General features: G+C 54.9%; 7 protein-coding genes and 1 non-coding gene across 11 annotated transcripts; 7 read left to right on the top strand and 1 right to left on the bottom strand.

Annotated features, from left to right (window-relative positions):
- The first annotated feature begins 1,747 nt into the window (after positions 1 to 1,747).
- On the top strand, positions 1,748 to 7,044 carry LOC102447865 (acetylcholinesterase-like). Its single transcript, XM_075913984.2, has 4 exons — positions 1,748 to 1,871; positions 2,818 to 4,321; positions 5,974 to 6,140; positions 6,851 to 7,044. The coding sequence occupies exons 2-4, from the start codon at positions 2,823 to 2,825 to the stop codon at positions 6,883 to 6,885; spliced, it is 1,701 nt and encodes a 566-aa protein (XP_075770099.2). The 5' UTR covers positions 1,748 to 1,871; positions 2,818 to 2,822; the 3' UTR covers positions 6,886 to 7,044.
- Positions 7,045 to 14,822: 7,778 nt separating this feature from the next.
- Positions 14,823 to 21,666, top strand: LOC142823268 (acetylcholinesterase-like). The gene is made up of 4 exons (XM_075914138.2): positions 14,823 to 14,892; positions 17,451 to 18,954; positions 20,603 to 20,769; positions 21,479 to 21,666. The coding sequence occupies exons 2-4, from the start codon at positions 17,456 to 17,458 to the stop codon at positions 21,511 to 21,513; spliced, it is 1,701 nt and encodes a 566-aa protein (XP_075770253.2). The 5' UTR covers positions 14,823 to 14,892; positions 17,451 to 17,455; the 3' UTR covers positions 21,514 to 21,666.
- Positions 21,667 to 30,702: 9,036 nt separating this feature from the next.
- LOC142823267 (acetylcholinesterase-like) lies at positions 30,703 to 34,939 on the top strand. The gene is made up of 3 exons (XM_075914137.2): positions 30,703 to 32,227; positions 33,876 to 34,042; positions 34,752 to 34,939. The coding sequence occupies exons 1-3, from the start codon at positions 30,729 to 30,731 to the stop codon at positions 34,784 to 34,786; spliced, it is 1,701 nt and encodes a 566-aa protein (XP_075770252.2). The 5' UTR covers positions 30,703 to 30,728; the 3' UTR covers positions 34,787 to 34,939.
- Positions 34,940 to 44,854: 9,915 nt separating this feature from the next.
- Positions 44,855 to 54,527, top strand: LOC102447613 (acetylcholinesterase-like). The gene is made up of 3 exons (XM_075913989.2): positions 44,855 to 46,452; positions 49,941 to 50,113; positions 54,130 to 54,527. The coding sequence occupies exons 1-2, from the start codon at positions 44,951 to 44,953 to the stop codon at positions 50,110 to 50,112; spliced, it is 1,674 nt and encodes a 557-aa protein (XP_075770104.2). The 5' UTR covers positions 44,855 to 44,950; the 3' UTR covers position 50,113; positions 54,130 to 54,527.
- A 3,522-nt stretch (positions 54,528 to 58,049) lies between these two features.
- Positions 58,050 to 64,783, top strand: LOC102459940 (acetylcholinesterase-like). 2 transcript variants are annotated; one of them, XM_075913930.2, is made up of 4 exons: positions 58,050 to 58,208; positions 59,682 to 61,181; positions 63,370 to 63,536; positions 64,397 to 64,783. In XM_075913930.2, the coding sequence occupies exons 2-4, from the start codon at positions 59,689 to 59,691 to the stop codon at positions 64,453 to 64,455; spliced, it is 1,719 nt and encodes a 572-aa protein (XP_075770045.2). In that variant the 5' UTR covers positions 58,050 to 58,208; positions 59,682 to 59,688; the 3' UTR covers positions 64,456 to 64,783. The 2 variants fall into 2 exon arrangements, with proteins under 2 accessions (XP_075770045.2, XP_075770046.2); XM_075913931.2 differs by having other exon boundaries at positions 58,077 to 58,208; positions 59,507 to 61,181.
- Positions 64,784 to 67,927: 3,144 nt separating this feature from the next.
- On the top strand, positions 67,928 to 80,503 carry LOC149522068 (uncharacterized). Of its 3 annotated transcripts, none has more exons than XM_089770882.1 (3): positions 68,305 to 68,407; positions 76,358 to 76,480; positions 80,234 to 80,503. In XM_089770882.1, the coding sequence occupies exons 1-3, from the start codon at positions 68,395 to 68,397 to the stop codon at positions 80,368 to 80,370; spliced, it is 273 nt and encodes a 90-aa protein (XP_089627008.1). In that variant the 5' UTR covers positions 68,305 to 68,394; the 3' UTR covers positions 80,371 to 80,503. The 3 variants fall into 3 exon arrangements, 2 of the variants coding, with proteins under 2 accessions (XP_089627008.1, XP_089627007.1); XM_089770881.1 differs by lacking the exon at positions 68,305 to 68,407 and adding an exon at positions 73,270 to 74,332; XR_016347318.1 differs by lacking the exon at positions 76,358 to 76,480 and having other exon boundaries at positions 67,928 to 68,407.
- TRNAG-UCC (transfer RNA glycine (anticodon UCC)) lies at positions 70,964 to 71,035 on the bottom strand. The gene has a single exon. It is a non-coding gene; the product is annotated as a tRNA-Gly (tRNA).
- A 5,904-nt stretch (positions 80,504 to 86,407) lies between the features above and the next one.
- TRIM39 (tripartite motif containing 39) lies at positions 86,408 to 119,014 on the top strand. Its single transcript, XM_075914010.2, has 7 exons — positions 86,408 to 86,567; positions 100,663 to 101,081; positions 101,996 to 102,091; positions 103,496 to 103,726; positions 106,597 to 106,619; positions 107,271 to 107,386; positions 109,561 to 119,014. Exons 2-7 carry the CDS (start codon positions 100,668 to 100,670, stop codon positions 110,106 to 110,108), a joined length of 1,428 nt encoding a protein of 475 aa, XP_075770125.2. The 5' UTR covers positions 86,408 to 86,567; positions 100,663 to 100,667; the 3' UTR covers positions 110,109 to 119,014.
- Positions 119,015 to 120,547: the final 1,533 nt, after the last annotated feature.

Raw genomic sequence — 120,547 nt, 5'->3', positions numbered from 1 at the left:
CAGTAGAATAGAGAGGGGTTTATTGAGTTTCCAGAATACAGCACAGCCCATACGTGATGTGGCTACAGGAGCCAGAGCCAGGATGCCTCAGAGCCTAGGGCTAGGGGTCCATCACCCCCAGATCCCAGCTTAGCCTCTTCTCTCCATGCTTCCCAGACCGCAACTGCCTTCCCCCGAAACCAGACAGGTTGGGGGGTCTTTTGCCTACGTGACCGTATCCATGCTCCAGATACCCTGCAGTGTGCGCCACCCACAGCCCACGGCCCAAACATAGCAACCAGCAAGGTACTACCACCACACCACAGCCGCACACTGTTCATCCCCTCCTCTGCCCCATACCTTGCGCCTCCTAATCTGCCCCACCAACCCAGTGCTATGAGCAAGGCAGCCTCTTCTTTGCCCTATCCCCAGCTGGGGCTGGCTGCTCTCTGGTCTGGCACGGCAGCAAACCCTGGTGACCGAAAGGCTTAACTGCTGCTTAATGATTATTTTCTGAGGGATTTTTTTTTTTTTTTGAGCATGGCTGTGACGGCGCGTTGGGGTTTTCCCGTCTCCTGCATCCCCGTAGTGGCACAAACAGACTCCACCAGCCAGTAGAATAGAGGGGCTGTGTCTACACTGGCCACTTATTCCGGAAAATCAGCCGCTTTTCCGGAATAACTTGCCAGCTGTCTACACTGGCCGCTTCCTTTTCCTGAAAAGCACTGACGATCTACTCTAAAATCATCAGTGCTTTTCTGGAAAAGCTATGCTGCTCCCGTTCGGGCAAAATTCCTTTTCCGGAAAACTGTTCCGGGAAAGGGCCAGTGTAGATAGCACAGATTTCTTTTCCGCAAAAAAGCCCTGATCGCGAAAATGCGGAAAAGCACGTCTACATTGGCACAGACGCTTTTCCGGAAAAAGTGCTTTTTGAGCATTTTAAGCATTTCCGGAAAAGGGTGCCAGTGTAGACGTAGCCAGGGAGTTTATTGCTCCTCCAGGATACAGCCCAGGACAGATGTAATCTGGTTACAGGAACTGGGCTAGGATGCCTCAGCCCCCCTTGAGATGGGGGAGACTGGGCCCCTAAATTCCAGCCCCTTTCCCTAGGCTGTCTCCTCCATGATCCCAGACAGAAACTAAAGACCGTCCCTTCCAGAGCTGCCCCCCAGCCAGGGGCGGCGTTCCACCTTCCTTTGTTCCTCTCCCTGGGGGGTAACTGGTAGAACAGGTCACCTCCCTGTCCCATCAGCTACTCGGCTGGGCCGTGGTACAGGCAGCAGCCAGTGGGGCTCACCCACAGCCCAAGCCTAACAAAGTACCCACACTGCGTCACAGTGGCACATGAATTCTGCACAGTGGCACATGAATCCATTGCGGCTGAACAGAACACCCCCCTGGGGTGCTGGCTTCCAGCACGTGCTGGTTTTCACATCCGAAATCACCCAGACATGGGCTTTGCTTCTAGCACTTTCCCTCCCTGGAGAGCTATAAATCCCGGTCACGTCACTACACTCCCCCTTCCGTGACTCCAGTCGGCCTCCTCTCCTAAACACCCACTTCTCTCTACTTTATAGGTGGGATTCACCATTCACTTCCTGGTACCCAGCTGCCCTGTCCCAGAGGCCCTTCCATCTCTTAAGCTTTCCCGCTGTTTACCCAACTGAGACTCTGTTTCCACACTTCTTGGCACCAAGCCCATCCGGCCGCCGCAGATCCGCCTCCCTCGGTGTGTGCACAGTGTGATGACACCACCGATTTGAGGATAAATAAGCCGTTGGTGGCTCCTCTCAGCTGCTACTCTTCGCCGCCAAGGCCTCCCGTCTGCTGCGACGCAGCGAGAGCCACAAAGCCGCAACGCACCGAGGAGAGTCTGCGTTGCGGGCGGCAAGGTAGGGACAGAGAGGACCAGGGACGGAGCAAAGTGGAAGAACCACGGGAATTAAGATCATTCTAGAGCATGGGGTCCCAAAACTGGGGGGGCATGTCCCCTTGGGGGGATATGAACAAATTCCAGGGGGGGCGAGAGGTGACCAAGCCCCCTCCCCCCCTAAGTTTTGCTGCTATACTTGTTTTTTGGATCCGGTGAGTTTCTTTTTTTTTTGCGCAACAAGTTTTGCTGCTATTGGGGGTAGGCGGCATCATGAGGGTTTCTCAAAAATCGAAATGGGGGCGGGATGCCGAAAAGTTTGGCAACCAGTGCTCTAGAGAATTTCCCCTCTAATAGCCTGTCCACCGGCCCCTTTCTCAGAGCAGGGCCTAGAACCCTGCAAGCCTGGTGCCCAGCTCAAGGCCGGCCCGAGCCCTGTGGGCACCCTGGGCTCGGGCGCACGGAGCCACCCCCAGGTGCAGAACGCATGCGCAGGCCCGCCTGTGGGGTGCGGGCCCGCCCCCCGGGGTGCACGGTGCATGTGCGTGCTGGCCATGGCCGCTGGCGCGCAGCCCGGTGCTGTGGGAGCCGGGCGTGTGGTTCCTGACGGCAGCTGTAAGGGACACCGCGCACCCCATACAGCTGCCATCAGCCACCCCCCATCTTTTGGCGCCCTGGGCAGCTGTCCGGCTCGCCCATGCCTCTGTCCGGCCCTCGCCCAGCCTCTCCACCACTCTAGCCCTCCCCTGAGCGGGGGTCTTGGTGGAGGCCAATTCGGAAGCTCAGCAGGGAGGCAGAGCGCGAGGGGCGCAGACCGAGGGGCTGTGTTTCCGAACAAGTCTGATATAAGGAGCTCTCACCTGCAGCCTGAATTCAGGTGGCTAGATCCGGTGGGAGCCAGCGCCCCCTTAATGGGAAAGGCCCCAGATCCCATCCCCTGGAACTCACTCTGAGGTTTCCTCTTCCAGCTCCCATGATGCCGGGACTCCTCCCCGCGCTCCCCTGCCTGCTCCTTCTCTCCTTGCCGGGCCCCAGCGCCGGCTCCGAAGACGACGGCACCGTGGTGCTCACCACCAGCGGCCCCATCCGCGGCAAGCGCCTCCCGGCCGGCTCCGCCATGGTCACGGCCTTCCTGGGGGTCCCCTATGCCCAGCCCCCCATGGGGCCCTTGCGCTTCCAGAAGCCGCTTCCCCACCAGCCTTGGAGCGACGTCTTGGAGGCCACCAGCTTCGGCCACGCCTGCCCCCAGCCTCCGCTCACTGATTCTCCTCAGGCTGAGATATACACACCCAAAACGCCGCAGTCCGAGGACTGTCTCTTCCTCAACCTCTGGGTGCCCTACCCGCAGCCCAACGGGACGGCCCCCGTCTTCGTCTGGATCCACGGTGGGGGGTTCTACATGGGCGCAGCCTCCCTTGACATCTATGACGGGCGCTTCTTCGCCACCACCGAGAACGTGATTATAGTCTCCATGAACTACCGGCTGGGGGCGCTGGGCTTCCTGGCCCTGCCCCCAGCCGCCCCGGGGAACGCCGGCCTGTGGGACCAGCGCCTGGCACTGCGCTGGCTACGGGACAATGTGGCCGCCTTCGGAGGAGACCCAGAACACGTGGTGATTAATGGCCAGGACTCTGGGGCTGCATCGGTCGGTTTCCACCTCCTCTCCCCAGGGAGCCAGTCCCTCTTCGCCCGTGCCGCGCTGCTGAGCGGAGCACCAAACGCGCCAGGGACGTGGGTTTCCCTCGAGGAGTCGCAGGAGAGAGGACAGAGGCTGGCCCAGCTGATGGGCTGTTCCGCTGGGGACAGCACTGCCCTGGTGGGCTGCCTGCAGGAGAAGGATGCAGGAGAGTTCCTCAAATACCAGTTCTCCGTCTTCAGCCACAAACAGCTGCCAAAACTGCCCTTTGTGCCAACCCCGGATGGGGATTTTCTCCCTGATACACCCCCCCGGCTCCTGCGGGCCCAGCACGGCCCAGCTAAAAGTATCGCAATTGGTTTCAATGCCAACGACGGCTCCTACTCCTTATACCATATCGATCGCGCTTTCGACCCGGACGACGCCAGCTCCATCGGCTGGGACGAGCTGCTGCAGGTGGTGCGGCTGTTAGTGCCACGCGCACCTGAAGGCACCGTCCAGGCCATAGCACAGCGGTACAGCCTGGAGGGGAAACAGGAGGGCGTGGCACGGTACCGCTGGGCCATGGATCAAATTATGGGTGACTATGTCGTGGTGTGCCCGGTGCTGGAGATGGCCAGGCTGGAGGCGATGGCTGGAAATCCCGTGTTCACGTACTACTTCGCTCACCGCACCAGCGGCTTGCCCACACCTGAATGGACTGGAGTGGCACACGGCTCGGAGGTGCCCTACGTTTTTGGAACCCTGGCGTCCGTGGTAGGAGCCAACTACACAGCGGCCGAGGTGATGCTGAGCCGGCAGGCGATGCGGTACACTGTGGCGTTTGACCGGAGCGGGTAAGAGAGTCCCCCTCCAGTCTTCTCCTCCCCCTGAGCCAGACCGCGAGAGCTGCTGTAACCTTTTGGACAAGCGTCCACCAACATCCAGGAAAGCCCGGCTCCCTACCCGGTCAAAGCAGGGGCCTCTTAGAAAAGTCGTTGAGCTGTTAAATTGAAGCCCTTAGCCTAGAGCTAAACTCATGGCCACGGATTGGGATGCTCCTCCACAGACCACCGCAAGCATCTTTGCTGCAGGCAAGGTCTTTCCTAGGTGAAAGCCTTCAGGCTCAGGGCAGCCCTTGGACTCTGTCTTTAGAATCCATGGGAAATGGCAGCCATCTTCCTTGAGGGCAGGCTGTGGCTTCTGGGGAACAGTGACAGGTGGCGGCCATCTTCCTTGAGGGCAGGCTGTGGCTTCTGGGGAACAGTGACAGGTGGCGGCCATCTTCCTTGAGGGCAGGCTGTGGCTTCTGGGGAACAGTGACAGGTGGCGGCCATCTTCCTTGAGGGCAGGCTGTGGCTTCTGGGGAACAGTGACAGGTGGCGGCCATCTTCCTTGAGGGCAGGCTGTGGCTTCTGGGGAACAGTGACAGGTGGCGGCCATCTTTCCTCGGGACAGCGTGGCATAGAGGCAAACGGCAGCCGCCCCAGGGCAGCGTGTGGCTTCAGTCTCGTTGAGCACCGTGGGCGATGGTGGCCATTTTGGGTGAGGGCAGCAGCTGACCTCATCCTAGTTGAAAGGACAAGTGAGAGAGTCCATCTTAAGTGAGGGCAAAAGGTGGCTTGAGACTTGCTTCCAGTTCAGATCCTCCTGTTTGGGCTCCCAAGTTCCTTGGCATCCCCCTGTCGTTTCTTGTCCCCCACCCCACCACACGCACATATATGGTGCTGCTCCCCATGCAGCCCAGTTCCTACGTCTGTGAGCACGATGGATGACCATTTTGCCTGGGGGAAGTCTGGCTTCAGCCCCATTGGAAACAATGGAAAATAGTGGCCATCTGCAGTAAGGGAAGAGTCTCTTTCCAAAGGGCCATAGGCCAATGGCAGCCATCATAACTAAGGGCTGCCTATGGCTTCAGTCTCAGGGAGATCAGTGGAACATAAGAACATAAGAACGGCCGTACTGGGTCAGACCAAAGGTCCATCTAGACCAGTAGCCTGTCTGCCGACAGTGGCCAGCACCAAGTGCCCCGGAGGAGGTGGGCCAAAGACAAAGATCAAGCTATTGTCTCGTGCCATCCATCTCCAGCCTCTGACAAACAGAGGCCAGGGACACCATTGCTAATAGCCTTTTATGGACCTAACTTCCATGAATTAATCTAGCTTCTCTTTAAACTGTTATGGTCCTAGCCTCTACTGCCTCCTCTGGCAAGGAGTTCCACAGGTTGACTATGCGCTGTGTGAAGAAGAACTTTCGCTTATTAGTTTTAAACAATAAAGACAGTGGCCATGTTTATAAGGGGCAACCTGTAGCCTTCGGCCCATAGGAAAAGACCGGGTGGCAGCAGACATTTTAACTGAGGGCAGTCTGTGGCTTCACCCTCAATTGGAACAGCACGGGGTGGCAGCCATTTTGGAAAGGGGTCAAACTTTTCAAGCTGGCTCCCATGTTCTCGTCCCTACCAACTTTTGGTGCCAACCACAGCGGGGTGTGTTCATTTTCCGTGCAGGAAACCCATGACGGGGGAAGGCGGCACAAAGCGGTGGCCCAGCTACGACCCGACAAAGCAGAACTTTGAGCACATCGGCCTCAAGCCGCCCCTAGCTGAGACGGCGCCGCACGCCTCGCGCTGTGCGTTCTGGGCCGCGCTGCTCTCGGAGAAACCAAGCGTTGCAGGTGAGCCGTAGCGGGGTGAAAGGGCGGCAGCCCTACGGGTCCCATGTCTCTCCAACCCCTCTGAGCCAACCTATCCCCCAAGCCTGGGGCTGGATTGGAGATGGTGTCCCTCCTTCTGGCCTCCTAAACATGCCCCGTTCTCCTGCCATGGGGAGCTCCCACATCCCCTAAGAGCTCTGGAACCCGCCTGCTATGGGGCAGCCCCACGTTCCGCCCCATCTTCACTTGCTCAGCTCCTCTGAATGATCGTGGTGTTACCTCTCCAGGGTCATCCCACCTCCACCCCCCTTTCTGGGGAGGAGGCGTGAGCTCAGGGACAGGGACCCCCAGTGGGGCGCATGGGGATCAAGGGATGGTTCCAAGGCCACTGGTGGCTGAGGGGGTGGGGCTCCCCATGTCGCGGAAAATAAAGGAGGCGAGGGAGGAGTGAAATGCAGCTAGCTCTGGGGAGAGCTGCCGGGACCGAAGGAGAATCCAGTAGCTGCTGGGACGCCTGTGTGCCAGGAGGGGGGAGCACTGACTGGGGGGGGGGGGAAGAGCCCTCTTCTGAGGCCCCCTTGCTGTGCGCAGGGGTCAGTACCCCATGTGGAATCCTGAAGCCTCAGGTTTCCGCTGCAGGTCTCTCCGTCCGTCGGCAAGCAGGGCCAAACCCTGCCTAGTCTGACTTCACTCCCCACTGGCATTAACCCCACTCACTGTGTGTCCTGCAGGTGTGGGCTCCGGGGAGTTGGGAATAAAGAGCTGAGCAATCCCAGTCCCTGCAGAGAAGAGCCTCCAGTTCCTGTTAGCGCCTGCTGAATCATTAACGAAGATTCTGCTAATTAACCTGCTGGGGGTCCGTGGCCTGACCCTCCCTCTGCGATTCCTCCATCCCCGGTGCATTAAAGCGTGTTCAGTCTGGAGGCAGAGCCCTGGTTTGTGCAGTTCATTAAAGTGGCTCCTGAGCAGGGGGGACAGAGTATGTGCATGCGTGTGTGTGTATGTGAGCACACCTCTGTGCATGTGTGAGCACAACTCTGTGCATCTGTGTGTGTGAGAGAACACCTCCATGCATATGTGTGTGTGCATGTGTGAGCACACATCTGTGTGTGTGTGTACATGTGTGAGCACACCTCTGTGTGTATGTGCCTGTGTGAGCACACCTCCGTGCATGTATGTGGGTGTCTATAAAATCATGACGGGGGTGGAAAAAGTGAATCAGGAAAAGTTACTTAATTATTCCCACAATATAAGAACTAGGGGTCACCAAATAAAATGAATAGACAGCAGGTCTAAACCAAACAAAAGGAAGTTTTTCGTCACTCAGTGCACAGTCAACCTGTGGAACTCCTTGCCAGAGGATGTTGTGAAGATCAGGATTTTCACAAGGTTCAACAAAGAGCTAGATACATTCATGGAGGTTAGGTCCATCAATACTTATTATCCAGGATGGGCAGGAATGGTGCCCGGAGCCTCTGTTTGTCAGAAACTGGGAATGGGCAACAAGAGAGGGATCGCTTGATGATTCCGATTTGTCCACTCACTCTGGAGCACCTGGCACTGGCCGCTGTTGGACGCCAGGACACTGGGCTCAATCAGGGTTTCCCAGCCTGTGGGTCGAGACCCAAATATGGGTCATCATTACATTTCAAAAGGGTCACCAGGTGTCTCCCCATGTGGCCTTTACGGAGCCATTCACACATTTTTTGAATTGCCCTGGGTCAGCAAGTCTTCTTGAATTGTCAAAATAGGTCCCTGTCTGGAAAACGTTGGGAACCGCTGGGCTACATGGACCTTTGCTCTGACTTAGTCTGACCATTCTTGTGTTCTTATGTTCCAGTATCCCCGAGCATTTCTCTCATTGGGGAGGGATGAACCAGCCTGTTGGCTAAATACCCCTCTGTAAATTCCATTCCGCCTGTTCCCCAAAAATCCACTTCTGCTTTATTTGAAGCCAGTCACTTCCTGGCACCCAGCTGCTCCACCCCAGAGGTGGCTGCCTTTAGCGCTGGGCAAAGGAATTGGAACAGTCTCTTCTGCAGCTGTTGTCGATGGCCCCACCCCAGAGGTGGCTGCAATTCAGGGCCCACGGCCCTTTGGGTGAAGATTCTGGCAAGAGGATTTTTATTATTAACATTCACGGGCCGACTGTTCAGAAGCCGGAGTCCCAAGTCAGGGGACTACCAGCCGAAGTCCTGCCTGCCCTTTGGTGAAGACTAGGACTTTCACAGGGTTCAAAATAGAGCTAGGTAAGTTCAGGGAGGTTAGGCCCAGCAATGCTATTAGCAGGGCTCGCCAGCCGCGTGGAACCACACGCTGCCCGGCCTCGCCAGGCTAAAATCGACTCGCCACGGGCAAGTAGATTCCCTTAATTGTCGAGTCCTGGCTATTAGCCGGGATGGGTAGGAATGGTGTCCCTAGCCTCTGTTTCTCTGGGAATGGGTGACCGGGGAGGAGTCACGTGAGGATTCCCTGTTGTGACCGGGGTGGGTAAAAGGACCCAGGGGTTCATTCAGCCCACGGCCCCGCCGGTCCCCCACCCCCAAGCCAATTAGAGTCTGGGGGCCGGGGAGCGCACACAGCTTCCTCCCACCCTATGAGCCGCATGCAGCGCTGATTACAGAGCACTGATTGGCCTGGGGGCGGGGAAGCTGTGCAAAGTTTCCTCCCCCCCCCCCCCAAACACACACACCCTGCAAGGAGCACACAGCACATACACCCGCAGAGGGTGGGAGCAGGGCAAGGGAAACTTTGCACAGCTCCCCTGCCCCCAGGCCAGTCAGGGTTTTGGGCGGGGGGAGCACGTGCCGTCTCCCCCGCCCTGCGTGGCACTTGGAAGGGCTGCATGCTCCTCGCAGGGTGGGGTAGGGTAGACCTTGGCCACAGTGCCTCTGCCAGCTCCGAGCCTGCCAGCCCTGACCCAGTGGCCCCGAAACATGAGCCAGCAAGCCACGGGCCCCCCACCGCTCCCCAGGAGCAGTCTGCCAGCTCCCAGGAGCCTGCCAGGGGCTGGAGAAGGCAGGCGCCTTCCTGGTCCAGGGTGGAGATCATGGTTTTATTCAGGTTTGGGGGGGATGCCCCCAACATCCATGATCTCCGCACTAGATGGAGGAAGACGGCCGTCTAGGGCAGGAGAGCTGCCAGCCTGGTCATCAAAGGCCACATGCGACCCCAGGAGCAGGTTAGCATGAAAGTCAAGTTGGTCCAGCGAGACCCCTAACCCTGGGCCCTGAGCTTCCCCTCCCCCTTCTTCCCCTTGCTTCCCCCTTCCAGCTCCCTCCCCCCAGGTTTCCCCCTCCTCTCTCTCACTCTCTCTCTTCCCCTCTCCCCTCTCCTTTTCCCAGTCTCCCCAGAGGTTCACCACCACCCCCCCCCGGTTTTGTTCAATAAACCCAGTTTCTATTTTTGAACATGTGTCTTTTATTTGACATCAGGAAGGGGGGCCAGGGAGGGGTAAGTGGAAGGACGTGAGGGAGGAATGGGGTACAAGCCCCCAATGGGGAGGACTGGGGAGTCTCTGAGGGCTCCTCAGGATGGATACTCCCCAGCAGGGCCTTCTGGATCCTGACAGCCCCCCGATAAGCCCCCCCCCCCCCCCGGATGGCAGCCTTCAGCAAGTGCAGCCGGGCTGATGGCAACGACCCCACGAGACGCACCAGCGTGCCCACGGGCAGCTCTGGCTCCATGTGGCCGAGTGCTGTGGTGTTCCAAGTGTGGGCACTCAGGGCACTCCAAGCCAGGACTGCTTTGCTGTCCCTCATCGAGATAGACAAGCAAGCGGGGAACCCTGAGAACTGTCTGTCCGGGGTGGGAGTAAGGTCCCTTTAAGCATGGTGCTCAGTTAGCCTCAGGCAGCATCCCCACACACTAGGGGTATGTCTACACTACCCCCCTAGTTCGAACTAGGGGGGTAATGTATGCATACCGAACTTGCTAATGAAGCCCGGGATTTGAATTTCCCGGGCTTCATTAGCATAAAGCCGGCGCCGCCATTTTTAAAAGCCGGCTAGTGCGAACCCCGTGCCGCGCGGCTACACGCCTGTATGCCTCGTGAAACGAGGTCCTAACCTGCTGCCCTGCCGGCTGGTTCCAGCCAGCCTTAACTTCAGTTCAGGGTCCACTCACTGTGGACGTGCTATTTCCACGAAATAGCGAAAATAGTTTTTGTGTCTAGATGTGTTATTTCGAATTAGTTAATTCGAAATAGCGCTGTAGTGTAGACATACCCTAACTTACTTTGCTCTGTCTGTTTTCAATTGCAACCACATGCCAAACTAATCTGATAGCTTTCTTTGATAAGATAACGAGCCTTGTGGATAAGGGAGAAGCGGTGGATGTCATATACCTAGACTTTAGTAAGGCATTTGATACGGTTTCGCATGATATTCTTATTAATAAACTAGGCAAATATAACTTAGATAGGGCCACGATAAGGTGGGTGCATAATTGGCTGGATAACCGTAGTCAGAGAGTTGTTGTTAACGGTTCTAAATCCTGCTGGAAAGGGATAACAAGTGGAGTTCCTCAAGGGTCTGTTTTGGGACCCGTACTGTTCAATATCTTCATCAATGATGTAGATATTGGGATAGAGAGTACGCTTATTAAGTTTGCGGATGATACCAAACTGGGTGGGGTTGCGACTTCTTTGGAGGATAGGGACATAATTCAAAATGACCTTAGCAAGTTAGAGAAATGGTCAGAGGTAAACAGGATGAGGTTTAATAAAGAGAAATGCAAAGTGCTCCACTTAGGAAGGAACAATCAGTTCCATACATACAAGATGGGAAGCGACTGTCTAGGAAGGAGCATGGCAGAAAGAGATCTAGGGGTCATAGTGGACCACAAGTTGAATATGAGTCAACAGTGTGATGCTGTTGCCAAAAAAGCAAATATGATTCTAGGTTGTATCAACAGGTGTGTTGTAAGCAAAACTCGTGAAGTCATTCTGCCTCTCTACTCTGCACTAGTTAGGCCTCAGCTGGAGTACTGTGTCCAGTTCTGGGCGCCACATTTCAAGAAAGATGTGGAGAAATTGGAAAGGGTACAGAGAAGAGCGACAAGAATGATTAAAGGTCTAGAGAACATGACCTATGAAGCCAGGCTTCATGAACTGGGCTTGTTTAGTTTGGAAAAAAGAAGATTAAGGGGGGACATGATAGCGGTTTTCAAATATCTAAAAGGGTGTCACAAGGAGGAAGGAGAAAATTTGTTCCTCTTGGTTTCTGAGGACAGGACAAGGAGTAATGGGCTTAAAGTGCAGCAGGGGAGGTTTAGATTGGACATTAGGAAAAAATTCCTAACTGTCAGGGTGGTCAAATATTGGAATAAATTGCCAAGGGAGGTGGTGGAATCTCCCTCTCTGGAGATATTTAAGAACAGGTTAGATAGACATCTGTCAGGGATGGTGTAGGTGGAGCTTGGTCCTGCCTTGAGGGCGGGGGGCTGGATTCGATGACCTCTTGAGGTCCCTTCCAGTCCTATGATTCTATGATTCTATGAAATCTAACTTTTTATACTTAATAAAAACACTTTTGTTTATTGTGAAGCCCAGTGCGAATAATTGTTCTCTGGGGGAGCAACCACTGTGCATCTCTCTCTTTCACTGACAAAGAAGACGGACTTCATGAACTTTGTGCAAAACTTTTACACGGGGGGCATGTTTCTACTGCAGTTTTTCCGGAAAAACTACACTTACGTCCACACTGCAATTGTGTTCTTTTCACAGAAAGTCGAACGAACGCAGGGGTTTTTCCATCAGCGGTAAACCTCTTTCTACGAGGAAGAAGCCTTTTTCCAAAAGAGCTCTTTTGGAAAACGGCGTGTGTGGACGGGGAAGAGGGTTTGTTTTTTTTAAAGAAGAGGCCTCTAGGAAAAAGCACAGGTGCCCTACTGGCCACTCCGTCCACAGCAATCAGAACTTAAATGCCTGCAGTGTAGACATAGCGGCTGTGTCTAGACTGGCCAGTTTTTCTGGAAAATCAGCCGCTTTTCCGGAAAAACGTGCCAGCTGTCTACACTGGCTTCCTGCTGTAAGAAATCAGTGCTTTTTGCGGAAATACTATGCTGCTCCCGTTCGGGCAAAAGTCCCTTTTGCGCAAAACTTTTGCACAAAAGGGCCAGTGTAGACAGCTGAGATTTGTTTTGCGCAAAAAAGCCCCGATCGCAAAAATGGCGATCGGGGCTTTTTTGCGGAAAAGCGCGTCTAGATTGGCCATGGACACTTTTCCGCAAAAGCACTTTTGCGGAAAAGCGTCCGTGCCAATCTAGACGCTCTTTTCCGAAAATGCTTTTCACGGAAAACTTTTCCGTGAAAAGCATTTCCGGAAAATCATGCCTGTCTAGACGTAGCCAGGATAAGACCAATGTATTAGGGGTTTTGGTCCTTTTTGGGGGATGGCTTTCTGGGTACTGAGCCTTTATAGCTGGGCCCTCCCAGAGTTGGACTGGTTCGGCGTCTGTGTTGCTTTTCAGGGGGGTAGTAACCCCAACTCTCTGCCTTGGCTGGGGGGAAGACAGAGTTTCTGGTCCAATAGAACAGAGTGGTGAGTAGCCCTAGAGGAAAGGAGTCAGTGGCGTGGATGGCCCTGCAGGCGGGGGCGCCGATAGCGCGTTCTGCCTGGGGCGCCAGCTGCCGCAGCCCGCCTCAAGCCGCTCCTGCAGCACACACACAACCATGCACAGCTCTCTACTGGATGGAATGGTCGTCAAACACACACACGTTAGTCCTCGAGTAGCTGACTGCCATTGGATAACAGCCCTACTCCCGCTGCCAGCGAACAGAGCTCTCTCTTCAGTCCAAGTGACAGCGATGCTGAAGATCCTGAATTCTCCCCCTCTTGTGACCAGGGCGTGAGGGGGTTGTGTGAAAATGAAGGCGTATAAGGGTGAAAGGATGGGGGTGTCTCCGACTCGCTGGATGACCAGAAAGACGCTGGAGAACGGGCCCGGCTCGGTGGGGTGTGTGTCCCCTGGCACCAAATCAGGATGGTGAATTCCCAACATTGCCGGGTGCTAACAGACGCAGAGAGGGAATCAGAGAGTTGGACGGGGTGGGGGAAGATAGAGAGATGTGGGGAGGGAGAGAGGTGGGAGCCCAACTCTGCAGTCTTCTCCCCTGTGCCTCCTGCAGCGTTGTGGGGTACACGCTGCGGCAGAAGCCCCTCCTACCCCCAAAGCTGACCCCGAATGTCTGCAGTGCTAAGCTAGGCCAAACCTTTCCCCCAGATCAAAGCAGGGGCCACGAGGAACAGGGCCCAGGCGATGTTCGGATTCTCTGCATCACTGGCAGATGCTGGGCCAGGCAGAGCTAGCCGGTGTAAATAGCACCCGGGAGGCAGCAGATCCCAGTCCCGAGCCTTGCGATCCCCACAGGGCAGGAATTTCACCCGGGGAAAGGGCCCTGGCTTGTTTGAATCACCAGGAAAACAAACAGGATGGGGAGCGGGGGGGGGGGGGGATACATTAAATGAGGCCCAGGGAAAAAACGCACCTGACACCTCCTCACTCCTGACACACAGCCCCCGGCTATCCCCTCCCAGCCCTGCCCCCCCTCTCCCCACAGCTCTGCCAATGTCAGTCCTGACCCCTGGCTATCCCAGCTCGGTGGCGCCCTTCAATCCCAGGCTGCCCCCCGCAGCACTCCCACCCTACAGCTACCTCTCCACAGATCCCAGTCATGGGTGGCGGGTGACCCCATGGCTTGGGGAGGCAGCCCTACCCCCGCCCCTCCTGTCTGAGTCCAGGCTTCCCCTCCTGCCCCCCCCCTGCACTGGGACCTGCTTGCCCCTTCCCAACCTCCTTCCCCCCACACAATGTGGCTGCTGGCTCTTGCCCCCTCCCTGCCCCAGGGTAATGCCCCCACCTCCCCCCTGGTCCCAGAGCACCAGAGAGCCAGCCAGCAAGCCTGGCACAGGGCTGGGGCCGTGGCCCCCACAGCCCTGACCAGCAAGGCCCTCCCCACAGCCGAACCCACAGCCAGAGGGCCCAAGCGCCCGGAAGAAGGCAGTGCAGCCCACAGTGTGCCTGCCCCAGTCTCCGGGGCTCACCCAGCAGCCTGGGGAAGTGGGGCTGGGGGACTCCAGTGGCGTATAGGCGGGGCCAGGTGTGGTAGTTTGGGAAGGAAACGCCTTCCCCTGCCTAGGATACCCGCCACCAACCAAGGCCCGGGTCACATTTTTTGTCCCGCGAGGGCTGGTTCATCCCTGGGCCTCGGGGACCAGCCGGTGACCGCGGCAGGTGACTAGAAAGACGGGAACCCCTCCCTGTGAGAAGCAGCCCGGGGAACCTGGGGCAATTTCAAAGATCCAGGAGGAACAAACATTCCCCCGGCTGTCACTTCCAGAACCAGGATCTCGCCTGGAGCCGGTCTCACCGCTGCCAGAGTCCTGCTTGGCCTGACCCCCCCTGCGGCGATGGGATAGTCACGCCTGAGCCCCGTGGACCGGGGTGGGCTGGCCGTGGGACCCCCGCCCAGCTGGGGCTGAAACAGCAGCGAAAGCCACAGGGCTCTGTTCAAGGTATAGAATCCATCGTCTCGGTGGCCCCGCCCACGTGCTGTTTACAATCTCCTAGGTCTGTTTCCAAACCCCTTGGCCCCGGCCCAACGGTGCCATCCGGCTGGCCCACGTCCCCCTCCCCCTGTGTGTGCAGAGCCGGCCTGAGCATAAATACGCCCTGGGTGCCTGTTCCCAGCATCTCAGGCAACCCGCCCGCTCCAGCGCCAGCTGATCTCCCCGAAACCCTGCAAGAGCAGCGACTGCAGCCAGAGAAGCCGGTGAGTCTGCGTTGCCTGGCTCCCCCCACCCCACCACATGCCCAGCTTCAGCACGGTGGGGCAGGGGCAGAGAGCCTGAGTGGGTGTCTTATAGGGCCACAGAAACGGACTTGGGAATCTCTGGCAACTGCCCCTTCGGCAGACGCCACTCCCAGAACTGGGGACAGAACCCGGCAGTCCTTGCTGCAAGCCCTCTGTGCCCTAACCACTACGCCCCACTGCCAAGGAGAAAAACAAGGAGCTTTGGTTCCCCTCCAACACACTAGACTCCCCTCCCCTTCCTGAGTTAGAAAAGAGCCCAGGAGACCCGACTCCTAGCTCCACTGCTCAAACCCATTCGACCCCATTCTCCTCCCAGAGCCATGGACAGAACCCAGGAGTCCTGACTCCCGTCCCTCCTTGCTCTGTCCACTAGCCCTCACTGCCCTCCCCAGAGATGGGGACGGAAACCAGGACTTCTGGCTCCCAGTCCCCACTGCTCAAACCCACTAGACCCCGCTCCGCTCCCAGAGCTGGGGAGAAGGAATTCATCGCCCCCATTCCCGTGGAGTGCTTTCCCGTGGCTATGCGGTGGAATCCCGTTAAACACACCCCTGTGCCTAATTTCTGCCTCCTCCGGGCACCCAACGGTGATCCGAGCCCCGCCCGCGAGCCAGATCTCACGCCTGGAGCGACGATTTTCTCCAGGCACTTTTGAAATGGATTTCACGGCAGAGGTGCAAGGGGAATAAAAACCAAACAAAATGCCTTGAACAGACACTAACAGAGGGAGCGGTCAGGTAGACATGGGGAAGGAATGTGAGATCACCCTCCACCCTCCACCCTCCGGTCCTCCCGCTCACCCCATAGCAGCTGCTGGGCCCAGCTACCCCAGCCCCGGCGCTGCAACCTGGCAGGCGCGGCCACTGTAGATGGAGACAGAAGGGTCAGGTAGGCTGAAGCTGAGTGGCTGGGCCACAGTGCCACTTGGTTTGGGGCCTTCTGTGGACGTTCATCAAATTCATCATTTCCGTCACCTCCCTGGCACAACCGTAGACCTGAGTGACTATGTAAAGCCACAGCCCTGGTCCAGCAACTCCCACCCAGCAGTGTCTCAGCAACACAACAGCTACAGCCTGGCTCCTACCAGCCTGGGTTGTTACTTACAGGGTGACCCCAGCACACGCCCGGTCTTGGATTCTCTCCAGCCTTCTCCAACACAACATCGTGTGCCTAAAGTGTCCGTCTGCCGTGTACATTGGACAAACTTCTCAGACACTTTGCCAAAGAATCAATGCGCACAAAACAGACATCAGACTCTCACGGAGAGAAAGCTGTTGCTTGTCATTTCAGCCAGACTGACCCTCATCGAGATAGACAAGCAAGTGGGGAACCCTGAGAACTGTCTGTCCGGGGTTGGGGGTAGGGTCCCTTTAAGCACGGAGCTCAGTTAGCCTCAGGCAGCAGCCCCACACACTAAGTCATAACCTGATGCCCTGCCAGCACTGGCTCCGGCCAGCCTCAACTTCGGTTCAGGGTCCACTCAGTGTGGACGTGCTATTTCCACAAAATAGCAAAAATAGTTTTTGTGTCTAGATGTGTTATTTCAAATTAGTTAATTCGAAATAGCGCTGTAGTGTAGACATACCCTAACTTACTTTGATCTGTCTGTTTTCAATTGCAACCACTTACATCTAACTTTTTATACTTAATAAAAACACTTTTGTTTATTGTGAAGCCCAGTGCGAATAATTGTTCTCTGGGGGGAGCAACCACTGTGCATCTCTCTCTTTCACTGACAAAGAAGACGGACTTCATGAACTTTGTGCAAAACTTTTACACGAGGGGCATGTTTACACCACAGTTTTTCCGGAAAAACTACACTAACGTCCACACTGCAATTGTGTTCTTTTCACAGAAAGTCGAAAGAACGCAGGGGTTTTTCCATCAGCGGTAAACCTCTTTCTACGAGGAAAAAGCCTTTTTCCAAAAGAGCTCTTTTGGAAAACGGCGTGTGTGGACAGGGAAAAGGGTTTGTTTTTTTTAAAGAAGAGGCCCCCAGGAAAAAGCACAGGTGCCCTACTGGCCACTCCGTCCACAACAATCAGAACTTAAATGCCTGCAGTCTAGACATAGCGGCTATGTCTAGGCTGGCCAGTTTTTCTGGAAAATCAGCCTCTTTTCTGGAAAAACTTGCCAGCTGTCTACACCGGCCGCTTCAATTTCCGCAAAAGCACTGACTTCCTACTGTAAGAAATCAGTGCTTCTTGCGGAAATACTATGCTGCTCCCATTCGGGCAAAAGTCCCATGCCTCTGTCCGGCCCTCGCCCAGCCTCTCCACCACTCTAGCCCTCCCCTGAGCGTGGGTCTTGGTGGAGGCCAATTCGGAAGCTCAGCAGGGAGGCAGAGCGCGAGGGGCGCAGACCGAGGGGCTGTGTTTCCTAACAAGTCTGATATAAGGAGCTCTCACCTGCAGCCTGAATTCAGGTGGCCAGATCCGGTGGGAGCCAGCGCCCCCTTAATGGGAAAGGCCCCAGATCCCATCCCCTGGAACTCACTCTGAGGTTTTCTCTTCCAGCTCCCATGATGCCGGGACTCCTCCCCGCGCTCCCCTGCCTGCTCCTTCTCTCCTTGCCGGGCCCCAGCGCCGGCTCCGACGACGACGGCACCGTGGTGCTCACCACCAGCGGCCCCATCCGCGGCAAGCGCCTCCCGGCCGGCTCCGCCATGGTCACGGCCTTCCTGGGGGTCCCCTACGCCCAGCCCCCCGTGGGGCCCTTGCGCTTCCAGAAGCCGCTTCCCCACCAGCCTTGGAGCGACGTCTTGGAGGCCACCAGCTTCGGCCACGCCTGCCCCCAGCCTCCGCTCACTGATTCTCCTCAGGCTGAGATATACACACCCAAAACGCCGCAGTCCGAGGACTGTCTCTTCCTCAACCTCTGGGTGCCCTACCCGCAGCCCAACGGGACGGCCCCCGTCTTCGTCTGGATCCACGGTGGGGGGTTCTACATGGGCGCAGCCTCCCTTGACATCTATGACGGGCGCTTCTTCGCCACCACCGAGAACGTGATTATAGTCTCCATGAACTACCGGCTGGGGGCGCTGGGCTTCCTGGCTCTGCCCCCAGCCGCCCCGGGGAACGCCGGCCTGTGGGACCAGCGCCTGGCACTGCGCTGGCTACGGGACAATGTGGCCGCCTTCGGAGGAGACCCAGAACACGTGGTGATTGATGGCCAGGACTCTGGGGCTGCATCGGTCGGTTTCCACCTCCTCTCCCCAGGGAGCCAGTCCCTCTTCGCCCGTGCCGCGCTGCTGAGCGGAGCACCAAACGCGCCAGGGACGTGGGTTTCCCTCGAGGAGTCGCAGGAGAGAGGACAGAGGCTGGCCCAGCTGATGGGCTGTTCCGCTGGGGACAGCACTGCCCTGGTGGGCTGCCTGCAGGAGAAGGATGCAGGAGAGTTCCTCAAATACCAGTTCTCCGTCTTCAGCCACAAACAGCTGCCAAAGCTGCCCTTTGTGCCAACCCCGGATGGGGATTTCCTCTCTGATACACCCCCCCGGCTCCTGCGGGCCCAGCACGGCCCAGCTAAAAGTATCACAATTGGTTTCAATGCCAACGACGGCTCCTACTCCTTATACCATATCGATCGCGCTTTCGACCCGGACGACGCCAGCTCCATCGGCTGGGACGAGCTGCTGCAGGTGGTGCGGCTGTTAGTGCCACGCGCACCTGAAGGCACCGTCCAGGCCATAGCACAGTGGTACAGCCTGGAGGGGAAACAGGAGGGCGTGGCACGGTACCGCTGGGCCATGGATCAAATTATGGGTGACTATGTCGTGGTGTGCCCGGTGCTGGAGATGGCCAGGCTGGAGGCGATGGCTGGAAATCCCGTGTTCACGTACTACTTCGCTCACCGCACCAGCGGCTTGCCCACACCTGAATGGACTGGAGTGGCACACGGCTCGGAGGTGCCCTACGTTTTTGGAAACCTGGCGTCCATGGTAGGAGCCAACTACACAGCGGCCGAGGCGATGCTGAGCCGGCAGGTGATGCGGTACAGTGTGGTGTTTGCCCGGAGCGGGTAAGAGAGTCCCCCTCCAGTCTTCTCCCCCTGAGCCAACCGCGAGAGCTGCTGTAACCTTTTGGACAAGCGTCCACCAACATCCAGGAAAGCCCGGCTCCCTGCCCGGTCAAAGCAGGGGCCTCTTAGAAAAGTCGTTGAGCTGTTAAGTTGAAGCCCTTAGCCTAGAGCTAAACTCATGGCCACGGATTGGGATGCTCCTCCACAGACCACCGCAAGCATCTTTGCTGCAGGCAAGGTCTTTCCTAGGTGAAAGCCTTCAGGCTCAGGGCAGCCCTTGGACTCTGTCTTTAGAATCCATGGGAAATGGCAGCCATCTTCCTTGAGGGCAGGCTGTGGCTTCTGGGGAGCAGTGACAGGTGGCAGCCATCTTCCTTGAGGGCAGGCTGTGGCTTCTGGGGAGCAGTGACAGGTGGCGGCCATCTTCCTTGAGGGCAGGCTGTGGCTTCTGGGGAACAGTGACAGGTGGCGGCCATCTTCCTTGAGGGCAGGCTGTGGCTTCTGGGGAACAGTGACAGGTGGCAGCCATCTTCCTTGAGGGCAGGCTGTGGCTTCTGGGGAACAGTGACAGGTGGCGGCCATCTTTCCTCAGGACAGCGTGGCATAGAGGCAAACGGCAGCCGCCCCAGGGCAGCGTGTGGCTTCAGTCTCGTTGAGCACCGTGGGCGATGGTGGCCATTTTGGGTGAGGGCAGCAGCTGACCTCATCCTAGTTGAAAGGACAAGTGAGAGAGTCCATCTTAAGTGAGGGCAAAAGGTGGCTTGAGACTTGCTTCCAGTTCAGATCCTCCTGTTTGGGCTCCCAAGTTCCTTGGCATCCCCCTGTCGTTTCTTGTCCCCCACCCCACCACACGCACATATATGGTGCTGCTCCCCATGCAGCCCAGTTCCTACGTCTGTGAGCACGATGGATGACCATTTTGCCTGGGGGAAGTCTGGCTTCAGCCCCATTGGAAACAATGGAAAATAGCGGCCATCTGCAGTAAGGGAAGATTCTCTTTCCAAAGGGCCATAGGCCAATGGCAGCCATCATAACTAAGGGCTGCCTATGGCTTCAGTCTCAGGGAGATCAGTGGAACATAAAAGCATAAGAACGGCCATACTGGGTCAGACCAAAGGTCCATCTAGACCAGTAGCCTGTCTGCCGACAGTGGCCAGCACCAAGTGCCCCGGAGGAGGTGGGCCAAAGACAAAGATCAAGCTATTGTCTCGTGCCATCCATCTCCAGCCTCTGACAAACAGAGGCCAGGGACACCATTGCTAATAGCCTTTTATGGACCTAACTTCCATGAATTAATCTAGCTTCTCTTTAAACTGTTATGGTCCTAGCCTCTACTGCCTCCTCTGGCAAGGAGTTCCACAGGTTGACTATGCGCTGTGTGAAGAAGAACTTTCGCTTATTAGTTTTAAACAATAAAGACAGTGGCCATGTTTATAAGGGGCAACCTGTAGCCTTCGGCCCATAGGAAAAGACCGGGTGGCAGCAGACATTTTAACTGAGGGCAGTCTGTGGCTTCACCCTCAATTGGAACAGCACGGGGTGGCAGCCATTTTGGAAAGGGGTCAAACTTTTCAAGCTGGCTCCCATGTTCTCGTCCCTACCAACTTTTGGTGCCAACCACAGCGGGGTGTGTTCATTTTCCGTGCAGGAAACCCATGACGGGGGAAGGCGGCACAAAGCGGTGGCCCAGCTACGACCCGACAAAGCAGAACTTTGAGCACATCGGCCTCAAGCCGCCCCTAGCTGAGACGGCGCCGCACGCCTCGCGCTGTGCGTTCTGGGCCGCGCTGCTCTCGGAGAAACCAAGCGTTGCAGGTGAGCCGTAGCGGGGTGAAAGGGCGGCAGCCCTACGGGTCCCATGTCTCTCCAACCCCTCTGAGCCAACCTATCCCCCAAGCCTGGGGCTGGATTGGAGATGGTGTCCCTCCTTCTGGCCTCCTAAACATGCCCCGTTCTCCTGCCATGGGGAGCTCCCACATCCCCTAGGAGCTCCGGAACCCGCCTGCTGTGGGGCAGCCCCACGTTCCGCCCCATCTTCACTTGCTCAGCTCCTCTGAATGACCGTGGTGTTACCTCTCCAGGGTCGTCCCACCTCCGCCCCCCTTTCTGGGGAGGAGGCGTGAGCTCAGGGACAGGGACCCCCAGTGGGGCGCATGGGGATCGAGGGATGGATCCAAGGCCACTGGTGGCTGAGGGGGTGGGGCTCCCCATGTCGCGGAAAATAAAGGAGGCGAGGGAGGAGTGAAATGCAGCTAGCTCTGGGGAGAGCTGCCGGGACCGAAGGAGAATCCAGTAGCTGCTGGGACGCCTGTGTGCCAGGAGGGGGGAGCACTGACTGGGGGGGGGGGAAGAGCCCTCTTCTGAGGCCCCCTTGCTGTGCGCAGGGGTCAGTACCCCATGTGGAATCCTGAAGCCTCAGGTTTCCGCTGCAGGTCTCTCCGTCCGTCGGCAAGCAGGGCCAAACCCTGCCTAGTCTGACTTCACTCCCCACTGGCATTAACCCCACTCACTGTGTGTCCTGCAGGTGTGGGCTCCGGGGAGTTGGGAATAAAGAGCTGAGCAATCCCAGTCCCTGCAGAGAAGAGCCTCCAGTTCCTGTTAGCGCCTGCTGAATCATTAACGAAGATCCTGCTAATTAACCTGCTGGGGGTCCGTGGCCTGACCCTCCCTCTGCGATTCCTCCATCCCCGGTGCATTAAAGCGTGTTCAGTCTGGAGACAGAGCCCTGGTGTGTGTGGTTCATTAACGTGGCCCCTGAGCGGGGGGGACAGAGTATGTGCATGCGTGTGTGTGTATGTGAGCACACCTCTGTGCATGTGTGAGCACAACTCTGTGCATCTGTGTGCGTGAGAGAACACCTCCATGCATATGTGTGTGTGCATGTGTGAGCACACATCTGTGTGTGTGTGTACATGTGTGAGCACACATCTGTGTGTGTGTGCCTGTGCGAGAACACCTCCATGCATGTGGGTACATGTGTGAGCACACCTCCGTGCATGTATGTGGGTGTCTATAAAATCATGACAGGGGTGGAAAAAGTGAATAAGGAAAAGTTACTTAATTATTCCCACAATATAAGAACTAGGGGTCATCAAATGAAATGAATAGACAGCAGGTCTAAACCAAACAAAAGGAAGTTTTTCGTCACTCAGCGCACAGTCAACCTGTGGAACTCCTTGCCAGAGGATGTTGTGAAGATCAGGATTTTCACAAGGTTCAACAAAGAGCTAGATACATTCATGGAGGTTAGGTCCATCAATACTTATTATCCAGGATGGGCAGGAATGGTGCCCGGAGCCTCTGTTTGTCAGAAACTGGGAATGGGCAACAAGAGAGGGATCGCTTGATGATTCCGATTTGTCCACTCACTCTGGAGCACCTGGCACTGGCCGCTGTTGGACGCCAGGACACTGGGCTCAATCAGGGTTTCCCAGCCTGTGGGTCGAGACCCAAATATGGGTCATCATTACATTTCAAAAGGGTCACCAGGTGTCTCCCCATGTGGCCTTTACGGAGCCATTCACACATTTTTTGAATTGCCCTGGGTCAGCAAGTCTTCTTGAATTGTCAAAATAGGTCCCTGTCTGGAAAACGTTGGGAACCGCTGGGCTACATGGACCTTTGCTCTGACTTAGTCTGACCATTCTTGTGTTCTTATGTTCCAGTATCCCCGAGCATTTCTCTCATTGGGGAGGGATGAACCAGCCTGTTGGCTAAATACCCCTCTGTAAATTCCATTCCGCCTGTTCCCCAAAAATCCACTTCTGCTTTATTTGAAGCCAGTCACTTCCTGGCACCCAGCTGCTCCACCCCAGAGGTGGCTGCCTTTAGCGCTGGGCAAAGGAATTGGAACAGTCTCTTCTGCAGCTGTTGTCGATGGCCCCACCCCAGAGGTGGCTGCAATTCAGGGCCCACGGCCCTTTGGGTGAAGATTCTGGCAAGAGGATTTTTATTATTAACATTCACGGGCCGACTGTTCAGAAGCCGGAGTCCCAAGTCAGGGGACTACCAGCCGAAGTCCTGCCTGCCCTTTGGTGAAGACTAGGACTTTCACAGGGTTCAAAAAAGAGCTAGATAAGTTCAGGGAGGTTAGGCCCAGCAATGCTATTAGCAGGGCTCGCCAGCCGCGTGGAACCACACGCTGCCCGGCCTCGCCAGGCTAAAATCGACTCGCCACGGGCAAGTAGATTCCCTTAATTGTCGAGTCCTGGCTATTAGCCGGGATGGGTAGGAATGGTGTCCCTAGCCTCTGTTTGTCTGGGAATGGGTGACCGGGGAGGAGTCACGTGAGGATTCCCTGTTGTGACCGGGGTGGGTAAAAGGACCCAGGGGTTCATTCAGCCCACGGCCCCGCCGGTCCCCCACCCCCAAGCCAATTAGAGTCTGGGGGCCGGGGAGCGCACACAGCTTCCTCCCACCCTATGAGCCGCACGCAGCGCTGATTACAGAGCACTGATTGGCCTGGGGGCGGGGAAGCTGTGCAAAGTTTCCTCCCCCCCCCCCCCAAACACACACACCCTGCAAGGAGCACACAGCACATACACCCGCAGAGGGTGGGAGCAGGGCAAGGGAAACTTTGCACAGCTCCCCTGCCCCCAGGCCAGTCAGGGTTTTGGGCGGGGGGAGCACGTGCCGTCTCCCCCGCCCTGCGTGGCACTTGGAAGGGCTGCATGCTCCTCGCAGGGTGGGGTAGGGTAGACCTTGGCCACAGTGCCTCTGCCAGCTCCGAGCCTGCCAGCCCTGACCCAGTGGCCCCGAAACATGAGCCAGCAAGCCACGGGCCCCCCACCGCTCCCCAGGAGCAGTCTGCCAGCTCCCAGGAGCCTGCCAGGGGCTGGAGAAGGCAGGCGCCTTCCTGGTCCAGGGTGGAGATCATGGTTTTATTCAGGTTTGGGGGGGATGCCCCCAACATCCATGATCTCCGCACTAGATGGAGGAAGACGGCCGTCTAGGGCAGGAGAGCTGCCAGCCTGGTCATCAAAGGCCACATGCGACCCCAGGAGCAGGTTAGCATGAAAGTCAAGTTGGTCCAGCGAGACCCCTAACCCTGGGCCCTGAGCTTCCCCTCCCCCTTCTTCCCCTTGCTTCCCCCTTCCAGCTCCCTCCCCCCAGGTTTCCCCCTCCTCTCTCTCACTCTCTCTCTTCCCCTCTCCCCTCTCCTTTTCCCAGTCTCCCCAGAGGTTCACCCCCCCCGCTCGGTTTTGTTCAATAAACCCAGTTTCTATTTTTGAACATGTGTCTTTTATTTGACATCAGGAAGGGGGGCCAGGGAGGGGTAAGTGGAAGGACGTGAGGGAGGAATGGGGTACGAGCCCCCGATGGGGAGGACTGGGGAGTCTCTGAGGGCTCCTCAGGGTGGATACTCCCCGGCAGGGCCTCCTGGATCCTGACAGCCCCTCGATAAGCCCCCCCCCCCGGATGGCAGCCTTCAGCAAGTGCAGCCGGGCTGATGGCAATGACCCCACGAGACGCACCAGCGTGCCCATGGGCAGCTCTGACTCCATGTGGCCGAGTGCTGTGGTGTTCCAAGTGAGGGCACTCAGAGCACTCCAAGCCAGGACTGCTTTGCTGTCCCTCATCGAGATAGACAAGCAAGCGGGAAACCCTCAGAACTGTTTGTCCGGGGTGGGAGTAAGGTCCCTTTAAGCACGGAGCTCTGTTAGCCTCAGGCAGCATCCCCACACACTAAGTCCTAACCTGCTGCCCTGCCGGCTGGTTCCGGCCAGCCTTAACTTCGGTTCAGGGTCCACTCACTGTGGACGTGCTATTTCCACGAAATAGCGAAAATAGTTTTTGTGTCTAGATGTGTTATTTCAAATTAGTTAATTCGAAATAGCGCTGTAGTGTAGACATACCCTAACTTACTTTGATCTGTCTGTTTTCAATTGCAACCACTTACATCTAACTTTTTATACTTAATAAAAACACTTCTGTTTATTGTGAAGCCCAGTGTGAATAATTGTTCTCTGGGGGGAGCAACCACTGTGCATCTCTCTCTTTCACTGACAAAGAAGACGGACTTCATGAACTTTGTGCAAAACTTTTACACCAGGGGCATGTTTCTACTGCAGTTTTTCCGGAAAAACTACACTTACGTCCACACTGCAATTATGTTCTTTTCACAGAAAGTCGAAAGAACGCAGGGGTTTTTCCGACAGTGGTAAACCTCTTTCTACGAGGAAGAAGCCTTTTTCCAAAAGAGCTCTTTTGGAAAATGGCATGTGTGGACGGGGAAGAGGGTTTGTTTTTTTTAAAGAAGAGGCCTCCAGGAAAAAGCACAGGTGCCCTACTGGCCACTCCGTCCACAGCAATCAGAACTTAAATGCCTGCAGTCTAGACATAGCGGCTGTGTCTAGACTGGCCAGTATTTCTGGAAAATCAGCCTCTTTTCCGGAAAAACGTGCCAGCTGTCTACACTGGCCGCTTCAATTTCCACAAAAGCACTGACTTCCTACTGTAAGAAATCAGTGCTTTTTGCGGAAATACTATGCTGCTCCCGTTCGGGCAAAAGTCCCTTTTGTGCAAAACTTTTGCACAAAAGGGCCAGTGTAGACAGCTGAGATTTGTTTTGCGCAAAAAAGCCCCGATCGCAAAAATGGCGATCAGGGCTTTTTTGCGGAAAAGTGAGTCTAGATTGGCCATGGACGCTTTTCCGCAAAAGCACTTTTGCAGAAAAGCATCCGTGCCAATCTAGACACTCTTTTCCGAAAATGCTTTTCACGGAAAAATTTTCTGTGAAAAGCATTTCCGGAAAATCATGCCAGTGTAGACGTAGCCAGGATAAGACCAATGTATTAGGGGTTTTGGTCCTTTTTTGGGGATGGCTTTCTGGGTACTGAGCCTTTATAGCTGGGCCCTCCCAGAGTTGAACTGGTTCGGCGTCTGTGTTGCTTTTCAGGGGGGTAGTAACCCCAACTCTCTGCCTTGGCTGGGGGGAAGACAGAGTTTCTGGTCCAATAGAACAGAGTGGTGAGTAGCCCTAGAGGGCAGGAGTCAGTGGCGTGGATGGCCCTGCAGGCGGGGGTGCCGATAGCGCGTTCTGCCTGGGGCGCCAGCTGCCGCAGCCCGCCTCGGGCCGCTCCTGCAGCACACACACAACCATGCACAGCTCTCTACTGGATGGAATGGTCGTCAAACACACACACGTTAGTCCTCGAGTAGCTGACTGCCATTGGATAACAGCCCTACTCCCGCTGCCAGCGAACAGAGCTCTCTCTTCAGTCCAAGTGACAGCGATGCTGAAGATCCTGAATTCTCCCCCTCTTGTGACCAGGGCGTGAGGGGGGTTGTGTGAAAATGAAGGCGTATAAGGGTGAAAGGATGGGGGTGTCTCCGACTCGCTGGATGACCAGAAAGACGCTGGAGAACGGGCCCGGCTCGGTGGGGTGTGTGTCCCCCGGCACCAAATCGGGATGGTGAATTCCCAACACTGCCGGGTGCTAACGGACGCAGAGAGGGAATCAGAGAGTTGGACGGGGTGGGGGAAGATAGAGAGATGTGGGGAGGGAGAGAGGTGGGAGCCCAACTCTGCAGTCTTCTCCCCTGTGCCTCCTGCAGCGTTGTGGGGTACACGCTGCGGCAGAAGCCCCCCTACCCCCAAAGCTGGCCCCGAATGTCTGCAGGGCTAAGCTAGGCCAAACCTTTCCCCCAGATCAAAGCAGGGGCCGCGAGGAACAGGGCCCAGGCGATGTTCAGATTCTCTGGGCCAGATGCTGGGCCAGGCAGAGCTAGCCGGTGTAAATAGCACCCGGGAGGCAGCAGATCCCAGTCCCGAGCCTTGCGATCCCCACAGGGCAGGAATTTCACCCGGGGAAAGGGCCCTGGCTTGTTTGAATCACCAGGAAAACAAACAGGATGGGGAGGGGGGGGGGGGGGATACATTAAATGAGGCCCAGGGAAAAAATGCACCTGACACCTCCTCACTCCTGACACACAGCCCCCGGCTATCCCCTCCCAGCCCTGCCCCCCCTCTCCCCACAGCTCTGCCAATGTCAGTCCTGACCCCTCGCTATCCCAGCTCGGTGGCGCCCTTCAATCCCAGGCTGTCCCTCGCAGCAGCCCCACTTCCCCTTGCTCCCACCCTACAGCTACCTCTCCACAGATCCAAGTCATGGGTGGCGGGTGACCCCATGGCGTGGGGAGGCAGCCCTACCCCCGCCCCTCCCGTCCGAGTCCAGGCTTCCCCCCCATTCTGCCGCAGTGTGTACTGGGACCTGCTAGCCCCTTCCCAAACTCCTTCCCCCCACACAATGTGGCTGCTGGCTCTTGCCCCCTCCCTGCCCCAGGGTAATGCCCCCAACCTCCCCCCTGGCGCCAGAGCACCAGAGAGCCAGCCAGCAAGCCTGGCACAGGGCTGGGGCCGTGGCCCCCACAGCCCTGACCAGCAAGGCCCTCCCCACAGCCGAACCCACAGCCAGAGGGCCCAAGCGCCCGGAAGAAGGCAGTGCAGCCCACAGTGTGCCTGCCCCAGTCTCCGGGGCTCACCCAGCAGCCTGGGGAAGTGGGGCTGGGGGACTCCAGTGGCGTATAGGCGGGGCCAGGTGTGGTAGTTTGGGAAGGAAACGCCTTCCCCTGCCTAGGATACCCGCCACCAACCAAGGCCCGGGTCACATTTTTTGTCCCGCGAGGGCTGGTTCATCCCTGGGCCTCGGGGACCAGCCGGTGACCGCGGCAGGTGACTAGAAAGACGGGAACCCCTCCCTGTGAGAAGCAGCCCGGGGAACCTGGGGCAATTTCAAAGATCCAGGAGGAACAAACATTCCCCCGGCTGTCACTTCCAGAACCAGGATCTCGCCTGGAGCCGGTCTCACCGCTGCCAGAGTCCTGCTTGGCCTGACCCCCCTGCGGCGATGGGATAGTCACGCCTGAGCCCCGTGGACCGGGGTGGGCTGGCCGTGGGACCCCCGCCCAGCTGGGGCTGAAACAGCAGCGAAAGCCACAGGGCTCTGTTCAAGGTATAGAATCCATCGTCTCGGTGGCCCCGCCCACGTGCTGTTTACAATCTCCTAGGTCTGTTTCCAAACCCCTTGGCCCCGGCCCAACGGTGCCATCCGGCTGGCCCACGTCCCCCTCCCCCTGTGCGTGCAGAGCCGGCCTGAGCATAAATACGCCCTGGGTGCCTGTTCCCAGCATCTCAGGCAACCCGCCCGCTCCAGCGCCAGCTGATCTCCCCGAAACCCTGCAAGAGCAGCGACTGCAGCCAGAGAAGCTGGTGAGTCTGCGTTGCCTGGCTCCCCCCCCCCCACCACATGCCCAGCTTCAGCACGGTGGGGCAGGGGCAGAGAGCCTGAGTGGGTGTCTTATAGGGCCACAGAAACGGACTTGGGAATCTCTGGCAACTGCCCCTTCGGCAGACGCCACTCCCAGAACTGGGGACAGAACCCGGCAGTCCTTGCTGCAAGCCCTCTGTGCCCTAACCACTACGCCCCACTGCCAAGGAGAAAAACAAGGAGCTTTGGTTCCGCTCCAACACACTAGACTCCCCTCCCCTTCCTGAGTTAGAAAAGAGCCCAGGAGACCCGACTCCTAGCTCCACTGCTCAAACCCATTCGACCCCATTCTCCTCCCAGAGCCATGGACAGAACCCAGGAGTCCTGACTCCCGTCCCTCCTTGCTCTGTCCACTAGCCCTCACTGCCCTCCCCAGAGATGGGGACGGAAACCAGGACTTCTGGCTCCCAGTCCCCACTGCTCAAACCCACTAGACCCCGCTCCGCTCCCAGAGCTGGGGAGAAGGAATTCATCGCCCCCATTCCCGTGGAGTGCTTTCCCGTGGCTATGCGGTGGAATCCCGTTAAACACACCCCTGTGCCTAATTTCTGCCTCCTCCGGGCACCCAACGGTGATCCGAGCCCCGCCCGCGAGCCAGATCTCACGCCTGGAGTGACGATTTTCTCCAGGCACTTTTGAAATGGATTTCACGGCAGAGGTGCAGGGGGAATAAAAACCAAACAAAATGCCCTGAACAGACACTAACAGAGGGAGCGGTCAGGTAGACATGGGGAAGGAATGTGAGATCACCCTCCACCCTCCACCCTCCGGTCCTCCCGCTCACCCCATAGCAGCTGCTGGGCCCAGCTACCCCAGCCCCGGCGCTGCAACCTGGCAGGCGCGGCCACTGTAGATGGAGACAGAAGGGTCAGGTGGGCTGAAGCTGAGTGGCTGGGCCACAGTGCCACTTGGTTTGGGGCCTTCTGTGGACCTTCATCAAATTCATCATTTCCGTCACCTCCCTGGCACAACCGTAGACCTGAGTGACTATGTAAAGCCACAGCCCTGGTCCAGCAACTCCCACCCAGCAGTGTCTCAGCAACACAACAGCTACAGCCTGGCTCCTACCAGCCTGGGTTGTTACTTACAGGGTGACCCCAGCACACGCCCGGTCTTGGATTCTCTCCAGCCTTCTCCAACACAACATCGTGTGCCTAAAGTGTCCGTCTGCCGTGTACATTGGACAAACTTCTCAGACACTTTGCCAAAGAATCAATGCGCACAAAACAGACATCAGACTCTCACGGAGAGAAAGCTGTTGCTTGTCATTTCAGCCAGACTGACCCTCATCGAGATAGACAAGCAAGTGGGGAACCCTGAGAACTGTCTGTCCGGGGTTGGGGGTAGGGTCCCTTTAAGCACGGAGCTCAGTTAGCCTCAGGCAGCAGCCCCACACACTAAGTCATAACCTGATGCCCTGCCAGCACTGGCTCCGGCCAGCCTCAACTTCGGTTCAGGGTCCACTCAGTGTGGACGTGCTATTTCCACAAAATAGCAAAAATAGTTTTTGTGTCTAGATGTGTTATTTCAAATTAGTTAATTCGAAATAGCGCTGTAGTGTAGACATACCCTAACTTACTTTGATCTGTCTGTTTTCAATTGCAACCACTTACATCTAACTTTTTATACTTAATAAAAACACTTTTGTTTATTGTGAAGCCCAGTGCGAATAATTGTTCTCTGGGGGGAGCAACCACTGTGCATCTCTCTCTTTCACTGACAAAGAAGACGGACTTCATGAACTTTGTGCAAAACTTTTACACGAGGGGCATGTTTACACCACAGTTTTTCCGGAAAAACTACACTAACGTCCACACTGCAATTGTGTTCTTTTCACAGAAAGTCGAAAGAACGCAGGGGTTTTTCCATCAGCGGTAAACCTCTTTCTACGAGGAAAAAGCCTTTTTCCAAAAGAGCTCTTTTGGAAAACGGCGTGTGTGGACAGGGAAAAGGGTTTGTTTTTTTTAAAGAAGAGGCCCCCAGGAAAAAGCACAGGTGCCCTACTGGCCACTCCGTCCACAACAATCAGAACTTAAATGCCTGCAGTCTAGACATAGCGGCTATGTCTAGGCTGGCCAGTTTTTCTGGAAAATCAGCCTCTTTTCTGGAAAAACTTGCCAGCTGTCTACACCGGCCGCTTCAATTTCCGCAAAAGCACTGACTTCCTACTGTAAGAAATCAGTGCTTCTTGCGGAAATACTATGCTGCTCCCATTCGGGCAAAAGTCCCATGCCTCTGTCCGGCCCTCGCCCAGCCTCTCCACCACTCTAGCCCTCCCCTGAGCGTGGGTCTTGGTGGAGGCCAATTCGGAAGCTCAGCAGGGAGGCAGAGCGCGAGGGGCGCAGACCGAGGGGCTGTGTTTCCTAACAAGTCTGATATAAGGAGCTCTCACCTGCAGCCTGAATTCAGGTGGCCAGATCCGGTGGGAGCCAGCGCCCCCTTAATGGGAAAGGCCCCAGATCCCATCCCCTGGAACTCACTCTGAGGTTTTCTCTTCCAGCTCCCATGATGCCGGGACTCCTCCCCGCGCTCCCCTGCCTGCTCCTTCTCTCCTTGCCGGGCCCCAGCGCCGGCTCCGACGACGACGGCACCGTGGTGCTCACCACCAGCGGCCCCATCCGCGGCAAGCGCCTCCCGGCCGGCTCCGCCATGGTCACGGCCTTCCTGGGGGTCCCCTACGCCCAGCCCCCCGTGGGGCCCTTGCGCTTCCAGAAGCCGCTTCCCCACCAGCCTTGGAGCGACGTCTTGGAGGCCACCAGCTTCGGCCACGCCTGCCCCCAGCCTCCGCTCACTGATTCTCCTCAGGCTGAGATATACACACCCAAAACGCCGCAGTCCGAGGACTGTCTCTTCCTCAACCTCTGGGTGCCCTACCCGCAGCCCAACGGGACGGCCCCCGTCTTTGTCTGGATCCACGGTGGGGGGTTCTACATGGGCGCAGCCTCCCTTGACATCTATGACGGGCGCTTCTTCGCCACCACCGAGAACGTGATTATAGTCTCCATGAACTACCGGCTGGGGGCGCTGGGCTTCCTGGCTCTGCCCCCAGCCGCCCCGGGGAACGCCGGCCTGTGGGACCAGCGCCTGGCACTGCGCTGGCTACGGGACAATGTGGCCGCCTTCGGAGGAGACCCAGAACACGTGGTGATTGATGGCCAGGACTCTGGGGCTGCATCGGTCGGTTTCCACCTCCTCTCCCCAGGGAGCCAGTCCCTCTTCGCCCGTGCCGCGCTGCTGAGCGGAGCACCAAACGCGCCAGGGACGTGGGTTTCCCTCGAGGAGTCGCAGGAGAGAGGACAGAGGCTGGCCCAGCTGATGGGCTGTTCCGCTGGGGACAGCACTGCCCTGGTGGGCTGCCTGCAGGAGAAGGATGCAGGAGAGTTCCTCAAATACCAGTTCTCCGTCTTCAGCCACAAACAGCTGCCAAAGCTGCCCTTTGTGCCAACCCCGGATGGGGATTTCCTCTCTGATACACCCCCCCGGCTCCTGCGGGCCCAGCACGGCCCAGCTAAAAGTATCACAATTGGTTTCAATGCCAACGACGGCTCCTACTCCTTATACCATATCGATCGCGCTTTCGACCCGGACGACGCCAGCTCCATCGGCTGGGACGAGCTGCTGCAGGTGGTGCGGCTGTTAGTGCCACGCGCACCTGAAGGCACCGTCCAGGCCATAGCACAGTGGTACAGCCTGGAGGGGAAACAGGAGGGCGTGGCACGGTACCGCTGGGCCATGGATCAAATTATGGGTGACTATGTCGTGGTGTGCCCGGTGCTGGAGATGGCCAGGCTGGAGGCGATGGCTGGAAATCCCGTGTTCACGTACTACTTCGCTCACCGCACCAGCGGCTTGCCCACACCTGAATGGACTGGAGTGGCACACGGCTCGGAGGTGCCCTACGTTTTTGGAAACCTGGCGTCCATGGTAGGAGCCAACTACACAGCGGCCGAGGCGATGCTGAGCCGGCAGGTGATGCGGTACAGTGTGGTGTTTGCCCGGAGCGGGTAAGAGAGTCCCCCTCCAGTCTTCTCCCCCTGAGCCAACCGCGAGAGCTGCTGTAACCTTTTGGACAAGCGTCCACCAACATCCAGGAAAGCCCGGCTCCCTGCCCGGTCAAAGCAGGGGCCTCTTAGAAAAGTCGTTGAGCTGTTAAGTTGAAGCCCTTAGCCTAGAGCTAAACTCATGGCCACGGATTGGGATGCTCCTCCACAGACCACCGCAAGCATCTTTGCTGCAGGCAAGGTCTTTCCTAGGTGAAAGCCTTCAGGCTCAGGGCAGCCCTTGGACTCTGTCTTTAGAATCCATGGGAAATGGCAGCCATCTTCCTTGAGGGCAGGCTGTGGCTTCTGGGGAGCAGTGACAGGTGGCAGCCATCTTCCTTGAGGGCAGGCTGTGGCTTCTGGGGAGCAGTGACAGGTGGCGGCCATCTTCCTTGAGGGCAGGCTGTGGCTTCTGGGGAACAGTGACAGGTGGCGGCCATCTTCCTTGAGGGCAGGCTGTGGCTTCTGGGGAACAGTGACAGGTGGCAGCCATCTTCCTTGAGGGCAGGCTGTGGCTTCTGGGGAACAGTGACAGGTGGCGGCCATCTTTCCTCAGGACAGCGTGGCATAGAGGCAAACGGCAGCCGCCCCAGGGCAGCGTGTGGCTTCAGTCTCGTTGAGCACCGTGGGCGATGGTGGCCATTTTGGGTGAGGGCAGCAGCTGACCTCATCCTAGTTGAAAGGACAAGTGAGAGAGTCCATCTTAAGTGAGGGCAAAAGGTGGCTTGAGACTTGCTTCCAGTTCAGATCCTCCTGTTTGGGCTCCCAAGTTCCTTGGCATCCCCCTGTCGTTTCTTGTCCCCCACCCCACCACACGCACATATATGGTGCTGCTCCCCATGCAGCCCAGTTCCTACGTCTGTGAGCACGATGGATGACCATTTTGCCTGGGGGAAGTCTGGCTTCAGCCCCATTGGAAACAATGGAAAATAGCGGCCATCTGCAGTAAGGGAAGATTCTCTTTCCAAAGGGCCATAGGCCAATGGCAGCCATCATAACTAAGGGCTGCCTATGGCTTCAGTCTCAGGGAGATCAGTGGAACATAAAAGCATAAGAACGGCCATACTGGGTCAGACCAAAGGTCCATCTAGACCAGTAGCCTGTCTGCCGACAGTGGCCAGCACCAAGTGCCCCGGAGGAGGTGGGCCAAAGACAAAGATCAAGCTATTGTCTCGTGCCATCCATCTCCAGCCTCTGACAAACAGAGGCCAGGGACACCATTGCTAATAGCCTTTTATGGACCTAACTTCCATGAATTAATCTAGCTTCTCTTTAAACTGTTATGGTCCTAGCCTCTACTGCCTCCTCTGGCAAGGAGTTCCACAGGTTGACTATGCGCTGTGTGAAGAAGAACTTTCGCTTATTAGTTTTAAACAATAAAGACAGTGGCCATGTTTATAAGGGGCAACCTGTAGCCTTCGGCCCATAGGAAAAGACCGGGTGGCAGCAGACATTTTAACTGAGGGCAGTCTGTGGCTTCACCCTCAATTGGAACAGCACGGGGTGGCAGCCATTTTGGAAAGGGGTCAAACTTTTCAAGCTGGCTCCCATGTTCTCGTCCCTACCAACTTTTGGTGCCAACCACAGCGGGGTGTGTTCATTTTCCGTGCAGGAAACCCATGACGGGGGAAGGCGGCACAAAGCGGTGGCCCAGCTACGACCCGACAAAGCAGAACTTTGAGCACATCGGCCTCAAGCCGCCCCTAGCTGAGACGGCGCCGCACGCCTCGCGCTGTGCGTTCTGGGCCGCGCTGCTCTCGGAGAAACCAAGCGTTGCAGGTGAGCCGTAGCGGGGTGAAAGGGCGGCAGCCCTACGGGTCCCATGTCTCTCCAACCCCTCTGAGCCAACCTATCCCCCAAGCCTGGGGCTGGATTGGAGATGGTGTCCCTCCTTCTGGCCTCCTAAACATGCCCCGTTCTCCTGCCATGGGGAGCTCCCACATCCCCTAGGAGCTCCGGAACCCGCCTGCTGTGGGGCAGCCCCACGTTCCGCCCCATCTTCACTTGCTCAGCTCCTCTGAATGACCGTGGTGTTACCTCTCCAGGGTCGTCCCACCTCCGCCCCCCTTTCTGGGGAGGAGGCGTGAGCTCAGGGACAGGGACCCCCAGTGGGGCGCATGGGGATCGAGGGATGGATCCAAGGCCACTGGTGGCTGAGGGGGTGGGGCTCCCCATGTCGCGGAAAATAAAGGAGGCGAGGGAGGAGTGAAATGCAGCTAGCTCTGGGGAGAGCTGCCGGGACCGAAGGAGAATCCAGTAGCTGCTGGGACGCCTGTGTGCCAGGAGGGGGGAGCACTGACTGGGGGGGGGGGAAGAGCCCTCTTCTGAGGCCCCCTTGCTGTGCGCAGGGGTCAGTACCCCATGTGGAATCCTGAAGCCTCAGGTTTCCGCTGCAGGTCTCTCCGTCCGTCGGCAAGCAGGGCCAAACCCTGCCTAGTCTGACTTCACTCCCCACTGGCATTAACCCCACTCACTGTGTGTCCTGCAGGTGTGGGCTCCGGGGAGTTGGGAATAAAGAGCTGAGCAATCCCAGTCCCTGCAGAGAAGAGCCTCCAGTTCCTGTTAGCGCCTGCTGAATCATTAACGAAGATCCTGCTAATTAACCTGCTGGGGGTCCGTGGCCTGACCCTCCCTCTGCGATTCCTCCATCCCCGGTGCATTAAAGCGTGTTCAGTCTGGAGACAGAGCCCTGGTGTGTGTGGTTCATTAACGTGGCCCCTGAGCGGGGGGGACAGAGTATGTGCATGCGTGTGTGTGTATGTGAGCACACCTCTGTGCATGTGTGAGCACAACTCTGTGCATCTGTGTGCGTGAGAGAACACCTCCATGCATATGTGTGTGTGCATGTGTGAGCACACATCTGTGTGTGTGTGTACATGTGTGAGCACACATCTGTGTGTGTGTGCCTGTGCGAGAACACCTCCATGCATGTGGGTACATGTGTGAGCACACCTCCGTGCATGTATGTGGGTGTCTATAAAATCATGACAGGGGTGGAAAAAGTGAATCAGGAAAAGTTACTTAATTATTCCCACAATATAAGAACTAGGGGTCACCAAATGAAATGAATGGGCAGCAGGTCTAAACCAAACAAAAGGAAGTTTTTCATCACTCAGCGCACAGTCAACCTGTGGAACTCCTTGCTAGAGGATGGTGTGAAGATCAGGATTTTCACAAGGTTCAACAAAGAGCTAGATACATTCATGGAGGTTAGGTCCATCAATACTTATTATCCAGGATGGGCAGGAATGGTGCCCCGAGCCTCTGTTTGTCAGAAACTGGGAATGGGCAACAAGAGAGGGATCGCTTGATGATTCCGATTTGTCCACTCACTCTGGAGCACCTGGCACTGGCCGCTGTTGGACGCCAGGACACTGGGCTCAATCAGGGTTTCCCAGCCTGTGGGTCGAGACCCAAATATGGGTCATCATTACATTTCAAAAGGGTCACCAGGTGTCTCCCCATGTGGCCTTTACGGAGCCATTCACACATTTTTTGAATTGCCCTGGGTCAGCAAGTCTTCTTGAATTGTCAAAATAGGTCCCTGTCTGGAAAACGTTGGGAACCGCTGGGCTACATGGACCTTTGCTCTGACTTAGTCTGACCATTCTTGTGTTCTTATGTTCCAGTATCCCCGAGCATTTCTCTCATTGGGGAGGGATGAACCAGCCTGTTGGCTAAATACCCCTCTGTAAATTCCATTCCGCCTGTTCCCCAAAAATCCACTTCTGCTTTATTTGAAGCCAGTCACTTCCTGGCACCCAGCTGCCCCACCCCAGAGGTGGCTGCCTTTAGCGCTGGGCAAAGGAATTGGAACAGTCTCTTCTGCAGCTGTTGTCGATGGCCCCACCCCAGAGGTGGCTGCAATTCAGGGCCCACGGCCCTTTGGGTGAAGATTCTGGCAAGAGGATTTTTATTATTAACATTCACGGGCCGACTGTTCAGAAGCCGGAGTCCCAAGTCAGGGGACTACCAGCCGAAGTCCTGCCTGCCCTTTGGTGAAGACTAGGACTTTCACAGGGTTCAAAAAAGAGCTAGATAAGTTCAGGGAGGTTAGGCCCAGCAATGCTATTAGCAGGGCTCGCCAGCCGCGTGGAACCACACGCTGCCCGGCCTCGCCAGGCTAAAATCGACTCGCCACGGGCAAGTAGATTCCCTTAATTGTCGAGTCCTGGCTTTTAGCCGGGATGGGTAGGAATGGTGTCCCTAGCCTCTGTTTCTCTGGGAATGGGTGACCGGGGAGGAGTCATGTGAGGATTCCCTGTTGTGACCGGGGTGGGTAAAAGGACCCAGGGGTTCATTCAGCCCACGACGGCCCTGCCGGTCCCCCACCCCCAAGCCAATTAGAGTCTGGGGGCCGGGGAGCGCACACAGCTTCCTCCCACCCTATGAGCCGCACGCAGCGCTGATTACAGAGCACTGATTGGCCTGGGGGCGGGGAAGCTGTGCAAAGTTTCCTCCCCCCCCCCAAACACACACACCCTGCAAGGAGCGCACAGCACATACACCCGAAGAGGGTGGGAGCAGGGCAAGGGAAACTTTGCACAGCTCCCCTGCCCCCAGGCCAGTCAGGGTTTTGGGCGGGGGGAGCACGTGCCGTCTCCCCCGCCCTGCGTGGCACTTGGAAGGGCTGCATGCTCCTCGCAGGGTGGGGTAGGGTAGACCTTGGCCACAGTGCCTCTGCCAGCTCCAAGCCTGCCAGCCCTGACCCAGTGGCCCCGAAACATGAGCCAGCAAGCCACGGGCCCCCCACCGCTCCCCAGGAGCAGTCTGCCAGCTCCCAGGAGCCTGCCAGGGGCTGGAGAAGGCGGGTGCCTTCCTGGTCCAAGATGGAGATCATGGACCTTATTCAGGTTTGGGGGGGATGCCCCCAATATCCATGATCTCCGCACTAGATGGAGGAATGTGGCCGTCTAGGGCAGGATAGCTGCCAGCCTGGTCATCAAAGGCCACATGCGACCCCAGGAGCAGGTTAGCATGAAAGTCAAGTTGGTCCAGCGAGACCCCCAACCCTGGGCCCTGAGCTTCCCCTCCCCCTTCTTCCCCTTGCTTCCCCCTTCCAGCTCCCTCCCCCCAGGTTTCCCCCTCCTCTCTCTCACTCTCTCTCTTCCCCTCTCCCCTCTCCTTTTCCCAGTCTCCCCAGAGGTTCACCCCCCCCCCCCTCGGTTTTGTTCAATAAACCCAGTTTCTATTTTTGAACATGTGTCTTTTATTTGACATCAGGAAGGGGGGCCAGGGAGGGGTAAGGGGAAGGACGTGAGGGAGGAATGGGGTACGAGCCCCCGATGGGGAGGACTGGGGAGTCTCTGAGGGCTCCTCAGGGTGGATACTCCCCGGCAGGGCCTCCTGGATCCTGACAGCCCCTCGATAAGCCCCCTCCCCCGGATGGCAGCCTTCAGCAAGTGCAGCCGGGCTGATGGCAACGACCCCACGAGATGCACCGGCGTGCCCATGGGCAGCTCTGACTCCATGTGGCCGAGTGCTGTGGTGTTCCAAGTGTGGGCACTCAGGGCACTCCAAGCCAGGACTGCTTTGCTGTCCCTCATTGAGATAGACAAGCAAGCGGGAAACCCTCAGAACTGTTTGTCCAGGGTGGGAGTAAGGTCCCTTTAAGCACGGAGCTCTGTTAGCCTCAGGCAGCATCCCCACACACTAAGTCCTAACCTGCTGCCCTGCCGGCTGGTTCCGGCCAGCCTTAACTTCGGTTCAGGGTCCACTCACTGTGGACGTGCTATTTCCACGAAATAGCAAAAATAGTTTTTGTGTCTAGATGTGTTATTTCAAATTAGTTAATTCGAAATAGCGCTGTAGTGTAGACATACCCTAACTTACTTTGATCTGTCTGTTTTCAATTGCAACCACTTACATCTAACTTTTTATACTTAATAAAAACACTTCTGTTTATTGTGAAGCCCAGTGCGAATAATTGTTCTCTGGGGGGAGCAACCACTGTGCATCTCTCTCTTTCACTGACAAAGAAGACGGACTTCATGAACTTTGTGCAAAACTTTTACACGAGGGGCATGTTTCTACTGCAGTTTTTCCGGAAAAACTACACTTACGTCCACACTGCAATTGTGTTCTTTTCACAGAAAGTCGAACGAATGCAGGGGTTTTTCCGACAGTGGTAAACCTCTTTCTACGAGGAAGAAGCCTTTTTCCAAAAGAGCTCTTTTGGAAAACGGCGTGTGTGGACAGGGAAGAGGGTTTGTTTTTTTTAAAGAAGAGGCCTCTAGGAAAAAGCACAGGTGCCCTACTGGCCACTCCGTCCACAGCAATCAGAACTTAAATGCCTGCAGTCTAGACATACGGCTGTGTCTAGACTGGCCAGTTTTTCTCGAAAATCAGCCACTTTTCCGGAAAAACGTGCCAGCTGTCTACACTGGTCGCTTCAATTTCCGCAAAAGCACTGACTTCCTGCTGTAAGAAATCAGTGCTTTTTGCGGAAATACTATGCTGCTCCCGTTCGGGCAAAAGTCCCTTTTGCACAAAACTTTTGCACAAAAGGGCCAGTGTAGACAGCTGAGATTTGTTTTGCGCAAAAAAGCCCCGATCGCAAAAATGGCGATCGGGGCTTTTTTGCGGAAAAGCGCGTCTAGATTGGCCATGGACGCTTTTCCGCAAAAGCGCTTTTGCGGAAAAGCATCCGTGCCAATCTAGACACTCTTTTCCGAAAATGCTTTTCACGGAAAACTTTTCCGTGAAAAGCATTTCCGAAAAATCATGCCAGTGTAGACGTAGCCAGGATAAGACCAATGTATTAGGGGTTTTGGTCCTTTTTTGGGGATGGCTTTCTGGGTACTGAGCCTTTATAGCTGGGCCCTCCCAGAGTTGGACTGGTTCGGCGTCTGTGTTGCTTTTCAGGGGGGTAGTAACCCCAACTCTCTGCCTTGGCTGGGGGGAAGACAGAGTTTCTGGTCCAATAGAACAGAGTGGTGAGTAGCCCTAGAGGGCAGGAGTCAGTGGCGTGGATGGCCCTGCAGGCGGGGGCGCCGATTACGCGTTCTGCCTGGGGCGCCAGCTTCCGCAGCCCGCCTCAAGCCGCTCCTGCAGCACACACACAACCATGCACAGCTCTCTACTGGATGGAATGGTCGTCAAACACACACACGTTAGTCCTCGAGTAGCTGACTGCCATTGGATAACAGCCCTACTCCCGCTGCCAGCGAACAGAGCTCTCTCTTCAGTCCAAGTGACAGCGATGCTGAAGATCCTGAATTCTCCCCCTCTTGTGACCAGGGCGTGAGGGGGTTGTGTGAAAATGAAGGCGTATAAGGGTGAAAGGATGGGGGTGTCTCCGACTCGCTGGATGACCAGAAAGACGCTGGAGAACGGGCCCGGCTCGGTGGGGTGTGTGTCCCCCGGCACCAAATCGGGATGGTGAATTCCCAACATTGCCGGGTGCTAACGGACGCAGAGAGGGAATCAGAGAGTTGGACGGGGTGGGGGAAGATAGAGAGATGTGGGGAGGGAGAGAGGTGGGAGCCCAACTCTGCAGTCTTCTCCCCTGTGCCTCCTGCAGCGTTGTGGGGTACACACTGCAGCAGAAGCCCCCCTACCCCCAAAGCTGACCCCGAATGTCTGCAGGGCTAAGCTAGGCCAAACCTTTCCCCCAGATCAAAGCAGGGGCCGTGAGGAACAGGGCCCAGGCGATGTTCAGATTCTCTGCATCACTGGCAGATGCTGGGCCAGGCAGAGCTAGCCGGTGTAAATAGCACCCGGGAGGCAGCAGATCCCAGTCCCGAGCCTTGCGATCCCCACAGGGCAGGAATTTCACCCGGGGAAAGGGCCCTGGCTTGTTTGAATCACCAGGAAAACAAACAGGATGGGGAGCGGGGGGGGGGGGATACATTAAATGAGGCCCAGGGAAAAAATGCACCTGACACCTCCTCACTCCTGACACACAGCCCCCGGCTATCCCCTCCCAGCCCTGCCCCCCCTCTCCCCACAGCTCTGCCAATGTCAGTCCTGACCCCTCGCTATCCCAGCTCGGTGGCGCCCTTCAATCCCAGGCTGCCCCTCGCAGCAGCCCCACTTCCCCTTGCTCCCACCCTACAGCTACCTCTCCACAGATCCAAGTCATGGGTGGCGGGTGACCCCATGGCGTGGGGAGGCAGCCCTACCCCCGCCCCTCCCGTCCGAGTCCAGGCTTCCCCCCCATTCTGCCGCAGTGTGTACTGGGACCTGCTAGCCCCTTCCCAAACTCCTTCCCCCCACACAATGTGGCTGCTGGCTCTTGCCCCCTCCCTGCCCCAGGGTAATGCCCCCAACCTCCCCCCTGGCGCCAGAGCACCAGAGAGCCAGCCAGCAAGCCTGGCACAGGGCTGGGGCCGTGGCCCCCACAGCCCTGACCAGCAAGGCCCTCCCCACAGCCGAACCCACAGCCAAAGGGCCCAAGCGCCCGGAAGAAGGCAGTGCAGCCCACAGTGTGCCTGTCCCAGTCTCCGGGGCTCACCCAGCAGCCTGGGGAAGTGGGGCTGGGGGACTCCAGTGGCGTATAGGCGGGGCCAGGTGTGGTAGTTTGGGAAGGAAACGCCTTCCCCTGCCTAGGATACCCGCCACCAACCAAGGCCCGGGTCACATTTTTTGTCCCGCGAGGGCTGGTTCATCCCTGGGCCTCGGGGACTAGCCGGTGACCGCGGCAGGTGACTAGAAAGACGGGAACCCCTCCCTGTGAGAAGCAGCCCGGGGAACCTGGGGCAATTTCAAAGATCCAGGAGGAACAAACATTCCCCCGGCTGTCACTTCCAGAACCAGGATCTCGCCTGGAGCCGGTCTCACCGCTGCCAGAGTCCTGCTTGGCCTGACCCCCCTGCGGCGATGGGATAGTCACGCCTGAGCCCCGTGGACCGGGGTGGGCTGGCCGTGGGACCCCCGCCCAGCTGGGGCTGAAACAGCAGCGAAAGCCACAGGGCTCTGTTCAAGGTATAGAATCCATCGTCTCGGTGGCCCCGCCCACGTGCTGTTTACAATCTCCTAGGTCTGTTTCCAAACCCCTTGGCCCCGGCCCAACGGTGCCATCCGGCTGGCCCACGTCCCCCTCCCCCTGTGCGTGCAGAGCCGGCCTGAGCATAAATACGCCCTGGGTGCCTGTTCCCAGCATCTCAGGCAACCCGCCCGCTCCAGCGCCAGCTGATCTCCCCGAAACCCTGCAAGAGCAGCGACTGCAGCCAGAGAAGCTGGTGAGTCTGCGTTGCCTGGCTCCCCCCACCCCACCACATGCCCAGCTTCAGCACGGTGGGGCAGGGGCAGAGAGCCTGAGTGGGTGTCTTATAGGGCCACAGAAACGGACTTGGGAATCTCTGGCAACTGCCCCTTCGGCAGACGCCACTCCCAGAACTGGGGACAGAACCCGGCAGTCCTTGCTGCAAGCCCTCTGTGCCCTAACCACTACGCCCCACTGCCAAGGAGAAAAACAAGGAGCTTTGGTTCCGCTCCAACACACTAGACTCCCCTCCCCTTCCTGAGTTAGAAAAGAGCCCAGGAGACCCGACTCCTAGCTCCACTGCTCAAACCCATTCGACCCCATTCTCCTCCCAGAGCCATGGACAGAACCCAGGAGTCCTGACTCCCGTCCCTCCTTGCTCTGTCCACTAGCCCTCACTGCCCTCCCCAGAGATGGGGACGGAAACCAGGACTTCTGGCTCCCAGTCCCCACTGCTCAAACCCACTAGACCCCGCTCCGCTCCCAGAGCTGGGGAGAAGGAATTCATCGCCCCCATTCCCGTGGAGTGCTTTCCCGTGGCTATGCGGTGGAATCCCGTTAAACACACCCCTGTGCCTAATTTCTGCCTCCTCCGGGCACCCAACGGTGATCCGAGCCCCGCCCGCGAGCCAGATCTCACGCCTGGAGCGACGATTTTCTCCAGGCACTTTTGAAATGGATTTCACGGCAGAGGTGCAAGGGGAATAAAAACCAAACAAAATGCCCTGAACAGACACTAACAGAGGGAGCGGTCAGGTAGACATGGGGAAGGAATGTGAGATCACCCTCCACCCTCCACCCTCCGGTCCTCCCGCTCACCCCATAGCAGCTGCTGGGCCCAGCTACCCCAGCCCCGGCGCTGCAACCTGGCAGGCGCGGCCACTGTAGATGGAGACAGAAGGGTCAGGTGGGCTGAAGCTGAGTGGCTGGGCCACAGTGCCACTTGGTTTGGGGCCTTCTGTGGACGTTCATCAAATTCATCATTTCCGTCACCTCCCTGGCACAACCGTAGACCTGAGTGACTATGTAAAGCCACAGCCCTGGTCCAGCAACTCCCACCCAGCAGTGTCTCAGCAACACAACAGCTACAGCCTGGCTCCTACCAGCCTGGGTTGTTACTTACAGGGTGACCCCAGCACACGCCCGGTCTTGGATTCTGTCCAGCCTTCTCCAACACAACATCGTGTGCCTAAAGTGTCCGTCTGCCGTGTACATTGGACAAACTTCTCAGACACTTTGCCAAAGAATCAGTGCGCACAAAACAGACATCAGACTCTCACGGAGAGAAAGCTGTTGCTTGTCATTTCAGCCAGACTGACCATTCCCTCAATGACCTTAAAACTTGCATATTGCTTCAGAGTGATTTTAACTCCAGACCTCAATGAGAAACTTCAGCATTATCATTCATGCTTCAATTTGACACGTTCTATACAGAGGAGGTGGCATAGCTTGATGGTTTGAGCATTGGCCTACTAAACCCAGGGTTGTGAGTTCAATCCTTGTGGAGGCCATTTGGGGCAAAAACTTGTAAGGGGTGACAAGGGACTGGACTCCACTTAATGACCTTTCAAGGTCCCTTCCAGCTCTAGGAGATAGGTAGTCTCCATTAATTTATGTATAGGTCTCAACAAAGATGTTAATTATCTCACCCATTACAAAGATAGCTTCCTCACAGACACTAACCTTCCCTTTCTTACCCCTCCTCTGTTCTTAAATCTGATTTGTCATTTTTATGTGTGTTCACATTTTTTTTTATTATATATCAAAGTGATACACAGTTGTGCCAATTTTCTTCCACTATTTGATCTGAGGAAGCTGTTTTTTGAAGTATAAACAACCCTGTTTTTTGAAGTATAAAAGTGATAGAGATGTAGCTGTGTTAGTCGGGTCTAACTGAAACAAAAGGCAGGACTATGTAGCACTTTAAAGACTCACAAGATGGTTTATTAGGTGATGAGCTTTCATGGGCCAGACCCACTTCCTCAGATCAAATAGTGGAAGAAAATTGACACAACCATAGATACCAAAGGATACAATTAAAAAAAATGAACACATATGAAAAGGACAAATCAAATTTCAGAAGAGAAGGGGAATGGGGGAGGGAAGGTAAATGTCTGTGAGCTAATGATATTAGAGGTGATAATTGGGGTAGCTATCTTTGTAATGGGTATGATAATTAATGTCTTTGTTTAAACTTAGGCGTAAAGTGTCGAATTTAAGCATGAATGTCAGTTCAGAGGAGTCTCTTTCAAGTGTGGTCTTAAAAGGTCTTTGAAGCAGGATGCAGGTAATCAAGTCGTTGAGACAATGTCCTTTCTGGTTGAAATGGCAAGAAACTGTTTTTTCTTTGTGATCCTGTCTGATATCTGTTTTGTGGGCATTGATCCTTTGGTGAAGTGTCTGAGACGTTTGTCCAACTGTTTCAGCTACACCAGACTAACACGGCTACATTTCTATCACTGTTCTTTTATACTTCCGTCACCCTTTCAAATGCATTTACCTGAGCGAGACACCTAGATAAAGTTCTTTGCGACTGAGAGCTAGAAGACATGGAGCTGGGATGCAGGGGGGGGGAGGGGACACAGAGATCAAATGCAATTACTTGCTAAGATCAGTCCTGTTTGCTCCAGCCCTTCGTCCGTGCCAAAGACGGGCCAGGTGGCAGCTGATAGCCCATTGGCCTTGATGACACCTGGCTGGGGTGTCACCTTGTCCTGGGTCTGTCAGAAACAGGTTTGCCTCCTCCCCAGGCTTGTCTGGAAAGCACTGGATTTCCTCTCCCGTTCATCACGGGACACAGAACAGAGGCAGCAGCGTGGGTACCAGGCAGGAGCTGGTCCACAAGGGAAACCAATTTAAAAACCAGCTCCCCTCGTGAAGCAGCTGCCTCCCCTGTCCAGGGGAGGGGTTGAGCTTGGTGTGAGCTGGAACAGAGCCGGGCTGCCTGCCCACCTGACTCCTCACACACTTTAAATGCAGAGCCGCAGCAGGGAAAGCTGTGGACCCGTTGCAAGCCAGGACTGAGTCAGGTTGCTGGCCAGCCTGCTAAAAAATGTACCAGCGGGAGGGGCAGAATATGTGTAGTCTATAGCATTCACCAATAAGCTTTTACTTATCAGTTAATTGACTGCACTATTCCATCCCTAGGTCAGACCCAAGGTCCATCTACCCCAGGGTCCTGTCTGCCCACAGTGGCCAATGCCAGGTGCCCCAGAGGGAGGGAACAAAACAGGGAATCATCCCGCGATCCCTCCCCTGTCGCCCATTCCCAGACACACCTTCCAGACCCCATCCCTGCCCTTCCTGGCCAATAAGTGTTGATGGAGAGACCCTCCATGAGTGTATGTAGCCAGAGCAACAGCTCCCTGATGTTTTTGGATACGGCCATATTTACAACATTCATTCCTCTTGCATTAGTTAGCCTGCGTGTGACTGACGCAAATCACTACACAGTTCTGTAACGTTTCCCTTCCAGCCCCGCCATGCCGGGACTCCTCCCCGCGCTCGCCTGCCTGCTCCTCCTCTCCCTGCCGGGCCCCAGCGCCGGCTCTGATGACGACGGCACCGTGGTGCTCACCACCAGTGGCCCCATCCGGGGCAAGCGCCTCCCCGTCGGCTCCAGCTCAGTGACGGCCTTCCTGGGGGTCCCCTATGCCCAGCCCCCCCTGGGGGCCTTGCGCTTCCAGAAGCCGCTTCCCCACCCACCCTGGAGCCATGTCCTGGAGGCCACCGGCTTCGGCCACGCCTGCCCCCAGCCTCCGCTCACCGGTTACCCTGATGCCAAACTGTTCTTCGTGGAAACGCCGCAGTCCGAGGACTGTCTCTTCCTCAACGTGTGGGTGCCCCACCCCCGGCCCCCGGAGCCGGTTCCCGTCCTCGTCTGGATCCACGGCGGGGGGTTTTATATGGGTGCAACCTCTGTGGAGCTTCACAGCGGCCGCTTCCTCGCCGCCACCGAGAACGTGATCGTGGCCTCCATGAACTACCGGCTGGGGGCGCTGGGCTTCCTGTATCTGCCCCCTGCCGCCCCGGGCAACGCCGGCCTGTGGGACCAGCGCCTGGCGCTGCGCTGGCTGCGGAACAACGTGGCCGCCTTCGGGGGGGACCCGGCCCGCGTGATGCTCTTTGGCCAGAGCGCCGGGGCCGCGTCGGTCGGCCTCCACCTCCTCTCCCCAGGGAGCCGGCCCCTCTTCACCCGCGCGGCGCTGCAGAGCGGTGCCGCCACTGGCCCCTGGGCTTGGGTTTCACCCGTGAAGGCCAAGGAGCGAGGCCGGAGGCTGGCCCAGCTGCTGGGCTGCCCTGAGGGCAACGACACGGCCCTAGTGGGCTGCCTGCAGGGCCAGGAACCGGAGGCGTTCCCCAAACACGAGTTCTCTGTCTTGCAATATGGCGATCTGACAGGGATGCCCTTCGCGCCCACGCCGGATGGGGATTTCCTCCTCGACACCCCGCCCCACCTCCTGGAGGCCAGGTACCTCCGGCGTATGCCCATCCTGACCGGCGTCACCGCCAACGAAGGCTCCTACTTGCTCAGCTCCAGCCTTCCCAGCCTCCACCTGGAGAACGCCAGCACCATCGGCCCGGAGCAGTTGATGCAGGTGGCGAGGCTGGTGGTGCCAGGGGCCCCAGAAGAGGCCATCCGGGCCGTGGCGCAACAGTACAGCGAGCAGGGGGCGAATCAGGGTGAGGCCCGGTACCGATGGGCCATGGAACAAATCCTGGGCGACTACTTCATCGTGTGCCCGGTGGCCGAGGTGGCCGGGCAAGCGGCGAAGGCCGGCAGCCCCGTGTACGCCTACTACTTCACCCACCGCAGCAGCACCTTGACTTCCGCTGCCTGGACTGGGGTACCCCACAGCTCCGAGCTGCTCTTCACTCTGGGGTCCCTGGCGTCCAGGGGAGGAGCCAACCGTACGCACACGGAGGCCGAGGCGGGGCTGCGCCGCAGGGTGATGCGGTACTGGGCGACCTTCGCCAGGAGCGGGTAAGGGAATCCCCCAGCATCCTCTTGTGCCCCCGGAGCCAGACTGCAAAAGCTGCTGTCACTCTTCAGCCAGGAAACCACAAGAGCTAGGAACACCCGGTTCAAAGCTCGGGCAAGGAATTGGGTCTCTTTGAAAAGCAGATAATCTGTAAGGTTGAAGCCCCCGATTGAGAGCTAAAATTCCCTCCCCAGGCTGTTGACCCCACAAACACACCTATTCTCATTCCAGGAAAAATGGTGTTTAGTGGGTAGCCAGAGGTCTCGAAGCTTGGCCCACCCTTCCACTCACACATTCAGGGGATGTCCATGCTACAGACACTATAACACAATGCTCCCTCTAATTTTTTCCATCCTTGTGGGGAATAAATTTTGTTATGTGCACCAAGACATGTGCAGATATGCACCACCAATAGGCACACATGCTGCCAGCTGTGGGCACTGTGGGTGCTCTGCCAATCAGCTGGGGGCACCTGAATCTCCCCTCAGTGGCCTCCCAAACACCCAGCTTACAGGGAATATTGCTACGGCACCCTTACTAGACCGGGTCCACCCCATAGTACAGACGTGACCTACCTTGAGAGAAGGGGCTTTTCCATCGGTGTCGTAGGGTGGTTGGCAACCTGTGGCCAGGTCCATCGAGGTTCTATGTGTGGCCCATGAGGATAGGGGGGTCTGGGCAGGAGGAGGGGTGCAGGAGAGGGCTGGGCGTGGAGGTTCTGGCTGGGAAGTTGAGTGCAGAAGCAGGCAGGGGTGGGGGGTCTGGGCAGGAGGAGGGGTGCAGGAGAGGGCTGGGCGTGGAGGTTCTGGCTGGGAAGTTGAGTGCAGAAGCAGGCAGGGGTGGGGGGTCTGGGCAGGAGGAGGGGTGCAGGAGAGGGCTGGGCGTGGAGGTTCTGGCTGGGAAGTTGAGTGCAGAAGCAGGCAGGGGTGGGGGGTCTGGGCAGGAGGTGGGGTGCAGGAGAGGGCTGGGTGTGGAGGTTCTGGCTGGGAAGTTGAGTGCAGAAGCAGGCAGGGGTGGGGGGTCTGGGCAGGAGGAGGGGTGCAGGAGAGGGCTGGGCGTGGAGGTTCTGGCTGGGAAGTTGAGTGCAGAAGCAGGCAGGGGTGGGGGGTCTGGGCAGGAGGAGGGGTGCAGGAGAGGGCTGGGCATGGAGGTTCTGGCTGGGAAGTTGAGTGCAGAAGCAGGCAGGGGTGGGGGGCCTGGGCAGGAGGAGGGGTGCAGGAGAGGGCTGGGCGTGGAGGTTCTGGCTGGGAAGTTGAGTGCAGAAGCAGGCAGGGGTGGGGGGTCTGGGCAGGAGGAGGGGTGCAGGAGAGGGCTGGGCGTGGAGGTTCTGGCTGGGAAGTTGAGTGCAGAAGCAGGCAGGGGTGGGGGGCCTGGGCAGGAGGTGGGGTGCAGGAGAGGGCTGGGCATGGAGGTTCTGGCTGGGAAGTTGAGTGCAGAAGCAGGCAGGGGTGGGGGGCCTGGGCAGGAGGAGGGGTGCAGGAGAGGGCTGGGCGTGGAGGTTCTGGCTGGGAAGTTGAGTGCAGAAGCAGGCAGGGGTGGGGGGTCTGGGCAGGAGGTGGGGTGCAGGAGAGGGCTGGGCGTGGAGGTTCTGGCTGGGAAGTTGAGTGCAGAAGCAGGCAGGGGTGGGGGGTCTGGGCAGGAGGAGGGGTGCAGGAGAGGGCTGGGCATGGAGGTTCTGGCTGGGAAGTTGAGTGCAGAAGCAGGCAGGGGTGGGGGGCCTGGGCAGGAGGAGGGGTGCAGGAGAGGGCTGGGCGTGGAGGTTCTGGCTGGGAAGTTGAGTGCAGAAGCAGGCAGGGGTGGGGGGTCTGGGCAGGAGGAGGGGTGCAGGAGAGGGCTGGGCATGGAGGTTCTGGCTGGGAAGTTGAGTGCAGAAGCAGGCAGGGGTGGAGGGCCAGGGCAGGAGGTGGGGTGCAGGAGAGGGCTGGGCGTGGAGGTTCTGGCTGGGAAGTTGAGTGCAGAAGCAGGCAGGGGTGGGGGGCCTGGGCAGGAGGTGGGGTGCAGGAGAGGGCTGGGCGTGGAGGTTCTGGCTGGGAAGTTGAGTGCAGAAGCAGGCAGGGGTGGGGGGCCTGGGCAGGAGGTGGGGTGCAGGAGAGGGCTGGGCGTGGAGGTTCTGGCTGGGAAGTTGAGTGCAGAAGCAGGCAGGGGTGGGGGGCCTGGGCAGGAGGTGGGGTGCAGGAGAGGGCTGGGCATGGAGGTTCTGGCTGGGAAGTTGAGTGCAGAAGCAGGCAGGGGTGGGGGGCCTGGGCAGGAGGTGGGGTGCAGGAGAGGGCTGGGCATGGAGGTTCTGGCTGGGAAGTTGAGTGCAGAAGCAGGCAGGGGTGGGGGGCCTGGGCAGGAGGTGGGGTGCAGGAGTGGGCTGGGGGTCCAGGGTCTGGCTGTGATTCTGGCCAATGGGAGCAGCAGGGAAAGCCTCCAGGCAAGCAGTTTCCTGCCCTGCCATTTCTCCAGCTGGGAGGAGGGGAAGGGACAGCGTGTGGAGCTGCTTCCTCTCCCCACAAGCTAGAACTGGCCGGCCAGGCTTGGGGTTCCCCCTACAACGGGGGAGCGCCAGTATGGTCTCCTCACTGCGGGGAAGGGGTAAACCCCGTGTCCATGGGCCACTTACAAAACATCTATCAGGAATCCTGCGGCTTCAGTCTCCAGAACAACAAGAGACACCAGCCATCTTTATAAAGGGCAACCTGAGGCATCACCCCGTGTGAGACGGAGCGGCAACAGTGGCCATCTTAACTGAGGGCAGCCTGTGAGGTGAACAGGAGACAGTGGCCATCTTAACTGAGGGCAACCTGGGGCTTCAATTTCCAGGACTAACCATAGCAGCCATCTTTATAAAGGGCTACCTGAGGCATCAACCCGTGTGAGACAGAGCGGCAACGGTAGCCATCTTAACTGAGGGCAGCCTGTGAGGTGAACAGGAGGCAGTGGCCATCTTAACTGAGGGCAACCTGGGGCTTCAATTTCCAGGACTAAACATAGCAGCCATCTTTATAAAGGGCAACTTGTAGCATCACCCCTAGGGTGTGTCTAGACTACATGGCTACATCGACAGAAACGAGGCTTACAGGATCTGCCGGCAAAGGGTTCTGGGGTCGGCAGATCCCCATCTAGACTGCCACGCTGTGCTGCCAAACAGCTGATCGGCGCAACATGGCGGCCATTTTGATGTAAATGAAGCGGTGATTATTTAAATCGCCGCTTCATTTCCCTTTGCCGAGTAAACTCATCTACATGGCTCTGTCGACGGAGCCGTGTAGTCTAGACACACCCCTAGTGAACAGCCTGGGTGGCAGCAGCCATCTTAACTGAGGGCAGCCTGCAACTTCACTCTCCCTGGGACCAGCAAAGGATGGTAGTCATTTTGGAAAAGGATAAACTGTGGCCCGGCTGACCCCTGGGTCTGGGAGGTCAGACTGCAATGGCAGTACGTTCCTATCTCTGCTCAGGCATGGGATGAATCTCTGTGGGGCATGCTGAATGTCTCTCCCCCCAGGCACCCCACAGAGGCAGGGAACAGCGAGGAGCAGTGGCCCCGCTATGTCCCCAGGAAGGAGAACTTCTTCCACATCGGCATGAAGACTCCCCAGGTCGAGGTGCCATCGCCTGCCCGGCGCTGCCGTTTGTTGGCGTGGCTGCTGAAGAAATCCACAAGGGAGCATCAGTGAGGTGAGAGGAAGGCGGCTCTGGAGGGGAAAGACCCTCTGTTTTGCCCCACACCTCTGAGCCAGCCAGTGTCTGCCCCCTGCCCTCCTGGGGCTGGATTGGAGCTGGTCCCCTGTCCTCCTACCTCCTCTGAGCCAACCGGTCCCCCCTCTGGATCAGAGCCGGCACCCCCAAAAGGGGAAGGACCTCATATACGACTCCCTTCTTCCCCTGGGGACATGACATGGCACTGTAACTTTAGCGCCCGCCTGGCAAAGACGGTGTCTTCTCTGATGGCCAAGAGAAGGAGCACATGGGACTGCAGTGGGAAATGTTGGGGGCCCCGTGCACACTTGTGACACAGGCCCCCTCCCACACATATACCACGATTTGCAACCAGAGCCAGTCCCTGGTAAACTGTACCCTCCTCTCCCCATGTGGGGGCCCTGCCTTATACCCCAGGGGCACCTGTTCCAACCCCTGAATTCACACCCACCCAAAAAGCACAATGAACATAAGAGAGGGAAATATTTAGTTACGGCAGGGTGATACGAAGCTGGGAGGGGTTGCAAGTGCTCTGGAGGAGAGGGTCAGACATCAAAATGATCTGGACAAACTGGAGAAATGGACTGAGGTAAGCAGATGACATTTAATAAGGACAAATACAAAGTGCTCCACTTAGGAAGGAGCAATCCGTTATAGAATGGGAAGTGATTGTCAAGGAAGGAATCTTGCAGAAAGGGATCTCGGGGTCAGCATGGACCAGAAGCTAAATATTAGTCAACCGTGTAACACTGTTGCAAAAAAAGCAAACAGGATTCTGGGCTGCGTTATCAGGAGTGTGATGAGCAAGACACAAGAAGTCATTCTTCCGCTCTCTGTTGATTCGGTCTCATTAGGAATATTGTGTCCAGTTCTGGGTACCACGTTTCAAGAAAGATGTGGAGAAATTGGAGAAGGTCCAGAGAAGAGCAACGAAAATGATGATAGGCATAGAAAATATGAGCTATGAGGGAAGACTGAAAGAATTAGGCTTGTTTAGTTTAGAAAAGAGCAGACTGAGAGGCTACGTCTAGACTGGCATGATTTTCCGGAAATGTTTTTAACGGAAAAGTTTTTGCGTTAAAAGCATTTGCGGAAAAGAGCATCTAGATTGACAGGGACGCTTTTCCGCAAAAGCACATTTTGCGGAAAAGCGTCCGTGGCCAATCTAGACGCGCTTTTCCGCAAAAAAGCCCCGATCGCCATTTTCGCGATCGGGGCTATTTTGCGGAAAACAAATCTGAGCTGTCTACACTGGCCCTTTTGTGCAAAAGTTTTGCGCAAAAGGACTTTTGCCTGAACGGGAGCAGCATAGTATTTCCGCAAGAAGCACTGATTTCTTACAGTAGATTGTCAGTGCTTTTGCGGAAATTCAAGCGGCCAGTGTAGACAGCTGGCAAGTTTTTCCGGAAAAGTGGCTGATTTTCCGGAAAAACTGGCCAGTCTAGACACAGCCAGAGACTACAGGAGAGCAGTTTTCTAGTGTCTAAAATGGTTTATCATGAAGGAGGGAGAAAAATTGTTCTCTCTGGCCTCTGAGGATAGGACAAGAAGCAAGGGGCTTAAACTGCAGCAAGGGAAGTTTAGGTTGGACATTAGGAAAATCTTCCTGTCAGGATGGTGAAACATTGGAATAAGTTGCCTAGGGAGGTTGTGGAATCTCCATCTCTGGAGATATTTAAGAACAAGCTAGATAGACATCTGTCAGGGATGGTTGACTCTAGATAGTGCTTGGTCCTGCCATGAGGGCAGGGGACTGGACTCGAGGTCCCTTCCAGTTCTAGTGTTCTGTGATGCTATGAGAGGAAAAAAACAATAGCGGGGAGGAGAACATAAGAAGAGCGGTAACACAGGGTTGCCTTCAAAACAAGGCCCAGGGTAGCGCAGTCTGAAAGGGCTGACACACAGTGACGCATCTCCAGGGCAAAGTTCCGTGTCAGTGGTGAATTTTGGGTGCTCCCAGTCAGTGGCGGATATAGGGCAGAGCGAGCGGGGCAGCCGCCCCAGGTCCCGCGCTTCAAGAAGCCCCGCACATGTGCTGTGGTGCCACAGCGCATGCGCCGTGTCAAAAGGGGGGGCCCCGCAAAATTATGCTGCCTCGGGCCCCGCAAAATCCTCATCCGCCCCTGCTCCGAGTCATCCTCTTCGATGCCAGTGAATTTTCCCCCAGCAAAGTCCTCCAGCGCCCTCTTCTGCCACTCCGCAAAGTCACAGAAAACAATAACCTCCCGATAATAACAGCCTCATTCCACATTCCCAGGGTATGTCTACCCTCCAGAGCTTTTCCACAAAAACAGCCGTTTTACTGGAAAAACAATACTGACATCCACACTGGGATTGCGTTCTTTCGACAGAAAGTCGCAAGAACGGAGGGCTTTTCCGATGGCAGTAAACCTCATTCTGAGGAAGAAGCCTTTCCCCGAAAAAGCTTTTTCGGAAAAAGGTGTGTGTGGATGCGGAAGAGAGTGGTTTTTCGAAAGATGAGGCCTCCAGGAAAAAGCACAGGTGCCCTGGTGGCCACTCCGCCCACAGTAATCACAGCTGAACTGCAAGAGAGCGTCTTTCGACTGGGTGCTGTCTTTCGAAAAAGCAGATCGCTTTTTCCTTGCACTTTTCCTGTGTAGATGCCCTCTTTCGAAAGAAGTTTTTCCATAAAATCTCATCCGGAAAAAGCTTCTTCCGAAAGAAGCATGCAGTCTAGATGTAGTCCCAGGAAGCACTGCTCGGGATAGCTGGGATACATGGACCAGCCCTGGTTTGTCCTTTCTCGGATGATTCCTTCCTGGCACCATGCTCCGCCTCCTCCTGGCTCCTATCCCAGGACTTCCCCGGTCAGCCGCTTGGTCCCTACCAGGATCCAGTCGGGGTCCCTCTCCCTGGAGTTCCAGACACACCCACCCTGTCGTTCTCCCGTCTCTGCTCCTCTACAACCACCAATAGCACTTCAAACAGCCCTTTCCCCTCACCGGAAAATGATTTTCTCAACACCCTGCATTTGGAACTGCTAGTGAGGGGCCAACCCACCTAATAGACCTCCTGCGCTGCTCCCTGCCCCACAGCACCCCCTAGTGCCTCACCTGGGTCAGCACTGCCTAGAAAGAGACAGCGCCCCCTACTGAAACATCAGTCTACTCCCCTGCCCCACAGCACCCCTAGTGCCTCACCTGGGTCAGCACTGCCTAGAAAGAGACAGCGCCCCCTACTGAAACATCAGTCTACTCCCCTGCCCCACAGCACCCCTAGTGCCTCACCTGGGTCAGCACTGCCTAGAAAGAGACAGCGCCCCCTTCTGAAACATCAGTCTACTCCTCTGCCCCACAGCACCCCCTAGTGCCTCACCTGGGTCAGCACTGCCTAGAAAGAGACAGCACCCCCTACTGAAACATCAGTCTACTCCCCTGCCCCACAGCACCCCTAGTGCCTCACCTGGGTCAGCACTGCCTAGAAAGAGACAGCGCCCCCTACTGAAACATCAGTCTACTCCCCTGCCCCACAGCACCCCTAGTGCCTCACCTGGGTCAGCACTGCCTAGAAAGAGACAGCGCCCCCTACTGAAACATCAGTCTACTCCCCTGCCCCACAGCACCCCCTACTGCCTCACCTGGGTCAGCACTGCCTAGAAAGAGACAGCGCCCCCTACTGAAACATCAGTCTACTCCCCTGCCCCACAGCACCCCCTACTGCCTCACCTGTGTCAGCACTGCCTAGAAAGAGACAGCGCCCCCTACTGAAACATCAGTTTATTCCCTACCCCACAGCACCCTCTAGTGGCTCACCCGGGTCAGCATTTCCTAGAAAGAGACAGCGCCCCCTGTTGAACCCTCACCTTGCTCCCTGCCGCACAGCGCCTGGTGCCTCACTGGGTTGAGCGCTGACTGCCAAGGGAAAGCGCCCCCTGCTGAACCCCCATTGCCCAGCACCTAGGTTTTGGCTGCAGATTGAACCAGATCACACCCTGCTTGGGCTCAGCTCCCCACCACTCGCTGTGTGTCTCGCAGGTGCGTGCCCAGGTCACGTGAGGCCCAGGAGACGACGTCCGAAGAGCTGAGCCATTCCAGCAGCCCGCTCGAGGGGGTGTCCCCTGCAGACAAGAGCTTCCAGGCCTTGGGAGTTCCAGCCGCAGCTGCTGATGTGTTCGTCCTGCCCCTAAACCCCGGGGGGAATCCTGGAACTAAACGGCCTCTCCACAGCCTCTCGGCTCATTAAAGCACATTTGGTCTGCAGACACGACCTGCGTGCGGTTGGTGCATTTACTGCTCCTGAACAACGGGGCTTGAGCGCGAACATGTGTGTGCGCTGGGGGCTGGGCGGTTGGTGTTGGGATCACAGGACACAGAGGGAGGCGAGTGGTGCTCTGGGGTTTCAGCAGACATTGGACAAAGTCCAGAGAACACATTCCCTCTCCTCCACCTCCCCGCCCCCGAGTCGGAAATCGAACCCAGAAGTCCTGATTCCCAGCTTGCTCTGCTCCAACCCTTTAACCCCACTCCCCTCCCCAAACTGGGGACAGAACCCCAGAGTCCTGAGTCCCTCCCCCCTCCCCCACTCTAACCCCTGGACCTCACTCCCCATCTTTGTTGGTGCTCAGTGGCCAGTGAGCAGAGCCGTGCACACTCAGGGAGTCCAGAAAACTGGTTTGTTGATGAAGCTTGCAGGCTGTTATATGACACAAGCCGCAGGGACAGGTTTCTGCCCAGCCAGCTGTCCCCCCACACACTGGGGCCGGATAGCATGGCCAGAGGTCCTGGTTTTACAGGGACAGCTCCAATGTTCCCCCTAATCATTTTCAACCTTGTGTGGATTTTTTTTCTCCATCCATGTGCAGAATAAAATTGTCCTGTGCACTGAGGCACATGTGAATGTGCACCACCGATAGAAAAGCAAAACCTAGCTGTGGGCATGTGGCTAATCAGCTGGGCAGCATGTGGCCGCACAAACACCCAGCTTACAGGGAACACTGGAAAGTCCCAATAATTGGGACTTTGTCTTACAGAGGCACTTAGTACCCCCTTTACTCCCCTGTTCTGATGTTTCACATTTGCTGTCTGGTCACCCAAAGGCTGAGGTAGAGTGTGACAGACCAGCCAGGTCTGGGCACCACTGAGGGTATCCGTTCAGGGTGAATTGCTCAAAACAAGGGCTCTTTACAGCCCCAGACTGGAGACCTTCCCAAACAGGTCACAACCCAGTCACACCGAGCAAAACCCCTCAGACACACTAGCTCTCTCTGGCTGTGTCTAAACTACATGGCTCCATCGATGGAGCCATGCAGATTAGGCTGATCGGCAAAGGGAAATGAAGCCGCGATTTAAATAATCGTGGCTTCATTTAAATTTACATGGCTGCCACGCTGAGCCGACAAACAGCTGATCAGCTGTTTGTCCGCTCAGCGCGCTAGTCTGGACGCTCCGTGCCGACCTGAAAGCCTTTTATCGACATCCCTGTTATGCCTCGTAGGATGAGGTTTACCGGGGATGTCGATAAAAGGCTTTCATTTCAACAGGGGAGCGTCCAGACTAGCACACTGAGCCGACAAACAGCTGATCAGCTGTTTGTCGGCTCAGCGGGGCAGCCATGTAAATTTAAATGAAGCCGCGATTATTTAAATCGCGGCTTCATTTCCCTTTGCCAAACAAACAAATCTACATGGCTCCGTCGACGGAGCCATGTCGTCTAGACGTACCCTCTGTGCCGCAGTCAGCTTTGGGCCTAACACACAGGTGAGGGGTTACAGAACCCAATCTCACCTACTCCAAACGGATCTTTCCAGTTCCAAAGAACCAGCCACAAATCAGTTTACACTTTGGATCTTACCCACAGGATCACACTGGGCCAATCCTTTAGAATCTAAAATCTAAGGCTGCATCTAGACTGGCAAGTTTTTCCGCAAAAGCAGAAAAACTTGCCAGCTGTCTGCACTGGCCGCTTGAATTTCCACAAGAACACTGACGATCTCATGTAAGATTGTCAGCGTTCTTGTGGAAATGCTATGCTGCTCCCATTCGGGCAAAAGCCCTCTGGCGCAAATGCTTTTGTGCAAGAGGGCCAGTGTAGACAACGCGTTATTGTTTTGCGCAAAAAAGCCCCGATGGCGAAAATGGCGATCAGGGCTTTCTTGTGCAAAACCACGTCTAGACTGGCACGGACGCTTTTCCGCAAAAAGTGCTTTTGCGGAAAAGCGTCTGTGCCAATCTAGACGCTCTTTTCCGCAAATGCTTTTAACGGAAAAACTTTTCCGTTAAAAGCATTTGCGGAAAATCATGCCAGTCTAGACGTAGCCTAAAGGTTAATTAATAAAAGAAAGAAAAGCATGAGAGTAAAGTTGTTAAGGAGAATACATTACATGCGTCGAATCTCCCAGCTTTCGATGCAGGCTCTTAGCAGAGATGTTAGAAACTGCAACCTTAAAAGTCCTGGGTGTACATCCTATGTCAGGACGGGCCCACGATTCTTCCCGGCTCTCTGTTCCCCGCAGGGCTGCATCTGGAATCAGTAGTAGAATTGAAGGCAAGATCAAATCCGCCTCATGACATTTTATATTCACCCCTGGTATCTTCCAAGTTGGAGCAGGTCACATGGTCCAGTGACCTATCCTTGTGTCCCAACTCAGCAATCACGATACTGGCTGGTTTGCAGGTCTCAGACACAATCCTCAGGTGTGTATTGGCCTCTCTGAGAGCCTTGTTCCTGGAGCCTTGCTAATTAGATAGTCACTGATTGGACATTCCTGACCCATCGCTCTGTCTCAGGCAGAGAATTTTCCAGCATCACCACAGAGTACATATTTATTACTCCACGTACAGATATCACACAAGCACATGAATGACATACATAACATCAGTAGAACACACGCTTTCATTGGACACCTCACATGGCCCCCTTTGTACAGACTTTGGGGCACCCCCTCGCCCCTTGTGTGCAGCAGTGATCTGTCTGATCCCCTTACAATCCAGTAACGTGACAGAGGCATGTAAATTAGCCTACCCGACATAGTCAAAGAAGCCGGGATTTAAATATCCGCCGCCTCATTAAAATAAAAATGGCCGCCGTGCTGTGCCGGCTCAGCTGATTGTCGGCACAACGCGGCAGTTAAGGCATGGATCGGTCGACAGGGAAAGCCGCTGTCGACCGATCCCTTATACCTCGTGACTTTCTCTATCGACCGATCCACGCCTTGACTGCCGCGTTGTACCGACAATCAGCTGAGCCAGCACAGTGCGGCGGTCATTTTTATTTTAATGAAGCGGGGGATATTTAAATCCCAGCTTCTCTGATTATGTCGGGTTGTCTAATTTTCACGCCTCTGTCGGCAGAGGCATGTAGTCTAGACATACCCCCAAGGGCCTGGATTCTGTATTTGTCATTGCTCCCATGAGGGGCATTTCCAAGTACGGTTCGATGGCCCAACAGATCACACATGTGCTAGTGACACAGACTTTGGCTGCAGCCTTTCAAGCACGCTCTGTCCCATCCTCCCCTGTCCCCCAGGTTTGGGCGCAGGGAGTTGATCCTTCACCCCAGCTGCCGGTGGGGCAGCCACTCTGCCAAACTTTTAACCCAAGATCTTTCCAATGAAGCCTGCCACCCGTCCCTCCTGCCCACCCCCAGTGAGGCATGGGAGGTGAACACAGCTGTCGCCGCTCGCCGCTCCCGGGCACTCCCCTGACTCAGAAGCCAAGACGGGGCCATTCTCCATGCTCAGCAGCTGTGGGGCCCCACCCCAGAGTCAGCTGCATCTCGGCACGCAGGGAGCAATGGGCAATGCGGCCCTGCTGGGTGGATGCTGTCTGCTGCCTCACCCCAGAAGTGGCTGCATTTCAGCCAGCGGAGCTTCTCCACAGCATCAGGAAGCCTTTGGCCCCGGCCCTGGATTCCCTCCAGCCCTGCCCCCACGTGTCCAGCTCTCAGCAAGGTCACTGCTCAAAGGATCAATACCCCGGGGGTTGTTCGTCTCTGCATCGGAGCCATTAGTTGGCTCCGGCGTCCTCTGCGTGCTGAACCACAAAAGCTGCAGAGCTGCAACAGGACTGGGGACAGGGGACTTGGTGCTGCCAAGGGGTCTCCCTGCTGTGAAACGGTGAGAGAGGGAACGACGCAGCATGGAGGGCTGGAAGTGGGGTCTCCCTGGGGAATCACCCATCTACTAGAGCATTTCTCAGATCCCACATCAAGGACCCCTTTTCCTTATTCACTGAGGCTGGAACCCAGGTGCCTAGCCCCCTGCCCTAACCACTAGACCCCACTCAGCTCCCCGAGCTGGGGTTTGAACCCAGAAGTCTTGGATCCCCACCTGCCCTCGGCTCCCTGCACATGACCATCCCCCCACACATTCTGGAAAGGAGGCACCTTTGCACCCCACTCTACAGCAATTGGGGCTGAATCAGAGCCCGTGCGCCCCGGAAGGGAAAGACCCCATGTGCCAATTCCTGCCCCACCCCATTGACCCACCCAGCCCTCCACCTTGAGCCTGGATTCTGCATTTGCGGCTGCTCTCGGGAGAGGCTTTTCCAAGAAGGGTTTGATGCTCTGAACCTGCCTCTCTAATTCTGACTCCCAGCCCCTCCACCCTGCTATAGGGCCATATCCCAGGAGACCTGGCTCCTAACCCCTTCCGCCTCCCCTCCCCCCCCCCACACACACACTCAAAACCAATAGATCCCATTCCCTTCCAGGGCTAAGGGGAGATCCCAGGTCCCCCTCCCTCCTTGACTGCTCTAGATCCCCTGCCCATCATCACAGACCCTATAGCTTCCTCCTCAGGTCTGGACCAGCTGTTTGGTACTTCCCTCCCCTCCCCCGCCCCCAATCCCATTCCTGCTTTGCCTGCCGCCTCTGGGCTCTGCTGGGTTCCGGTTTGTATAGCCACAGTCTGAGGTGAGCAATCAGCCAGACTGCAAGCCTCTACCCCCAACTCCAGGAGGGGAGTGGGGTCTAGTGGTTAGAGGGGGGGGGCGAGCTAGGAGCCAGAACTCCTAGTTTTAATCCCTAGCTCGGGGAAGGGAGGGGAGTCTAGTGGTTAGAGCGGGGGGGGAGCTAGGAGTCAGAACTCCCAGTTTTAATCCCTAGCTCGGGGAAGGGAGGGGAGTCTAGTGGTTAGAGCGGGGGGGGGGGAGCTAGGAGCCAGAACTCCTAGGTTTAATCCCTAGCTCGGGGAAGGGAGGGGAGTCTAGTGGTTAGAGCGGGGGGGGGGGGAGCTAGGAGCCAGAACTCCCAGTTTTAATCCCTAGCTCGGGGAAGGGAGGGGAGTCTAGTGGTCAGCGCAGGGTGGGGGGAGCAGGGTCCTAGAGCGGGGAGCTGTAGCCGGAAACGTGCTCTCACCCACAGAGGGGTGAAGGACGTTCCCTGCTGAGCTCAGCAAATGACTCCTCTCCCCAGGGTAACTGACCTGCGGGCTGTATTTGATCAAGGGGAGCAAGGACAGCACAAGAAACTACCTGCCCCCATCTCTCGGTGGAGGGCTTGGATCAGAGCGGGTCTGGGAAAAGCTACAGAAGACAGGCCCCATATAACGCTCCGTGTAACCCCCTTCGGGGGGGGATTTCCCTTCCAGCCCCGCCATGCCAGGACTCCTCCCCACGCTCCCCTGCCTGCTCCTCCTCTCCCTGCCGGGCCCCAGCGCCGGCTCCGACGACGACGGCACCGTGGTGCTCACCACCAGCGGCCCCATCCGGGGCACGCGCCTCCCGGCCGGCTCCGACACGGTCACGGCCTTCCTGGGGGTGCCCTACGCCCAGCCCCCCGTGGGGCCCTTGCGCTTCCAGAAGCCGCTTCCCCACCTGCCATGGAGCGACGTCTTGGAGGCCACCGACTTCGGCCACGCCTGCATCCAGATTTCATTCTCTGGTAGCCCGGAAGCTTCTATCTGGATGCCCAAAACGCCGCAGTCCGAGGACTGTCTCTTCCTCAACGTGTGGGTGCCCCACCCCCGGCCCCCGGAGCCGGTCCCCGTCCTCGTCTGGATCCACGGCGGGGGGTTCATAACGGGCGCTGCCTGCCTCAACATCTATAACGGCCGCTTCCTCGCTGCCACTGAGAAAGTGATCGTGGCCTCCATGAATTACCGGCTGGGGGCGCTGGGCTTCCTGGCTCTGCCCCCCGCCGCCCCGGGCAACGTCGGCCTGTGGGACCAGCGCCTGGCGCTGCGCTGGCTGCGGGACAACGCGGCCGCCTTTGGCGGGGACCCGGCCCGCGTGACGCTTTTCGGCCACAGCGCCGGGGCCTCCTCCGTCGGCTTCCACCTCCTCTCCCCGGGGAGCCGGCCCCTGTTCACGCACGCTGCACTTCAGAGTGGCGCCGCGACCGCCCCCTGGGCTTGGATCTCTTTCCAAAAGGCCCAGGAGAAAGGCCGGAGGCTGGGCCAGCTGCTGGGCTGCCCCGAAAGCGACCACACCGCCCTGGTGAGCTGCCTGCAGGGGAAGGAACCCGGGGAGTTCCTCCAACACGACCCCTTGGCCATGCGCAAGGAACTGTTCTCGAAGGCCTTTGTGCCGACACCAGACGGGGATTTTCTCCCTGACGTACCTGCCAGGCTGCTGAGGGCTGACCACGGCCAGCCTCTGCCCATCCTGACCGGCGTCACTGCCAACGAAGGCACCTTCCTATTAAAATTCAGCCCTCTTAACTTCAGCCTGGCGAACACCAGCGCCATCGGCTGGGAACACCTGCTGCAGATGGTGAGGCTGTTGGCACCAGGGGCCCCGGAAGAGGCCATCCAGGCTGTGGCACAGCGGTACAGTCAGGAGCGGCAGGATGACGCCCGGTACTTATGGGCCATGGGTCACACCACCGGGGACCACGGCTTTGTGTGCCCGGCAGCCGAGGTGGCGGGGCGAGAGGCGGACGCCGGCTGGCCTGTGTACGTCTACTACTTCACCCACCGCAGTCACGTCTTGCCTATGCCGGAGTGGATGGGGGTGCCCCATGGCGCTGAGGTGCCGTACCTCTTTGGGACCCTGGCATCCCTACGAGGAGCCAACTACACGCTCCCGGAGGCCGACGTGGCGCTGAGCCGGAAGCTGATGCGGTACTGGGCAGAGTTTGCCAGGAGCGGGTAAGGGAATCCCCCAGAATCCAATAGCCCTGGTGCTCAAACTAGGAGGCTTTGTCTACACTGGCAAGTTATTCCAGAAAATCAGCCGCTTTTCCGGAAAAACTTGCCAGCTGTCTACACTGGCCACTTGAATTTCCGCAAAAGCACTGACAATCTCATGTAAAATCATCAGTGCTTTTCCGGAAAAACTATGCTGCTCCCGTTCGGGCAAAAGTCTTTTTCCGAAAAACTGTTCCAGAAAAGGACCAGTGTAGACAGCAGAGATTTTTTTTCTGCAAAAAAGCCCCGATCGCGAAAATGACGATCGGGGCTTTTTTGTGGAAAAGCGCGTCTAGATTGGCCACGGATGCTTTTCCGCAAAAAGTGCCTTTCCGAAAAAGCGTCCTGCCAATCTAGACGCGCTTTTCCAAAAATGCTTTTAACGGAAAACTTTTCCGTTAAAAGCATTTCCGGAAAATCATGCCAGTGTAGACATAGCCGGAGGGTACATTTATACTGCAGCACTATTTTGAACTAACTAGTGCTACAGGCAGTCCCCGGGTTACGTACAAGATAGGGACTGTAGGTTTGTTCTTAAGTTGAATCTGTATGTAAGTCGGAACTGGCGTCAGCCGCTGCTGAAACTGATCAGTTTCAACCGCGGCTGAATCTGGATGCCAGTTCTGATTTACATACGGATTCAACTTAAGAAACCCAGGCGTCCCCAAGTCAGCTGCTGCTGAAACTGATCAGCGGCTGATTCCAGGAAGCCCGGGGCAGAGCAACTCTGCCTCGGGCTTCCTGTAGTCAACCCCTGGTCAGTTTCAGCAGCGGCTGACTTGGGGACGCCTGGGGCAGAACAGCTGGGGTGCTGCCGAGTTGGCACAGTAGTGCCGAGGAGCAGCGCTGCGGGACCAACTCGGCAGCGCCCCAGCTGCTCTACCCCAGGCGTAGGCAAGAAAAGCCTGGTCTGCTGGGGGGGGACACTAGCTGCAACCCCCCCCCCCCCCAGCAGACCAGGGAGACACGGGTGGCGGGACCGCCCGCGTCCTCCACGGCTTTGCTCCATCTCCCTGGTCTGCTGATCAGGGAGACGGGGAGCAAAGCCGCGGAGCACGCCCGCAGCGGGACAGCCCAGGCGTGCCTGGGCTGTCCCACTGCGGGCGTGCTCCGCGGCTTTGCTCCGCGTCTCCCTGGTCTGCTCGGGGGGTTCCCCCTCCCAGCAGACCAGGGAGACGTGGAGCAGCTTTTCTCACCCCGGAGGACGGGGGCGGCGGGACTGTAGCGCATCTGGGCGTCCCGCCGCTCTAGTCCTCCGGGGCAAGAAAAGCCCCGTTCATAACTGCGGATCCGACATAAGTCGGATCCGCGTAACTCGGGGACTGCCTGTATTCTGACATAACTCAGGGTACGTCTACACTAGCCTCCTAGACTAGGGAGGCTAATGTAGGCATTCGAACTTGCAAATCAAGCCCGGGATTTAAATATCCCAGGCTTCATTTGCATGTTCCCGGGGGCCGCCATTTTTAAATGCCCCGTAGTCGGGAAGACTGCCCGTGGCTACACGCGGCAGGGATCAGGTAGTTCCAATTAAAGCTCCTATTCGAACTACCGATATTCCTTCTGCAAGGACGGTAACGTCTATCCTTCCTATTAGCAGCCTGTCCTGAAAGTGCAACAGGCAAAGGGCAGCAGTCTGTGGCTTCTATTCCTTTTCGACCATTAGAAAGAAGTGGCCATCGTTAGTTAAGGAAGCACGTGGCTTTCTCCGTTTGGAAGGACGAGAGACAGTGGACATCTTAACTGAGGGCAAACTGCAGCTTCAGCCTCCTACCTACCCCAGACTCTCTATCTGGGCCCCCATGTTCCCCCCCCCCCCCACACACACACACACCACAGTCTCCTTCCCTCTCCCTCCCCCGTCTCCCCCACCCGTTCGTCTATATTGCTCTCCTGCCCACACAGCCCACATGTCTGAGAGCCAAATGACAAGCCGTCGTCCCCGACGGCAGCATGTGGCATCAGTCGCCGAGAGAACAAGGGCACCCTGAGTATTAGTTTGTTTGAGAAGAAGGGCAGGGGAGGGGGCTCCCAGCTGATGCCAGGGCGGCCATTTTGGAAGAGGGCGGCGCATTGCAGGTTGGCTCCCGATGACCCCTGCACCTGGGCCAGTGCTCGCTTTCAGGGGACGTGTTTGCTTTCCTCTCAGGAGCCCCACAGGGCCAGGGAGCGCTAAGGAGCAGTGGCCCCGCTACAAATCCACAGAGCAGAACTTCCTGCGCATCAGCACGGAGCCACCCCAGCTGGAGGGGACGTCGCCCGCCCGGCTCTGTGGCTTCTTGATGTCGCTTCTCAAAGAGAAGCCCAGCCCGATAGGTGAGCGTCAGTCCGGGAAGGGGGTTATAGAATCATAGAATCATAGGACTGGAAGGGACCTCGAGAGGTCATCGAGTCCAGCCCCCCGCCCTCAAGGCAGGACCAAGCTCCGTCTACACCATCCCTGACAGATGTCTATCTAACCTGTTCTTAAATATCTCCAGAGAGGGAGATTCCACCACCTCCCTTGGCAATTTATTCCAATATTTGACCACCCTGACAGTTAGGAATTTTTTCCTAATGTCCAATCTAAACCTCCCCTGCTGCACTTTAAGCCCATTACTCCTTGTCCTGTCCTCAGAAACCAAGAGGAACAAATTTTCTCCTTCCTCGTTGTGACACCCTTTTAGATATTTGAAAACCGCTATCATGTCCCCCCTTAATCTTCTTTTTTCCAAACTAAACAAGCCCAGTTCATGAAGCCTGGCTTCATAGGTCATGTTCCCTGGGTTACGGCACCCCATCATCCCTGGGTCATCGTTCCCTGGGTTCCCCATCGTCCCTGGGCCAGCCAGTCCCCCCCACCATCCTGGGACCAGGTTAGAGTTGGGGCCCCCTGGAGGGTAAATTTGCCAAATGCCATTTCCTGCACTAGAACCCACAACCCCATCCTTCCCAGGCAAGCGCCAAGTAGTCTCCTAGATCCATGGGTGGATTACAGCCTTCTGCCCCATTTCCCCCTTTTCAAGTGAAGATGGGACCCTCTGGCCTCGTACAGGGGTAGACAACTGCAGGGAGCGCTCCCGTTCCTGGAGGGCTCCAGAATCCATGTGCTGCAGGTCGTCTCTAGGTTCAAGCCCAGTTTGTGGCTGTTTGGGACTTTTCTGGGGGGCAATGACATCTGCATTTCCTCCCCCCAGCTGAGACCCATGGAAGTGCAGAACCCTCAAAGGAGAAGGCGCATGAGGAGGAGAACTGAGCCCAGTGGAGCAAGCCAGGTCCTGCAGCATCCAATTCCAGACGTCTTCTATCCGCCGAGCAAAGAGAGAAATTTCCCCAACTGGGAGTCAGTTACTAGCTGCTGTAGTAATTCCATCTGGCCTCTAGATGGAGACATCATCCTAGTCACTTAGCACTGACGTTTCCTTGCAGTGTGTCATTCAACCATTAGATGTCACTGGGGTAGCAAATGGTTTCAATCAAGGTGGTGTCCCTGGTAAACAAGAGAGACCATGCTGGAATGAGAGCTGTGTAGAGACCTGTTTGGGTCAGTCGCTGCTTTCTTTAATAAACAGCTTCTATTGTTATTATTATGTATTATGTGCATTATGACATGAGATCAGGACCCCGCTGAGGTAGACTCTGTAGACACATACTACCAGATCTTCCCTGGCCGTACAGGCTACCAAAGGAAATAGACAAAGAAAGGATCGTTATCCCCCCATTGCACAGATAGGGAAACCGAGGCACAGAGGGGTGATATGACTTGCCCAAAGTCACACAGTGAACCTATCGCCAAACTGCCAGACGATATTTTGCCCAGTGGGAAGACAGTCAGCAAGGGAACGGGCGGCTGTTTGGGAAAGGGATTTCAAACACCCACCAGCTAGACACAGAAAAGGCAACAACAGAGCAAACCAGACCCTGCCACTGTGGGGAAACCTGAGAGACGGCCTCTCAGGGAAGGAAAGAGGGTTCAAACACAGGAGGCCTTACTCCCAGCCCCTTCTGCTCTCACCCACTCCTCTTCCCGAGCTGGGGATACAACCCAGGAGTCCTGGTTCTGCTCCCCTCTGGCTCCAATGAAGAGACGAACAGCCCCCGTTGTAGCAATCCTTTGAGCAGTGACCGTGCTGCCAGCTGGACATATAGGGAAGGAGTGGGGGGGGGGCAGTTGGAAGGAGCCCAGGGCCAGAGCTGCAGAATGCTTCCGATGCTGCGGAAAGGCTCCGCTGGCTGAAATGCAGCCACTTCTGGGGTGAGGCAGCAGACAGCATCCACCCAGCAGGGCTGAAACGCCCATCGCTCCCTGCGTGCCGAGATGCAGCTGACTCTGGGGGGGTGGGCCCACAGCTGCTGAGCGCAAAGGATGGCCCCGTCTTGGCTTCTGAGTCAGGGGAGTGCCTGGGAGCAGAGACAGCTGGCTTCGCCTCACTGGGCTTGGGCAGGAGGGGCGGGTGGGCAAGACCTTGGTGGAAAAAGTTTGGCAGAGTGGCTGACCCACCGGCAGCTGGAGGGAAGGATCAACTCCCTGCGCCCAACCCTGGGGGGGGATGAGACAGACCATGCTTGAAAGGCTGCAGCCAAGGTCTGTGTCATTAGCGCAGGTGTGAGGTGATGGCCCAGCAAATCCTGCTTGGAAATCGCCCTCCAGGGAGCAATGGCAAATACAGAATCCAGGCCCCTGGGGGTGGGGAATGGGTCAGGGCCTTTCTCTTCCAGGGGGCGCTCCTGGGCTCTGATCCAATCCCACGTCCCCTTGCGCCTGCTTCCATCTATTGAAGCCTCCCTTTCTCCAGCCATTGGGTGACCAGACAGCAAATGGGAAACATCAGAACAGGAGGGTGAAGGGGGTACTAGGGGCCTCTGTAAGACAAAGTCCCAATTCTTGGGACTTTCCAGAGTTCCCTGTAAGCTGAGTGTTTGTGCGGCCTCCTGGGAGAAACTGAAATGCTGCCCAGCTGATTGGCAGCGTGCCCACGGAGAGGTTTTGTTTTTCAATTGGTGGTGCACATTCTCGCAGGCCTTGGTGCACATGACAAATTTATTCTGCACATGGATGGACAACAAAAGCCACATCAGCGGGAAAAAAGGAACCTGTCCCTGCGGCTTGTGTCATATAACAACCTGCAAGTGTCGTCAATAAACCGGTTTTCTGGACTCCCAGGCAGTGCGCGGCTCTGCTCACTGGCCACTGAGCACCAACAAAAATGGGGAGTGAGGTCCAGGGGTTAGAGTGGGGGGAGGGATGGGGACTTAGGACTCTGGGGTTCTGTCCCCAGTTTGGGGAGTGAGGTCTAAGGGTTGGAGCAAAGCAGGCTGGGAGTCAGGTCTCCCGGGTTCTATTCGGACTCAGGGGGCGGGGAGGAGGAGAGGGACTTGGTCATCTGTCTGCCGAAACCCCAGAGCACCACCCGCCTCCCACTGTGTCCTGCGATCCCAACACCGACCGCCCAGCCCCCAGCGCCCACACAGGTTCACGCCCCGGCCCCTGCTGTAAATGCACCAACCACACCCAGGTCATCTCTGGAGACCGAATGTGCTTTAATGTGCCGGGAGACTGCGGAGAGGCAGTTTGGTCTCGGGATTCCTGAGGGGTTTATGGGCAGGACACATCAGTATGGTCTGCTGGCACTCACAGGGCCTGGATGCTCTTGTTTGCAGGGCCCCACCCCACAAGCAGGCATCCGGACTTGCTCAGCTCTTCGTATGTCGTCTCCTGCACCTCAGATGTCCTGGGCCTGCACCTGCGAGACACACAGCGAGTGGGGTTAACAACAGCGGTGAGGAGCTCAGCCCAAGCGGGGTTTGGTCTGGTTCGAAGCAGGAAGGGAAATCTGAAGCCAAAACGTACGTGCTGGGCAGTGGGAGCTCAGCAGGGGGCGCTGTCCCTTGGCAGTCAGTGCTAACCCCAGTGTGGCACCAGGGGGCGCTGTGCAGCGCGGAGTAGACTGATGGGTCAGTAGGGGGCAGTGCTGACTCAGGTGGAGTCGCTAGGGGGCGCTGTGGGGGCAGGGAGTAGGCCAGGAGGTCCACTAGGGGGCGTTGGCCTTTCACAGGCAGTTCCAGCTGCAATGCTGCCTGAGTAGGAGTGGGTCAGCGGTTCTCAGGACAAAATTTTTGTGGGGCAGGGGCCTCAGAGAGTGGCCACCAACTCTTGCGGGTGTCTGCTGTCCAGGGGAAAGCACCCAGACACACATCCACCCAGACACACCCACCCAGACACACATCCACCCAGACACACACCCACCCAGACACACACACCTAGACACACCCACCCAGACACACATCCACCCAGACACACCCACCTAGACACACCCACCCAGACACACACCCACCCAGACACACCCACCTAGACACACCCACCCAGACACACACACACCCAGACACACCCACCTAGACACACCCACCCAGACACACACACACCCAGACACATCCACCCAGACACACATCCAGCTCATTGTCATTTCTTTATGGCTCGCCAGCAAGCCTGGGGGGAAACGCGCTCGTCCCAAAACGTGCCAATCACACTTTCCGGCAGACTTATTCAGCCCCGGAAAGCTTGGGGACAAATTCAGGCCTGGATGGACACGGGAATGGAAGCAGGAAATGGTGGGGAAGGGATTTGTGTGCAGCCTCCTTAGGTGTGTCGGTAGCAGAGCAAGAGTCAGGCTAAGTCGGTGGCCTGACAGCGTGAACACTGCTACCTTCGCCTCTCACCTCCGTGGTCTCTCTCCAATCCTCCTTCTCAAGCTCTTTCCCCCTTCCTCCTGTTCATTCTTGCATCCTTCAGCCCCTCTGCTCTAGCATTCCTATTCCTCCTCCCTCCTTCCTCTCCTCCAGCTCTACTTTTCTTCACCCACCCTTCCTCTCCTCCTTCTCTGTTTCCCTTCCTCCCTTTTCCCAGCCCCCTCTTTCTTCCTCTTCTTCCTCCCGAACTTCCCCCATCTACTGAAGCTACAACTTTGCAATGTGCCCACATTCCATGTGTCATGATTATGAGGGTTAGCCAGCAGCCTGGGGATTAAGGGGTTAACTACACCTAGCCAGGTGGAGTGACCAGTAGGAATGTAGGTGGGACTTTCAACCTGGGACAAAGGAATTTGGGTTTTTTTCCCTTTCTCCTTTTGTCTCTTGGGGTGTGTTCTCCGCAGCTACAGAGAGGGACAAGCATCTCTCTCTCTCTCTCCAAGAAACAATGCTTCACTTTTGTAAGTAGGGTAAGGTTTAGGTAGTTTCCTTAGGCTTTATTGTTTTAAGGGTTGGGTACAGGATCTGAGATCTGGCACTCCTTAAAAGATGTTTTGGCTTTTCTTTGTAACTAAGTTCTAGGCCCATGGAGTTTCTCCAGGAGTATATTTTGTTACCTTCCTATCTAGTCATTATGGTTGCAACAGGAACATTGTTGTAATAATAAAAGTTCTTTCTTTTCTTTTTATTAACCGGGCAGTGGTTAATTGTGTGCCTTGATTTTTAGCTTAGGGGTGAGATTTCTCAAATGATCTTTCTCCTGATTTCTTTATCAACATTTGGGTGGTGGCAGCGGAAGTTTTATTCCCAAGATCTAGGTTTTTAAGATTTTGGGGGAAGTTTTATACCAAGGCCTGGTAGATAAGGCTTTGGGGTACACTTGCTGGCCCCCACTTCTGCATTTATCATGCCAGAGTGGGGAAGGAGCCATGACACCATGCACGGTTGGCTAGCTCATCCACACTGTGGCTCCTATGTTTCAATCGTCTCTCCTTCCCTGAGAGGCCAGCTCTCAGTTTCCCCCAAAGTGGCAGTGTTTGGTTTGCTTTGTATTTGCCTTTTCTGTGTCTAGCTCAAGAGGGGGCAATAATTTTGGGCTGGGGTCCACTTCAAAAGTTTGTCTCAGAAGGAGCAGGGCCAGCGCTCCACGGCTGTGGGACCCACTTATGCCTATTTTTCACAGTTAAAGCAATACCGCCCCAGCAACATCAGGTGAAGAGCCAGGTGCATTTTGAGTGGCTTGACAAAGCCCTGGCTGGGTTGATTTAACTGGAATTGGTCCTGCCTTGGCCAGGGGGCTGGACTTGATGGCCTTCTAAGGTCTCTTCCAGCTCTATGGTTCTATGATTCCTTGTGGCTGTGTCTACACTGGCAAGTTATTCCAGAAAATCAGCTGCTTTTCCGGAAAAACTTGCCAGCTGTCTACACTGGCCGCTTGAATTTCCGGAAAAGCACTGATGATCTCATGTAAAATCATCAGTGCTTTTCCGGAAAAACTATGCTGCTCCCGTTCGGGCAAAAGTCTTTTTCCGAAAGACTTTTGCACAAAAGGGCCAGTGTAGACAGCACAGTAGTGTTTTCCACAAAAAAGCCCCGATGGCGAAAATGGCGATCGAAGCTTTTTTGCGGAGAACCGCGTCTAGATTGGCCACGGATGCTTTTCCCCAAAAAGTGCTTTTGTGGAAAAGCATCCTGCCAATCTAGATGCGCTTTTCCGAAAATGCTTTTAAAAGAAAACTTTTCTGTTAAAAGCATTTCTGGAAAATCATGCCAGTGTAGACGTAGCCACATGTGTGTTTTGGGGTAAAAACATAGTTTCTCAGCCATTTGGCTAAGTTCAAGAGCAGCACAGGGGGAGGCAGGGAAGTGGCCCAAGGACCCGGCCCGAGAGCAGTGCTCATGTTTCTTTGCCGTAAAGCGTTGCTTCTTGGGTGTTCACCTAACAGCGAGTGTTCTGTGCCTCTCGGCGAAGACAAAAAGCAGTGAGAGGTAGCCCGCAGCTGCGGAACCCATCTATGTGGAGTGGTGTGGAGAGGGCTGATAAAGAAAAGTTATTTATTAGTTCCCATAATAGAAGAACTAGAGGACACCAAATGAAATTAATGGGTAGCAGGTTTAAAACTAATAAAAGGAAGTTCTTCTTCACACAGTGTGTTGTCAACCTGTGGAACTCCTTGCCAGAGGAGGCTGTGAAAGCTAGGACTATAATAGAGTTTAAAGAGAAGCTGGATAAATTCATGGAGGTTAGGTCCATAAAAGGCGATTAGCCAGGGGATAAAATGGTGTCCTTGGCCTCTGTTTGTCAGAGGCTGGAGAGGGATGGCAGGAGACAAATCGCTTGATCATTGTCTTCGGTCCACCCTCTCTGGGGCACCTGGTGCTGGCCACTGTCGGTAGACAGGATACTGGGCTAGATGGACCTTTGGTCTGACCCAGTACGGCCGTTCTTATGTTCTATGCTCGCTTTTCAGAGTTAAAAAAAAAAAACCTCACATCTGACACCTTCCCACATTGCATTGGGTGGGAATTGAGCCCAGGTCAACTGCTTGGAAGGCAGTAATGCTTGCTGCCAATCCACCAATGCGCCTAGCTTGCCCTGGTAGTAGAATTGGTGGGGGGTGGCCCACGTCTGCTCCCAGGCCCGCTGGTGGCGAGACGTGTGTTTTGGGGTAAAAGCATAGATTCTTGGCCGTTTGGCTAAGATCAGCAGCGGTGAGGTGTGGGTAGCAGCTGCCCTGAGCTCTCCGTGACGTGAAGAGCCAGGTGGGAGAGGAGTCCTGGTGCCTTTTGAGAGGGCTTGAAGATGGCTCGGGTGGAGGGGGAGAAGTGGCTGCCACATGCTGTGTGTGCCCTGGGGTCCTGGCCCAAGAGCGGTGCTCCTGCTTCTTTTCCGTTCACCTACAATCAAGAGTTTTGTCCCTCTTGGCAAAGAGGAAAAGCAGTGGGAGTCACTGGCGCCTGTTTTTCAGAGTTAAAGCAAAACCTCTGTAGCAACATCAGACTCTGCCAGCCCAAATTGCATTGGCTGGGAATCGAACCCAGGTCAACTGCTTGGAAGGCAGCTATGCTCACCACTATACCACCAATGCTTGTGTCTGTTTCTTGCTGTAGACTTGGTGGGAGATGGCCCACGTCTGCTCTGAGGCCTGCTGGAGTCCAGATGTGCGTTTTGGGGTAAAAGCAGAGCTTCTCGGCCCTTGGGCTAAGATCAGCAGCAGCAAGGTGGCAGCAGCGGCTGCCCTGTGCTCTCTGTGACGTGAAGACCTGGGGAGGAGAGAAAAATTGGCCGCCCTATCTTTTGTCCCAGGAGCAACCAGGCATCCAATCCAGCCTCTTCAGGGCTGGCGCTGGTGCCACTTGAGAGCAGGGAGGCGAGGTGGGCTCCGTGAATCCTGGAAGAGGGGACTAATGGACTGGGCCGGCAAGGTCTTGTATTTATTCCCGGTCTATATTGTACATGGTCTTTCCAGTGCTGTGGCCTTTCCTGCCTTCAATTGTGCCCCATCCCAGCCCCTGCAGCACGGCGCCCCCTAGTGCCACACTGAGGCCTGTGCTGACTGCCGGGGGAGAGCGCCCCCTACTGAGTCCCCACTCTAGTTACTCCAGCACCGTGCCCTGTAGCATCGCCCAGGGGCTGACACTGACCCACTAGCCGGTAAATAGGAGACACAATCTCTAATCTCCCTCCTGCACAGATCAAGCCGAGCTCATTCCTTGGGAGAACAAAGTGTTTGTCCTTGTGGAGGCCGGTTCACTGAGATCCATCCCACCTCCTCACAGAATATTTATAGCTTCTTGGCCGCCTAAAGCCCAAGGCCAGAAGTTATCATGGGGTTTGGCCGGGAAGCTCTCAAGCGCTGGTTCTTCGGTTGCCCCTCCACTGTCATTCTGCTCCTGGCCTCTATCTTGGAGTTCCCCCTTGGGAGCCACCTACTTGCTGTGCAGGGTGTGAGAGGGAGAAGAGGGGGGGTGTTGATGTCAGGGTGTCCCTCTTCCCCCCACTCCTGTCCCTGATCTCCACACAGAGAGAAGGGGATGGAGGGAACTTGGCCGTGCAAATCTCTGTCACCCTCACACACTGTGTGCATCTCTGTCATTCTCATAAACACACAGGCTACATCTACACTGGCACCCTTTTCCGGAAGTGCTTAAAATGGAAAACTTTTCCGTTATAAGCATTTTGGGGAAAAGCGCGTCTACACTGGCAGGATGCTTTTCCGGAAAAGCACTTTTTCCAGAAAAGCGTCCGTGGCCAATCTAGACGTGCTTTTCCGCAACAAAGCCCCGATCGTCATTTTCGCGATCGGGGCTTTTTTGCGGAAAAGAAATCTGGGCTGTCTACACTGGCCCTTTTCCGGAACAGTTTTTCCGGAAAAGGACTTTTGCCCGAATGGGAGCAGCATAGTTTTTCCGGAAAAACACTGACGATTTTACAGTAGATCATCAGTTCTTTTCAGGAAATTCAAGGGGCCAGTGTAGACAGCTGGCAAGTTATTCCGGAAAAGCGGCTGATTTTCCAGAATAAGTGGCCAGTGTAGACACAGCCACACTGTCTTTCACTCTCCGCTCCTCACCCAACACGTACGTGGGGGGGGGGGTTGTCACTACTTTTGCTGCTTGCAAAGTGGGTTATTTTTCGTTTTCGACTGGTCGGTGCATTTCAGCATTTTCATTTCTCTCTTACGCTTAAATGTAATTCTTTGAGGAGCGAGTTCTAAAATGCCAAACCTGTCATATCGTGTCTGGAGTAATTACCTAGGGCAGGCATGTCCAAAGTCCGGCCCGCGGGCCAATTGCGGCCCGTGTTCCGGTTTAATACGGCCCCCCAGGTAATTTGGCAATATCTATCTTTTATGGCCCCCAACGAATCCATATGTATTGAGATGAATACATTGTAAAATCTCAGTTAATGTCAGTTGGTCTAAATCAGTTATAAATATATTTGGACACAACATGTATACTTGGTGTTATGTTCCTGTTCATATTTTTTGAACTTAAAAGTTGACAGACAACCTTTATTACCAATAATATGTAATGTACTTTACAATGTTCCTGACATATATTTCAGCTTCCTGGATTTTTTTTCATCTGGCCTTCGGATATGAAAGGCAGAGTGATTTAGCACCTGTTTAGATTTATCATCCATGTGACGAAATGAAAAGTATGCCGTTTGCAATAAACTTTGCATAAAATAGTTAATTTGCATTTAATTTTAATGGTTCAAAGAATGTCAGGCAAAATGGTCGGCCCTCACGCATGTTCACTTCATCAAATCTGGCCCTCGTTGAAAAAAGTTTGGACACCCCTGACCTAGGGCATTTGTGCTCCTGGAGGTGGCTGGCATGTCCCTGCAGCCCCTGAGAAAGGCAGAGCGGCATGGGGGAAGGTCTCCCTATGCCTTCCTAATGTGAGCACCAGTTCCATCCCTGGGGCAACCTATGGTGGATGTTCAAATGTTCCCAAAGTAGGTAGGACTTGACCTACCACCCTGCTGCCGCCCGGGCGAAGGCCCTGTCCCTCTCAAGAGCTCACCCCACCTCCCTAGTCCCTTAGCCTGTGTTGTCTGTCTGGTCAATTGGCAGCTCCTTGTAACGCCCTTTTAGGTACTGTAAAGCTGTTCTCCTGTCCCCTCTCCGTCTTCTCTTTTCCAAACCAAACAGGCCCAATTCTTTCCATCTTCCCTCATAGCTCATGTTCTTGGGACCTTTCCTCATTCTTGTTGAGCTTGTCCGGACCCTCTCCAATTTCTCCACCTCTTCCTTAAAGAGTGGTGCCCAGAACTGGACACAGCACTCCAACGGAGGCCTAATCCGCGCAGCGTAGAGCGGAAGAATGACTCCTCGGGTCTTGCTCACCGCACGCCTGTGAACAGAATCATGTCTGTTTGCTGGTTTTTGGTTTGTTTTTCTGGCAACAGCGGGACACTGTTGACCCATAGTTAGCGTGTGGTCCTCTACGACCCCTAGATCCCTTTCCGCGGGACTCCCTCCTGGACCGTCGCTTCCCCTTCTGTATGTCGGGGAGAAAGCCCAGGAGTTCTGACTCCCCGCCCTCCAGCTGAAGACATCGCTGGAGGAGACGGGGGAGAGCAGGATTGCCTTCGGGCGGCAGCTGTTCTTTGTGTGGGCGCCTGCCTGGCCATTGGCCAAAGTCCAGTGTGTACCTTGCTGTCCTCCACCCACCCTGGGGTGTGATCTTTGGGGGCTGGCCCCTAGGGCATTGTGGCAGGATAAAGCCAGCCCCAAGCCACCCTGCTGTGAGCCAGGAGAGTGCATCTGAGAAGTCTCCACTCCTCTGACCCAGCATCTACCTTGACACAGAGGAACCCAGCATGGCCCAGGCTTTTTTCCTCCCAGCCTCTGTGCTGCTCTGCCTCGTGCTAGGGGGTAAGTTCCATCTGTGGCTGCGGGGGGTGGGGGGGAGACAGAGCTGGAGCCGCGCCTGCTGTGGGGGACACCCCTTTCCTCCTATAACCAGAGATAGAACCCAGGATAGAACCCAGTGAAAGGACCCAGCTAGTTCAGTAGATAGAGCGTGAGACTCTGCAGGCGTCTTTCGGAAGAAGCTTTTCCGGAAGAGATCTTCCAAAAAAAGCTTCTTCCGAAAGAGCGCGTCCACACTGCAAAAGCGCGTCGAAACAGCAGTCTGCTTTTTCGAAAGAAAGCGTCCACACGGATTGGCCGCTCTCTCGCATGTAAGTTGTGATTACTCTGGACGGAGTGCCTACCAGGGCACCTGTGCTTTTTCCTGGAGGCCTCTTCTTTCGAAAGAACTCCCTTTTCTGCGTCCACACGCCTTTTTCCGAAAAAGCTCTTTTGCAAAAAGGCTTCTTCCTCATAGAAAGAGGTTTACCGCTGTCAGAAAAAAAAAAAAAACCCTCCGTTCTTTCGACTTTCTGTCAAAATAGCAATAGCAGTATGGATGTAAGTGTAGTTTTTCCGGAAAAACGCTGCAATGTAGACAAACCTTTAATCTCTGGATTGTGGGGTGGAGCCCCATATAGTGGGGGACGAGGGAGCTTAATGGCTACAGCACTGCCATGTGGGTGGTCCAGATTGAGATCTTTACTCTGCCTGATTCAGAAAAGAGGTTTTCAAGTACAGGCAGTCCCCGGGTTACGTACAAGATAGGGACTGTAGGTTTGCTCTTAAGTTGAATTTGTATGTAAGTCGGAACGGGTACATATTGTAGGGGAAACTCTAGCCAAACATTTCTCCAGAGCTCAGTTTTATTCTCCCACACCTCACTTCCCTCAGTCCTTTATTCTCAAGCTGAGGTGTCTGCTGAGAAAAGCCGCTCCGCGTCTCCCTGGTCTGCTGGGGGAGGGGGCGCAGCTAGTGCAGGGTTGCCTCACCCCGTTTGTAAGTAGGGATCCGATGTAAGTCGGATCCATGTAACCCGGGGACTGCCTGTACCTGAAAAGGTGTTACAAGCCAGGGTACGTGTACACTGCAGTTTTTTCAGAAAAACTGCTATTTTTCCGAAAAAAACTTCAGTTACATCCACACTACAATCATGTTCTTTCCGAAAAAAATCAAAAAAACAGAGGGGCTTTCCCAACAGCGGTAAACTTTTTTCTACGAGGAAGAAGCCTTTTTCTGAAAAAGCTTTTTCAGAGTTCTTTCAAAAAAAAGGCATATGTGGTCAAGGAAGAGGGTATTTTTTCTTTTTTTTCAAAAGAAGAGCCCTCCAAGAAAAAGCACAGGTATCCTAGTGACTACTCGGTCCATAGTAATCACAACTTACACGTGAGAGAGCATCCAATCAGCGTGGATGCGATCTTTCGAAAAATCAGATCGCTTTTGGAATGCACTTTGGCAATGAGGACGCTCTCTTTCAGAAGAAGTTTTTCCAGAAGATCTCTTCCGGAAAAGCTTCTTCCAAAAGAAGCCTGAAGCCTAAACAGAGCCTGCAGCGGGAGAAAAATTGTTCCCCTCGGCCTTTGAGGACAGGAAAAGAAGCAAGGGGCTTAAACTGCAGCAAGGGAGGTTTAAGTTGGACATTAGGAAAAACTTCCTACCTGTCAGGGTGGTGAAACACTGGAATAAATTGCCTAGGGACGTTGTGGAATCTCCATCCCTGGAGACATTGAGAAGCAGGATAGACAAAAAACTGGTCAAGGATGCTCTAGATCAGGGGTGGAGAACCTCAGGCCAGGGGGTTGAATGTGGCCCCCTGCATCTGGGGCTCCCCAGAGCATAGGGGAGGCCCATGCACAAGGCAACAGTGGGGAGCCCACAGAATCTACTAATCTCCCCTCCCAGAACCAGAACAGAACCCAGGAGTCTACTGTGACAAGTAGACTCCCCTCCAAGCCGAGGCTGCAGGCTGGCGATGGAAGCATTCCCTTGGGAAGGGGGGTGGGGTGGGTGGCCCCAGCCTGACGGGGATTCGCTCGTGTCCTTCCGCAGCCGACGCCCTGAGCTGCCGGGTCTGCAGCAGCATTCACCCAAAGATGCCCTGCATGCCCGAGAAACTGAGTTGCAATGCCCTCCTTCCCAAGGAAAGCTGCCTGGCCATCACCATCTCCAGCGGTAAGGACCAGGGGGGGTCTGGCTGCCCATGTCTCCGTTCTCCCTCAGTGGCTCTGCTCCACAGGCAAAGTCCCCCCCCCACACACACACACACACACAGACGTCCATCTAAAAATCTAACTCCCCCTTGTCTCCCCCCCACACACACTTCACATCCCACACCTTGTCTCCCATCGGAGCTGAGGAAGTTAGCCCTGCCCTCTGTGTTGGCCACACTCACTCCCAGACGGTAACCACGCCCCTTTCCTCGTTAGGGTGTGGGCCCTTTATTTCCCACTGGTGGCCCATCTCTGTCTGAGTTGGCCCCGCCCCCCTCTGCTGGCCACACCCACCTAGAAGCATTGGACCACTTACCAGCGTCCTTGCAAGACATGGCTTGCACTGTAGCCCAGGACATCGTGTTAAACTACGTCCCACCTCCGCACCCTCCCTGGCCTTCCTTTATAAGACCCTCTTAGCGCCACTTCCTTTGCCCCCAGCCAATCAGCACCTCTGGTTTTCTATGATGTTTTGCACCCTGTTCTCCCAACAACCTCTCCTCCCCCCCCCACACCCTACCACACCCTGATCCTGCCCCGCGCTCCACAAACGAGGGGATCCAGCCCCTGAAGCCCACAAGCTGCTCATCCTCCTAAGGCTGGGGAGTGATTTGTCATGGGTCCCCAATCTGATTCTCTTGGGGCACGTCTACACTAGAGCGTTACTTTGAAATAGCGCGTGGCTATTTCAAAATAACCAGGTGAGCATCCACACAGCAAGCCCCTTCTTTCGAAATTATTCTGATTTCAAAATAAGAAACCCTCATTTCATGAGGAATAATGCTTCTTTCAAAATAGCACTAGTGCGGACACTCCACCGCTGCTGTTTCGAAATAACTACTCCCCAGCACCTTTCAGAGTCATTACCCACCAGTGCTTCCTAGGGCTCTAAATCGAGGTAGCGCATCGACATTAGGGGAACCTGCCTCCAATTAATTTCGAGGCTTCCCTGTAGTGTGGATGCTCTATTTCGAAATAGTTATTTCGGGAGTTAGTATTGCAAAAATAACTTATTTTGAAATACCTTTTGGCTGTGTCTAGACTGGCAAGTTTTTCCAGAAAATCATCTGCTTTTCTGGAAAAACTTGCCAGCTGTCTACACTGGCCACTTGAATTTCCGGAAAAGCACTGACGATCTCATGTAAGATTGTCAGTGCTTTTCCGGAAATATTATGCTGCTCCCGTTTGGGCAAAAGTCTTTTTCCAAAAGACTTTTGCGCAAAAGGGCCATTGTAGACAGCATAGTACTGTATTCCGCAAAAAAGCCCCAATCGCGAAAATGGCGATCGGGGCTTTTTTGCGGAAAACCGCGTCTAGATTGGCCACGGACGCTTTTCAGCAAAAAGTGCTTTAGCGGAAAAACATCCTGCCAATCTAGACGCGCTTTTCCGAAAATGCTTTTAACGGAAAACTTTTCTGTTAAAAGCATTTTCGGAAATTCATGCCAGTGTAGTCGTAGCCTTGTAGTGTAGACGTACCCTTAGGCTATGTCTACACTGGCGGCTTCTTGCGCAAAAACATCTTGCGCAAGGGTTCTTGTGCAAGAAGTCTTGCGCAAGAAAACGTCCACACGGCCATGTGCGAGCTGCGCTTTGGCACAAGCGTACCCATGGCAGAGTGGACGCTCTCTTGCGCAAGAAAACTCTGATGGCCATTTTAGCCATCGGGCTTTCTTGCGCAAGAAATCCCTGCCGAGCGTCCACACTACCCTCTTGCACAACAGCTCCTGCACAAGAGGGCTTACACCTGTTAAAAAAGAGCGCAGCTCTTCCGCAAGGAGCCCTCTCTTACCACGCCGTACGGTAAATTTTCTTTCACAAAACCGGGTGGCCAGTGTGGCTGCTCTGCGGATTCTTGTGCAAGAACGGCTGTACTTGCGCAAGAAGCCACGAGTGTAGACATAACCTTAGGGTATGTCTATACGGCAGAGTTTTTCTGGAAAAACGACACTTACGTCCACACTGCAGTTGTGTTCTTTCAATGGTAAGTCAAAAAAACAGAGGGATTTTTCTGACGGTAGTAAACCTCTTTCTATGAGAAAAAAGCCTTTTTCCGAAAGAGCACTTTTGGAAAAAGGCGTGTGTGGAGGGGAAGAAATTTTTTTTTTCGGAAGAAGAGGCCTTCAGGAAAAAGCACAGGTGCCCTGGTGGTCACTCTGTCCATAGTAATCACAACTTAAATGTGAGAGAGCGTCTAATCAAATGTGGACCAGGAGCAGCCCGTGAGCTTAGGCAGACTAGGCAGTTGCCTAGGGCGCCGCCAGCCCAGGCGCCCGATGATGATGTCACGGGGCGCCTCAGCACCCCGTAATTACATCATGGCCATTGACGGCCGTGCATGCGGGGGCACCAATCGCGCCTTCCGCCTGGAGTGCCAGCTGCCAGCTGGTCTCAGGCCGCTCCTGATGTGGACGCTATCTTTTGAAAAAGCAGATTGTTTTTTCATTGCGCTTTTGCTCTGTAGACGCTCTCTTTCAAAAGTTTTTCCAGAAGATCTGTTCCGGAAAAGCTGCTTCCAAAAGAAGCCTGCAGTCTAGACATAGCCTCAGACATGCTCCTGGGGTACTCCATCGTCTACATTCATCCTGGCAGAGGGGATCCTGCAGGCCCTGCGCCTAAGCCCGGAAACTGGTGTTTCTGACATACCGAGGCCCTTGGACACACAGACGCATTCCCTCATAGCACACTCCTGGACAGGACAGCTATGGTTTCTCTCTCTCTCTCTCACACACACACACACAAGCTCAGAAGGGGACATGGTTTCATCTTGGCCTGCCAGATGGTTTAACCATAAATACTGAATACCTCCCCCCCCCCCAAAAAAAACCACCAGGGAAAAAATTCTGTTGAGAAAAAAAAGGGGGAGACCAATGTTGTTGAGGGGGAAAAAAAGGCCCCTGTGAGTTATTAAGCAAAAAAAATAAAATAAAAAAATCCAGCATGGCCCCTTTAAGAAATGCCTTTGAGGCTTTTTAGCCCTAACAGTCTGCCAGCGGCTGTCCACCATCTTATCTGCCTGCTCCGGGCCAGACAGCTCCCCTATGAAACCAGGTAAGAACCTAGGATTTTCACCCCCTGGCCAGGAAAAAAATCAGAAAATACAGGACATTTTAGGTGTTTGGTATTTTCTGGATTTTTTTACCAGACAGGAGACGAAAACACCGGACTGTCCAGGTCAATGCCGGACACCTGGCAACCTTAATTTCATCTAAGCTGGCACCTATATAAGGTTGGCAGACGTCCTTTCTTAAAACATTTTGAGAGCTAATACCAACTTTCATTTTGAACCTTTTTTTTTTTGTATCTTTTTAAATGTTCGCCACGGTGCAAAATTCCAGGGTGTCAACATTGTTTTTCAATGTTGTATCGATGTCGATGTTTAGATTTGCAGGAAATTGTGGGGACGGGTGTCAGGCAATCGGGGGGAGGGGGGTGGACAATAATAATTTCCTGACAGCAGAGGTTGAGATTTGAAAAGGAAAACCCATTATACACAAATGATCAATATCGCATATCGAACAATACAGTGGCAATAGCCTTGAAACGGGCTCTGATAAGTTCACACGCGGCATTTTTCTGACGTGGCATTGTAGGCAGAGTTCAGTGCTGGAAATGTATTTTGCTGCCTTATCTGTGTGTGGCGAAATGGACATTTACCCACAAAAATGGAGGCTTTCCAGACCTATCCATATCCCAACTGAATATCTCCGCTGCAGGTGACGAGGTGCAGCAGAAGATGCTGGGCTGCATCCAGACGAATCACAAGAAGTGTGGTATGACCTGGGAGGACCCAAAGACAAACCGCAAACTCGAGTACAAGTGCTGCTCCAACGCCGACTACTGCAACGAATAGGGGGCTGGATCCAGCCGAGGCGCCCCCTGGATGGGGTGCAGGGCACGACTGTGCGAACCAGATGCTCACGCCCCCTGCTGTAACTTCCAGCTCCCTCCTCCCGCGGCAGGGTCAATACAGCCGAGTCCAGAGCCCTGGTGTCTTGGGAGATTCATTTCTATCCGTCCTGAGCTCAGAAACCCACACGGCAGGGGGGACACAGGGTGGCGGGTGGGAGAATGCTCGTTCTACTTCAGAGGTTCCCAACCTGGGGTATGCAAAAGCGGCGAGGAGTCCTGTGGCACCTTATAGACCTGTGGTCACCAACCAGTAGATCGCGATCTACCGGTAGATCTCGGAGGCTCTAAGGCTGTGTCTAGACTACATGCCTCTGTCGGCAGAGGCATGTAGATGAGACACATAGGCAAAGGCAAATGAAGCGGTGATTTAAATGATCGCGGCTTCATTTAAATTTACATGGCTGCCGCGCTGAGCCGACAAACAGCTGATCAGCTGTTTGTCCGCTCAGCGCGCTAGTCTGGACGCTCCCCTGTCGACATCAAAGCCCTTTGTCGGCAGCCCCGTTACTCCTCGTGGGATGAGGCTTACCGGGGCTGCCGACAAAGGGCTTTGATGTCAACAGGGAGCGTCCAGACTAGCGCGCTGAGCGGACAAACAGCTGATCAGCTGTTTGTCGGCTCAGCGCGGCAGCCATGTAAATTTAAATGAAGCCGCGATCATTTAAATCGCGGCTTCATTTGCCTTTGCCAAAACAACAAATCTACATGCCTCTGCCGCCAGAGGCATGTAGTTTAGACATACCCTAAGAGTAGCTCTTGAGCCCTCTCTGAACTGCGCGCCTGCGCAGTACATTTACCTTAGATTTCCTCATTTGAGGAGCAGCTACTCACTGAGCAACAGCACAGATGAGTAGCTGCGAGAAATGGTGGGGATTTAATTTTTGAAAGTAGCAGTATAAGGATTGGGGGTAGCAAGTGATGGAGAGGAGGAGAATAGAGAGGACGGGGCTTCAAGGAAGGGGCGGGGCGGTAGATCTTGGCTTGGTCTATCATTTAAAAAGTGATCTTGGGTGTAAAAAGGTTGGAGACCACTGTTATAGACTAACTGAAGTATAGGAGCATAAGCTTTCGTGGGCAAAGACCCACTTCGTCAGATGCATGCATCTGACGAAGTGGGTCTTTGCCCACGAAAGCTTATGCTCCTACACTTCAGTTAGTCTATAAGGTGCCACAGGACTCCTCGCCGCTTTTGCAGATTCAGACTAACACGGCGACCCCTCTGATACTGAACCTGGGGTATGTGTACCCCTAGGGGCCACGAGAAGCTTGTCAAGGGGGTACAGGGAATATTTGGTAAATAATTAGATCATCCTAACTGAAATATTCCCAAAGTAGTAGTGTGAGTGAAAAAAGTTGTGGATTCTAGAGTCTAGAATTTATTTCCTTTCATATTGAATAGGGGGTACGGGAAGGTTTACTAAAAGCCAAGGGGGTACGGAGACCGAAAAAGGTTGGGAACCCCTGCTCTACTTGGTACGCCCCCCCATGGAGGGGGGATATGCATTTGGTACCTTCCACAATGGGGTGGGTATGAATGTGGTTCCTTTTGTAATATAATAGGTGGTCTGGGCTTTGCTGAAAGGGGCAGATCGGGGCACATTGCTTAGAACCAGGGCTACTTACAGCCCAAGACTGGGGCCCTCCTCTATAAGGCACCAATCCGCCCTTCAGCTACCACTCTGGCCAGCTAGGAGTTGCAGAAGCAAATCTCTCTGTTCTTCCCCTTTTTTTGATCTGGAGTTCAAGGCTGACCGCGCTCTCCTTCTCTGCTTGTGTAACCTCGGGGGGGGGGGGGGGGGCGCTAGACGTCACTGCCCATCTCCAGTGTCTAGAAAACCCCCCAGCTCCCATAGAAAGTAGCTGGAGACCCAGAATTCAGCCTATCAGGAATTTCAGCAAGGATGGCCCCGTGTCACGCCTCCCCACATTCTAGTCCCAAAAGAAACGAAAGAAATGAGTTTCATGAAACAACGTCATAAAATCTCACGCTGAAGGGGCAAATAATAATCGAAGTTTTACAACAGAACCCACAGACCTCGGCTTCACGGTTACAACCACCATCAAGAGAAAACCAAAAGTAAAAGGTCCTGATCCAAAGCTCAGTAGACCTGGTTCTGCGGATCCAAGCATGACTACACCACTGTAATATAAACAGGTGGTCTGGGGGCACCATTGAGAGGGTCAAATCGGGGTGAGTTGTTTCGAACCAGGGCCATTACAGCCCAAGATTGGGGTCCTCTTCTATAAGGCACCAAACCGGTAGCTGGCATTCTGGCCAGCAAGAAGTTCCACAAGCAAACCCCTTCGACACTCCAGCTTTACCTGGGGAGGGGGAACAGTTGCTCCTGGGCGCCACATTAAGGGGGCACTAATTTAGTCCCCCTCTACTCCCCCTGTCATCCCTCAGCTCGCCTGCTCCTCCTCCACCCACTTCTCCTAGGGCTGGGCTCAGCCGTGCGCCAGGTTCGGGGCCCCGCCACCCAGCGACGATGGGAAGCAGAGAGGGTGCAAATTTTGCTTTTGCACCCGGGCACATACTACCCTCGCTACACCTCTGCTGGTCCCACAGTCCCAGGACAATTTATACCTCAGACCTTACCCAAAAGAGCGTGCTGGGCCAATCCTTTAAAACCTAAAATCGAAAGGTTTATTAATAAAAGGAAAAGGTTGGAAGCAGAATTGTTAAAGCCCATTTCATACATTAAGTAGCAAATGCTTGCTGCAGGGTCTTAGCAGAGATGTAACAAACTGCCAGATAAACGTCGCTGGAGTACAGCCTATGTTAGAATACATCAACGCTTCTTCCTGGCTCTCTGTCCATAGCAAAATCGCTTCGGGTGTGTCTAGACTACATGCCTCCTTCGACGGAGGCATGTAGATTAGCCAGATCGGAAGAGGGAAATGAAGCCGCGATTAAAATAATCGCGGCTTCATTTAAATTTAAATGGCTGCCCCGATCTGCCGATCAGCTGTTTGTCGGCAGATCGGGGCAGTCTGGACGCGACGCGCCGACAAAGAAGCCTTTCTTCATCGGCACAGGTATGCCTCGTGAAACCAGGTTTACCTGTGCCGATGAAGAAAGGCTTCTTTGTCGGCGCGTCGCGTCCAGACTGCCCCGATCTGCCGACAAACAGCTGATCGGCAGATCGGGGCAGCCATTTAAATTTAAATGAAGCCGCGATTATTTTAATCGCGGCTTCATTTCCCTCTTCCGATCTGGCTAATCTACATGCCTCCGTCGAAGGAGGCATGTAGTCTAGACACACCCTTCTGTAGTCAAGAGCAGGAGTGAAGACAAAGATGGAGGCACCCCCTGGGTACTTTTATAATCTTGTCCATGCGGAGGGAAATCCTTCGTTCTCCTGAGTACCTCTGAAAATGGAGCTGATCACATGATTACTGTGTCCTTTTTAGGCAAGGAGCCATGGAGTATCCAGGTATGTCCTCCTTAAGCAAGGGGCCATTGTGTGTTCCTTGGGTGTCAAATGGCCACCCTTAAGAGCCGTTGTCCATGCAACATTCACTGGGTCACCACCCCTCACAACAGGGGTACGTCTACACTACATGGCTCCGTCAACGGAGCCATGTAGGTTTGTTTATTGGGCAAAGGGAAATGAAGCCGTGATTTAAATAATCGTGGCTTCATTTAAATTTACATGGCTGCCACGCTGAGCCGACAAACAGCTGATCAGCTGTTTGTCGGCTCAGCGCGCTAGTCTGGATGCTCCCCTGCCAACATCAAAACCCTTTGTCGGCAGCCCCGGTAAACCTCATCCCACGAGGAATAACGGGGCTGCCGACGAAGGGCTTTGATGTCGGCAGGGGAGCGTCCAGACTAGCGCGCTGAGCGGACAAACAGCTGATCAGCTGTTTGTCGGCTCAGCGGGGCAGCCATGTAAATTTAAATGAAGCCGCGATTATTTAAATCGCCGCTTCATTTCCCTTTGCCTACAACCCTCATCTACATGGCTCTGTCGATGGAGCCATGTAGTCTAGACACAGCCTAAGTGGGCAGTGCCGCCTTTTGTCTCCCAGACAGAAAACATGCACAATATAAGCAGGGTGACCATCCCATGTGTACCCTGTCAGTCCCTTATTCAAGACCTCCTCCTCCCGGCCTCCCAACTTTTTTAAAAAAACGGGCACATTGTCCCGTGTTTCCCCTGTGGGGGAGGCGGGGAGCCCGCTAGCACTCAGGGCTTCAGCCACTGGAGCCCCAAGCACTGGCACCTCCCCTCCCCACTCTGGGGGTGAACTTCATCCCTGCAGTGGGGCAGGATGGGTGGGGAGCTGCCTGCATTGCGTCAAGTGCCAGCGGCTGCCCCCCTGCCCTCTGCAGGGCTGAAGCCTGGAGGACTAGCAGCTCCCCCCCCCCCCCCCCCCCGCCAGCAGGCCTAAAGCCTCAAGAGCCAGCAAGGCCCCCGCCGTGGTGTCCCGTATTGCGCATAGGGAAATATGGCCACCCTGAATACAAGCACCGAGCCCATATGCATAACCTCGCGCACCGAGATGGCACGCGAGCAGCACAGACAAAGTCAGCTGAGCACCAGCTTTCATTAGACACCCCACGCGGCCCACCCGGCACAGAGCGAGGGGCAAACACGCCAGTGGGCGCAGCAATGAACTGCACGTGCCTTTTAAAATCCAACCACATGACACCTTCCAAGGGGGCGGGGCATGATATTGGTACATTCCACAAGAGGGGTTATGAATTTGGTACATTCCACAAAGGGGGGGTATGAAACTGGCATGGTTCACAAAGGGGATTGGTGAATTTGATACATGCCACAAAGGGGGAGGAGGTATGAATTTGGTACAGTCCACAAAAGGGGGGGGGGTATGAAATTGGCACGGTCCACAAAGGGGATTGGTGAATTTGGTACACTCCACAAAAGGGGGGGTATGAAATTGGCACGGTCCACAAAGGGGGTTGGTGAATTTGGTACAGTCCACAAAAGGGGGGGATGAAATTGGCACGGTCCAGAAAAGAGGTTGGTGAATTTGGTACATGCCACAAAGGGGGGGGGGGGTATGAATTTGGTACATGCCACAAAGGGGGGGGTATGAATTTGGTACATGCCACAAAGGGGGGGAGGTGTGAATTTGGTACATTCCACAAAGGGGGGGAGGTGTGAATTTGGTACATGCCACAAAGGGGGGGAGGTGTGAATTTGGTACATGCAACAAAGGGGGGGAGGTGTGAATTTGGTACATTCCACAAAGGGGGGGAGGTGTGAATTTGGTACATGCCACAAAGGGGGGGAGGTGTGAATTTGGTACATTCCACAAAGGGGGGGGGAGGTGTGAATTTGGTACATTCCACAAAGGGGGGGGAGGTGTGAATTTGGTACATTCCACAAAGGGGGGGGAGGTGTGAATTTGGTACATTCCACAAAGGGGGGGAGGGGTGAATTTGGTACATGCCACAAAGGGGGGGAGGTGTGAATTTGGTACATTCCACAAAGGGGGGGAGGTGTGAATTTGGTACATGCCACAAAGGGGGGAGGTGTGAATTTGGTACATTCCACAAAGGGGGGGGAGGTATGAATTTGGTACATGCCACAAAGGGGGGGGAGGTGTGAATTTGGTACATTCCACAAAGGGGGGGAGGTGTGAATTTGGTACATGCCACAAAGGGGGGGAGGTGTGAATTTGGTACATTCCACAAAGGGGGGGAGGTGTGAACTTGGCATATGTAGATTGCCACGAAGGGGGTCGGAGTCGCGTGTCTTTCACAAACTAGAGCTTGGTACAGCCCAATGCAATCGGGCGATTTGGTACAATCCACAGACGGGGCGTTGGAGGTGAATTTGCTGCGCTCCACACTGGGACGCGCTTGGTACATTCCACAAACGGCGGTTGGGGGGGAGGTGGAGTCCTCATTTCCGGTCGGGGCAGACCCATCTCCTGCTTCTCAACGTCGACTTCCGGAGGCGGGTGCCCAACGTCACATCCGGTGAGGTCAGCACCCTGCGCCATGCCAACGGCCGGAAGCCCGGTGCTTCTCCTCCCCCGTTTCCGGCTCGTTTCCGGGGGGGGGGGGGCGGCCCCGAGTGTCTAGTGTCGTCACTTCCGCCCTGGGCCCGGACCGGGGCAGCCCTGGGCTCCTTTCTCCCCGCCGGGAGGAGGCGGGCGGAGGTGAGTCCGGGGCGGGGAATTTCTGTGTGACCCACCGTAATTATCCCCGCCCCTCCCCCCACGCCGGGGAGAGAGACACCCCCTGTCAAGGGAGAGACCCACCGCCCCTCCCCCCACCGGCCCCCTCCCCGTGTCCCAGGAGACCCCCCCCCCAGCAGAGACTCTCCTGCCCCCCCCCCAGCAGAGACTCTCCTGCCCCCCCCCCCAGTGGGCATCACGGATTTGTTGCTGCCAAAGCAAAGTCCCCCCCCCCCCCCTGCCCCCCTTTCACACAGCCCGGCTGTGAGGATTCACCCCCCCCCCCGCATCTCCCTCCCCCCCAATAGCAGGCTCGAGCTGTAACACCCCCCTAGGGCCCGCGGCGCTCCGCCTGTGCGGAGGGTGTTGCGCCTCTCGGGCGTCACATGTGCCCGGCGTACCCCCAGGCGTCACCTCACTGACACATGCCTGATGCAGGGACTCAGACATAAAAAGACAGACACGTCACAGCCCCTTGGACCGCAGCACGGCGGCCGGCTTTGTTTTTTGCTGTCGAATAAGCTGCAACGGAGACCCGTGCTGATGAGTCTCATCCCTGTCCTACAATTGTAATGTCAACCAAAGGGCACCTAAATACTAGCTTTCTGTTTCAGTGATAGCCTATAGAGCTGTGTGAACAAGTCGTGTGACAGCTTAGGTTGTGCTGACTTCACTAGTGCTTTTTATGGAGCCGGTAGTAAAAATCAGACAAATGTCTAGATGACTTGTACTTCCTGGAAGATCTTTGCATAGTCCTAAGGGTAGTGTATTCATGAATGAGAATGACTGGTCTAGGTGGCCTTGTTTCTTCTGATTTCACTTAGCTTGCGTGCCTCTCCCAGATTCTGCTTATAGCTGCCCTTCAATCACTTGAATGGAAATCAAATTCTTAAAAATCTGTTTTGGTAACACCCATTTAATTCAAATGCCCAATTAACAGGTAGGAGAGAAGTTCTGTGTTACAGGTTGGTCACTCAGTGTAAATCAGCCTTAATAGACATTCGGGGGGGAAATTGGGGTAAAAAAGATCAGGATTTCTAAATAAAGTTACTGTCTTTTGCCCTGCTTAACTCTCTTTTGGGGCTGCCTTCATCATAAAGAAGCTGTTTTAAGTAGTGATATAAAAGGTTAACCAGTTACCCGGTAAGCATTTCTTACCAGAATGCTTACCAGGTAGCAATTGGACAGCCAACCGTGCCAGGCTGTAGCAGCCCTGGCTGAGGCCGACCGACCATGAGGGGGTGGTAGGCAGGGCCACGCCTGCATCAGGCCAGTAGGACTCTAGCTGCATGGGCGTGATAAACAGGGCCCCAGCGGCTCCAATTCGACCCAGGTAATCTGACAGGATAGGCAGGTGGGACTCTGTGGCTGTCCTGGGCTGGCAGATGGTGCCCGCTCTGGGGCAGACCAGGTAGACCGGCAGGACTCTACCTCAGTGGTGGGGTGGTCAGGCAGGGTCCCCGCCACTCTCACTTGGCCTGGGCGCATGCATGGGAACCCATTTCCAGCTTCCTGACAGTGGTTAACCATTAACCGTTATAATTTTAGTTGTTTAAATTGTTATTTACAACCCTCGTTTTAACAATGGACAGAAACCTGGTTCATTTTGTCCTTCCCTGGTAGCTTCAGAATCTTTATATAACGAATTACCTCAAGAGAGGAAGCATAGTCCAATGGGTAGAGCACTGGACTGAGAATCCGAACTCAGGTAGCCTGCTCCTAGCTTTGCTGTTGACTTTGGACAAGTCACGTTCCCTGGCTGTACCTCCGTTTCGCCTCCTGTCCTGTCTAGTTAAACTGTAAGCTCTTCCAGTCAAGAACTGACTCTTACAATCTATTTGGAGGGAGTGGGGGGCTGATCTCTTGGTGTTACAAGATGAATAAATAAATGCCCTCAGTGGCATTAATGTAAGCAGGAAATTGTGAGCAGCCTCAGGCAGGGGCCTCTTGTGTGGTTTTTCTCTGTACAGTGCTTAAGGCCTTTATTTTTAATAGGCCACCTGACAGGGAAATAATAAGCCTACCAGGATTTAGACAAAGGGACCTCAAAAAGTCATCCAGTCTGGCTCCCTGTGCTGAGGCAGGACCGAGTAAACCAAGACCATCCCTGCACAGGGTTTGTCCTGGCAGGTCATGAAAGCCTCCAACCACTGAGACTCCACAATCTTTGCTAGAAGCCATTCCAGAACTGAATTGCCCTCCTCCTTAGGTTTTCCTAATATCTAATCCAAATCTCCCTTGAAGCAGAACCCAGTTAACTCTTGTCCTTTCTTCAGAGGACAGAGAGAGCAGCTGATCACGTTTATCTTTATAGCAACCCTCAACATCTTTGAAAACTATCCGCACATCTCCCTTCTATTTTCTCTCCTCAAGGCTGAACAGACTGAGTATTTTTTTAACCTTTCCTCTCAGGTCAGGTTGTCAGAACCCTTCATCCTTTTAATTGTCCTCTTCTGAACCCTCTTTCAACTAGTGCATGTCCTTCCCAAAATGTGATGCCCAGAATGTTTCCCAGTCCTCCACCTCAGGAGAGCGGGACAGTCACCTACCACGTCTTACATATGACACTCATGTTAACACAAGGTGAACCTCTCTAAACCGAGGCTCTCTAGACCACAGCTGTTCCAGGATGAGAAGGTTAGTGGCTAGGAGTCCTACAAGCCAGCAGGACAACGGGTTGCTGACAGCAAAGCTGCCCAGCATGAGGCCGTGGGAGCAGCAGGGCCAGTGGGGAAGAGGGGGTCATTTCTGGTCCTTCTGCCCTTCCTTGATCTAGTAAAATCCCTCAACAGGGACCAATCAGGTCCTGAGGGTGACGGACCAGGGAGGTCAACCTGTATAATCCAAGAAGCAATGTCTTGGTCTACTCTATAGGCCTTGTGGAATAGCGCTTCCAGTCAACGTAGGGTTGCCAGAGAGGTTGGTTTCTCTTCAGTGCCTTTGACTGGCAATTGAGATCCAGCTCTTGTTGTCAGTTGTTGGGTGTGTCTGTGTTTTCACTCTGGGCAGGCACACAGCACAGCAGACCTCAATGGAACTGCCTAAGAAGACCAAAAACTTAGTTTAGTGGCAAAGACGCCCAGCCAGGTTTATTGTCAACAGAGCACGGTGGTAGTGCTCCAGACTACTACTTCACACAGCGCACAGTCAACCTGTGGAACTCTTTGCCGGAGGAGGTTGTGAAGGCTAGGACTATAACAGGGTTTAAAAGAGAACTAGATACATTCATGGAGGTTAAGCCCATTAATGGCTATTAGCCAGGATGGGTAAGGGATAATATAATATAATAATAATCAGAGCTCAACAATTAGTGTAATCTACTTGCCCGTGGCGAGTAGATTACAAGATGGCACAGCCGCGCAGTGTGGTCTGCTCATGCGCAGCGTGCCGAACCGTGCAGCTGGCAAGCAGGGCTCGCTGCCTCTTGGCGAGCCCTGATAATAATATTTGGAGATATACTATCTCATAGAACTGGAAGGGACCTTGAGAGGTCAAGTCCAGTCCCCTCTCTCACAGCTGGCCCAAGTACCATCCCTGAATGGTGTCCCTAGCCTCTGTTTGTCAGAGGGTGGAGATGGATGGCAGGAGAGAGATCGCTTGATTATTACCTGTTCAATTCACTCCCTCTGGGGCACCTGGCATTGGCCATTGTAGGCAGACAGGACACTGGGATAGATGGACCTTTGATCTGACCCACTATGGCCGTTCTTACGTTCTGCAGGAATGTTGCTGTATGTCTGTGCTTGTATTACGATCGGTCTTTGTGCTTTATTCCTGATGTTCCCGACATCGCTTTGGTCAAACCATCTTGTGCTAGGCTGGAGCATCCCCGTGCTGGCCTGCTGGAAGGTGTTTACACGTCCAGTGCGTTTTAGCCATGCCTGCGACACTCGTGCCAAGTTTCTGTACGGACTGTGAACTTGCCAGCACGCATTTGTGTTTTGATCGGGTCTGTCTGTACTCAGAGCATAGCTTTGGCTGACTTTGATACATGCCTCAGGTCTTTCATCAGGCCCGTGCTTCAGGTTCTTTCTTCCCACTCCATTCCTCCACTTTGGGGCTTTTTCTTAGGAGATTTACCCGTCATCCCGGAAAAGCATAATGCATGAACTGCAAATAACCCAGGAGGCTAAACACTGTTATGGCCACGCCACCTTATATTACCGTCCATATGTTCATGCCCCGTCTGTCCCTTGGTCTCAATTAATCCCCTCATACAACTGATAGATTTTCATTTTCAATGGTTTTAGTCCCAAAGGGTGGGCCTGGGAATGGTAAGTCCCATTCTTTGATGAATGGGGATAGTTTCAGTTGTTCTGAAATACTGTCGGCATTATTACACTGCGTCCCATCGAGCTGTGTCATATGGCGAATAAAATGGAAATCTGATCTATAGGTTGAACCTCTTTAATCTGGCACACTCTGGTCCAGCAACCTCCATGGTCCGGCTTGATTTGAGTTAGCCGGGTGTCCACTTCTCATGGGTGTGGCCAAGTTTCCCGCAGTCCCATAAAGTTGGTTTACAACCACCAGTCCTGGCTCTCGGTGTTCTGTGCTGTTCTTTAGCTCTGATTTACTCCTAATGTCTTCTAACATCTCAGTAACCAGTGGAAGGATTGGTAAGGCCGCTAGAAAATATTGACCTCCCATGGCCTGGCAAATTCTCTGGTTTCGCACTGGTCAGGTCCCAAGAGTGCTGGATTAGAGAGATTCAACCTGTAGTGCCATCACAAATGAGGTCTTTGGTAGATTTTTTTTTTTTTTATAATCAGTTGCTGTACGACACTGGCCATCCCTGGGATCATACTTACCACATGGTGACAACCAGAAATAAGTTGTGCTGGGCAGGAAACAGGAGCCTGCTTGTTTTTCAGTGCTATTTGTTTGACCTGAATTATTGTGACCTCACCCTAGAGCTATGATGTCAACAAGCCATGGTGTGATGCTCTTTAGGTTGGCCTGGCTACATGGCACAGTAGTTGATACAGATCCACCCGGGTGTTTATTGTAAATGCCGTCTTCCAGATAACCTACTTAATGGACAGCAACTAATTTCTCAAGTATTACTGTGTCAGGGATGTAATAACGGATCAAGATTGTATTAAACCAGTGGTGGGCAATACATTTTTGCCAGGGGCCACTTGAGAAATTTTTGAAGTGGTCCCGGGCTGCACCGGAAGGGGGGGGGGGGCAGGATACTTCCCTGCTTCCCATCCACAGACCATGATTGGTGAGAGAGTGGGGGAACATGCGAAGTCTCCTACCACCCTGCCAGGAGGCTGTGGCGCTTCTAAGCACTGCGTGCTCCCTGTAAGGCAGGGGGCAGGAGGAGGAACTGAGTGCTTCCCCCCATCCCTAATTGGCCTGGGGGCAGGGGAGCGGCAGGGCCTCTGCAGGCCGGATCCAGCCCGTGGAGGCCCTTTTGCCCACCCCTGTATTAAATCATATGAACCTCACTTGGGATGCAGTGTTGTTGACCCCAAATGATGACTGGTACTCATGGGGGACTTGTGTACATAACATGGGCTACGTCTAAACTTTTCCGTTATAAGCATTTTCAGAAAAAGTGTTGTTCACTAAAAGCAAGCAGGATCTTATGAGGGGGATAAGGCAAAAAGCCACATTTATCGTAAAGATAATAATAAAGAATAAAGAAAAGATAGAAGCAAACAACGTTGTTTAACTACTTAACCCTTATACATATAAACATTCATTCATCCATTCATTCAGGTTCTGTGTATTTGTTATAGTTACCAGCCTGGAAGTTGCTTGTGACAGAATACTGGCCAGGTATTCTGTACACAAGTGATGGGAGTGGGGAGCGAAGTCCTGATCAGAGGCGCATCTGAAGCTCCTGGTAGGCTGGCAGCAGAACCTTGGACTCCAATTCCATAGTTTTTTAGTCCAGTTCTTATAGGAATTTCTTCCTATGCCAGTCTATGGAAATTGCTGCATCATGCTGATGTCTCCAGGGTGGCTGCCAGGTGCTGGTCAGTGATCTCATCGGGTGGACCTCCAGTACTTGGTTTTCTCCACTTGACACCTTTTGGTTGCACTGGCACCTGACGCCTTCTTCAGCCCTTTGTTGCTGTATTCTCAGGCTGGCACCTCTCAGAACCATTCACTCATCATCCAAGCACTCTCTCTCTTACATACATTCCTTAATTAATGTTTCCCATACAATATTTTTGTATAATAATAACTTTACATATATCAGAGTTGTAGTTACAAAAAGTTTCTGGGTGGTATTGCTTAAAACATTCTCTGAGTGCTGAGTAAAGTTACAAAGTTTTAAAGAGAACAGGCATCAAGTAAGTAACAATGCCCTTGGTCAATTACAGGGCTTGGCTCCCATAGCAGAGTTAGTGGCTTGACAATGCATTGTTACAATGTATCTCTGCAATGTCAATTTCAAGCAGCCCCTTGCACAAGCTTGAGCATGTCCTGGGACACGGCGGGGGGAGGGGGGGGCTGTTTCTGGCTACATAGGATTATATTCTTAACAGTTCTAAGTTACATGACCTAATACATTATATTCTAAAGGGGCAATAATAATAATAAATCTAAACATTTAACAATCTTAACAAATAATAATAATAAGAAGAAGAATTAATAATAAATCTAAACACTTTAAGTTGTGGGGAACAAATTATGGGGAGTCACTTCCATTTGGGGGAATCATTTTCAATACATTAATATGTTATCCCTACAAAAGCGCGTCTACATTGGCAGGATGCTGTTCCGGAAAAGCACTTTTTGCGGAAAAGCGTCCGTGCCAATCTAGACGCGCTTTTCCGCAAAAAAGCCCTGATCGACATTTTCGCGATCGGGGCTTTTTTGCGGAAAAGAAATCTGGGCTGTCTACACTGGCTCTTTTCCGGAACAGTTTTCCGGAAAAGGACTTTTGCCCGAACGGGAGCAGCATAGTTTTTCCGGAAAAACACTGACGATTTTACATTAGATCGTCAGTGCTTTTCCAGAAATTGAAGGGGCCAGTGTAGACAGCTGGCAAGTTTTTCGGAAAAGCGTCTGATTTTCCGGAATAAGGGGCCAGTGTAAACACAGCCGTGATGTATTGCTGTTTTTGTTATAAAGTGGGGCCAGGGTTAGGTAGGTGGTGTTAGTAAGAAAGTTAAATAATATCCTGGGGGGGGGGGGGGGTTATGTTCTCTAATGAGTTGGTTAAGGTGGTTACTATGAAACCCTCATAAGCAGTAGAAATAGTATCTGTATTTGTTTTGTTTTTTCTTTCTTGCCTCCATGTTTGTGTGATGCCGTTAGTTACTTTTTACTTGCTGGCTTATCCGTTCAGCCGTGTCATGCCAGTTGTAAATGCTGTATATTTTTTTCAGTAGGTAGGCCCTTAATATTCTGAATTACAGAGGCAGAGACAATTTCCTCTGTTGGGGGGTGAAAATACTTACTGATTTGTTGGCTTCGTATAGCGATATATCCCTGTATAGATATATTGCCCTTCTGCCAAATAGGTCTCCAGATTCAGATAATCTCAAGTGCAACCCCTAACTCTTATCTAGATTTTGGAGTCTGGACTGTGAAAGCGTTGTGCACATTCCTGATCAGATGAGGGAGGGATAGCTCAGTGGCTTGAGCATTGGCCTGTTAAACCCAGGGTTTTGAGTTCAATTCTTGAGGGGGGATCTGGGGCATTTAGGGATCTGGGGCAAATCTGTCAGGGATGGTACTTGGTCCTGCAGGGGGCTGGACTCCATGACCTTTCAAGGTCCCTTCCAGCTCTATGAGATAGATATATCTCCATGCTGATATATCAACTATCAAAGAGTGATACAGCAATAATACAGTTGCTTTGACTCAGTAAAACCATAGGCACTTGACCTCAGTAAGATTCAGTGTAAAAGGCCCAGCTAGTGATTGCTGGCTGATTGCCTATTTAATTGCCCAAATATAGTAGACTAAGCTGTGCTTGAAAAGTCTGTTCTTAATCAAGCACTTCATTTTTCTTTCTTGATGCCTGGGGGTTCCTTCCCAGAGCGCTGATATCTTCTAGTGTTTTAGTTCTCTGAGAGGCATCCTTAAACAACTTTAAATTTTTTCTTGTACGTTCCTCTTGTTTTCAATAACCCAAATTGTTTGTATTAACTTGTTGTATGAATTTAGGCTCTTGGGCATTTCTCATTACTTTACGTTCTGTTTTTAAAACTCTGCCACATGGAAACACGATGTTTCACGTCACGATTACATGCACAGTCAGCATTTCTGTTTCTTGGCAACCATATCTTTAAGAAAGTTAGTTTATTTCCGGCTATTGCATTCCTGAATAATGATTTTGGTGGGCGTATTTAAAGTTTTTACTTGCGTTTCTCTTTTTGTTTCATTTTCAGTGGCTTCCTCTTAGTCGGGGATAGAGGTGTCTGTAATCACTAGAACTTTTAAAACAAAAAGGGGGCCGAAGTGGAAAGCAGAGGAGGGGAAGGATAACCTAGGACAGGAGGTGAAACAAAAGACAGGACTATGTAGCACTTTAAAGACTAACAAGATGGTTTATTAGATGATGAGCTTTCGTGGGCCAGACCCACTTCCTCAGATCAAATAGTGGAAGAAGAAAATAATAATAAACCATCTTGTTAGTCTTTAAAGTGCTACATAGTCCCGTATTTTGTTTCAGCTGCACCAGACTAACATGGCTACATTTCTATCACTATTTTGGGACAGGAGGGAGACCAGAAACCAAGAGATATTGATTAACTCTGTGAGGTCATTTTAAAGTACAGACAGCAGCAGCAAGCTTAGCGAACAAAGAGGATATAAAGGAAAAACTTAACTGGTATGTACAAATATTTGAGAGAGGGAGATTATATTACTACCTGTGAGTGAGTAATAAGGCTCAGGGGAGTCAAAGTATTTGGGGGACCCTTACCCCCAATGTTTATCTTGACTCTGAAAGGAGAATGAAGGTTTTTGCCCACACTTACAAAACCTAAATTTCATAGAATCCTAGGGCTGGAAGAGACCTCAGGAGGTCAAGCAGTCCAGCCCCCCGCCCAAAGCAGGACCAACCCCAACTCAATCATCCCAGCCAGGGCTTTATCAAGCTGGGACCAGCCCTAAAACTGATCCTTGGGGCACCCGACCGCCAGCCAGACACTGAGCCATTGATCACTACCTGTCGGGCCCGACAATCTAGCCAGCTTTCCACCCACGTTACAGTCCATTTATCCAATCCATACTTCCTTAACTTGCTGGCAAGAATACTGTGGGAGCCCATATCAAAAGCTTTGCTGAAGTCAAAGTATATCACATCCACCAACTTCAGCAGAGTCCACAGAGCCAATTACCTCATCATAGAAGGTAATCATGTTGGTTCCCCCCACCCCCGGCCGTTGCTTCGGTCTGCTTGCCATATGGAATACAGGATTGTCTTTCTCGGCTTCAGTTAACCATATCCGGGCAGTCCCCCATGCATTCGTGTCTCGATTCCCTCTCCACTTTTCACTCTGAAATTCTCCTCTGGCCATGGCGCTCAGCCAACGTGCACCAAGCTCCACGTGGGCAGGCGCAGAGCGGAAGCCGTCCGATCAGCTGGACCGCGGTTCAGCCTCCTCCGGGCTGAAGGCCACAGCCAGCTGGCCAGGCAGCTTCTCTGCACCAGCCCACGTGGAGCGTGGTGCACCCTGGCTGAGCACTACTTCCAAATGTTGAAAAACCTCTTCCAAATGTTGGAAAAACCTTTTTAAAAAAAGCAGCAGTATAAGGATTGGGGATAGCAAGTGATGGGAGAGGAGGAGAATAGAGAGGGCGGGGCTTCAAGGAAGGGGCGGGGCAGTAGATCTTGGCTTGGTCTGTCATTTAAAAAGTGATCTTGGGTGTAAAAAGGTTGGAGACCACTGTCTTAAAGTGTTCTCTCTGCCCTACTGTTTTCTCCTTCACCTAGTTTACCAATGCAGTGACAGATCGTTTGCTACTTTTTCCTCCTGTGCCTTTACCTTGTCATTCCCAAAGTTTTCATTGCCAGTCTTTTCCTTTCACTTGGGCCACCTTGTTCCCTTTCTGCCCCGATTCTTGAAACACCAGGTAAGCACCTGAAATCTCTCGTTGCTCAGCCCGACTTGTGGACTGTTTCTACAGCTGTTTCCAGTGTTCTGTTGATCCCCAATGCTTTCCCACGCTCTGTTGCTTTTGTAGTGTCTCTGACCTTTGTTTGTGTGTTTGTTTCTGGTTCTTGCCCCGCCAATTCCAGGGCCGTGTTGTCTTAACTCTTTAACAACTGTGTCCGGAGCTGTAATATTTTATATTTCTTACTCTCACCATGATTTTTTTAAAGCTTTGGTTTCTGCCACCATTGTACATGTTCCGGTCCATGCGTCTCCACTATCTTTTTTTTTTTTTTTTTTAAGCCTTGTGGCTCTCTTTTGCTGGCTACCAGCAGGTTCATCTCTCATCAGACTCTGTGGGGACTGGAAGGGAGGATAAGGGAGATTCCCTAGCTCTAAGCTTTTTGCCATGTTAGATCACAATTGGAAAAAAATGTGGTTTGTTTCATTTGGAAAAGAGAAGTCTGAGAAGAGGGCAGGAAAGCAATTTTCAAGAGTGTTACCTAAAAGGCTGTTATGAGGAAGAGGGAGATATATTGTTCTCCTTGGCCTCTGAGGATAGGACAAGAAGTAATGGGCTTCAGTTGCAGCAAGGGAGGCTCAGATTGGACAGTAGGAAAAACTTCCTGTCAGGATGGTTACGCACTGGAATAAATTGCCTAGGGGGGTTGTGGAATCTCTACCGTTGTCTAATCTGCTCTTAAAAATCTCCAGATGCCTGTCAGGGATGGTTTAGATCAGTGTTTCTCAACCAGTGGTACGAGTATCCTTAGGGGTACTTGAGAGAAGTCCGGGGGATACGTCATCACAATTGAAATTTGGCTTTATTATTTTTGTACTTTTTACACTCAAAAATTTCCTCTCCCACCCGGCTACGATTAAGTTGTTTAAACAAATGTGTTGCAGTGGTCGAAAAAAATTTTGTGTGTCTGAAAACTGGAGGTACTTGGGGTACTTATAATTTTTTTAAAGGGGTACCTTATAAAAAAAAAAAAGGTTGAGAAACACTGGTTTAGATCAGCGACAGGCAACCAAGACAAGAGAGTGGGCCACGTGAGCAGCTTTCTTCCGCTCCATGGACCGCATGACCAGTGGTGGGCAACTCGTGGCCTGCTGGGGTGAGGTTGATTTGTGGCGCTCAGGCTGTTGGAGGGAGGAGAAGAGCAGGGGCAGAGTACAAATCAGTGGATTCATCGCACACCGAAAGGGCTGGGAGGGCGGGGGAGAGCAGGACGTGCGGGCCTCCAGAGCAAGAGAGGCGCATGGGAGAGTGGGACAGAGGGGAACCCCGATGGCCTGCATGTGGCCCGCAGGTTGTCCATTAGTGGTCCAGATGGTGCTTGGTCCTGTCATGAGTGCAGGGGACTAGAGAGATGTGAGAGAGAACCTCCGGTTCTGTGATTCTGTTGAGTCAGCTGTCCGGATCCATAAAAGGGCCTCATTGTTTCTTACGTTTATCCAGAATGGAAGGAGACTGGTTCGTCCGTTAGCTTCAGTGAGGTTTAACCCAACCCACAATTCTGATGCTGCGTGCGCACATACGCATGGGCTTATTTCTTTTAAACTTGTTTTGACTGTGCTAGTCCTCATCTATACTTACCGGATGATCGACTCTCCGGAGTTTGATTTAGCGGGTCTAGGAAAGACCCGCTAAATCAAACATTGAGGGTTCCTACATTGACCCTAGTAACTCCTTGGAGTCACAAGGAATAAGGCAAGTCGACAGGAGAGTTTCTCATGTCAACCTCCCGCTGCAGGTCCGCCCCAGAAAATCAGTTTAAGGTACGTGGACTCCAGCTGTGTAAGTCTCATAGCTGGAGTTGTGTATCGTAAGTCGATTTTCTGTCCCAGTGTGGACCTGGTCCTAGAAATCCTCCTGGGGCATAAACCAACTTTTGACCCCTGGGAGCCGTAGCAGATTTTCTAGGAGCATGTTATCTGATCATGGGTGGTACCTCTTGCATCTTCCTCCGCAGCATCTCCCACTCGGGCTGGAGATGGGCTATTGAGGTAAATGGCCCCTTGAGCTTCATTTTTATGACCATAGGCAGGTGTCAACAAAACCCCCAAGATGTTTCTAAAGCAGTTTGGGTATAAACTAGGAGTGTGAAAGGTTAATCGGTGAGGGCTTAAGCAGCTCCCCACCCGCCACGGGTAGGGGGCTGTTCCAACCCCACGAGGCCCGCCACAGACGGGGATGCTCCACCTGGCTATTCTCCATCCTGCCGGTTAACCAGTTCAACATTACATTAACCCAGTTAACCAATTAACAGGATTTTACACCCCTAGTATAAATCTCTTCTTAGTGGCTCAGGTTTGACTTGCTTAGGATCTGTCATAAAATCTTACCGGTTCTCCAGTCTTCCAGGCTAGACAGGACTTGCATTTCTGATTACGGGAGGTGGGGGGAGCCTTGCTCAAACTGTGGGTCGGGACCCCAGAGTGGGTTGCAAAGCCTTCTCAATGGGGTCTCCGGGACTGGCTTGCGACTTGCTGGAGCCTAGGGCTAAAGACCGAGTCCCTCTGTCCAGGGGCAGCTTCAGCTCTGGGTGGCAGGGTGCAGGCGACACACCCCACTGCCCCCTGCCTGGGGCTGACACCCTTGAGCCTCAGTCCCTCCCCTCCCAGTGGTGGGGTTCAGGGTTTGGCCTCCTCGCCTCAGGCTCTCTCCTCCTGGGGTCATAAAGTAACTTTTGTTGTCCGAAGGGGGTTGCGGTGCAAAGAAGTTTGGGAACCCCTGGTTTAACCCCTTCAGCCCTCAGCTGCTATTCAGGGAGGAGTGGGGACAACTGCAGCCGCTTCTGGGGAGGGGCCTCAGAGCCGCCCACGTGTATAACGCAGGCGAGCTCCGTCCCCCTTGACCACCATGGGACTTTGGGCTCTGTGCCGCAGAGTTGCTTCCCATAGGTCACTGTTGAGGGGTGGACCCCCAAAATACAGTTATTGGGGTACAACCCCCCCTAAAATCCAGTCTACGACGGCAAAGGTTCGCCCCCTCGCCCCCATGTCAGGGTCCTAGATGGCGGATAACGCCACTTGGAAGCGTAGCGCGCTCGCTTTTGCAGCGGCCACGCCCTCGGGGAGGGAGTAGGGGGGCCCCAGCCCCGGGCCCTAAGAGCAGGTCCTACCAGACCTACTCAGCCGGCGGGGGAATCTAACCCCCGAAACCCTCCAGCTCGCCGGGCCAACTCCAGCCCCTGCCCTGAGCTGCTTCCTACTCCCAACCCACTGCCTCTATCTCTCTCTTTCCTTCACCCCCTCTCCTGGGCTTTCCTTCCCCCTTTTAAACTCCCCGCCTCCCCCACGTCATCGTCCGGTGCCCTTCTCCTCCTTGGCCCGCCCCTGACGTCTCCGTTCCGACGTCACTACGCCGGATGCCGGGGCTGCCCCTGCCCTCGGCGGAGCGCTGCCCGGTGGCGGCCGTGCAGACCGGCTGCGTAAGTAGCACAAGTGCCACAGCCGGCTCAGTGCGGGGCGGGTTCGCCTCGGCAGGGCAGAGGCGTCCCGCCCCGTCACAGTCACCTATATTCCCTGGCTCCGTGCCCCCAGCGCGCCGCTGCCCGGGCCGGGGAAGAGGGTCAAGGCCTCAGAGCGGGTGGGGGATCGGCGGCTGGGCCTGATTACGGCGTGAGAGCAAAAGGTGAGTGGGCTCGCCTCAGGGCTGTTGTCCCATGTCCCGCCACCCCCGTGGGCCAGTCAGTCCCTCCTCACGTGAGCCACATCACAGCAGGCTTCTCCTAGGGGTAGTGGAGCCCGAGACCTTTCCCCTTGAATTGCCAGTCAGTTCCTCCTTGTGTGGGCCGGATCACAGCTGGCTTTTCCTAGAGGGAAAGGCCCCGCACCCCGCCACCCCTCAGAGCCAGTCCCTCCTCCTAGGGGTGGTGGGGCCCGGGACCTTTCCCCTCTACGTGCCAGTCAGTCCCTCCTCGCATGGGCTGGCTCAGAGCTGGCTGCCCCTGGAGGGGAAAGGTCTCTCCCGTCCCAAGCAACCCTCCCTTTCCTCGCAGATATCATGGCTACCACCAATCCCCTGGAGAACCTGCAGGTGGAGGCCAGCTGCTCCGTCTGCCTGGAGTACCTGAAGGACCCGGTCATCATCGACTGTGGCCACAACTTCTGCCGGGTCTGCATCACCCGCTGGTGGGAGGAGCTGAACCGGGACTTCCCCTGCCCCGTCTGCCGCAAGACCTTCCGCCACCGCACCCTCAAGCCCAACCGGCAGCTGGGCAACATGGTGGAGATCGCCAAGCAGCTGCAGGTCACCAAGCGCAAGGTGCGGGACGAGAGCCTGTGCGGGAAGCACAACGAGGCGCTCAACCTCTTCTGCAAGGAGGACCAGCAGGCCGTCTGCCTGGTGTGCGAGATCTCCCACGACCACCGCTCCCACACCGTGGTGCCCCTGGACGACGCCTCCCTGGAGTACAAGGTGGGAGGCCGCCCAACAGGTGACACCCGGCCCTTTCCCCCGGGGCTGGCGCTCCGCCAGCCGGACCAGGTCTCCCGGGGGTCCCCTGTAGCGTCTGTCCTCGGAGCTAGCCCGGATTCCGACCCCCCCCCCCCCGTCTCCCTACGTAGCTCCCGGGTGCTGTCTGGTGAGGATGCCGGCTCTCCAAAACCGGGCGTCCTCCGCTGCCTTCCCACAGTGCCCGTCTGTGTGCCCGGAAGGGCAGACGAGTTCTCCCCCTGCTGACTGGGAAGGAGTCATTTCAGGTCACCGCACTGCTGAGATCCCCGATAGCCTAGCGAAGCAAATGGAGTAGTGTAGGTCTAGCACAGGGGTGGAGAACCTCAGGTCCGGGGGCCACATGCGGCCCTCAGCTTGCTTGGATCTAGCCCCCCGAGGCTCAAGATCCATCCCTCCCCCCCCCCCCCCCCCCCCGCGCAGCATTGGAGCACCCAAAATCTACTAGGTTGGGCCCCCCGGACATGAGGAGAATGTGGGGAGCATCTTTCTCCTCCTTGGTGGGCAGCCACGTCAATGAGGGTTTGATTTTCTCACTTCCGTGCGGCCCCCCCCGACTGATTTTTCTGAGGATCAGTGCCCCCTGACCTAAAAAAGGTTCCCCTCCCCTGGGCTGGGGGGGAGAGGAGCTAGGGGGGAGCCAGGACTCCTGGGTTCTGTCCCCAGCTCCGGGAGGAGAAAAGACTCCCTGAGATGAGGGAGGGCTGAGACTGGACTGTCTACAAGGCACTGGGTTGGCCTCTGATCCGTAATCATACCCCTCCCCACTTCCCCAGTGACCCATCTAACCTCCAGAGAACTGTCCATCTGGTTACTGTTGCCACGAGCCTGAATCCGGCGGCCGGATCCCGCGGGTTAAATGTCCTTCCTTCTCCCAGGAGAAGCTGCAGCAGTGTCTGGAGCCGCTGGAGCGGAAGCTGCAGGACATCGCTCACTGCAAGTCCCAGGAGGAGAAGAAACCTGGAGAGCTGAAGGCAGGTGGCAGGTTTGCTCTGTCCCCTGCAGCGGCGGGGGGGAAGGCCGCCGGATGGGCTGGTCCATCCGTGAGCTGGGTTGGGCGGGGTCCCAGGCAGTGATGGAGTAGTGTAGTCGATGAACCGAGAAGCTAAAGCTTATAGGCTAATGCTATAGATGACACGCATTTCCCCCCGCCCCCCAGCCAGTACATTTTTTAGCAGGCTGGTTCAGTCCTGGCTTGCTCTGGGTCCGAGACCTACTCCCGCAGTGGCTCTGCATTTAAAAGCATTAGGAGGCAGGCAGCACAGCTTAGTTCCTGCTCACATCGGGTCCGGGAGCGAAGAACCCCCCCGAAAACCGACTGCTGCCATCCCACACTGCCGCCTCTTTATCAGCCAGTTGGCGTGGGGATGTGTTTTAAACTGGCTTCCCTCACAGACCAGCTCCCGCCTGGCACCCTGCGCAGCTGCCTCTGATACAGAGGCAGCAATGCGGCGTGGCAGGGGGCTGCTCGGGAGTGGGGCTGGAGTGCACTGGCTGCCGGCCCCACCCCTGGGGACTATAGAATAGTCTAGTAACCGATAAGAATTCATGAAGTTTCTCGACTATTCCATGAACCGATAGCGAACATCCCTCGTCCCAGCTCGGTTGGGAGAGCTGCAGGAGGCGCCAGTAGGGGGCGCTGTCTGGCCCTCAGTGCGCCAGCACAAAGCTAGGGGGCGCTGTGCTGCTGGAATCGCTGTGTCAGAGACCCGGACTGGGTGAGACGAGTGGAAAATCTCCCGCTGCCGACTCCTGAGTGTCAAATGCCAACGTGGGTGGCTCTGTTCTGACTCCCTGAGCCCCCTGCAGTCTGGTCTCAGGGGGATTCAGGGCTCCCCATTGAACCTTCCCCCCTGCAGCTTTGCCTTGTGGGGTCACAGCTGCCCTAGAGGTGGCTGCATTTTGGCAGCCGCTGCGGCAGTCTCCGTATCCACATTGCAAAGAGACTAATCGCTTCTCCCCAGCTGTAGACAGAGCTCACCTGGGCTTCCTACTGCACCCAGCCCCCTTCTGTCCAGTTCTAAAATCCCCTGCTCCCTTCCTCTGGCTAGATCTCGGGCGTAGCCCCTCCCTTCTCCCCACCCCCCACCCCCCGCCTCTCTGTGGCCAGATCCAGGGGGAGACCTCCCCCTCTTCTTTCTCTGTGTGGCCAGATCTGGAGGGAGACACCCTCCTCCCCCCCCTCCCCCGGCCTCTCTGTGCCCAGAACTGGGGGAAGATACCCCGCCCCTCCTCTTTGTGGCCAGATCTGGGGGGATAGCCCCCCCCCCTCCCCTGCCCCTCCTCTGCCTCTCTCTGGCCAGATCTGGGGTGGGAGGGAGTCCCGTGCCCATGCCGGCTTTCCCCATGCCTGACTCCAGCCCGGTCCTCCGCTGCAGAGGAAGGTGGAGAGCCGTCGGCAGCTGATCATGAGCGAGTTCGAGGAGCTGCACCAGTTCCTGGAGGAGGAGCAGCGGGTGCTGCTCCAGCGGCTGGAGGAGGAGGAGAAGGAGATCCTGCAGCGGCTGAAGGACAACGTGGCCCAGCTGTCGGACCAGCGCCTCTCCCTCAACCAGCTCATCACCGAGATCGAGGAGAAGTGCCTGCAGTCGGGCATCGAGATGCTCCAGGTGAGGAGCCCTCCTTCCCCGGCCCGTCGGTGGGTGCCCAGCCGGGACCTGGCTGAATCTGTGGGCAAGCCCCCGGATTCCCATCCTGCCCCCAGAGCTTCCTCAAGGGAGGCTCCGAATGGGCACTTCTGGCTGGAGCGTCCGTCATGGGGGAGTTGACAGTCCCCTCAACATCCCCTGGGCATCCTGTCCCTTGGCTTTGCCTTGCGGGTTCACAGCTCCTCCCCGCTTGGAGGTGGCTACAGTGTGAGAGCCGACGGAGCAGTCTGCGAATACGCTCTGCAAAAAGAATCACCTGAAGAGAGATGAAAAAGACTGGGACTCTTCAGCTTAGAAAAAAGGACGCTAAGGGAGGGGGGATAGGATGGAGGTCTGTAAAATCACGACAGGTGTGGAGGAAGTGAATAAGGAAAAGTGATTTACTTGTTCCCATCACACAAGAACGAAGGGTCACCACATGAAGGCTGCGTCTACACTGGCATGATTTTCCTGAAATGCTTTTAACGGAAAAGTTTTCCATTAAAAGCATTTTCGGAAAAGCGCGTCTAGATTGGCAGGACGCTTTTCCGTAAAAGCACTTTTTGTGAAAAAGCGTCCGTGGCCAATCTAGACGCGCTTTTCCGCAAAAAAGCCCTGATCGCCATTTTCATGATCGGGGCTTTTTTGCGCAAAACAAATCTCTGCTGTCTACACTGGCCCTTTTGCGCAAGTTTTTTGGAAAAAGACTTTTGCCCGAATGGGAGCAGCATAGTATTTCCGCAAAAGCACTGACAATCTTACATGAGATCGTCAGTGCTTTTGCGGAAATTCAAGCGGCCAGTGTAGACAGCTGGCAAGTTTTTCCGCAAAAGCAGCCAGTCTAGACACAGCTGAAAGGAATAGGTAGCTGGTTTAAAATGAACAAAAGAAGGTTTTCTTTATGCAGCACATTGTCAACTTGTGGAACTCCTTGCCAGAGGATGTTGTTCCGACCAGGACTTGAACGGGGTTCAAAAAAGAGCGAGATAGATTCGTGGAGGTGAGGTCCATCAATGTCTATTAGCCAGGATGGGTAGGAATGGTGTCCCTAACCTTTGTCTGTCTGGAAATGGGTGACAGGGGAGGGATCACGTGAGGATTCCCTGTTGTGTTACCTCCCTCTGGGGCATCTGGCATTGGCCGCTGTTGGCAGACAGGCCACTGGGCTAGGTGGACCTTTGATCTGACCCAGTGTGGCCGTTCTTATGTTCTAACCTCTGCCCAGCTATCGACAGATCCCACTCGCTTGTCCACTTCACTCAGCCCCTCTCTGTAGAGACGCCCCCCCCCCCGTACAAACACCTGGGAGAATCCCCCCCCCCCCCCCGGCTGGATCCCTCGAGAGCTTCCTCCAAAGCCACTTCCAGCTCCTATGGCTGGAAGAGGCAGGCAGAATTCCCGGCCAATCCCTGGCACTCTCCAGGACCCTCCTGGGCTCAGAGCGGGGCACAGTTAGACGCCTGCGTGTGGCTCTGGATGCCGCGTCCAAAGAGGCACCCCCAGAGTTTCCATCTTGTCCCAAGAGTTTCTTCCAAGGCCTTTTCTGAGCTTGCTCCTCAGAGACCCGGCGGGCTTTGGAGGAGACTGCCTGGGGCGTCCAGAACAAGGACGTTTAGCTGTCTTGGCACTCCCTGCTAAGGAACCAGCCCCCTCCTTCAGCCTTCTCTGCCCTTGCCAAGGTGCGGACGGCCCTGCCACGGAGACCGTTCTGCTGGCCTGCAGGGTAGCTTCTTCCACGTGGGCAAAAGGAGATGAGTCAGACTGGTCCCGGGCTCCTCCTGGCATCACCAGGGCCCTGCCAAATTCACAGCTGTGAAAAACGTGTCACGGCCGTGAAATAAACCCTTCCCCGTGAAATCTGACCACCCCTGTGTGGCTGGGTGTGCCCCAGGCAGAGGGCTTCTACCTGCAAGTCCCCGCCAGGCTGGGTAGACACAGGACTTGTCCTTCCCTTGCATGGCAACTCTCGGAGGGAGGTCCGGCCGACCTCCAAGTGCCTCCCGCCCCTGGGCAGCAACCCTAGAGATTCCAGCAGCTGGAGGAGGCTTCTGGAGGGAGGTCCGATCTCCCTCTGCTTCAGGGAGCACCCCAGCCCGGGTGAGGAGTCAAAGGACTTATCCTTTGGGGGGGAAGTGCGATCAATTCCTCCCGCCTCTGGGTCGGGAACCCCATGGTGACAGCCCCGTGACATTTCACATCAGCACCCAGAAAAGTGAAACTGGCCAATGTTTAGAGCCCTCTGGCTGTGAAATTGATCAAAAATGGGCCATGAACTTGGTAGGGCCTGAGACATAACTCAATCATAAAACTGGGGCGCCTCAGGAGGTCCCACGTGGGCGGGTCAGCAGGACTGCACTGGGAGGAGGGAGGGTTTGGGGTCCCTCTCAAAAGCTACTTCCCGACGCCTTGGAGGGCCCCTTAGCAGGGCTGTGACTGGAGCTGTGGCCGGTTCCAGAGGAGGCCCCTGTCTGGAACCTTTGAGCTGGCCTTTGAGCTGCCGTCACGGGCAGATGGGCGAAGAGCCTGGACCTCGCGCCGCTGAGCCATGAGCGCTGCGGTTGGGCCGATCCAGGGGGCGGTCGCACCGGGGCAAGGTCTGGGGGACCCGTTTCTGGAGACGTCTCAAGCCAGAACGTTGGGGTACCTACTGGCTGTCGGAGGCCGTCCCTGGCCGCCCTTTGGGACTGGGTGAGAGGGGCGCGGATTGGGGGCATCTGTAGCCATCGTGCAGATGGGTCCTGAGAGGGCCTCAGTCTGGGGAGCCGGGGGGCGGAGAGGGGCGGGACCAGCTTGACAACTGCCTGACCGATTCATGGAGCTGCTCTTGATTGGCTTCTTTTCTCTCCCTGTAGGACATAAAGAGCACTCTGGAAAGGTAAGTCTGCCCTTCCCCAGCTCTCACCCCTGGGAGCTGAAAACAGCACCGCCCGCCCACCCCTAGCCCCCATCCCCACCAGTCCCAAAGGGGAAAGGCTCTGAACAGCACAGGGGGGCGGGGGCCTAGTGGGTGGGTCAGAGCTACAGGAAAAGACCAACAACCGAGCTAGCCTTTGCCTTGGACCAGAATGTCAGAGTAGGGTCTAGTGGTTAGAGCTGGGGGGCCTGGGGGTCAGGACTCGTGGGTTCTGGAAGCGGAAGTGGGGTCTAGTGGATTAGAGCCGGGATCTAGGAGTCAGGACTCCTGGGTTTCCTCCCTGGCTCTGGGAGGGGGAGTGGGGTGTAGTGGTTAGCGCGGAGAGGGGAGACTGGGAGTCAGTACTCCTGCATACTGCTGCTGGCTCGGCCCATTGCCTGCCTGCCCGCCCCGTGCCTCAGTTTCTCCCCTCCTCGCCCTGCGTCTGGGGTACAGGCAGGACTTGTGAGGCAGAACGCGTGTCTGAAATGCCCCCTGACAACAGCCCTGCCCTTTCAGAGCGCCGGGAGGGTATCGGGGGGTCGCGTAGGCCGGGACTCCGGCTCCTTGGACTCCTGTCCTGGGAGTGCAGAGCCAGCTGCTGCGATGCTACCTGTGTGCTCCCCCCTTCAGGTGCGAGACGATGCGGACCATGAAACTGGCCTCGGTCCCCATTGAGCTGGAGAAGAATTTCTGTAGCTTCCCCCGGCAGTACTTTGTCCTGCGCAAGATCATCAAGAGACTGATCGGTGAGCGGTGCTGTTAGGGCCGCCTCTTCCTTCCCTGCCCCTGGGGGCCAACACTCCCCCACCCCCTACGCCACGACATGGAAGCCCTGCAGACTTGTTATGCTTATAAGAAACCCCTGGGATCTTTTTCAGGGGGAAAGACAATGCACTGTGTTTGTTGAGAATCCAGTAGAGAAGCAGTTAGCATCTGCTTTAGAAAGAGAGAGAGTCCGTCTTACTGGCCAGGCTGACGGAGCGAGGAGCCAGGGTTCCTCTGAGACTCCTCCGAGGCTCAGCTTGCGGGATTGAACCCAGAATCTCATGCCAAGAGCTTCCCTTCTTATCCATGTCAGTTCCCATTGGAGTCTGTGGGTGTTTGTGTCATGCTGCCCTTATCCGCCCTTAGGTGGGGTTAATTTGTGTTCCTTTGATGGTGATTGTCAGGGTGATTGTCAGGGTTGTTTCTCGCTCTTGGGAGGGTCTTTGCCTGTCTCCTGAGTTTGTTAATGCTGCTAATTCAATTCAGCCTCAAGACACACTGCATGTCTTTGTTGTCTTCTAAGGCTGTGTCTAGACTACATGCCTCTGTCGGCAGAGGCATGGAGATTGGGGTTGTAGGCAAAGGTAAATGAAGCCGCGATTTAAATGATCTCGGCTTCATTTACATTTACATAGCTGCCGCGCTGAGCCGACAAACAGCTGATCAGCTGTTTGTCGGCTCGCCGCTAGTCTGGACGTTCCCCCTGTCAACATCAAAGCCCTTTGTCGGCAGCCCCGTTATTCCTCGTGGAATGAGGTTTACCAGGGCTGCCGACAAAGGGCTTTGATGTCGACAGGGGGAACGTCCAGACTAGCAGCGAGCCGACAAACAGCTGATCAGCTGTTTGTCGGCTCAGCGCGGCAGCCATGTAAATGTAAATGAAGCCGCGATCATTTAAATCGCGGCTTCATTTACCTTTGCTGAATAAACAAATCTACATGCCTCTGCCGACAGAGGCATGTAGTCTACACTACATGCCTCTGTCGGCAGAGGCATGTAGATTTGTGAGGCATGTAGTGTAGACGTACCCTAAGTGTCCACTTCTTCTTGATCACCTGGGCATCTATGCTGGCTTTCACTCACACACACCCTCCACTCACACCACACAATTGTACAGAGTTTCAGACAAGATCAATAGTTACTAGGGGTACAATTTAATTTGCAATACCTAACAGGGAGCAAGGCCTTGCAGTAACAGCATCTAATCATGAGAGAGACAGAAATAGAAGTTACAGAACTTATAAGCAAGTCATTATACATCACACTTATAGGCTGTGTCTAGACTGGCAAGTTTTTCCGCAATACGGAAAAACTTGCCAGCTGTCTACACTGGCCACTTGAATTTCTGCAAGAACACTGACGATCTCATGTAAGAAATCAGTGCTTCTTGTGGAAATACTATGCTGCTCCCGTTCGGGCAAAAGTCCTTTTGCGCAAAAGGGCCAGTGTAGACAGCTCAGATTTGTTTTGTGCAAAAAAGCCCCAATGGCGAAAATGACGATCGGGGCTTTTTTGCACAAAAGCACGTCTAGATTGGCATGGACGCTTTTCCGCAAAAAATGCTTCTGCAGAAAAGCATCCGTGCCAATCTAGCCGCTCTTTTCCGCAAATGCTTTTAACAGAAAACTTTTCCGTTAAAAGCATTTGCGGAAAATCATGCCATTCTAGACGCAGCCTATATAGTCTTATAACCAATACTAACTACAATATACATTTTTGCTACAGGCTCTGGAGGTAGATACCTTGGTCAGTGAGAACCGGGAGGGGTGGGATGTTGCTGGGGACTGGAGAGGGTGCTGTGGGTGTCGGGAGGCATGAGGCTGGAAAAACAGAGCGCTGGTTTGGAGGGGTGAAGGAGTCAGTTGTTGGGGACAGGAGGGTGAGTGGGGGTTGGTTTAGGGGCTGGGGGTGGCATAGAAGGAATGTAGAAAGGGGGTAGCAATGGGGTGGGTGGTGGGTGAGGGCAGGGGGTTAAGTGGGAAGATGGAGGGACAGATTGAAGTGGTGTGTGGGTGAGGACGGAGGTTGGGTGGGTCTGGCATGGGAGTGATTTAGGAAGGGAGTAGCAGTGGGGTGGAGGTTGGGTGCGGGGCGAGCTCACGGGCTGTGTGGGGTGGGGTAAAGGTCTGATCAGCTGGCCTCTCTCCCCCGCCAGGGGACGTGACCCTGGACCCCGACACGGCCCACCCCAACCTGGTGCTGTCCGAGGACCGCAAGAGCGTGAAGTTCGTGGACACACGGCTGCGGGACCTGCCCGACACCCCCCGGCGCTTCACTGTCTACCCCTGCGTCCTGGCGACCGAGGGCTTCACCTCAGGCCGCCACTACTGGGAGGTGGAGGTGGGCGACAAGACGCACTGGGCCCTGGGCGTCTGCAAGGACTCGGTGAGCCGCAAGGGTGAGCTGATGGCCCTGCCCGAGACGGGCTATTGGCGGGTACGACTGTGGAACGGCGACAAGTACGCGGCCACCACCACCCCCTTCACCCCACTGCACCTCCCCGTCAAGCCCAAGCGGGTGGGCGTCTTCCTGGACTACGAGGCCGGGCGGGTGTCCTTCTACAACGTGACCGACCGCTCCCACATCTACACCTTCACGGACACGTTCACTGAGAAGATCTGGCCCCTCTTCTACCCGGGCATCCGCGCCGGGCGCAAAAACGCCGCCCCGCTCGTCATCCGCACCCCCACGGACTGGGAGTGAAGGGGCCGGAGGCCGCTCGCGCCAGCCTCCTGGAGCCAGGCCGGAAGCTGGGATCTGGTGTCTGCTGCCCGCCCGCATGCTCGATGGGCGAGGTAGCGCTTCCTGCCCTCCTGTGTATTGGCCTGGGCGGGGGCAGAAATGGATTGCAGGAGGCCCCTCCCTGCAGACTGGAGGGGAAGGGACCTTGCTGGTCGTGCTTTGATCTGGTCCTGCCCCACACGCTGCAGCCAGCTGTGAAGGAACGCCCTTCCGTCTGCCCCACCGCTGTCCAGCCAGACATCCTGGCTAGGAAGTGACGGAGGCACTGCTTTGCCCCCCGCGGGGACCTCACAGCTCCCTGACACCACTGCCTTTCCAGACTGGGGGGGGGGACTTCTCCCCACCACCCCATAGCGCCCCCCTAATGGGGGCCAGCTCAGCACAGACCCCAGTGCAGTCCTGAAGGACATCACAGGGACCCTTAGGTTCCTTCCAAGGGCAGAGGCTACCCGCTTCTGGGTGTGGGGGGGTCCTGGCTACTGTCGTGGCCTAGTACATTTCTTCCCCCTCGATCAAACCCATGGGGATCTCTTCTGAGTGTGTTGATGCTAACATGTAACCACGGACTGCGATAGAAGAGGAGGAGAGGAGGGTCCAGTTAGAATTGGGGGAGACAGGCCATGAAGGACTATGGGGGTGTTGGCCACCAGCTCTGAGGGGCTTTGGTCTCGGCTCCCTCCATGAAATGGCCCTGTCTCTCCTCCACCCAGAATGGGCTCACTTGGTTGGCCAGGTTTTTAGTCCCTGAGTTATTTTGATCCTGAGCTCCGCTTGCACTTCCCCCCGGTTTATTTGGGGCTGCGTTGTATCCATCCTGCTGCCGGGAGAACCCGTCACGTTTGGGCTGTCCAAGCCGCGTCCTTGGAAGAGGCAGCAGGCTCAAGCGAGTGATGGGGGGAGAATCTTTGGCGAATCGTACGACCCGAATTTACTTCCCCTCTGGAGGCACAGAACTCCTGGGTTCTTCGATCAGTGTCCCGTGGGTGCTCCACTATAGGTGTCGGGCTTGTCCCGGCGCCGCAGATCGGAGAATTTTCGTAGCCGTAGTCCGCCGGACCGCGCATGCGCGAAGCGCGGCTCGTGCTCTTTCGCGCCGTTTGTGTTCGCGCGGTCCGGCTCCCGCCAGTTCCTCCTGACCGTCCTCGGCTGCGGACGGAATACTGTTTTCTCCTCAGACTCTGTCAGGCTGAGAGAGAGAAAGAACCTTTAGGATTTACTTAGATTACTTCATAGTTAGTTCTTTGCAGTTATTTAGTGACATTAGTATTAGTCGTAGAAATTTTATTTCTTCAGAAGTTACCTGTAAATAGTTTCATACTGTAAATAGTTTCTTCTTTACTCCTGTCAGAAGAAGACAGAGGTGACCATGCCGGGTTCTCCGGGGTTTAAAAAGTGCAGCCTCCAACGGTCACGCTCTCTGCATCCGCTGTTTAGGTGAGGGGCACATACCCCAGAAGTGCCCTCACTGCTCCAAACTTACCGCGAGAGCGAGGAAGGACAGGGACATGAGGCTCACAATGCTCTTCTTCAATAGGGCATTACAGCCACAAGAGGGAGCGAATCCCGAATCCCTCCCTACTCCTTCAGCTGAGCCGTCCCCAAAGAAGCCGAAGGAAAGACCATCGCCTTCTCGTTCCCTTCCCCCGACACGTGTTAACGTGGGGGACAAACCTGGGACCTCGGGCGTGCATGGCTCTAAGGCGAAGCCCAGCCGCAGTACCTCGGCGCTGCAGCCCGCAACTATTCGGGCGCCTAAGTCATCGTTGGCACCGAAACCGTTCCTGGCACCGACATCACATGCGGCACCGAGAACACCCGCCGCACCGCCCACAGCTGCGGCACCGACGCAGGCCACTCCAACGGCACCGATCCCCACCTCGGCACCGAAGGAACCTCCGGCACCGAACGCGTTGCCAGCACCGCGTCGCCCCCTGGCACGATCAGATGCTCGGGCACCGCGCCCTTCGCCGGCACTGAGTAACTCGCCGGCGCCGAGCGACTCTTCGGTGCGGGAACTCACTCCGGCTCGGGAGTCTATTCTCCCACAACGTTCCCTGCCTCCTGACATGGCACTGCCGGCACCGATGGAAGGAGATGTGCAGTCTGCACGACCTTCTGCAGGACGAACCACTTTATCCACGCACCGAACATCGAGAAGAATCATTACACCTTCTCCCTCACCAGATAACATCCAATTTTCACCTGAACCGCCTTCTCCTTCATCAGGACTCTTTCCTCAATCTATCAGGCACGCGCAAAGGGTTTACCATTCCCCACGTGTCTCGCCAAGACGCCGTTATCACCGGTCACCTCCACCTACCCCGAGATCCAGAGAACGATCTCGATCTCCCAGGTCTCCATCACGCTCCGGGCGCTATGGGTATTATACCTCTCACAGATCCTGTTACTATTCTAGATCTCCACACCGCTCCTCATATTATCATAGGTCACCGGAACATCGTTATTATAGGCACTACTCCCAGTCTCGACATTCCTCGGTGTCCTACTCTCCTCATCGTTCACACACATCACCCAACAGGGAGTGTCAGTCTTTACCAGCAACAGCCAGACCACCAACTCCATCAAGTATCCCGCCGCCCCAACCACCTGAGCCTTAGGTACTCCTACAACATACCACTGAGGATGAGTCTCAACATCAATCTGCTACCGACCTATCCTCTTCCTCGCCTGATGATGCTGTTTTTCAGGAAGACACATCTCCGTCTGACGACCTTCGTCAGTTTCAAGACCTTTTCAGAAGAGTGGCGGTATCACAAAAAGTACAGCTTGCGGAAGTTCAGCAGAAATCTCACCACTTGCTTAGAAACCTTCATCCTTCGCAGCAGGTGAAGGTGGCTCTCCCATTGGACGATGCCATCCTGGAGATTGTTGATCACATATGGCAGCTGCCAGCTTCTGCACCGGCCACCAACAAAAAGGCAGACAAAAAATATTACGTTCCAGCGAAAGGGATGGAGTTTCTTTTCTCTCATCCTCCACCGAATTCTCTGGTTGCCGACGCGGCCCAACAAAGAACGAGGGGCCCGCAGCAAAGACCGAGTGGCCCAGACAAGGACATGAAACAGCTAGACCTCTTCGGTCGGAAGGTCTATTCATCTGCTGCCCTTTCACTCCGGATGGCAAATTATGCGGTGCTATTAGCTAATCATAGCTTTGATAATTATGCCAAACTAGTGCCCCTACTGGAACATCTACCCGAGGGCAAAAGGGAGGTCCTTAAAGCGGTGGTCCAGGAAGGCTATACAGCTGCCAGAACAGCTCTTCACATAGCTCTGGACATGGCTGACACCGCAGCGCGTACCACAGCTACATCAGTGGTCATGCGCAGGGCCTCGCTGCTACACCAGGCAGCAGTCCCTAAAGACCTGCTGTCCAAAGTTCAAGACCTACCCTTTGACAGACAGACTCTCTTTTCTGACAAAACTGATCAGGTGCTTCATTCCGGTAAAGACTCTAGATCCACACTCAAGACTCTGGGCATGTATACTCCTCCCTTCCGTCGGAAACGATATACTCCCTATCAGAGACAGAGATCATTCGCCTTTCAGCCATCCCAATACAGACAGCAGGACCAGCAACGTAACCGTCAGCACCAGCAGAAGAGAAGGCCTCAGCCAAAAACATCTGGCCGTCTAAATGCCAAGCAGCAAGTTTGACATCCCAGTCGAGGGACTGTACACCATTCCGCTAAACACCCATCCTAAACTTCCACAGGCGTTATTTCACCACCGCCTGAGACCTTTCAAACACCGTTGGTCTCACATCACCACCGACAGATGAGTACTGCAAACAATCACACTAGGGCATACCATTCCATTCACCGCTCTACCCCCACCCAATCCCCCCGCCCCATCCTTTTTCAGGGACCCATCTCACGAGCCTCTCTTACAACAAGAGGTCAATCGCCTCCTCGCCATCGGAGCAATAGAAATAGTACCAAAACAGTTCCGGGGACGGGGGTTCTATTCCCGATACTTCCTAACAGAGAAAAAGTCTGGGGGATGGAGACCGATCCTCGACCTGAGAGGATTAAACCGGTACCTGCGGAGGTACCGCTTCAGAATGGTTACCCTAGCCACTATCATTCCAGCGCTTCACAGCGGAGACTGGTTCACGTCCCTCGATTTACAGGACGCCTACTTTCATGTAGCGATACACCCGGCTCACAGACGATTCCTACGCTTTCAATTAGGAGCGGGCTATTTCCAATACAGGGTCCTGCCCTTCGGTCTCTCGTCGGCTCCCAGGGTTTTCTCCAAGACACTGGCAGTAGTAACAGCGTACCTATGACGTCTAGGCATAATAACATTCCCCTACCTAGACAACTGCCTAATCAAGGCGCCTTCAGCGGTGGAGGCTCTGCGCGTGACACGCCTCACGAGAACAGTTTTCGAAACCTTGGGCCTGATCATCAACATTCCAAAATCGGCCATGACGCCACAACAATCGATACAATTCATAGGCGCACAACTCGATTCAACCACTGCTCGTGCTCTATTGCCAATAACCAGATTCCAAGCAATGCAAGACCTTATACAGGCCATCACCACCAATCCCAGACCCTTGGTCCTACAATGTCTCCGGCTTATGGGACACATGGCAGCCACGACATACGTCGTCGAGCATGCAAGACTACACTTCCGTTGCCTTCAGCACTGGATAGCTACGGTTTACACTCCAAATGTTCGAGATGTCCAAAACGGGTATCAATCCCAGTGCATGTCACAAATTCTCTAACTTGGTAGACAGCCCCCAAGAATCTGATGTCGGGTGTGCCATTTCATCGCCAACACCCGACAATACAGCTGACCACCGACGCATCTTTAATAGGCTGGGGCTCACACCTGGAACACAATCAGGTACAAGGGCTTTGGTCCCCGGAGGAGTCGATGCTGCATATCAATCTCCTAGAATTACGAGCGGTGCGCAATGCCTGTCGTTATTTTCTCCCAAAGATTCATGCCCAAACTGTCCGAATTTTTACCGACAACATGACAACAGTATACTATATAAACAGGCAGGACGGGGCCCGATCCCAGTCACTCTGCTCCGAGGCAATTGCCTTATGGAATTGGTGTATCCACCACAAAATCTCCCTGATTGCAGAATACTTACCCGGTCAGCAGAACTCTATAGCCGATGCACTAAGCAGGCATTTTTTCCTGAAGCACAAGTGGGAGCTTCACCTGGAAGTTCTCTCAACCATATTCCACTCCTGGGGATTTCCAACAGTGGACCTATTTGCGACCCGCATGAACGCCAAATGCCCCCAAGACTGTTCAAGGGCAGGAATAGGTCGGAACTCCAAGGGAGACGCCTTCCTAAACAATTGGAGTCATCAACTGCTGTCTGCGTTCCCTCCCACACCTCTAATCTCCAGATTATTAGAAAAGATACTGATGGACAAAGCCACTGTAATCCTGATAGCTCCCTTTTGGCCAAGGCAAACGTGGTTTCCTTACCTTCATCATATGTCAGCGCGTCGTCCATTCCCTCTGCCCAAGAGGCGCGACCTCCTCATCCAGAACAGGCAGCGCCTGTTCCATCCCCAGATCGATCTTCTGGCACTGATGGCATGGTTCCTAGTTGGTTCCAACAAACAGAAATGATTTGCTCGCAAGAGGTCAAACACATTCTTTTACATAGCAGAAAATTATCCACGAGATCCACCTACCTTCACAAATGGACACGGTTTTCCGCATGGTGTGCGTCGGCATCCCTGGATCCCTACTCCGCACCCATCCACCGTATCCTGGACTACCTCATGCACCTCAAGAGCTCTTCTCTCAGCTGCGCCTCTATTAGAGTACACATCGCCGCAATCACTGCGTTTACACCACACTGTGGAGGGTTACTCAGTTTTCTCTCACCCGACGATGCGACGTTTCATGAAAGGCTTAGATAATCTCTTCCCACACCGAACACAACCGGCGCAACCATGGGACCTAGAGCTCGTTCTTAATACGTTAACTCAAAAACCCTTTGAGCCCTTGGCCACATGTGACTTCCGCACTCTCACAATGAAAGTTATCTTTCTCACAGCTATAACCTCCGCAAGACGGGTGGGTGAGCTGGCTGCCTTATCGGCTTTGCCCCCATACACTCTGTTTACTGATCAAGGAGTTATTTTACGTCCCCAACCCACTTTCCTTCCGAAAGTGAATTCGAAATTTCACATCAACGAGCTGATAGTGCTTTCCACTTTCTACCCAAAGCCCCACATCTCGGCAGAACAAGCTCGGCTACACACTTTGGATGCCAGACGTACCCTGGCTTTCTATATAGACAGAACTAGGTCCATCAGGAAGACAAACAATCTATTTGTGTCTACAGCCGATAGTTCTAAGGGTCAACCGTTGTCAGCACAGCGCATTTCGTCAATCATAGTGAACTGCATAAAGGAATGCTATACCCTACGTAGCAGACCACTGTTGCAGAATCCGACAGCGCATTCCACGTGTGCAGTCGCTGCATCAACGGCATTCCTGAAGGGAGTACCTCTAAAAGACATTTGTAGGGCTGCTACATGGTCGTCAAACTTCACCTTTGCCAAACACTATGCCATTCCCAACCTTCACCTTCCAGAAGGAGCAGTGGCAAGAACGGTGCTGTCCACCGCCACAGTACGATAGCTCTGAACCCTCCTCCTTTTAGGGGCTACTGCTGCACATTCACCTATAGTGGAGCACCCACGGGACACTGCTCGAAGAAGAAAAAGAAGTTACTCACCCTGTGCAGTAACAATGATTCTTCGAGATGTGTGTCCCGTGGGTGCTCCACGACCCGCCCTCCTCCCCTCTTCGGAATTATGATTTTGTCTTTCAGACCAAGAGGATCAGGAGGAACTGGCAGGAGCCAGACCGCGCAAACACAAACAGCGCGAAAGAGCACGAGCCGCGCTTCGCGCATGCGCGGTCTGGCGGACTACGGCTACGAAAATTCTCCGATCTGCAGCGCCGGGACAAGCCCGACACCTATAGTGGAGCACCCACGGGACACACATCTCGAAGAATCATCGTGAGTAACTTCTTTTTCTGTGCCCAGCTCTGGGGCGGGAATGATGTGTCTAGCCGAACGGAGGGGGTAAGGGCCAGGACTCCTGTGTGGGCCATCCTTTCGCCATCTGTGGACCACCAGCTTGAGGCGGTGCTGGCCGAGGGAACCGAGGGATGAGCTGGTTCCCAGGAAATGAGCATGTTGAGCCTTGTTTCTGAGGGCAGGGGCCGCGTTACGGACACAGGTCGATCTCTGCAATTAGTAGCGTAATTCAAATTGCTGTTGCTTAGAGCTACTTACCGCGAGGTCCACAGCACGCTGGGTCGGCAGAAGAAACTCTCCCGTCGACTTCCCTTACTCTTCTTCTCGTTCGGTACCAGACCGGACGTAACAAACCGACTCCCGGTGGACGGCTCACTGCCCCGTCCATCCGGCCTGTAGTGAAAACACGCCCTCGGTGTCCCAGACGGTTTGAGGGGTCGCGAGTCTTCGGCCTCGTGATAGTGATGGATCATCTTGGGAAATAACCAGTCCCCCAGAGTCAGTGGTGCTCAACCTTTTTTCATTTGCAACTCCTGGAGCCGGGAAAATTTTTGTTGAGCCAAAAAAAAGGTGGGGGGGGGGGGGCACTTTGTGACGGCCCATTTAATTTAAAGCACCAGTCTGCTCCCCTGCCACTCTCACCGCGTGTACGTTGGCCGAGCCGGGAAAATGCCGGCCGGCCCGGATCAAAGCGTGGAAGACAGCCATGACCCCCTTGGGTTGTGTGCCGCTGCGCCAGGTCACCTTCATGTAGGCCAGAGGAAATGCATCGAATGTACTTAATTCCAGTCCCTTGGGGCTGAGCTGTCGTCCTCGTTCCTGACTGACCTGGGGGCGGGGGAGCGCGCAAAGCCTCCTCCGCTCCTCTCCCCCCACGCCCCGCGATCGTGCGGCGCTTCAAAGCACCACATGCTCCTGGCTGGGCGGGAGGAGGCGTTCCCCCAATTAAGGCCTGGGGGTAGGGAAACAGCAGGGCCTCCACGGACCAGATCCATCCGCCTGGCGAGCCAAATCCACCCTGCAGAGGCTCTTTTGCCCACCCCTGGCTTGGAGGCAACCCCCAAAGGGCCGGCTGTTGTGCAAGGAGCATGTTTCAGGATGTGACAGGAGCCGGAGGAATGGCTCAGCTCCTGACTCCCACGGGGGTAGGGGAGTATCCCGTGTTCATGAATGGCAGCGCGGCCCCCTCGACAGGCTCCCTCTTCCAGCCGCTGTGCGAAGGAGGGGTGAGCGGAGCATGGCTTGTAACGCATTAGCTAGCTATGTGTGTAACTAGTGGCCATGGGCAAGGGACTGCCTGGCTCGGGGGAGGATTGGACACGGCTTTTCCCCTGTAGGGGGCGCTGGCTCTGAGCCGGGGTGGCTGGCTGGCTCGGAGTGGAGAGAACGGGACTGGGGGGGGGGGGGGGCGGCTGACCTTGGGGACACCCGTTTTCATCTGGCCCCATCTCAGCGCAGGGCGTAAGCGCGTCCTGCGTGGTATGTCCATGTGTGTAATGAGCTGATAGGTCTCCGAGAAAGTCCTCTGATCCCCACCTGCCCTGACAGACCCCCGGTGCCAGCCCACGGCTCCAGCTCCGCCCTGTACCCCAGAGCAGCATCTCTGCAGGGGCAGAGCTGTGATTCATTGGCCGGTGGGGGAGGGAGGTTTCTCTTCTCCCCTCCCCAATGGGAGGAGCTGCCCGGGATGTGGGGGCAATTGACGGGGCAGCCGTCAGTTCCCCAGCCGGGCAAGAACCTGTGTCCTGTGGCTTGTATCGTATAACGGCCTGCAACTTGTCATCAATAAACCACCAATTTTCTTACGACTTCCTGATGTGTGCGGCTCTTCCTCACTGAGTAGCGGCAAGGCGGGCAGCGGGGTCCGGTGGGGGGAGACGAGGGACGCCTGGGAGTCAGCGCTCCCTGGGTTGCATCCTGGGCGCTGGGAGAGCCGCGGGGTCCAGTGGTTAGAGGCAGGGCGTTATGGGGCTGCTTGCTCTTGATTCCCATTTGCAAGGGGCAGAGTGGGTGGCCCAGAACAACTGGAGAACCCCAAATATCCCAGAACTCCATAGCAGAGGGCGCCCTCTGCTGCCACCTGCTGGTGAACAGTGGGGAACAGCTGGTATGGAGCAAGCCTCATTTGCATGTCAGTTAGGTGCCCTTTTGGGGTCATTTATGTTCAAATACGGGTCCGTTTTGAGCCTGAGGGAAATGAGACACCTTGGCCCCACTGGGAGGCAGATGGGGCAGAGAAGAATGGGGGTCATGAGGCATTCAGGGGTCACCCTGATCAATAGCGCTGTCAGGCACAGCTTGGCAAGAGCTGGCGAAAGCAACGTGATTTGAATTTCTGCGGTGATGCTGTTGCTGAAGGAATCGCTTATTAAAAGCCTGGCTCGCAAGTCCAATCTGACACCCACACTGCTGTGAGGGAAGGAAGAAGGTTTCATGAGCTGACCTTGCCCCAGCACAATCCCATTGGTTGGTTTCTGGCCAATGGGAGCTGCCTGTTTGAATAGCACGTAGCATAAGCACCACTTCCACTACTTCCCCTTCCTTTCAGGCTCATACTTATTCACACATGGAGGCTACGTCTGCACTGCAGCCTTCTTGCACAAGAAGGCTGTGTCTACATTGGCAAAATTTAGCGCGAAAGCGGTCGCTTTTGCGCAAAATCTTGCCGCCTGTCTACACTGGCCGCGAGTATTTGCGCAAGAACACTGACATTCTACTGTATGAAATCAGTGCTTCTTGCGCAAATACTCTGATACTCCTGCTCAGAGATAAGTCCTCTTGCACAAGTGTTCTTGTGCAAGAGGCCAGTGTAGACAGATAACATTAATTTCTTGCGCAAGAAAGCCCTATAGCTAAAATGGCCATCGGAGCTTTCTTGCGCAAGAGAGCATCTACACTGGCACAGATGCTTTAGTGCAAAAGCACATGCCAGTACAGACGCTCTCTTACTCAAATACTCTAACACAAAAACTCTTGGCTGTGTCTACACTGGCCACTTATTCCTGAAACTCAGCCGCTTTTCTGGAATAACTTGCCAGCTGTTTACACTGGCCCCTTGAATTTCCGGAAAAGCATTGACGATCTAATGTAAAATCATCAGTGCTGTTCCAGAAAAACTATGCTGCTCCCGTTCAGGCAAAAGTCCTTTTCCGGAAAACTGTTCCAGAAAATGGCCAGTGTAGACAACAGAGATTTCTTTTCCGCAAAAAAGCCCTGATCGCGAAAATGACAATGGGGGAGCGGAAGCAGCATAGTTTTTCCGGAAAAACACTGACAATTTTACAGTAGATCGTCAGTGCTTTTCCGGAAATTCAAGGGGCCAGTGTAGACAGCTCGCAGCT

Source organism: Pelodiscus sinensis, chromosome 19 (assembly GCF_052426305.1).
Source record: "Pelodiscus sinensis isolate ZL-2025 chromosome 19, ASM5242630v1, whole genome shotgun sequence".
Taxonomy (NCBI): Eukaryota; Metazoa; Chordata; order Testudines; family Trionychidae; genus Pelodiscus; species Pelodiscus sinensis.
The sequence above is the reverse complement of the archived record's forward strand: the minus strand, read 5'-3'. Positions and strand labels throughout refer to the sequence as shown.

Excerpts from the sequence above, each read along its gene's own strand:
- LOC102447613 (XM_075913989.2), top strand. The coding sequence starts at position 44,951 with ATGCCGGGACTCCTCCCCGCGCTCGCCTGCCTGCTCCTCCTCTCCCTG. Across the intron at positions 46,453-49,940 it reads GCGACCTTCGCCAGGAGCGG|GCACCCCACAGAGGCAGGGA; the intron begins GTAAGGGAATCC and ends CTCTCCCCCCAG.
- LOC142823267 (XM_075914137.2), top strand. The coding sequence starts at position 30,729 with ATGATGCCGGGACTCCTCCCCGCGCTCCCCTGCCTGCTCCTTCTCTCC. Across the intron at positions 32,228-33,875 it reads GTGGTGTTTGCCCGGAGCGG|GAAACCCATGACGGGGGAAG; the intron begins GTAAGAGAGTCC and ends TTTTCCGTGCAG. Across the intron at positions 34,043-34,751 it reads GGAGAAACCAAGCGTTGCAG|GTGTGGGCTCCGGGGAGTTG; the intron begins GTGAGCCGTAGC and ends TGTGTCCTGCAG.
- LOC102459940 (XM_075913930.2), top strand. The coding sequence starts at position 59,689 with ATGCCAGGACTCCTCCCCACGCTCCCCTGCCTGCTCCTCCTCTCCCTG. Across the intron at positions 61,182-63,369 it reads GCAGAGTTTGCCAGGAGCGG|GAGCCCCACAGGGCCAGGGA; the intron begins GTAAGGGAATCC and ends CTTTCCTCTCAG. Across the intron at positions 63,537-64,396 it reads AGAGAAGCCCAGCCCGATAG|CTGAGACCCATGGAAGTGCA; the intron begins GTGAGCGTCAGT and ends TCCTCCCCCCAG.
- LOC102447865 (XM_075913984.2), top strand. The coding sequence starts at position 2,823 with ATGATGCCGGGACTCCTCCCCGCGCTCCCCTGCCTGCTCCTTCTCTCC. Across the intron at positions 4,322-5,973 it reads GTGGCGTTTGACCGGAGCGG|GAAACCCATGACGGGGGAAG; the intron begins GTAAGAGAGTCC and ends TTTTCCGTGCAG. Across the intron at positions 6,141-6,850 it reads GGAGAAACCAAGCGTTGCAG|GTGTGGGCTCCGGGGAGTTG; the intron begins GTGAGCCGTAGC and ends TGTGTCCTGCAG.
- TRIM39 (XM_075914010.2), top strand. The coding sequence starts at position 100,668 with ATGGCTACCACCAATCCCCTGGAGAACCTGCAGGTGGAGGCCAGCTGC. Across the intron at positions 102,092-103,495 it reads AGAAACCTGGAGAGCTGAAG|AGGAAGGTGGAGAGCCGTCG; the intron begins GCAGGTGGCAGG and ends CCTCCGCTGCAG. Across the intron at positions 106,620-107,270 it reads ATAAAGAGCACTCTGGAAAG|GTGCGAGACGATGCGGACCA; the intron begins GTAAGTCTGCCC and ends TCCCCCCTTCAG.
- LOC142823268 (XM_075914138.2), top strand. The coding sequence starts at position 17,456 with ATGATGCCGGGACTCCTCCCCGCGCTCCCCTGCCTGCTCCTTCTCTCC. Across the intron at positions 18,955-20,602 it reads GTGGTGTTTGCCCGGAGCGG|GAAACCCATGACGGGGGAAG; the intron begins GTAAGAGAGTCC and ends TTTTCCGTGCAG. Across the intron at positions 20,770-21,478 it reads GGAGAAACCAAGCGTTGCAG|GTGTGGGCTCCGGGGAGTTG; the intron begins GTGAGCCGTAGC and ends TGTGTCCTGCAG.
- LOC149522068 (XM_089770881.1), top strand. The coding sequence starts at position 74,278 with ATGGCCCAGGCTTTTTTCCTCCCAGCCTCTGTGCTGCTCTGCCTCGTG. Across the intron at positions 74,333-76,357 it reads GCTCTGCCTCGTGCTAGGGG|CCGACGCCCTGAGCTGCCGG; the intron begins GTAAGTTCCATC and ends GTCCTTCCGCAG. Across the intron at positions 76,481-80,233 it reads GGCCATCACCATCTCCAGCG|GTGACGAGGTGCAGCAGAAG; the intron begins GTAAGGACCAGG and ends TCTCCGCTGCAG.